The sequence below is a fragment of the Podarcis gaigeae genome (genome assembly GCF_964106915.1).
Source record: "Podarcis gaigeae genome assembly, chromosome: 1".
In the NCBI taxonomy this organism is placed as follows: Eukaryota; Metazoa; Chordata; class Lepidosauria; order Squamata; family Lacertidae; genus Podarcis; species Podarcis gaigeae.
This window is the reverse complement of record NC_139678.1, coordinates 60,258,265-60,380,160: the sequence shown is the minus strand read 5'-3', so window position 1 is coordinate 60,380,160 and position 121,896 is coordinate 60,258,265. Positions and strand designations below refer to the sequence as shown.

The 121,896-nt window shown below is 41.4% G+C and overlaps 2 protein-coding genes across 2 annotated transcripts in view; both read right to left on the bottom strand.

Moving 5' to 3' along the window:
* Positions 1-1,561: 1,561 nt before the first annotated feature.
* On the bottom strand, positions 1,562-88,074 carry SLC6A5 (solute carrier family 6 member 5). Its single transcript, XM_083750206.1, has 16 exons — positions 87,887-88,074; positions 71,098-71,604; positions 66,448-66,592; positions 62,554-62,685; positions 60,897-61,070; positions 51,365-51,506; positions 49,797-49,929; positions 47,096-47,230; positions 45,637-45,740; positions 35,998-36,122; positions 34,248-34,360; positions 32,204-32,335; positions 31,488-31,587; positions 17,636-17,736; positions 10,874-11,041; positions 1,562-8,920 (listed from the first exon to the last, which is right to left on the bottom strand). Exons 1-16 carry the CDS (start codon positions 87,959-87,961, stop codon positions 8,765-8,767), a joined length of 2,442 nt encoding a protein of 813 aa, XP_083606332.1. The 5' UTR covers positions 87,962-88,074; the 3' UTR covers positions 1,562-8,764.
* An 8,721-nt stretch (positions 88,075-96,795) lies between these two features.
* The window catches only part of PRMT3 (protein arginine methyltransferase 3), a 59,522-nt gene continuing 34,421 nt past the window's right edge, over positions 96,796-121,896 (bottom strand). The window contains exons 12-16 of the mRNA XM_083754386.1: positions 119,274-119,461; positions 114,780-114,866; positions 106,203-106,253; positions 105,938-106,025; positions 96,796-96,972 (exon numbers count right to left, since the gene is read on the bottom strand). Of these exons, the coding sequence (XP_083610512.1) occupies positions 96,863-96,972; positions 105,938-106,025; positions 106,203-106,253; positions 114,780-114,866; positions 119,274-119,461 (524 nt within the window). The 3' untranslated portion in view covers positions 96,796-96,862. The remainder of the gene's footprint in view (positions 96,973-105,937; positions 106,026-106,202; positions 106,254-114,779; positions 114,867-119,273; positions 119,462-121,896) is intronic.

Sequence of the window (121,896 nt, the reverse complement as noted above, 5' to 3'; positions counted from 1 at the left end):
TCTGAAATGAATGACACTAGTCTAGAAGGAAAAAACTATAGCTAAATTTGTTATTTATTTCCAAAATTTATAGGCCAATTCAACACAAAAATCACAGATAAAAACATAATATAGGCCTAATACAACTTACTTAAAATGCCTTTTGGAACAGAAAGGTCTTCATCAAGCTCCTCAAGTTGAACAGGGAGGGGACCTGTCTGATCTCAACTGGGAATTGCACAGAATTGTGCCCATGTTAATGAATGCACAGCTCCTGTTGGGGACAAGCCCAGTGTCTGGGCCATCAAGGACCACTAACAGAGACAGATAGGTAGCCGTGTTGGTCTGCCATAGTCAAAACAAAACAAAATCCTTCCAGTAGCACCTTAAAGACCAACTAAGTTAGTTCTTGGTATGAGCTTTCGTGTGCATGCACACTGTATCTGCACACTGTATCAGTGTACCTGAAGAAGTGTGCATGCACACGAAAGCTCATACCAAGAACTAACTTAGTTGGTCTTTAAGGTGCTACTGGAAGGATTTTGTTTTGTTTTCACTAACAGAGAGTCCCTGAAGATCTGTGATTGGGGAATAATATAAGGAATCAGGTGGTCCTTAGCTCAAGGATACCATGCAGTTGCTGAGGGCCTCACAAATTAATACAAAATCCTGAACTCAGCCCAGTAATGTGTGGGCAGCCAGTGTAGGACGAATAAGAGAAAAGTGCCTCCTTCTTCCAATGGGAGGCTTCATTGACTCTCTGTCCTTTCTTTGAACAGCAGGAGCCCTTCCATTTGCAGAAGGGCCACTCTGGATCCAACCTTCTAAATTTTGCTGAAACCAAAACATTTTTGTAACTACGGTATATTAAAGTTTGCGCATTAAACTTAGGGTTCATCCATACTTCTGCTTGTCCCACAATTTTGAGGCACAGGTCTGAGAGGTTTTTCTTTTGTCCCATTGCTTTCCCTGGAAACACCTGCTGTTTCCTGCTGAATCTAAGCAAGCATCAATTGGGTTTTCTGTGGATTGGTATCTCACCAAAAAAAAGCAGATTAAGTGCTATGGTTTCAATGAGATATTAGTTATATATGGTCTTGGAATTTGTTCGAATTGGCATGATTGCAGCACTGCTTCAACACTCTTTGACTAACTGAACTGTGCAATTTAGATTATGCTAAGCATGTTTAGTCAGGCAAAAAACATGCTGAGTTCTATAGGTTTCGATCCAAACAAGGTGTGCTTGGTATTGCAGTTTCTCTGCCTCGTCCTCCATCAATGGTCCTCCATCCAAAATGTCTTTTCCTTCCTCTATTTTTATTTAATATTCTGTATGATTGATTTAATGCAATAAAAGGATTTAAACAAATCCAATCAGTCGTTTGATAAGTAATTAATTATTCAAAGTGCTGCAGAGCATCCTAATCATTAAACTCTAACCATCTAATTGATATTTGCTCCTGCATCTGTGCAATAAATTGTATTCCCCTAAGAGAGCTGGATCATTTTTGGTTTTTTGGTCACCACTCAAGTTTCCTAACAAGCACAAAGAATCATCTAGTAGACACAACAACAATTCATATTTTTTAAACACTGGACATTTATTTAGGTTCCTTTTTTTCCTGAACTCATACATTAGAGGATAGATTCTAATTTGTAACATCAGAATATAATAAGCAAATATATAATACAGTAAATTGCATTTATACACATAAATACAAAATTTGAGGTAGGGCCTCAAGAATAATGATTTATTAAATGAATAATGTATAGTATATCATCATAGGTGCTATATAAGATAGATAGATATATAAGATATGCATCCTTTGAAACATAATGTATTTTTTCCCATTAGCTTATACATGGAGAAAATATAATGTCCTGATTAGGGTACATATCTTTATCCATAGGCAGCAGTACCCCTATAGAATGCCTGTAGTATTTATGACATTACGCAAGTAATTAAGAATTAACCTATTCCATGATAGGTCCACAATAAAGTGCCTAAAAGACACAAAATACACTATATACTCTAGGTGATGGACAACAATATATTCTAGTCAAACACTAATTTTATTCCTAACAATGAAATACACCTATAAGGCAAATGGTTACCTGAAGATGTATTTAAAACATGGCGGGCAAAATCATACTATTGCAAGCAATAAGGTCCAGCCCAGCTTTCACATTTTAAATTCAGTCCATCGAAAGCACACACTCGCTCTCTTTCTTTGGTTATTAGCTGCCTGGTGGTGACACAAAGGCAGAAACCATAAATACCTTAAATGCATTTTTCTCCCCTTCTTCTTAAACCTACAGTGGAATGCTAAGTTCCAGGCAGTTCAATAGGCACAGTTTATTATGTGCCAAAGTTTCGCTACAGGCTAGGAAAACAGAGTCTCATAAACACATTGTGGCTAGTGGCAGCATTTAAGGACTTCTGACTGAAACACTTACTGGGAGGAGCCCAGCAAACACCACCACTGTACATCCTGGGACTTGAGAGGTGGTGAGATCTCATTCAAGTCACTTTTAAAAGGGACAGAGGTAGTACAGCAGGAACAACATCTGCTAAATTAACCTCTCCCTGTAGCAAAGGAACACCTGCCAAGCCTGCAACTGAAAGCATTGACATTCCATTCTCATCTTTCTTCATTTGAGACAGAAAACCTGCTAAAAGGTGCAGTTTAATAGGAAAGAAAAAACAGCATCTGCATGAAATAAGCAATAATTCTAGTATGAGGCCACTATAAGCCCATAAACCACATAATTGTGCATGTATAGAAAAAGGTGTGAGGGAGGGGAGGGGAGGCTCATTAATGCTAAATGACATTTTATGGCAAAAAGAAACCATAATAAAGAGGAAATGGTTTTTCCCCCCAGTGCAGACTAGGCATCCAATCAATGGAGCAGAACCTGATAGAAACAATAACTTGGCTCAAATGAAACATTGGCCTAAATATATTCCAAGCCGTGTTTTTTTTTTCTAATTAAAGTTCATTTTGTTAAACCCTCCTCTTAGAAACAAAGTGCTGCTATGTCGAACACACAGGTACTCTTTACAGATGACCCTAAGGAATTTTAAGGTGGAATATTTCAGCTTTAAGCATCATTTTAATGTACAATAGTGCATTTGACTTATTCAAAAGTTTGCTTCATTTGTTAGACAAAATGTGCCACAAAGACAATCTACGAATAGGTTTTTAGTATTTTCCTTTGCAAGGTCATCAGTTATATAAATAGATATGTCACTTTTCTGTAAATATGGCTTTCTTTCTTTTTTACTCTTTTACATTTTTTAAAATTACAGTTACTAAAATACTTTAATGTTCAGGAAGTGCTCATAAAATAAGTGCAATAACTACTAGACACTCCACACAGGTATGGCATGTGCTTGATTATCATATAACCAAGTTTTGTTTTGTAGATTAAAAGTGAAATACTGCGCTTGATACATTTAAAAAGGGAACAAATGCTTTTGCTCTAATTGAAACGACTAGATCAGTGAAGACTGATTTTCTTTTTAAAAAATTTATAGATTCTGTACCCTAGGCACTAGGCAGAAACTAAAATTAGACTGCTCGTGCTCAGCGCCCTCAACTGAAGCTTTCCTTTCAAGAGGATTTTTGCCATCAGATTCAATGGAAAATTACTACCATTTGTAAAATAGGGTGAATTCAAAAATAGTCATTTCCCACAAACCAGTACAAAGCAAGCAAGTAATATTTGTATCCTTCGGCATATATGTGCTCCAGATTACACACACTGCAGTTCTCCAGACCAGCTGAGTATTTCAGAATAGCTGTATGAATTTCTACAGCATTAAGTGCCAATTTATATGACTTCTCAGAGTCATAGTGGCCTTCAAAATCATCTGAAATGTTTGTACATATTGGCTAGCTGCTTGTGGCCTAGAAGCTTTTACAGCCAGCAAGATTCTCTCTCGCACACACCTGCAGATACATATTTTTATAGTGATTGCCAAATGCTGGATCCTGTGTATGTGGTTCTGGTTGTGCACAGCTCACAAAAGCTTTTCAAGTGGCGAGTGATTCAGCCCTAACTCTACCAGCCATGTTTTGAGATCACCAGTTTATTTCAGTTCAGCCAAACCTATCTTAGCAAAAGGACATGTAAAAGGGCTTGGTAAGGCTACAAACCTCCAGGTGCTTGTTCTTGAACAAATGTGCAAGAGGGCTGCAGCAGGTTTTCTTTTGAAAATGAACTTTTAAAGAAATGTGGAATATTAAGAAACAGTTCAGTTGAAGTTATTAATTGAACCTGGAAAAATGTAATCATGTGATTAGCTTTTTCAATGTAATCAATGGAATGAAAAAAAAAAGGTTAACTTTGGCAGGGCTGTGCCCTATTCATTCTAAATTGTAGGAAACCGTGGTTATTTTCCACATCGACTACTGTGGTTCAGTTTATGAACCCAAAGTATTAGGCAAGAAGGATTACCTACTTTTTCCACGAAAGGAGTTATACTTGGGCAACGCAATAGAAAATATATTATTAAGATGCAAAGCTGCCTTATACTGAGTCAGATCATTGGTCCATCTAGATTTCTGTTCCTGGCTCTAACTTGCCTGCTCTGGTAGTGGCTGTCCAAGAGGCTCCCCTGTCTGTCAAGGATGCAGCAAGGGACTTCCTGTATTCAAAGCATGTGAAATAACCCATCCCAAAAGGCTTGGACATATAGGGCATGTTTCCCACTTGCAGGAGAAAATGGGAAGAACTTGTATATTTGGGCTTCTACATCTAAATTACATATCCTATCAGTTTTTTGACTACTATCGCAGTTGTACATATGTTTAATAAAATGTAAAGTAGTACATACTTTACTCCAGAAACCTTCAGTTTCCCTCTACAGAAGGCTAACAGAAGGTTTTCAGCTGATGTTTTTATTTGATCATTATTTTACTTTGTATGTTGCCTTGAATGCTATTTTAGAAGAGTTCATGATTAGCAAGGTTTTAAAATACTAATAAAATGTTGCAGAAATAAAATCTGTGCACCAACATTCAGTATATGGATTTGGACTGGCTTACAAAAACAAAGTTAACAGGAAGGTAAACATAACACCATATAAAATTATCCTGATATAAACTGGTTTCTTCAAGACAGTACTGGTTGATTTTGTTTCATTTTACCTACCATTCTGTTTCAAACTATTTTGTTTGTAAAAGGCTAATTTCTAACTCATGTTTATGAAATTTATTTTTGCCAAGAGCAACACGTGGGTCTCCAAAACACAGCTCAGACAAGAAATGAATGCCAGAATGTAGCAGTTGCCCACTGAATCATCTGGCAAATGGTTCCACCAGCACTGAAATAAGCCAGGTAAACTTGTGGAAGGTTCACAGTCAGCTTTTCAAGACAGAAGGGAACCAATGAAGACCTCTCTAAGGGCACACACAATATCTTGAAACATCACCCTTTGGAATTAAAGAGACTTCACACATGCCCTATTATTTCATAGGAGCATTTGAAGAGGTTTTCAGCAGATTGTGCTTATCTAACTAATAAAGGGATGGGGCAGGCAGAATATTTAAAAATCTATTTTCCATTCCAATTGATGGCAATTTGTGCTTCGTGTTGGCTGCCCAAGGACTCATAGTCGTCTTTCAGCAGCAAAGAACTGGCAACACTATTTGCCCCATGGAAGAGAAAGTTCAGCAAAATGATTCTGGGCAACAATCCAGCCACCATTAAGCACACTGTTATAACTGGTTATTTCTGTGGAAACCATTTAAGCATGATTTTAAACTGTTCCATTGAAATCAATGGGAAGTACTTAACTGTGGCTGGATCATGCCCAAAGTTTTGTTTATATATGCATGCTACAATCTGAAACATTTTTAACTTTTGAGTAAGGCCCATTGAACTCCGTGAGGCTTGCTTCTGAGTAGACACACATAGGATTGCACTTAAATATTTTAAAACACACGTTAAGGTTTATGTCATTTTAGTTTCCATTTTAAAAACTTCCCCACCCACCCGAGAGGATGAAAACGGCACATCTACAAAACACAGCTTTTAACTCAAGATTTACCTGAGACCCTGTAATGTGAAGACAGGCAAAAGGAAAGATATGATATAAACAGTCCCCTGAAAGAAAGTACAATTAGATTGGCTACTACAAACACCAAGAGGGGGAAAGAAACAGGCAAAACTACTCTAAAACTCACCATCTCTACACTGGTTGCTAAGATATTTTATAGGGACATATAACAGCACTAGTACACACTACAGGAACACCAATCACTTTTAAAAACCTCATATATGCATGTATAGGATACAAGAGGATACTAAAGGTTACAGCTTTGCCAATTATTTAAGACATATTTTTCTCCCTCATGTATAGTGCATATACAATACAAACAAGGGTTATTTATATGGCATTTGTTGAATGTATTCTTACAAGCTCTATTTTCAATCTAGTTGTTAGGTTTAAAACTACTTTAAGATTAATACTTGTACATCACTGCACATGTTGCAGCGTAATGCTATGGGGTGTACTGTGTGCAGTAACACACTTATGGGTGGCATGTCCAAGAAACACAATTCTTGCTCTTTCTCGTTTTAGACTGTCCCTATACCACTGCAACTTGTGGTGGTTAATGGCATATGAGTTTGGAATAACTGTGGTTTGGGAGGAGGGGTATAAAAGCAAAGTATGTACATCTCAAGGTGGTTGTTTTGAGGAAGAATTTGTCTTTGAAAAGTTATGTGTTGTATATAGTAATAATTATTTTACAATTATTAATAGCAACAATTTTATAGACTAAATTCAGGGTTCAGGTACTTCACTCACCCTGCTGGTTGAAAGAGAAGAATACATCGAAAGGCTGTATAAAGAACTTTGTAAGAAAATAGCAGGGGCAAAAGACACAGATGATCTACAGAGCTAAACGCTAACAACTGTTTTCTATGTAGAAGCTACGATATACATACTATTGTAAGAATATAAAATTAGGCACAAATTATATGATGGCTTCTTGAGAAGGAGAGAGTGTGAACGGAAGAGTGGAAAGCAAGGAAAACATGTTTGAGACAAACCTAAAATGAGGACTTGCGTTTTCTTCCCTCTCTTCAGTTTGCCAAAATGATTAAGATATTTCAAAATACTGAGAACTGAGGCATTTTGATGAAACAGAAATAAAAACCTAGTAGAGTATTAATTGAAATGCATGAAATTAAGACAGGGGTGCCCATCTGCCTCAGCCTGGCACTCTCTTGCATCAGATTTCAAAACAGAGATACAGCTTTGTCTCCCACAGTATTCAACATCATGCTCTTATTTTATTTTTACACACACACACACACACACACACACACACACACACCTTTAAAAGAGCCTGAAAGGCTCATTAATCTCTCTCCACACCAATGCCAAGTATCATATTATATTAGTGCACTATATTGAAAGGCTGTCTCCTTGTATGCGTTACAAAGCAGCTCTGCTAGTGCCAATGTAACTAGCAGCCACTGAATGGAAGACATGTTGGCAGAATCAGTGGGCCGTATTCAGCTCCTATGGTGTAAATGCTAGAAGATTCAATTCAAACTCAGGGGAGTCTTTCCACTTTCGTATCTGGCATCACCGAGGTAGGAATCTAGTCCCATATGTTGCATACTAACTCTCAGCTGCATCCTGCAATTTTAAATTGTTTCATACAACCAATTCCAGCTTGTGTGGGAAGCAGAATAACTGCAGGATGAGGGGAAAAGAGGGCCATAATTTAGAGAGCACATGTTTTTGTGTATGATATTCCAGGTACAAACCTCAGAATGCTCATGAAAAGAGATCTCAGGTTGAGAAAGACTTTGGCCCGACTGGGTCTAAGATAGCAAGTTTCAGGGCTGCCCGCATGTTAGGTTTGGTAAGGAACAGGATCAATAGGCCACTAGGCCTGACTCTTGTCCTAGCTATATATCCAGTTATGGCCACACATTCCATTAAGATATTAGGGTGGTTGTAGGCTGGGGCAAATAGATATGAAAAGGATTTGCCAAAATGGCAGCCCAACCACTTAGTTGTAGTATTCCAATAATTTTACATATTAAGACACTTGGTCCAGAGATGGTTCCCAGGCCTAATTTAATGTCCTTTAAAATCAATAACCACAGAGCAGGAAAACAAATTGTTGTGACTCTGCCACACTCAGGCACACCTAGTAAATTTGCCCCGCCATTTTAGCCCCTATATTTACCGGGTTTTTGCAGGTCATGAAAGTAGGCTATGGGTACTTCTGTACTAGATGGTTGTTTTGGTAACACATTCACTTTTTTGTGAAAACCAACAGTAAGATGGTAACCATGGATGTATCTGCCTAGCACAACATATAGTTGCCAACCCACTTGTCTGTCAGCAAAACTAAACCACAGGCAGTGCTCATGGTGTTCCCACATGGTGCCAGCAACCTGTATCCCACTCATATGACTGCAACGGAACAAAAACTATTTGTGTGAAAGAGTAGGATTGGCCCAGCGCTCACAGAAGCAATTTCCCAAAGCAACTGACTGATTGTCACTGTTTCACAATGAATGCATTTCTTCCTGGGCACCACTGTGTGTAAAAACCCAACCCAGTACTTAAAGTGGTCTATCTAGTTCTTTACTACAAGCATGCAACGGTATATCTTACTTTCTAAGCAACCACTTTCAGGCACTGTGAGGAGGAAAAGGGACAATGAGAAGGAAAGAAAGAAAGAAAGAAAGAAAGAAAGAAAGAAAGAAAGAAGGAATGGGCTGTACAACATAGCCACAAGTGGGGGAATTACTAGCATTGGGTCTCCAGTTCAAAATCTTTCGGTGGCAGTTTAAGTCCAAGGGAAGACGTTCCCAGTGGGTCCATCATATTCTGGTATCGTTCACCACGGTGTTTAGCCAAAAATGGTCCCCAATCTGGCTGTGGAGAGCAGACCAACTTGAGCCTCTAGAATTTGCAGGAGGGAGGAGAATTAAAAAAGTTACAGAAAGCAGATCAGGTGAAATTAATGATATGTTAATTACACTGCACAGTATTATCACAATACCCTGCCATTCAGTGTTTGTTTTCCACAAGGCTAGTAGAAAAAAGCATTCAGGTTTTAATTATCCAGCCTTCTGCATCTTCTCTCTCTCCTGTGTTCCCAAAATCAGGCACATGAAAACAACTCACAATCACAGACACCCTTCACCAAATTCACACAGCAAATGACATGTGCTCAACTATGTAGCCCAATCATCTAAGCAGTAGGTTGCTGCATGAAAATAATTGGATTTTTGTTTAGCAAATTTCCCCAAAGTATACAGATGACCAAAAAGTAATACAGTGCCAAGACTATGCAAATATTTTAATTATCAGATCACAAATTATTTTAGTACTATGTGTGGAGGGGAAACAATGAGTTAATTCTGCAAAGATGCAGACAATTAAAAACTGAAGTCATTGTTAAAGATAAATAATTTGACTGGTGAATTTTATATAGAAAAAAGCAAAGAAAAACATATTTATGATGGTTTAAAAGGGAACAATTATATGTTTATTGCCTATTAAAGGGAATCAAGCCTCCATATCAGTTATTTTAATTTCTGCTTAATTACCAGCTTGCAACCTTTGCCTCCCAAATTGACTGTAATGAACTGGGTAACTCCAGCTACTGTGCTGAAAATGAAATAACTGCTTCAGTGAAATAATTTCCTTTCAGACAAGATGCAATGTTTTGGCACTACTTTGGGTAATATCATTTAAAAGAAGGGATGGCAGCTTTTTTTGAATATGCAAGCTCTTAAGGTTAGAATTTGATGAACAAAGTTCCTGACTTGAGCAAGAAGGGGTGGCAGCCTGAAAAATGCAATAGGTTTTAGTATAGGTTTAAACTCACTTTACAGGTAGTTCAGAAGAATCAAAACAAAACAATAAACTCTTGTTTTTATTGCTTTGCTGTGTCACTACTTGATAACTCAGAAGCTATGTTTGCTATACAGTATGCTTATTTTGAAAGAAAAAAAATGATAATCCCCAGAAACTGGGCCTAGTGCAATTATTACTTGCAATTTTATGTATTATTGAACACATAGTACTTTCAAGTATTCAAAGCAGTTTACATACACCATTTCAACAACAGTTCAGACTGTGAAGTGTCTTGCCTCATCCACTAGGCCTAAAATCTTTCAACTTGACTCCATTATGTCAATAGAACAGGCCCTTAAATATTGTTGTGAGTTGGGCAGTTAGGCTATATGCCAAACTCTTTCTAATTCCTGGGTCCAGCAAAGATTCAATTGTTGGACTAGCCAGGACAGCTGCTTGGTGAGCTAATGCCCCTCTAATTATGGGCTGTTAGGGTAAAAAAGGAAGCGGCTTTGTGCCAGAGGACAAACAGCTGGGCCCCTACCTCACCTGGCTGTAAGAAAAAAGGACATGGAGCAGAGTTGAAGTGGGTGTTCATGTGTGTTAGGGGGCTAGAAGCAGGCAGAAACTGGAGAGACAGAGACATGCTTGGTTTCTATTTGAATGCAAGGCTGTGGCTATGGGAGAAGCAAGGCCTTCTGGGGTGTTAATGTTGTGACCCTCTCCATTGTAGGCTCAGGTTGTCTATATGTGTAAATAAACTGAATCCCATAAAGACATCATAATCTCCGCTGTCCCTCATTCCATGGAAACCAAACCCTTGGGTAAGGGCCTGGAACCCCAGGAATCTCACACTGCTTGAAAATTTGTGTGCAACAATATATTCTAAGTCAATGTGTACCATCCCCACTCCATCAGTGCTGAATCATTATTATGTTAATGGGATGTGATTCTTTTCCTTTTCTAAGCATTGTTTTTGAAACTGGTTTAAATATGTGAGATGCCAAACTTATCCTATGCCCTTAAAAATGGAAGAGAAGGTGTAAGACTTACCTCAATAAATCTGCCAGGAGCTATGTGCATTTTTATCACAAACATAACAGGAATCCAGATAACAGAACAAGCTAGCATCAACCATCCGAGTACCATAGACCAGCCTGGGTAGTGGTAGCTGCCATAAGTCATGGGTTCCCACTGGTAGAAGCTGAAGCAAAGGATGAACTGGTAAACAAACACACAAAAAACAATCAGCAAACACACTTGGATACAAACTGTACGAAATGTATGAGTACATTATACATACACATACAATTTGATTCATTTGAAACAGTATGAGTGCACATAAATAGGCCATATCATTATACTACAATAAATATACTTCTATAATCAGATCAGAGCCTCTGTTGTACCAGTGTAAACCTAGCATAATTCCACAGACATCAATGGAATCACGTTATATTTACATGTGGGAATGAGACCAAAACTTTGTACCTACAGTAAAAAACTTTATTATGCAATCTATTGGCAGTGTAACTGAATGTAATTGTATTATTATTTCATTGCGCTTACTGTATATAGAGCAATGCATCTGCTTCTGCTGGTGCATAATTCAGTAACATCTATGAACTGCCTACATTTACCATAATTTAACACAGAAGGTTTATAACACTGTTGCCATTAATGCATATATAAAAAATGACAACTCGTGAGATGTAGATTCATTTAAAAGCAACCTTAACTATTCCTATACAGCAAATGTTAGTTACATCTAATATTAGTCTGAACAAAGACAAAGACAAGAAATACGCAGGTTGGCTTTCTCCCGGTCTTATGTACAGCACTATATGCATGTTTATCAGTGTGAAAAACATCCTCTGTTATGAACAGAACACTACACATGTTACTGTTGCATACTGTATCTTTCTTCCCTTATGTAGGACAGTGACATAATAATAATAATAATAATAATAATAATAATAATAATAATAATAATAATAATTTATTTGTACCCCGCCCATCTGGCTGGGTTTCCCCAGCCACTCTGGGCGGCTTCCATAGAAACCAAAAATACACTAAAATATCACACATTAAAAATTTCCCTTAAGATGTCTTCTGAATTTCACGTAGGGTGATTCTGAGCAGAAAAGGGGTAGATTTTGGCTGTAAGAGAAAGAGTTGGGCAGTGCCTTCTCCAACATTTCCTCAGCTTAAAGACACAGCCTCTCTTTGCTGCTTTGTTGTTGTTTTTTAAAGGTGGGGGGTGGGGAGATACATGCAACTTCATGTCAACAAAAATGAACGAGGCACATTAGGGGATCTGGGATCTTTCCCCACTGTTGGACAAGGGAGGAAAAGGCTATTTTGTTTCCTTTGTAATTCCCTCTACCCCCATATTATTATTTCTTTTTCTGATGTTGTTATTCACCTAAACTGATGCTATTAGTGCTGAGGACTGCAGGTGGTGAGCAGGCCAGGAGGTAAGGACAAGAAGGTAGGCAGTGGAGAAAGTAAGCTGCCTCTGCTGATAGCCTCATTCACTTGCACCCACAAGAGGCAATGGTGGCAGGGAGGAGGGGGAGGGGGGAGGGGAGGAGGTCAGTGCCTAGCGGACATGTGGCAGACAGCAACTGAGTCAAATGGCAGACACCTCACAGGGCTAGATAGAGGGGGGAGCCCTTTGATAAAGCAAATCCAACCTGCTTGTAGTTTTCAGTTTGCTGCCAGTCTGGCTGCAATGCAACCTATCTCTGCCATCAGAACAGGACTCTGCACCTACTCAGGAATAGAAGAGGTTGGAGCAAGAAGCATTCATCAGCCAGTTACAAAGAAGCAACTAGGACACCAACCACTCCTGGTATAATTCATAGCCATAGCTGTCAACTTTTCCCTTTTTTAAGGAAAATTCCCTTATTCTGAATAGGATTACTCGCAAGAAAAGGGGAACGTTGACAGCTATGTTCATATCTCTCTCTCTCTCTCTCTCTCTCTCTCTGTGTGTGTGTGTGTGTGTGTGTGTGTGTGTGTGTTTCCTACATCACACATAAATCCTGGATCATATGATGCACACACACAACTTGAACTGTGATATGGCTAACTTTGTGGAGAAATCTGTTCTTTGTGTAGGCCATTTGCTTCTTTCCAGAGAATGTAACCCAGTTGAAATATGGATTGTTATCTGAAAATCTGTGTGGCTGGTATTGCTTAGTGGAAGCATATAAGAGCTGAGCCCCTTATATGAGCAGAACATTTTAAAAGGATCTGCACCTTTTTTTTTAATCAGATTTCTGAGCCACGCATCAAAAGAGTTCAGGCTGGTGTACTAAAGCATGAATGAAATTCAGCTATACAACATACAATTTAAAGCAAACAAATAAGCATAACAAAATACAAGAAGGCAAAACAAACAAACATAGCTACAAACCAAATAGAACTCAATTGCAAAAACCACACATAATATAACATGCCTGGGCAAGTGGGAAGGTCTTTTCCTAATGAAGTTTCATCCCTGAACTCTTAGGCTCCACCCTGTGGACCATAGCAAGGTACCAGAATTTTGTCTTTTTTCAGTAAGAGGTCAATGCAACATCAGATTTGGACCTTACACAGTCACATCTGATAGGACTAAAAGCAGGTTGACAGACCATGCTTCAAACAGCTGCACTTCTTTTCTGAAAGTGTGATAGCAACTTTGCTTATTGGAGACGTGTTACAGAGATATGGTACAGCTGAGAATAACATATTACAGTTGATGAGATTAGTAATGGGAACCATGAATGGTTTGATTCAGAATAAGCCAGTTTCCTAGGTTCCTAATCTTGAACCACAGTTCACCTGAATCACCTTGCTTAGGGAAGATACAATGCCATGACCAGCTAGTTTACTCTTTTGCTTTATTCCCTCACAGGCCAATAACATGCCTGGACTTAGAGATGGGAAGAACCCCTGGCAGATGTAGATTTCTGCAGCTGGAATCTGCCAAAATTTCCAGAATTCATCTGGTGATAATCACAGTGACCTTCACCACATCACACTGAAGTACTGAACAATGGCATCCCTTGACCTTGCTGAGTTTTGCTGGGTAGTTTTCAACCCCATCTGCCTACCAATACATCATATATAATCTAAAATGACTGGGCAAGTGATGTGTGGTAACACAGGGTAGCCTAAAACTGAAATATATACCGTAGTTTTGTGGGGTATTATTCTACTCCAAGCCAGTCTTGGAGTGGTAAAATCTCTCAAAACAAAACTATGTGTGTTGTGTCATAAAAAGGGCACTTACCTCTTCTCTCCTGGATTGGTTTATGTTTGACCCCACCCCCATTAGCTAGGACAAAAGAGCATCCCAATGATAAGGAGGAGAAGGAAATAGATTTTGTGGAATTTTTTTGTCCGAAAGTTTTTCATTTATAGAATACAATCTGTAAATAGCAAGCGGATGAACTCTGGGAGCATTGCTTGCTGCTGTCCAGGTGGCAATAAATTTGGAGAACAATATTGATGCAATTCTGCAATCGACAATGACACCAATTTTTTAAAGTAAGTATTTAGTTTTAGTTAGTTAAAAAAAACAAAAAAAGGCAAGATTTCCATGTTGTGATCTTGCAGTCCTGTGTCTGGAGTCTGGGTAATCAGGTCAACATGTCATCTATGTTTAGTGGGAATAGTAATGTCTTTTTGTACCTCTAAATCATCTCTGCTTTTGCAAAAGGAAGTGAATAAAACTATGCAACAATTCTATACAGTTTTTAACCATTTCTGGGTTGGGGTGTTCCTTTATGTTAGCTATTTAAATATAGCATCTGAACACACACAATGCCTACCTTTCTGTCTGTTAATATGCACTAATATATCCTGGATTTTAGTGGGATTTTTCAAAGATAGCATCTTATTACTTTAACTGGTCTTAAATTAACCAACTCATTTACATCCATCACACTTTTTCTTTCTCATAAACATAATAATCACCTATTGACAGAGACATGCCATTCCCAATTCATAAGAGAAAGCAAAGAGATGATGAGGTGGGGGGGGGGGAGGAAGAGGTGAGAGACAAAATTCACAACAGTTGTATGCATGTGTGAATATCCTTGCCCATGGTGTCTCTGATTTGTACCACTAACTTTAATCTACAGTAGAAATGCTTAAATGTACTGATTTTTTAAACTATTGGATTAATTGTTGTAGTTAGGCTTTCAGTCTGGGAAGAAACAGACTGCTTTAGGTTCTAACACTTGGACATAAAGGGTTTAAAATGTTCTACCTTCAATAAGCTGTTCAGATGTGGAGAATTGTGATGAAGGATTCTTTTATCTCAGTGCAAATAACAGGTGCTAAGAGAATATAATAGTATAGGGTCATGTTCAGAAGGAAGTGTAGGGTGTTCCTTCCTCAGGGATTCAGATTACAGGCAATGTGAACAAATGGCTCGTCCCTTCTATCTTTAGAATTCTGAAATTGGTCATTAATCTGTTCTAAAATACAAAGGTATCCCCATAATACTTCAAAGAATAAACTGCAATAAAATAGGAGAGACGTCAGGAAGCATATGTGATTATGGGTGCTTATATAATAAATGTCTTTGTTCAATTCCCCCACCCCAATGATAATGTGAGTGCCACACTGTTTAGCAGTTTGCAGATTGACCTTGACGACTATAGAAATATTAATGGATTTCCCCTCCCTTTTTTCTGTTAGCACCTCACAGCACACACACACACACACAGAGAGAGAGAGAGAGAGAGAGAGAGAGAGAGAGAGAGAGAGAGAGAGAGGTATCTAGCACTGGAAAATTGAAGCTCCTGATACAGAGTGGCACCTAGTGGCACTAGGAATCATTTGCTGCTAAATTGCACAAACATTTTTTTTTAAAAAAAGTATCTTGTGCTTTGCATTGGAATACATTAGCTGTGCACAGAAAGCAAAGCCATGTTTACTTAGAAAGGTTTGTCACAATGACTCAATTTCAGTAAGTGAACTTGATTAAGAGAGCAGCCATTGTTCTAGAGAGAAATGAACACTTGGCAACACATTACTCCACCCAACCTCAAAAACGAGCTCACTTCTTAGAAAGATGGCATCTCTGTTCAACAGAGCATTTAAGCATATGGCTTACTCAAATGCACTCCTCCTATCAACTGCCATGAGGCTCATTTCCGTCTGTGAGCGTCTTGGCAAACCTGGAGCTTGAGATTTTAGCCCTTTCCAAACTGACAAATACAATTAGGTTCAGAGTTTCACATTGGTTAGACTGCATTTGTTCATTCCTCCCAGTGCCACACAGCTGTTTTTCCTGTGCTAATACTGTGGGAAATACTCAGGGTTCCCCCTATATTATGTGAGCAGGTGATGGTATAAGGGGCTTATTCATGGTGAGAGTCTGTACACTGGAAACAGCTAGGGCTGGCATGGTATGGTAGAGCTGTCCTAACACCAGCAAAGCTGCAGCTTTCCTTGATGGGGTGCCGCACGGCAGGACAGGGTGATGCCAAGTCAAGGGTGCATGGATGAACCATCAGAGCCAATCTGGTGCTCCTGCCAGGGCATCAACACAGCCTTGACCTGGCTCTACCTTGCACCACCCAGTTTTGGGATGACAGCTCTGACCCAGCAAACTGGCTGCTACTGACTGGAGCCACCTGGGCGAGGTCAACTGCCTGGGCCTCTTTGCTTCCTCACCCAGATGATTCTGATATACATATACTTGCCATTTCAGCTCACTACAAAGCAGCTGTCATACTGCCTAACTTATTAAGTTAAAGTAAGTCATTAACTACAGGCAGGACTGCAGCTACTGCAATATGAAGCATCTGTCATTTAACCTATGATGAAACTGAAGCTTACAACAGAAAAACAACAACCCTATATTTATATATATACTTTGCATCCTTGTTTGGTTCATACTTGCACACAGTATAATTTCATTAATGCATGAGTGAGAACATCAAGCACAACAACTGAAATTTATTTCAAAACAGGAGCTATGCAAGAGCAAGTTACTTCATTTCAGTGCATTTCAATAGGGCTTGTTTTGAAGAATTTATTGGTGCCTCATCATCCCCATCTAGACAAGTTGTTTACACACACACACACACACACACACACACACACACTCTGTATGGAATAACAGAAAACAAGGATCACAAATAAAGGGAAAGCAGCCATCTAATGAATAAAGATTATTCTGTGATACTAGAAGCTTGGATAAGTTACACTGCAGTATTTGGCAGAACAATCCTTAGGGAGGAGCAGAATGATGGATCCATCAGCTCCAAAGCCCTCTAGCTTGCACTCGCCAGAGTGGAAGATTGTGGTGGTGTTTCCTGTAACTCCAAGCTTGTGTAGCAGAGAGGCCCCAAACATGGGGATCCATGGGTTTTGGATCCAGTGTGTTCAAAGCTACAACACGCTGCTCCACTACACCCAGTGTCAGGGCTTTCCCATTGGCTACAGCTGGAAGTAGTTTTCCATCTGACTAAATAAAACAAGGATATCTCCCCCACCCTGCTATGGTGGAGCTCCCCCCTCCCCAATAAAAACCCACCTGGTGGCACGTCTCCACCTATGCAGGCTGGAAGAGAGCTAAATACATGCAGTCCTAACCCATCAACATTGGTGAATGTGGGTATGATTGTTCTCTAAATACACTGTAGAAATCTCTTTTTGTTTCATTTGAAAGTAGCAGGTTTAACTAACAGATGTTGCGGCTATTATTGCATGATTAGCAGTGAGGAAGAAGAAAAAGTGTCAGAAAGAAACAGATGTTTCAAGATAGACTTCCCTTCTCAATCGAAACCCCCTTTTTCTGATGCTTACTGTTAAAATAGTCGGGGTCACAAAAGCCCAACAGACTCTCCAGAATTTGCTTGGCTGGAATCCAATCATCATCTCAATGTCTTCACAAAATCTTTGCAAGCCTGTAAAACAAACAAATGTAAATCCAAAATGCAAAAGAGACTAGGCTGCAGCTTACAAAATAGCTATTGTGATCTCCCTTGTGTCTAATTATGGGAACAGACACTCTGACTTGTCAGCCCAACTCTTCAAGAGGCATTCTAACCATATGGTATAATGTGGGTTATTATATGGATAGCCATCCTAATAAATTATTTACACTCACAAAATTGGTACTGTAATAAATATTAAATATACTTCTGGCTTTTCCTCCCATATTTTGAAACACAAAAGATAAAGCCTATGCCATTTTACTTGCTACAGTTCTGCAGGATCATATATTTATTTTTCTCATTTTCTCCCTAAAGAAAATGTGGTGTTCCTTGTTGTGGCAATGAAGATTCATGAAAACTTAATTGAAATGAATAGAAGTTACACACAACAGCAATGTTTGTGGAATTGCTCCCTTGAAAGCAAACTTTTAAAAAACGCAATCATTCCTCCTCCCAGTCCCTGAAAACACATAGCTCTATTAGTCAGGCTGGTAATGATTCGACTGTAACTGGTGAAATCAGAATAATTGTTGTTTCCAGGTTTTGTTTGTTCTTGGTTGTTAACATCCCCTCTACAGACAAATAGGTGGGGTAGAAGTTGAGAGAAAGGCATCTAAAACAAAGTTCAGGATGTGCAAAATAATATTTAATGTATTTATTTAACACAATGCAAATCCTATCAAAGTTCCTGCTCTGGATGGGGTTACAGTGACCCTGAAGGAGCAAGTTCGTAGCTTGGAGGTACTCCTGGATCCTTTGCTGTCGCTTGAGGCTCAGATCGCCCAGTGTCCCGAAGTGCCTTCCATCAGCTTCGGCTGGTGGCTGAGCTATGCCCCTATCTGGACAGGGATAGCCTAACCACTGTCGTCTATGCTCTGGTAACCTCAAGGTTAGATTACTGCAATGTGTTATACGTAGGGCTGCCTTTGAAGACGGTTCAGAAACTTCAGCCGGTGCAGAATTCAGCGGCCAGGTTGCTCACTGGAGCAAGACAGTTTGAGCAAATTACACCGATCCTGGTCCGACTGCACTGGCTACCGATTAGTTTTCAGGCCTAATTCAAAGTGCTGGCTTTGACCTATAAAGCCATAAACGGCTCAGGACCACAATACCTCAAGGATCACCTCTTCCCATATGAACCTACCCGCACCCTGAGATCATCTTCTGAGGCCCTTCTTCGTGAGCCTCTGCCTCAGGAGGGCAGGAGGGTGGCAACATGAGAACGGGCCTTCTCTGCAGTGGCTCTGTGGAATGTTCTTCCCAGGGAAGTTCGCCTGGTGCCTTCATTATACACCTTTAGGCGCCAGGCAAAAACGTTCATTTTTAACCAGGCCATTGCCTGACTTGATCTACATCCTATACCCTTTTTAAAATGCTGGCTCTTGGGGGGGGTATTATTGAGTTGTTGTTGTTGTTTTGATTTTATGTATTTGATATTTTATGTGAACCTCCCTGAGACCCTTGGGTATAGGGCGGTATAGAAATTAAAAAATGAATGAATGAATGAATGAATATTGTTGCATGTCCCCCCGATCTCCAAACAGTGTGAGATTCCTTTTGGGATGAGGCAGAGTGGTGTCTTCAAAGGAGCCAACTCCTAGGGGCCGAGGTCACATCAGTCCCCCCATAAAATGTTTGAGCCCCCCCCAAAAAAATTGGTACACATTGCCATTCAAATAATGTGCATGCGTCACATCTTGTGATCAATTATGCAGGGCAGGGTTTACCTGCCCCACCCCCCAAAAAAATTCATTCAAATTGGCAACCCGGGTGGCTTTATGATATATGGTTTACAAATTTATACACACTGAGCCTATGGTGGAGGTGTTCACAGTATTAACACCCCCAAGAGGGTCTTTTTTCTCCCATAGTTGCAGCCTTGAATTCAAACAGAAAACAAATATTCCTCCACTTCTCTCTCTCTCTCTCTCTCTCTCTCTCTCTCTCTCTGGATTGCTGCTTTTTTTTCTTACCCACATCCCTGCAAATTCTGGCCTTGCCTTTCTAATTATCCACAAGTTGGGGGATTTATCATCTCACACAGAGCCCCTTTGCTTTGTTGCCCATAATGGCACATCACCTAGGCGAACACCTCATCAGGAAGTTAGCCTGGCTTATATTTTAACACTTGCTTGATCCAGGGGTTAGATGGAATTTGAGGCATAGTCTACTTCCTCCCTCCCCCCCCAAAAAAAACCCTTGTAACACTATATTGGATATAACATATTGACTTCACTATTAAAAAGTGGGTGTCAAGGACTGTATTTAGTTGAATATTAACTAAAATGCCAACAAAAATTACTAGATAAAACACCAACAACAAATTCATCCAGAAAAATATTCCCCAGTATCAATAGAACTGTTTCCCTTGACGCCAGTAATAAAGTCAGGACTGTAATTCTCACATTATTTCAGTCCATTGCCTCTTTTGTTTGCTATGCCTTCACAAGATTGCCACATTATCTAGTTTGTTGCACCAGTTCTATGCACACAGCAGGTGCCTTCTGTCTTAATAAAAAGGGACTAATATTGATTTGGTGCAGCTTTCTTTTGAAACGTGCAGTACAGAAGCGCAGCACCATTTTGCACTAGATAACAATTGGACAGCGTGATTCCCCGCCCCCCTGACTTTTCATAGCTATTCTTCACACTGCTATTTCTTACTACTGCCTGGTAACAGATTTGTCTCATAAAACCCCCCATAAAACATTGAAAAACTGCCACTGTCATGAAATATTCACTAGTTAAGGAACCCCCACTATCCCACTTTGAAACAAAATGAAATGTGTAATTTCTCTGTTTTGGTGTCTAGGTCCCCTCCAAGTAAAAACAGAACACAAGGCTTTAGGTAGTCACACTGAATATAGTGGGATTTACTTCTGCATAACACAAAACTAGCAGGTTGCAATCCAAGAACTCAGTAGGGCTTTCTTTTGATTAGAAATGTATAGGATTGTACCATTCTATCCAGGCATTCTGTTCCTTCATATGATAGGAGGGGGGCAGGGATGAACATGCTAGCTTCACACACACACACACACACACACACACACACACACCATCCTCATCACCTTCCATTTATTGGAGAGATAACCTTTGAAGCAAGAAGCATTTTCCATCCTGTAGGAACCCCAGGGTTTTTTTTGCGGGGGGGTATAAATTCTGGGCAGAACAGACTCCCTGCTGCAGATATATGCTCTGAATTCAAGGAGGGTGGTGAGGACAGCAGTAAGGGGCTGAGCTAGCATATTTCTCTTGTCTCCCCCTTTCCATTCTAATCACAAGGAATAGAATGTCCAAAGAGAGATAGAATCACTTGTGAAACACCTTTAAGACATTGCCACAAAGGACATATAAAATGGATGAGAATATGTCATTTCCAATTTCTAGTGGGAGATCAAAATTCCACCTTGGGAACAAGACATTGTGGCCAATTCCATTTCCAACACTGGATTTTTTAGGGCCATATCTAAATATCTAAACGTGTCATTCCATATCTTTGCTTCCTAGAACGCTTTGTTTTCCTTCTCAGCATGGGAAAGAGTACAAGTCCACAAAAAAGTGAAGGCCAAAAGTAGGAGGTGAAGAAATCAGTCTCCTTCCATCCATGGAGTTGGAAGGATGACAATGATTGGCGTTTTTGTAGGAGCAATTATTTGACTGGCTTACAAACAGCACTACACAATATGAGTGTTTGTTAATTGCAGATAAACAATAGACATAGGAACAGGGAGTATTTATGAGGAATGACTTGGTGAGGAATGACTTTTGGTATACAGGATCCATCTTGTCTTTACTGAACTGCCTTGGCATGCAATGGTTCATAATTTAAACTAAATAAAAGTACAAAATACAGATATAAGAGCAGAAATGAGCAACAGCGCAATTTTACTTCTCTCTCCTGAGGCTATTCTTGCAGAAAGAAACTAACTGAGCATTCATTGTGTCCTTAAGGAAGAATAAAAATAAAGATAGTTTTGATTATTCTGGCAAGGGTGCAGAGAGAAGTGGATGAAAGCAATTTAGTTTTAAAATGATTCTTTTTTTCCACTGGCTTATAGTTCTTTGTGCATTGCCTTGCATTTCACAATAAAGTAAATGAGGATTATGCATGCGATTTATGACATGCAGTGTGAAGCCCTAATAGCGCCTTACTAATCATTCACTCTTAATCTGAGAAAATGGCAAATTAATGTTTTTTGTGTATGCATGTGGAATGCTTGCCAGTTTGTGGTAGGATTACAATACAGAACTAATGAAACAATCCTTAGAAAAGGTTTCCCCCCCTCTTTTCTAATTTAAAAACTGGAGAGCTCAGTGAATAGAACATGTAACTAGAACTAAATACCCTGCTTATTGTTGTTGTTTTAAAAATAGTAAATACACAGAGAAATATGTTTCTCAAGTGGTAAACTGGTGATTGAGTTAAGAGACATAACACATCAAGCTGAAAGCGTATTTGGAGAGAAAAAGAGAAATGGTACTGCAAGTTTAGGTAGCACCTCTGAAGGCTACAATCCTAACTGCATTTTCCTGGGAGTGAACCTCACTGAATCCAGTAGAAGCTACTCCTGAGTAGACATGGCTCAGAATGCACTGTTAAGGATGCCTATACCAGTTGCTCTAAGAATGCCTTTTAACCTGGAATGTATCACTTTAAGAAGTTGTTTATGCACTATTAAAAAGAGAAGAGAAGCGAGCTGGTGAAAAACTGATTTTCAACTAAGCAATATGGGAGATTTAAAACAACAACAAAACATCCTTTGTGACCTGCACAAGAACACTTAGCCAACCCCCCCCCCCCCCCAGTAAATTCAGAAGAAATGTATTAGTACCATACTACATTTTGGTGTTTTTGTTTTGATTTATATTCCACCTTGCTTCAGTTGTGGAATCCAAGGTGGCATAATTGTGGTTTCCAGGAGGTCTCCTGTCAAGGCACAGACCAGGCTCAGGCCTGCTTAGCTTCAGCAAGGTTGTAGTCTTATGTGCCTTTAAGACCATACCCTGGATAAGTTAACATGCTAAGTTACATTTTTACCGTAAGTTAAATGTATGATTTGATGTTGTATGGTTCTTGTATAGTCGCCAGTAGGGAGTGGGTGTGTCTGGTCAGAACTGGGACCACAATGACCCTTTCTCCCATGTCAAAATTCTAATAAAAATCACCTCTCTCTCTCTCTACCCCAAAGCTACTATTTGACTTGGTCCAAAACACTGATCACCTATGGCTGCTTTTTAAAGTTTAGAACAATAACAACAACTATGCAATGCCAACTATGCAATGCCAATTAAGGTGATTGAATAATCAAGGTAATAATTAAATAGCTGCAAAGCCCCTGTGAAATAAAAATGACTTCAAGAAATGTCTGAAAGTCAAAAGTGAGGCTGCCTGTCAAATTTCTGCTGGAAGAGAGTGGGACTGGTGACACTAAATGCCTGGGCTTCTGTAACACAGGGGACAACTAACAGCTCTCCTATGGATGACCAGGGGAATACATTTATTCAAGTCTAAATTGATGTCATGGCTTTACTATTTTAAAGTTTATACTTTGAAGTACAGATATGCCACAAAACTGAGGCAGCTTGTTTCAAGCAGGACACCAGTTATATAGGGGCTGTGTGTGTGTGTCTGAGCTCGCGCAAGACACAGCTTTTGTACCACTAAAAACCTGGGCATGCACAAGGGTAGAATTAGCATCCAGATATATCAACTTCCATAGGCAGCATGGAACTGAGAAGCTCTAGTTCAGGTAAATAGCTGAAAAGGCCTATTTGTATGGAAGAAGAAAGCAGGATAGGGCATACACCCTACCCATCTTAATTTACTGCTACTGCGATCAGTCTGAGCATCACCTATTATTATGACGGACTGTCACACTGGCAGGAGCCAGGTGATAGATTTCACTGAGAACTGACAGACATTTGAAATAATGATTGCTGCTGTTCACGGGGTGTAAACACATCCCAGTTTCACCTCCAGTTAAGAAGGTGGTGCAGGTTTCTGTACAGTTTCAAAAGCCTTTCTGATGGTTAAATGTGGCTGAGTTGTAAAGGCAAGCAACATAAACATGAAGTATAAATTTATTTACAAAGAAAAGGGCTACTTGGGGATCTCAACAGAAGAGAAATAAACAAGGAACAGACTTCTGTTTCAAATATATTTACAGTCCAAGGTTGCCAGGTATTTTATCACTACTCACAACTTTTAGAGCTATTATTATTTCCTAAACTTGTATCACTGACAATAAAGCAGTAGGCCTGCCAGCTTTCCTTCAAAAATATACATTTCAGGCCCTTTTGGATACTTAGAAAAGGTAACTGCCATAGATCCTAAAGGCTTGGGAATAAATACTAAATAGAAATCCAAATACATTTGCTTAGTTCATGCTCAGTCTCAAAGTTTACAGTATGGGCTTAAATGGATATGAGAAAAATATGAAGGCATGGATTTTCTTTCTGTAAATATTAAGTGTTTCACAGTAACAACAGTCAATGTGGGGAGAGTAAGAGTAAGCAACAAATGTAAGGATTGACATTTCACTCGCGCCACTCAGTGGTCAAGACATGAATAGCACAGAAGTGTTTCTTAGCAGTTTCATATTACAGATACAGAATAGGAATTGTAAGCATTTTTAAGATGTTTTAGAAAGGCTTTCTTCCCCCTACAGACATGCTTTTTTATCTGCTTAGAGGCATGTAAACACATTACACTAAGAGAGCAACACTTGCTTAAATCATCACTTTTTAAAGGGTGGAAGAACACCTGGTTGTTTTACAAAGCAACAAGTGTACACTTTTACACACACAAACACTTGTACATATGTCAAGACAGCTTGTACCTGTGTTAAGTGTAACTTGTGGGCAGACCTCACAATACAATATTGTTCTATAAGCTTCCTTGTGAGACAAAATTGGAGGAGCCAAACAACACGTGCTGTTGCATCATATCCTATGTATGAGTCTCCCAGAATTATCAGTGGAAAAGAGGCTGCTGAACTAAATAAACTTTGAGTCCGATGCTCTAGAATAAAGATGGGGAACCTAAGGCCCTCCAGGTGTTGCTAGGCGACAACTCCCACCATCCCTAATCATGGACCATGCTGGCTGGGGCTGGTGGGAGTTGGAACCCATCATCATCTGGAAGGACACAGGTTTCCCATCCCTGCTCTAGGTTTCTTATGTTCCCAGACATTAAAGGGCAGCAAAAGTATTTAGTTTATTACAATATTTTTACCACCATGGGGATACACTATCTGTCTCTATTGCCTCAGGCCCCAAAATGTCTTGGACTGTTATTCAAAAGCCTATGATGTAAATAACCTGAAGTGCTGTGAATTTAGTCCAAAGTTGTCAGGGGATGGAGAATTCAGATACGCTCGTTACTAATAATTAGTCATCTTAAGATTGCAAGGTATTAGGGTTAATGCAGCTATGGCAGTGGCACTTGGAAAAGGCCAGGGCTGGCTAGCACAGAAGGCATTGCAAGTCAAAGGCTGGCAGGTGACTTGCAGACAGCAGGTCACCCAAGGGCATCAGCACAGAGAGGAATATGTTTAAAGATGGTTTGTCCTTCAAATTCAAATTTAGACAAATCCTTATATATGGCAAACTATGGCAACAGCTCGGTAAAACTAAAATTAGGCTAGGTTTTCCTAATATAGGTACAATTATGATAGGAATCATATGTGAAGACCAGTGACTGAAGTGCTACAAGAAGTGTCTTATTCTACCTCACAGACATATACATACATGCACATGCACAACCCTGAATGCACTTGCAAAGCTATCGGCTGATCCATTGAGGTGGAGGAGGAAGGGCAGCGAGGAAGATAATCTACACTCGCACGAACCGTTGAATGCCACTTTGTGCATGTTTTCCCATCATAGTTATTAATCTCATGCTGGAAAGCATAACATCAGCACAGAACATACTGAGAGCTAGAAAAGAACAGAACTGTCTGAGCCTATCACTAGGAGACCAAATGTTGTAGAGTAATAATTTGTAAGCACTTTACCAGTTAAATGTGCCAAGTTGTAATAATGTGTATGTGAGGGAAAGTAAGGGGTTTGACATACAGTCAAGATTCAGAGGCAGTTCTGGTTCAAGGCATTTTGCAGCCTAAGTGAGGGCCAAATGGCCTAGGATCAATACAAGTGCTGCTGCACCATTCAGACACCAATGCTGCTTTCATCAATTTCCCCTCCACCCAGCCATACCAGCCTCAAGCAGACTTCTCTTCTAGGAAAAAAAAATCTGTGCTTTTCTAGAAAAAAGGTACCAGTACTGCATACCCTTGAGTACCCCCAGAAAAAGCTGTTATCCTGCAGGAATTCCTGTCAACACAAGGAGTGTCAATATATTTCAGGGATTTTGTATTATGGTACCATCACTGTGCTGGGTTGAGTTGCATAGACAAAACTAGAGAGATTCCTACCCTCAAGGCACTGTCAATGGAGAACAGTGATGTTGCTGATGGATATGAAGCGTGATTAAGTGGGAAAGGGATTCGAAGGACACATCGAGTATGTCATGACGAGAAGATATGGAAGCAGACTTATCAGATGGATTGGGTATACAGGACTGGACAGAGGGACAGTTCTGGAGCAGAGAGGTATAATTAGGTGTCATTGTTATACTGGTGGTTGTAAAATCCATGACATTTGCTGTGATGACTCAAGACAGTGTACAGGGGGCACAGTGAAGACCAAGAGCAAACCCCTGAAGTAGCCAGACAGAGTGGGATGAAGCAGATGAGCACCCCACAAGTGGCATTATTGAATAAGCAAACTGACAGGAAGAGAACAGAACTGTGAATACGGAAAGGAAGGGTGATAGCTCAGTGGTAGAGCACATGTTGTTGCATGCAAAAAGTCCATAGTCAGTCCCTGGCATCTAGGAAAAACCCTCTCACGCAAGGCTCAGGAGAACCACTGTAGACAATGCTGAGCTATTTACTTCTACGTTCTTAAGGTATAAAAGTAGTCAAGGTGAAGGTCAGCTGTATAGAAGGTAGCAGAAAGATCAAGTGGGACAAGGTTAGAATATAGACTTTTGAATCTGATAGCAAGAAACCACTTGTAATGTTGGCTGGACAGTTTAAGTGGAGGACAATGAGAGAGATGAAGAGTGGGGTTTGGAAAAAGAAAGTGAAGACAGAAAGAGTGAAGAGCCAGAGTGAGACAAAGGGAAGAAGCAAGATTGGTCAGTTTTTTCCAGGGTAAGGATGGGTCAATATTTTTTAGAGAAAGGAAGGATGAACTACTAACTCTCAGATTATTTTGGGTCACTCAGCTCAGCTCTCTTATGCTTATGCTTAACAGAGCTGTGAAATCCACCAACTCATCCCTGAATCTTGCTTGTTAATCTGTCTCAGGATGAAAGAGAGAAGAGTCAGGAACTCCTGACTCTTCTGAACTCCTGATCTTTTGAAACTTTCAGTTTCCAATTTACCAGTTAAACATGTAAGCAAACCAGCTTAGCTGACTCTTAACAATCCCTTAGCAGAGCTGGAGGAAATGGCTAGCCAGGAATGCTCTGCTAGAGGCAGGAATAGCACCCAGTTTGTATTCTCTCTAAGTGTGAGTTTCTTATAGCTTGTAAGGATGCTGTTTTATGAGAATTCTTTCCACTTCCAGCTAGGTCTGTAATGTGTTTCTATTACAATAAAATAGCACAAAGGGGCAATACAAATCTTATAAGCGGGTCTTAAAGTTGAAACGCCTCGCAATATATCCAGCGAGTATTCAATTCATTTACAGTAAGTCAAACTGGAAGATGTAAAGAGAGATGCCTGACACTTTAATGCTTTCTTCTTGAGACATACAGCACTACGCAATCACCCATTTCATAAACAACATCTGGTGCAGCGATTTGGGATGTTGCAGTTGCTGTTGTTAAAAGGTACAGGCAGAGAGAAAGAAGAACCTCACTCCATCACAAATCTACAGACTACACAATCCTGTTATGGATATTTCCCACTTCTGACTCAGAGATCTGTCAGCAGCTTATTTTGTTCCAAATTTTATTGGATGAGGACACATATGGCTTCCGTTGGTTTCCATGGAAACAGGCTGCGAGCATCAATTGGTTTCCAAAAATGACTTGGTTCCTTTACCAATAGGAATAGTTGATTGTGAGAAACTGGCAATTTCTTAGAACAGACTTCCCCGAACTAATGTTCTCCAGATGTCCTGGATTACAATTCATATCATGGAGGATAAAGCTATCCATGGCTACTTGCCGCAATGGCTATGTTCCACCTCCACTGTCAGAGGCAGTATGCTTCTGGGAATCTCAAGTGGGGGAAATGTGGATGCACTCAGGTCCTGCTTTCGGGTTTCCCACAGGCAACTGGTTAGCCACTGTAAGTACAGGAAGCTGGACTAGACAGGTCATTGGCCTGATCCTCTTCTTACATTGATATGTAAGAAGAGGATCATTGGCCATGCTGGCTGGGGCTATAGACCAACAACATCTGAAGAGCACCAGGTTGGGAAAAGCTGTCTTAAATGGTGAAACCATATTTGTCATACATGGTACAGCCTCAGTTATCCAGATCTCTCATATCTTCTTACGAGACCCAGTGCCTGGATTCTGGCAGTGAGACTCAAAGGCTTACTCTCCCTGTGCATATAGCATCTTGCTAAAGAAAGGGTTGTTGCCCTGCTATCTCATACTCTTCAGCACCACTGCTGTGGGTGGCCAGCTACTAACCCAGTAGGGTTCATTCGATGAAAGGCATCAAAAGTACTATAAACAATGGCTTGGGCTACTCAGTCACAACAACTTATCACTCAGGCATTGGCTGAGCTGCTCTCAGACTGCCTCTCCCTGCTTGTCACAGTTCAGTTACTAGCTTGCCTTCAGGAATCATTTTACATTCCCAACAATTTCCTAGATTGCCTGTAATCCAGTCAACACTGCCTGTGTAAGCCCAGGACTTTCTCACTGCTGGCTTTGGAATGGAAAATAACCCAAAGCGCTCACAGATCACCGCATGCCATAATTGACATCAAATTATTCAGAGTTATGAAAACTCTTTTAGGCTGCAAAGAACTCAAAAAAAAAGTGTAACCAAAACGGAAAGACAAGCAACGAAATGGCAAATGGGACTTCATGTGTATGTGAAATGATGCACACTGAGACAAAAGATCCCAAATGAACAGGTAGTAGTGACTAGCTAGAAAAGTGCTCTTGTCAGTAAAAACAAACGTAGTGTACAGTATCAGTGAAAATGGCAAATTCTATGCTGCAAATCCTTAAGAAAGGGAGTGAAAATAAAAGGGCCTGCGGAAACAATAGCTCAATATCTACAAGCTGTAAAGGTTATATACAGCCTTTCAAATCAGAAGCAGTATGCCAATGAATATCAGTCACTGGGAAGCAATGGAGTATTGCCTTCAAGCTCTGTTCGCAGACTTCCAAAATATATTGGGTTGGCTACTATGGGAAGCAGGACACTGGGATAGCTACCTTTGGTCTGATCCAGCATACCTATTCTTACAATAGTGGGAACTTCATGAATGTGCAGGACTCTGCCCTTCTCTAGAAATCCATCTAGGTTCAAATAGGCAATGAAGATACACGTTAATTTCAATGCAGGCAGCAGATCCACATATACAAAAGAATTCAGTTGCAGATCTGTTAGTGTGACTAAATGAACAGAGGTGCCATTGCAGACTTATAGTGCAAGCATGTTTTATGAAGAGGAGTGAGGAAAGTGACAGCAGACCCCATTTGGGAATCCAAGAGTCATAGCCCCTGTTCTCCACATGTAACATAGAAGTGCACAAAGAGACAATTCATAGGTTATTTCTCCTCTGGCCATCCTGCTTATTTCTCATGCTGAATAAAGCAGTTGTCGTTAGCCTAGAGTTTATGGGAACTGAGCATGAGATCCTCTCTGATATAGACAATGAGTCAGTGAGAAAGGAATCACAGGCAGCACGGATGGTCTTGGGGACATCTGGTGGCATAATGTGAAAGAAGATGAAAAAGAATTATTCAAAAGCAGCCACTTCCTTACCTGTAAGGCTCTTGGTTACCACTTAGTTCTGTGCAGAGATTTGTGCTACTTTTTAATGGATTTGCTGGTTCACCTACCAAAACCTCAACTACCAAATCTCTGATCAGCTTATCAAGATAGTTGACTTTTGTTTAAACCCCACCATGCCAAGATGATAGTAAATATCCTTTATATTCACGTCAACACTTTTCACACTCCACTTCTAAAGTCGTGAGCTTTTATTTTTCCTATTTTCTTAAAATTTCAGGAACTGGTGTATTTCTAAGAATGACTTTGAGGAGGTGAAAATTAAAACGAATAAGCTCAACTGACTGACAGATTCCCCCCCCCCCAGTTAATCAGACAATCTGTGCCTACAATCTACCAAACATATCACACACTCAGAAACTCTAGTTTCCCTACAAGATCTGTCACAAAATATTACTTAATTGCACAAAGGAATGTCTTAACTGCAATATCAGTATATATTGTAGAAGAAACCAGATACCCTTGAACAGACTGGGGTGACAGCGGAGTGCTGTATTCTTAGCATCCTTGCAAGGTTCATGAATGAAAATATAAAATAACTTATTTCGTGTATTCTCTAATCTTTCAACAATGTGAGATAAAACATGTACATTTTCAGAAAAGGAAGAGCAGGGCTAACAAAAGTGCTTAACTTCTAACATTAAATATGGTAGGCAACGTCATGCCTACACAGCCATCAACTATGAAAATGCTAATCTCAGATATAGGTGAACTGGTCATGTCATATTTCACATGTACAATCATAAGGGACTGGAGATGTGCAAGCAAGACTCAGACACATGAAGGGACTGCAATTCCCAGATTATATATGAATAGCATTCTTAGTGCCTATGGTGGAATGATTCCTAAGGTAGTTGATTTGAAGATTGCAGCCTTCAGAACTTGGATTCTTCAGCGATTTCTGACAACATAAACCTGGATATTATACTGTTAAAAAATCATACTTCATGCCACGCTCTGAAAACTGGAGGCAGAAATTTCCATACATCCAAGACATATTATTTTCTTGCAATTCACAGTGTATTGCAAGATAACTGGTGGGGAGAAGGTGTGTGCTACTGATAAGCTATTATTACAGGTCCTTGCCCTAATTAAGTTATACAAATTGCTTAAAGCAGGCTTTCAGACAAAAGCAGTGGGTGCTATCTAACTAAGAACAAATTCTTTATATTACTTGTGCCTTTCCATGCAAACACACTTTGCATTTGTATTGCTTACAAACATTATATGACTTACTAATTCTATTTATACAAACTAAAAGTGCATGAGTGTACCATCGTTATTAAGCCATTATTAGAACCTGAACCTTGGCTACTGTGAACCTATATTCTTATTTGTGTACCACACAAATTGATCTGGCTGGTATGCTTCACCGTTACTTTTATATAGCCTATATTGCTATTAACTGAACATCCACTTCAATTTTAACAAAGTGCTATCTGTAACAAATGACTTGCTTATCTAAGCAGTCCAGCTGTAGCAATATAAAAAAGATTAAAGTTTTCTTACTCTGAGTGAAATTCCAGAGAAAATATTTGATTTTCAAACCATTAAATGATAAAAGTCTTTTGTTTCTAAAAGTGGGACTAGTTGTGTGCAACTCAACACATTTTCACATGTACTTATCACTGTGTGATCTAGATATATAGCACATTGTTTTCTTACCATAAATGTATGAAATGCCAACAAGTTCAAAAATGGCTATTATAACAAGAGAGTAGGATGCTGCATAGGTGTCCACAAGCTGCAACATGTACATTCCACCCTAAAAGTAAACAGGTAATTACTAACAGAAATGCCAAAAGATATTAGGAGATAATGCATGGCAACTCAACTGACTAAATATTTTCAGACAGGAAAATGTTTAGATTACTGCTGTTGCCATCATGTAGCCCACCCACTCTGGAAACACTCTCTGAATTCCATGAACTAAGAAATTCCATTCTATTTCAGTTCCATATGGAATCCGAGCCCACATGCAAAACCATTTTATGCATTCTGTCTCATACATTGGCAGATGCATGGTCCAATTCCTTCTTCCCACCTGATACATACTGGAATGCATTGCATCACAGAACAGATCTGTTCTCAATTAAGATGAAATTTTTAAAAATTAGGTGGCCTGTGGTATAAAAGGTAATATTCATGATAATAAGATACTGCAAGAATGCAGATATTACCTTTATGCCAAATCGTATTTTGTAATCTTGTTAAATCCCACACTATCACATGTCACACATAAAATTTCACTTTGATCCATGCATTTTGTTTGAAAACCTAATAATCCCATGGACTTCTTCCTACCAATTGTAGGAACAGACCTTGCTGCAGTAGGAGAAAACATGGGATAAAATGTGTACATATTATGGCAACACTTTTACCTGAGTGATCATAGGAAAGCCCATGATGAAAAAGGAAACACAGCATCCAAGAGTAAACAGAGGCTTGTGAGTACGTAAGTACTTTGGAAACTCATCTGAAACTGATGTCACTATCGTCTCAATAGTGGCAAACTAAGGAATATCAAAAAAGAACAAATAAGACAATAGTAATCATACACACAAAAACACATTTTGTTTAACATGGCATATGTAATATTGCTGCTAAAACCACTCTATCAAACAGAAACTGGTATGTAAGCTCTTTGAAGATCATCTAGTTGACTCTTCTACTCAGCAAAATGTAGATCCCTACACCAAGCTATTCCTGTAAGATTGCACACAATAATCTGCATTAACTGTGGGTGAAATAGCAAGCATGAATAAGAAGGTGCAAATGAGACAACGTGTCTGGCTGTTAACCAGAAGGTTGGTGGTTCGAGCCTAATCAGGGAGAGCTGTGGACAGGATTCCTGCATTGCAGGGGGTTAGACTAGATGACCGGTGGTGTCCCTTCCAACTCTACAGTTCTATGGTTCTATGCTGGCCTGCACAATCTAAATAATCTTTAAAACATACAAAACTACTCAGATAGCTCTGAGTGAAGGGTTGATCAGTTCAAATGATCCACTGGAGCAATTTTACTCATACATTTGTGGCAACGGAGATGCAAAACAGTGAAGCAACACACATTCCACATATGCCTTAAAATGGCAATACTTGATGATTGAATTGATTTCCAACAGAGACACCAGACCTCTTGAAGTATGCTGAAAAAGGTGCCTACTTCCAAGACCTACCCTGCCTTTCCAAATACACCCCAAGCAGTCTTGTTTCCAAACATCATCACTTCCTCCAGCCTCATCACCAACCCACAACTCTACAAAATTGGTTCTCCTTGACCCCTGGTGGCTCTGCATACTTGGAAACATCAGCCTCCTGCTAGGACAATAGTTTACTTCATGCCAATAGGCTTACCTGCCCCTGCTTTGCCTGACACAGCCAAGTTTGAGCCAACTGCCCTCTAGCCCACAAGTTTCCAAACACCATGTTTCCTTCCCTTCTCCTTCCATTTTGTACACCCCTCTTATTCCCCCTCTTTGAAGCAGATGTTCTTTCCTGCTCAACAGCCTAGACCTTCTCAATATGACTGGTATTGTTGAGAGACACCAGTAAGGAGGAGTAATACTAATTAAGTTTTCTAGGCTGTAAACCACGATCCTTACTTTTAAGTAAGCACCACAGAGAACACTTTTGACCAGAGGTGCATGAGACCAACCTTCTAAGGCTGCAGTCCTATGCATTTTTATCATTAATATTGGTGAGGCTTACTTCTGAGTAAGTATGCATGGAATCAGCTGCATGACACCTCTCTCCCCCTCCCTTGAAACAGAAGTCTTCTTTCCTCCTCAGCAGCCTAGATACTCTCAATATGAGTGGTATCATTGAGAGACACCAAGTAAGGATGGGTAAAACCAATACAGCATGTAGCAAGTAAGGATGGGTAAAACCAATACAACAGGGGGGGGGGGAATAATTAAAACCCTCAACAATTTTCAGGTGGTCCATGGAATGAAGGGGGTTTGGGAACCGCTGTCTAGCCGCTTCCATGAAGTGAAAACCTCAACTTTTGCTCAAGTTTGGTTGCAGTATGTGGGTCACTCTCTCTACAGGTCTGCCTGATTAACAGCTTTCTGTTTCTTCTTCGATCCCAAAGGCAACTTGAATGTGGTAATTAACTTCTGTATGGCTCCTGCTGTGACATATTTCATTGAGGTCAATTCTAGTACTGGGGTTTAACCTCAAAATCAGTTTTGGCTCTAATACTACACACACTTACCTGGGACTAAGTCCCTCTGAACTCAGTTGGATTTATTTCTGAGCAGACATGCATACAAGTGTACTGCCTGTATGTTTATTTTGCCTGAAAACCTTGGGTATGTGCTAGGCTCCTGCTTGTAACCAGTTACGTTAAAAATTAATCAAAGATGTACTATTTGGTCCTGTAACAGTCAATAGCAAGGTAGGTGAAAGAAGGCAAGTTTACCATGGTGTCCAAGCCAAGTGTTAGAAGCATCAAGAAGAAAATTATAGCCCAGAAAGGTGAAAGAGGAAGCCTGGTTAAAGCTTCAGGATATACTACAAAGGCAATTCCAGGACCTAGAACACAAGAAACTAATATTTATCTGTTGATTGATAATAATAAAAATTATTATGAAATACATCCACTGTCCCTCATTAATCCTACTGGTTTTAATTGCGGCACAAACACAATTCCTTTTTCAGTGAAAAGCCTTCTTCATTGCCACTTTGTGTTTTATTTACAGTAGACAGATTCCCCTTCCCCATCAGTTATTTTTTGCACTACATTGTAATGCAGTAGGGCTGGTATAATTCAGCAGCAAGAGGGTTAATTTAAATAGGTACTTCACAAAATGTTTGGGAACTATGACAAGCATTAAAAGAATTGTTGGTTGAAGATTATTTTTATTTCTGTGATGTGATGCAAGCAACTCTTTTTAAAACCTGCTGCTAACTGCCAGCTTTTCTGGGCAAGAAGGCTTAGGGGACCTTATATATTCATAAGCATGCTCTTTCATCTCTTGATTAAAGATTTCTTCTTGACTACTATAGATAAGGCGTCTGTTTGCACTAGCTTCTTACATGTGGAAAGTAAATTAAGGAATCAAAATAATGAGTTTCTAAAATTCATCATGCCCTCTGGGAAAATTTAATTGCAGAAAATGAAATTTCAGATCCCCCTTGATTTGGACCCCCTAAATTAATGTCAGGCAAGAGTTATAGCCACTAAGAGTTGGGCACACATGAGAACAACTGCTGAGTTTCAGAAGTAGAACTTGCTTCCAGATGAGGTCAGACAGGTCCCCTCCCTGTACTTACTGAATCCTTTTTATTCCAGCAGACTTTAATTAGGATTCAATTAAAGTTATAAAGGATTTTATAACTTTAACTCATTTTTAGTATTATTGTATTGGGTCTTTTCTACACTACTTAGAGACAACTGTGATTAAGAAGTATAGTATACAAATTGTTTAAGTAAATACAAGGCTCTCCAGTCTTGTTGGGCCCTGGATTCCATCAGTCTCAGCCAGCATGGCCAACAATCAGGGTGGTAGGAGTGCCAACACAGCATCTGGAGGGCTACAAGTTCCCCAGTCCTGTTTTAAGGGGAGTGTAACCCCATCCTTAACAAGCTGATACTCTGTCCCTGGACAGGTAAGCCTTTGACTAATAGCACCTCATCTGGATTTAAGTTTAGTTTCCTTACCCTCATCTAGCTCATCACTGGCCCCAGAGCCCAATTCAGAACCTCTGTGGCTAGATAGGAAACCTCTGGCCTGTGGGCTAGATGTGGCCCTTGGAGAATTTCCATATGGCCCTTCAGGACACGTTCTCCTTGGCCCACACCTGCAGTTTACATCTGAAAATAACCTCATGTTGAGAGCTTTTTTCACTCATGCAAATTGTATGCCCAGTCCAGAATGGGATCACAGAGGGGAGCAAATTATTAAAACCGTCCTACCTCCTAGGTCAGGGTCTTGATCCAGACTGGGGATTTGCATTGCAGAAAAATCTCCTAGTTACTCCAATAGGAGTTATTTTCCCCAATATACAAATGGGGGCACAGCAAACCCAATCAAGACTGGGAGCCTGTGGTAGTGCCCCCACCCCAGTATTCTGAATAATGTACACTTGCAGGCTGACTTGCAAACCGGGGGGGGGGGGCACCATTACACCATGCTATACCATTCATAAATTGAAACAAACTCTCATACCTTGGTCAGCAACATCTTCAATGTCTACTTTGAGCTCATTTGCCATGAAACCAATAACGGAGAAGATGACAAAGCCTGCAAATATACTTGTGGCACTGTTGGTACAAGTTACTATCAAGGTGTCCCTGAAGAAAGAAAAAGATGAAAGAAAATATGCACAGTAGAAGTGACAGTGGATACATAGATAATAATTTATCCTTTGTGGAACACCAACTCTTAGTAGACACAATACAAAAAATAATAATACATACAGTGGTGCCGTGCAAGACGAATGCCTCGCAAGACGAAAAACTCGCTAGACGAAAGGGTTTTTCGGTTTTTGCGTCGCTTCGCAAGACGAATTTCCCTATGGGTGTGCCTCGCAAGACGAAAACGTCTTGCGACTTTGTTTCCTTTGTCTTAAAACCGTTAAAACCAAGGGTGCTTTGCTTGAACAGCTGCAGTTGCGACTTGACTTTGAGGAGCAACTGTTAGCACGCGGTTTGGTAGCCTTTTCTCAGACTTTGCTCATTTTTGAAGCTTTTCCAAAACTTTTCCAGAACTTCTTTTGCATCCATTTGGTAAGTTAAACTTTTAAAACTTTTTTGGGGGGGTTTTGGATTTTGGGTTGCGGTGTTTGGGATTCAAGGACTTGGTGTTGGGGGGGGTTTAAGAGAATCTGGGAACTTGTGGGTTTTTTTGAATTTTTTTGATTTTTTGTGACCATTGGGCCATGTGGTTGTTTTTTTAAAATTTTCTGAGTTTGAATTTCTGTGTGCTGGGTGGCTGGGGGAACAGTTGGTGGGGTTTCTGCAGCAATCTGGGAGCTTGTGGGGGATTTCTTTGAATTTTTTTGATTTTCTGTGACCATTGGGCCATGTGGTTGTTTTTTTGAAAATTTTTGTGGGTTTGAATTTTGAAATGCTCTTTACAGTATGTGTGACTTTAAAGAGCACTTAATAAACTCTTGTTGTACCAAATTTGGCTTTGTTTGGACTTTTTTTGACCATAGGAACGCATTAATTGATTTCCAATGCATTCCTATGGGATTTCGTGCTTCGCAAGACAAAAAATTCGCTAGACGAAAAAACTCGCAGAACTGTATTTTAAGTGAAACAACAACATCCAAAAGCTTACTACTGATAAAAAGACATTCTACTATGAAAATAAAAACTTACAAAGTGGTTAGCGGCAATAATTAACTGATTCCACCACAAAAATATGATATTTCAAAAACTATGGGAAATGATAACTGTGATCCCACCACACTCTAAAATACCTATTGGTTGAACAAATTGAGTTGCTCTTCCTCTCACACATACATATTCTTAGGATGGCAAACTTCATGTCATCTTTTTGAAGGAGAGATAATACAGGGTGATTCATAATGAAGTATACAGTTTCCAGATGATGTAAGACAGTAACAGGCGACGACACGGACCACAATTGCAAACCGTGAGGTAGATGTACTCATAAAGTTTGTGTTCTGCTACTGAGGGAAATGACGTAGGCAATAGCAAGCGTGTCATGTGACTAGCCAGGCAAAATGACTGCGTCTGCAGTAGAGAAGGTGTTTTGTGTTCTTGAATTGAGCAAAACGGAATCTGTAACTGTTGAGTGACGACATTTTCTCCAAGCAGAAAATGTACCTACAATTGGCATGAAAAATTTGAAACTTTATCTGTGGGGGTACGTAAAGGACAAGGTATTCACCCCTCCCCTTCCTGTTTGATTTAGCGGAGCTGAAACAGCGTATCACAGCCACTACCACTGCACTTAATTCAGATATCTTAACTCGCATTTGAGCAGAAATGGATTACCAGTTCGATGTGTGTTGTGTGACAAAGGGTGCACACATAGAACATCTGTGACTGTTTCTGAAAAAAACTTTAAACATTCCCCTACAATTCTGTTACAGGTAACATAAGATATATTACATTCTTCATCTTCTTCTTTATAGTGCGTTGAAACTGTATACTTCATTATGAATCACCCTGTATTATTATCATATCAGACCAAGATCATATTTCAGCATTTGGGCACATATGCTTAAATGTGTGGCTTATATGTGGGTGGAACAGTGTAGTGTAATAACTATTTTTGAATGTTTGAGGCCCAGGTTTGAAGGCGTAGTTGAATAGCTATCAACCTCCCTGACAGTTTTGATGAAGTCACTGTCTGTTTCATAAGCTAGATTGAAAAACAAAGTGTTCCTCTGAGCAGGAAGAGTGAAAGACAAACAAGGTAATAAAAGTTGCAAGAAATATGGCATGTTTATACAGTTTGCACACTGTTTTAGGAATGAGGAAAATCAGTACTTTTTTCTAAAAAAAAAATAATGTTTAGGGATACTCTCATTTTCCTACTTATATTGAAATACTGCCCCTCAATGAGGCTAAACTTAGATTCACAAAATATTTAGGGGTATGCGTACCCCTGCGTCCCCCCCAGAAAAAAAGCACTGGGGAAAATATATCTGGAAAGAATTTTACATTAGAACAAGACAGTGAGCTATCCTGGAATAACCACTAAGCAACCAAAGTTATACTGTTATGTACCCAGTGGTCTGTGTTGCCTGAGCTTGAGTCTGAACTAAGGATTCTGAGCCCCTGTGTTCTGATTTGATACATGATATCCAATCACAGAACACTTCAGGATTTGGGCCTCTGCCATTGGCCCTTAAACTCTGAGTTATGACTCGCAGCTTGGAAGTTTAGACAGCCAATCACGTTGGGAGTGGCCCAGGCCTTCAGAAATGTATATAAGCAGTTTCTTTGCCCCTGTTTGTTTAGTTCTGTTAGTCCAATAAAGGTTATTGCTGCTATCACTGTGTCTTGCATCCTGAGAACCCATCTACACTTCACTTTTAAGTCCTTGGCCCTTCTTTTAAGGCTAACGCTTGCTGTTTATGAGAGATTGACACTTAGAAAAACATTTACTTATACTGACTAATGAGCAAAGTCAATGTTCTAGTGCCCCTTACAAAATTTAGGGTAGTAGATTTCTTCCCTTCCCTTTCACTATTGCAATGAATATTTCCAGGGAACTTGGGGCCAATTTATATTGCTGCCATGTGTTCAATAGCCTCATCAGTGTTGATACAGAGAGGGCTGGAGGAATTGCTCCATGGATGCCTGCAGCAACCGGAGATGAAAGGTGCTACAGGCACTTGTAAGCTTTGGACATGGGAAAGCTCGTTTTCAGGCAGATATATGCATACTTCAATAAATTCATAGCTCAAAAATATAAATGGAGTGATTTCTTCCAAAATAATATCAAATAGTTTTCAGTTTCAATGTCATTTGTTTATCAGATGATGAAAAGAAATCTAGAAACCTGCCATAAAAAGCACCCTGCAGTTCCTGCAGACCTCTAAGGAAGACTTCCCTTAAGTAATCATTTTTTCCTTCTTGCTGAGACTTGATAATGCTAACTATAGAAACAGATTGCTGTGTTCTAACTTTGTTCTAAAGGAAACTTTCCCCCCCCCTGGCTCTGGATCAGCATCAGACGGAAATACGGCTCACTAAGAAAGCTTATCACTCTCACAGAATTTTAAGCTGGGGTATGTGCTGTAGCAGATTGTTACAAATCCAAGATAATTTTTCACTCTGCACTGAAATGCACTGAAGGGGGAAATGTTTAAAATAAAATTTAGCTGTACTGAGGTAAATTGTGACATAAAAGCTACTCTACAGCTCTCCTTCTCCTTTTACTTCAAGATGTTTACTTCACAAACAGGGATAATGGGGGTTGGAGGCTTTCTTTTCCACTAATGTCTCTATTTCTGGGGGCCTTAATGTGGCACCTTTGGACACAATTGCATCCGCAGAGACTTACCAGGTTGCCCATCAAGCTCTTTAGCCTCCCCCCCCCCCCGCTGGACCAATTATAAATTATAATGGCCACACAGTCCAAGTTTCTCTTCACTCTCTCCCATGTTGTCTATGGAGGCCCTGCTACCATTTTGATTAGTTAGCACACTTGGAAAAAAGGAGAGAAAATAGCTCGCTGCTGGTGGCATTCAATTACAACTGTTGACTCTCCCTTTCTCTGCAGGTAGCATCCAATTAGAAGAGGGAGAATGGTTCTAATAGGATGCTACCTGCAGGGGGGCTTTTTGACTCTAAGGAAAAGAGACAGCAAGAAGGTGGGAGTTTTCCTATAGCTGAGTGCAAAAAGGAATCATAGGTGCTGAGAGAAGACTAAAAAAAAACAGAGCACCAGGGGTTGGAGGGGGGAGGTGTCCATGTGCATATAGGTGATCAGGACACATGAAGAAAAACATATGGGGTAAGGGTAAAGTGAGAGAGAGAGAGAGAGAGAGAGAGAGAGAGAGAGAAATCTTGACTTCTCTGAAATTGGTGGTTTGCCTTGTGTAAAAAGTGTGTTAGAGAGTAGAAAACTGTGGGTGAAAGTGGACAATTCTGTATTTGGGGGCTCAGACTATGCATCTGTACTCATTTTCATGGGCACGTTACTTGATCTCAAGTTCATTAGTTTGACATCTGTGGAATGGGTGTTTTCTGACTTCTCACACCCACCACAGCAGCTATTTTGTGAGTGGGCGTACCTTTGTGGCAGCCATTTTTATCATGTCAAATACATTCTCAATATTCCAAAAGTGCCTATGGGCCCAAAAAGGTTGCAGTCCATAGTTTATCAATCATTGTCAAGTTCATACACAACACTAGCAATGCATTCACTGGGCCTAAAACATGGCACATAAAGATGATTTCGTTAGTGTCCTTTAGGTCTCTTCTAGTATACAGCAACACATTTCTGTTTCTGATACTGCTAATGCTCTGGGCCTTCCAAAATCAATGGATAATTGTAATACATTTACCTAATTCTAGGCACCAGTGCACACCCTCCAACATTTCTCTGATGAAATAGGGATGTCCCATTCCATGATGAGAATTTTACTATTTATACCCCACACATCTTACTGGGTATATGCAGCTTCCACCATATATAAAAACATACTAAAACATTTTTTAAAAACCTACCCTATACAGGATTGCCTCCAGATGGCTGAGGGGTCGGATAACTCCATACCCTCTAACATTTCCCCATTGAAAATAGGGACATCCTGGGAAAAGGTGGGACATTCTGGGATCAAATCAGAAACTAGGATAGCTTCTCTAAATCAGGGACATCCCTGGAAAATAGGAACACTTGGAAGGACTGCCAGTGACTTTCCAGAAGGGGGAGAAGAGAAAAAATGTTTCACGTTCAGCTCTAGGTCAGGATTGGGGAGTCTGTGTCCCTTTATATGTTGTTGAACTATAACTCCCAAAATCCCTGACTGCTGACCATACTGATTGGGGGTGATGAGAGTCACAAGGACAGCCACAGATTCCTACTACCAGCTATAGGTCTTCAGCATCATGATACTGGTAGGTAGATTGAAAGTGATGACTGCCAATTCATATGAAAGCAGGTAAGTGGAGACTGTTTATAATGTAGCATGAGCCTTCCCAACAGCCATGCTTTCCCTCTTGAGATGGCTTCTCCCTGGCAGGGGTTACTTCTTGTCTGGGAACCCCATGTTCAGGGGGGATGTCTGCAGCAGAGCAATTTTATGGGGAAACAAAGGCAGAGGAATAGCTTGGCTCTCTTCTCGCACCCACACATGCTGCACAACCTGGCTCTTACACACAGGTCACCTGCTATGACATCAAGTTCCATCCTTAGACATCAGAAGGATTTATCTGGCAAGGGTTCTAGTAAGTGTAAAAAGCAAGAAGTGTGTGCAAATGTCTAGTTAAATAAAACATAGGCTCAGGATCAAAATAGAGACAGGGTGGACCCAAGACATAATGCACTATGGTTTCCCTACACAATATGTCCCAGTCATATTGTGGACTGTGTGCATGGCTGATACTCTTCACTCAGATTCTCTTCAATATGGGTTTGGTATTTTTTTATATATAGAAATGAGAGCATTCAGTATAGATAAATTGGTCTGCTTAGATTAGGGAGACTTGAGATGCCTCAGACGAGTCACTGTCTCTCTGCCCAACCTCCCCCACAGGCTTGTTATAAAATGAAATAGGATACCCCCCATATATGTACTCTGGAGCTTCACACCAGTGAGACTTAAACTAGTTGATGCTTAAATTAACCTACAATGAATCCTTCAGCCTGGAATATATCATTGTCTGCATGCTAGTCTTGCATTGAGAGCAGTGGCAAAAACAGGCACAAGAGATGCTAAAATGTCATTTGGGGGCTGTAATCCTAAATTCACTTACTGATAAGTAAATGAACTCAATCAGGTTTTCTCTGGTGTTGATATGCATAGGAATGCACGGCTGTATCATGAGTGGAAATAGCAGAGCCTCAAATTTAGAAGGCTCAAAGATTTAGATTTTGCTGGCAATAAAACTCTCAGTGATTATTTCATCAACATGCAAGCGGCAGCCAAGATACCATTGATCATGACTCCCCAAAAAACAGAAAAGAAAATGGTTCTAACAGTCATTAGAAAGCAAATCTAATGAGACTTCAAGAACTCTTAAGTACAGCATTAATTACTTACTCCCCAGGGAAGCTCATACAGCCATTGCAGTTTTCAAGAAAATCATAGCATTTTGGAGTGGGTGGGTTTTAAATTGCTGCGTTGGCTGCTGGTCAAAATTGTTTTTTATATTGTTATGCTGCCTTTGCTACGGCTGTGTTATTTTTCTATTTCATTTAAAGATGATGGGTATTTAAAGTATCTTACTTGTGAAGATTAATTTGATGTCTGAGACTTCTTTTGGGTATAGGGAATAACGTCAAAGAAAACATAATTTACAATTCCCTTGACAGAAAAATGCTGACTGACAGTGAGACCCAAAAAGAAATCATGTTATCAAATGATAGGGAGACAGTCATTCCATAAAATCCAGGTTGTCATAAAACTGATTCTGAAAGACCAGACTAATTATAGTGATTCCTTCTAACAGCTATGAAACTGGAATCTACATACACAAAAGTAAATGTCACTTTAAAAGTAAATGCTTCAAGGAAGGAGAGAGAGGTAGCTGGTTAGGAAGGGAAATCATAAGCTTTTGCAGAGAGATCACTACTCTTCTCTTTAAAATCCTCTGCAAAAGATGACAGAACTAGGGCATGTGTTAAAGAAGAGTGCAAGAAAATCAGATGGTGCAGGCTGGCCCCTAGGCTAAAAAAGCACACAAAAGGGTCTGTCAGTTCTGCTTGAACATGCATGTACTGTATATTAATTCTTTAACCATTTTGATGGTTAAAGCAGCATAGCACCAAGAATTGTGCCTCCCTTATGAATTATTTGGAAGCACATAATGTGCAGAATATAGGCATTCAGGCCCAATTGGTCACTTGGATAATAAGCCACTCTCCCCTACATCCTTGTGCTTTCTCTGCCCTGATCCAGACCCTCCAGAGCAACTTGAGAGGTGGCACAGGGGGCTTAGAGAATCTGCAAAAACTGCCTCCCTTCTTTTCTTGATGAGGTCAGGGAAATGGGAAATGAAACGCTGGGAAAACAGAATGCACTGCCATGTGAATGCAGCCTCTGTGACAAGCTTTCTTGAACTACGAGTCCCAACATTCCTTCATTCTTGAGCGCATTTCTATAGCCAAACACAGCACAGTAGCTGTTAAAGTGTTTTAAATTCGCTTTAGACACATTTTTCTGCCCTGGAATCTAGTACCAGTTATTCTATGCATTCTGGAGACCTGTTGCCTATCTTATTTGCTCACATATTTTCTGAAGCCTTTCAGTTCTATCAGCAGCACTGACATTTGACTGCAACATTCCCAGCATTACGTTTTTGTCACCTTCCTAATGTCACACTTTCCTGACTCCTGCTGCCTGTTGTTCAGAGAAAATGCAACCCAAGCAACCAAATGTTCAGCTGTGCCTCCAAATCTCCCTCTTGGGCACATGCTACATCTTTATGAGCTATTGTTGGGGTTGCTGGTTTCTACTGTTCCTTCCACTTGCATTTTGAAGCTGCTTCCATTAGTGGAAAGGGACGCGGGTGGCGCTGTGGGTAAAAGCCTCAGCGCCTAAGGCTTGCCGATCGAAAGGTCGGCGGTTCGAATCCCCGTGGCGGGGTGAGCTCCCGTCGTTCGGTCCCAGCGCCTGCCAACCTAGCAGTTCGAAAGCACCCTCGGGTGCAAGTAGATAAATAGGGACCGCTTTCTAGCGGGAAGGTAAACGGCGTTTCCGTGTGCAGCTCTGGCTCACCAGAGCAGCAATGTCACGCTGGCCACGTGACCCGGAAGTGTCTTCAGACAGCGCTGGCCCCTGGCCTCTTGAGTGAGATGGGCGCACAACCCCAGAGTCTGGCAAGACTGGCCCGTATGGGCAGGGGTACCTTTACCTTTTTACCAATAGTGGAACACTTGGAGTAGGAATGTGTTGAATAAATGAAGCAATCAATCAAAACCAAATATGGAATGGGCCTGTATTTATAAGAGAGCAAACTTCTCAGCTCTGTAGGAAGCTACCCATTACCTTTAATCAAAGCTTCCATCTTTAGTTTGAATTTTTTTTTCAAGTGAATTTTTATTGTTTTACTTACATATTCTTTTCCAACAAATTGTAATAGCACCATACATTCCCTTTGACTCTGCCGAGTCACAACCCCCCCTCCCTCCCCACAACTGGTATATTTATCCTCTTTCCATCACGCACATCATTCTCAGATCTTTAGTTTGAATTTAGAGAGCTTTTCTTAATCTTAACTATGTGCTAATACAATTTCAGGAATAATCACTGTGCTCAGTGATATAACAGCAGCAGAGGTGATACAGCCATTGCCCTTTTGGAAACTGCAGATTACCCTTTCTAATGCAGAGTGCTCAGAGCACAGCTGGATTCTGACCTATTTCTAAATCTCCAGGCTTTCTCCGGTAGAGATTATGCTTGTGTTGTATTTCATGCTGCCAGCCCAGGTTCTTCCTGGCAATTCCCGAGGATGCTTTTCAACCTGGCCTATTTTTAATTAGGGCAAGCTTTCAATAGAAAGTAGGGCACACCCACCTCAGAAGGAGCCCAGTGGGTTTTGAGGACCTGCATCACAGGTGATGGAGTGTTTCCATTCTTGAAAGAAATTGTGCTTTACAAACAATGTCATAGCTTTCATGGCCACAGAATCAGGCACAATTTAGCCAAACAACAGAACTTCTGGGTCCTGCAAGATCCAGAAGTATTGTGTGTTGCTGGCCTTCCTGAACTGTACTGAAGGGAGAGGGACCACATATTGAATGCCTTGCAACTTCCAAAATTCCCTCCCTAATGGAGGGTGGCATATCAGGAAGCAGGACTCTCCCTGGCATTCTAATTTCTTATGTACAGCAAGTTCCCTCCTTGACCTGCCCCCACATGAGGTAGCATGCAATTCTCTCCAACCATTTGATATAGTTCTGCTATGTGACAGTTTTGAATGCATAGACTGGTTTTATTACTGATTGGGTATATCCAAATCACCCAATTTTCTTCTTTCAGTGGTCTGGCTGTGTCAAATAATTAGGAACCACTGGTAATCCTAATTACGTTTTAAAATTCATAAACAATTCCCAGTTAATTTGTAAGGATCTAAATTATATCCATAAATTTCTGGAATTAACAGTGCCACGCATGTCGCCATAAAGCCATTGAGTTCATTGAATCATTCTACTTACCTGTACAGGTTGTTATGAAATTTGTTATAGGAAGACAAAGTAATCAGGCCACCCCATGCAGCAGACAAAGAGAAAAATATTTGAGTGGCAGCATCTTTCCACACCTTAAAAAAAAAAAAGTCCCATGAAGAAAATGAGCATCAACTTCCACAAACATTTTTTCAGCAGGTTATTTTAAAAATCAATAATGCTGTTGACTATGGGAGCAATCCTATCTCAAGATACACCAGGATGAGTGGATTAGGATCCATAGATCTGCAGCTGAGTCAGGAGGTTCCTGTCACAGTTGGGTTATGGAGGCTTAATTCCCTCATCTTCGACTCTGCTGGAGAGACATTAGTATATTTTCCAACCAGCTGAGCCCACCATGAAGGATCTTAAATTGACATAAGCCCCCCACAAAGGAGTGTGTTGGGATGGGACCAGAGGGCTGGGGTTATTTAGTCTGAATTCTAAACCCATTCTGTTTAGTCACATGACCTGGCAACTTGGGCATAGGCAGGATTTTTATTAGAGAGAAAATAACCTCAGATTTGCATTGATTTGTATTGATTTGGAAGGGGGCAGCTGCGCCCGCCCCCACAGCTATGCCCATGCCTGGCAACCTAGTGTAGGTTAAACTGGCAAAAAGGATGGTGTAACTCGAACTTTGTTTTAAAGGCTTTGTTTCCCTCTGCAGGTACAGGCCAGCTTAGGCAGCAGTAGCTTTGCTGCTGAATGGAGTCTGGATCTGGTGTAACATGACACCAGCTAAACTCACACTGGATTGGCTTTACACCAGTTTCTTGTGTACAGGATTGCTCCCTACAATTCAAACTGATTGTAAAAGAGTCCATACAAATGTGGCACAGCTCACGGAACAAGAAGAAGCAGGCAGTAGAATTTATGGGATTGTAGGAAATATTGTAATACAAATTACTACTGCAAAATGTGGTGATGGACACACACATACACAAAAACGGATTAGCCAAATTTATGGAATTCCTATTGCTGTTGGGACCATTACACTGGAGCAGATACGCCTAGGACTGATCCAACAAGGCAGCCCAAATGTACTCTAAACATCACTAGATAAGGAACAATTTGCACTGTAATCTGATAAGTGACCAGGTGAGCTGTTCTCTGGGAGTGTGTTATTTCATTCCACATAACACATGCAGCATGGCTATGGATGTGCAGAGCTAGCTCACCTTGCTGATAGCCATGTTTCACTTCCTCACAACCAGAAAAAGTGTGATCCACCAAAACAAATGGAGCAATGTACTGAAGGACGCACAAACGTAACCTTATTAGAACGCCTAATGTAATGGGTGCAATAGATTTAGCTAGATCAGCTTGCACATAATTGATTCAGCACAGCATAGCATATCTCTGTATGCTTTCTTAATACACAGCAAATAATAAATCTGTATGAATTATTCACCCTATTAGAGTGTTATAACTGGAATAATAAGCCCACCATAGCATCAATCAGTTTCTCCCACTTAGGTGTGATGAAGTACAATATTCCATTCCCAGCTCCTGGCAGAGTTACTCCTCTGATGAGTAAGATGATGAGCACTACATAAGGGAATGTAGCAGTAAAGTACACCACCTAAAGAGACCACACATAGACAAAGAATTACTCATTTGGGCGGATCCTATAAGTAGGCTTGCTGTCCATGACAATTCATTACCCAGGCAGAGTTAGTACACAGGCTCATTGGAATGTGAGCAACCTACAGAGATAAAAGGATTATTAAAATGTTGCTATCTATGAAAAACCACAAGCTAATAAAATAGCAAGGTTCTGGGATAACAATAACAGTATTTATGTGTAGCTGATGTTTTTCCTATTCATACATCTTATTACTATATGTGACCCTTCAAACCAATGAAAATCAAGGTAGTTTTTCATAAAATGCGGTGCTCTGTCAGCAGACACAGCAGCCATTTATTTAAGATCCCATCTCTCTCTATACATACTGATGGTTGTGCTTGATTCTGCTTCCCCAGTTGCTGCCCTTTGGTAAAAGGACCATCTAAAGCAAGGGAGGGGAGCCTCACTCAGATCCAGGGGCCAAAAGGAACCCTCCAGGCCCCTCCCTCCAGCCCTTGTAAATTTCTCCAGGCCACACCGCTCTCTGACCTTGAGTGGTTTTGCCTGGCTAGATTTTGTCCTTGAAGGCCTGGCTCAGTGGAGGACAGGAAAGGGTGTTTGAGTATGTGTGAAAACTAGCCTAATCTACAAAGATCAAAATGACACTAATTGCTCCAGCAAATTGCGGTTGCCCAGAAGTGAATGTTGCAGTTGGGCTGAAAAAATGTTTCTTTCCCCTCTGATCTAAAGTATTTCATCCACGTTAGCTGCTGTTACATCATGGTTAGCACTCATGCAGGTGAGGTGGGCATTACCTGCATGCTTGTGAAAAAAGGGAGGGATCTAAGCCTGGAGCAGGGACTCTAGTCAGAGGGAACTAAGGTAAAGGTAAAGGTACCCCTGCCCGTACGGGCCAGTCTTGACAGACTCTGGGGTTGTGCGCCCATCTCACTTAAGAGGCCAGGGGCCAGCGCTGTCCGGAGACACTTCCGGGTCACGTGGCCAGCGTGACATCGCTGCTCTGGCGAGCCAGAGCCACACACGGAAACGCCGTTTACCTTCCCGCTGGTAAGCGGTCCCTATTTATCTACTTGCACCCGGAGGTGCTTTCGAACTGCTAGGTTGGCAGGCGCTGGGACCGAGCAGCGGGAGCGCACCCCGCCGCAGGGATTCGAACCGCCGACCTTTCGATCGGCAAGTCCTAGGCACTGAGGCTTTAACCCACAGCGCCACCTGCGTCCCCTCAGAGGGAACTAGAGCTTACCAAAGATTGGCCAAGGTGTTCTGAGCCCAGCATGGTAAGTCTGCTGTTGAAGTAAAGGGGGATTGAGAAACAAGAGGGAGAGGTGTATAGATAGCCCTTTCTTTATGACCCAGCAGCTAACTACAGAATCTTGCTTCTTGTGTATTGGGAACAGAGCTTCCCTGCAGAGGGAGCAGTCAAGTGAGCTTGAAAAGAACTAATATGTGGGGGAGATAAAAAGAGAAGAGGGAGAGGGAGCTGAGGCTGAGAGTAAAGAGGCTGAGCCCTAAACAAGGCTAGTTCTACCATTCTAGGACTCTCTTTTCAGTACGGTTGGGATATCTTTGAAATCTATTTACTTTTTTCATTTAATGATGTTCCCAACTCATTTGTTATGTGCCCTCACATTTTAAAATAGAGCAGTTTTATAATCAAACTGCTCAGCCTCTTGCATGCTTACGCAGACGTCATTTTATTAGAGAATTAATCTTTATAAAGTTTGTGGGGGACGGACACTAATATTTTAATTACCTTTAGGGCAATGTTGAAAAAAGATATCATCTATCTTCTTGAACTGAAGAAAGCTAATAGTGTTTAAGAGAACTAAATTTGAAGGCGATATGATATATTTTGTCTTGTTTTCCATACTGTACAAACTCATTAATTTTATTCCATTGCTATTTTTAGCCTCACAGAACATTGTAAAAACCTGAAAACCCTCCTATGAAGAGGGGATAGTTGAGCAAGTGTATACAGGCTGGGCAATGATGCTTCTGTTGTATTATATTCAAGGATTTCCACTTGCACAACAGAACTTCCTTCTCTTCCCCCTGCGTGCCCCAGATCCTCCCCAAATCTGCTCTGGAGGTTGTGAACTCCCAACATGGGTTTAACAGGGCTTTGGGGAGACATTCAGAGAGAAGAGAAGGAAGGGAAGTTCCATTGTGTAGCTAAATTTCCTTGCCCCAGTGTAAGCACTTTGTTGGGTAATCCAGCCAACTGCTGCATCCCTTGTCTTTGGAATGCATATTTTGATAAAATGAATTAATCATACTTTACAGGACTCTTTCCGTTCACTTTTTAGGATGCAACCCAATATTAATACTGAAAGCACAAGGAATGTAGGCAGCATGTCATGAGGATCCCAAATTTGAAAAATAGAGCAAATACTCCTATCAATGAAACTTTTCTTCAGCTACCATGCAAGAGGATATGTGCTATGCTGCTTTCACATTTATCAATAAACTATTCAGTAGTTTGGTAATACTTAGTTCTTCAGTCATACAATATATCACTGAGTTCTGGCTCTGAATAGTCTAAAGAAAGATGCTCTCTTACTTTTCCTGATGTCTTTATTCCTTTAGCCAGGGAAGCATAGACAATTGCCCAAGCCAGAAAGAGAGAGAGTGCCAAAGGCCACCTGATTTCACCAGGATATTCGATTCCTGCAGAAATCTTCAATACAAAGTACCTGAGAATCAAAATGCCAATGTGAGTCATTACAGGCCCAATCGCTCCAGCGTTTACTTTTGTAATGTCAAATACACACACACAGCTTTATTGCAGTCCGTAGACCCAAATTACACAGTCTAACAATGGTATAAATATCAATAGTTATTAAGGCATAAGAGCATCCTCGCTAGCCAACAGAGGAGCCTTAGGCCATACATACTGATTTCTGATACTTACTACCTCCAAGAGAAATTTTGCTAAACCCAGTGTAATAGCATCAGTATTATCCTCAATGAGAACCATAACATAAAAGGAATAAGCAATTCCAGGTTGTTCTGTTAATATGGGTTTGATTAGATGCTATCTAACCTGTTTATACAGACTACAGTGTAATAAAATGTGTTTCATACATTCAGCATCCTGGGAACTTGGGCACAGCCTATCTTGGTATGGGATGCCAGCCAATCTTCCACTCAACACTTTGGATAGGAAAACTTTTAATCTGGCTTTAGAAAATAGACAGTGATAGTTTGGTACAGTCAGTTTCTTAAAGTAGGGAGCTGACAAAAAACCAAAACCCTGCAGATATCGGATTCCTAACACAGATGGGCCACAGGTCACATATGAGCAAGATCATAAATCACTGAGGGCCACATCCCAAAACCTGTCAACTATAACTGTAGTTGTGATAACCACATCCCAGCCCTCCCCAGCCTATCTGACGAAGGAAGACCTGGTCACAACAGGGTGTACCCCTCTCTTGTGCCCTCCCTTTCCCTGTTTGAGGTACGTGCCAGCTTCAAATAAGAGATTAATTATTTAACAGGCTGACGCTTATCAAATAGCCTCAAAAAGTTCCCTAGGGTCTCTCTGACGTTTCCTTAGGTACTGTGTGGTTAAAACTGTAGGTGTGAGAGTATTTGAAATAATCTGAGACAACACAGGGTTTATAAAACAAGAATTGAGTTTACAAAGATAAAAGAGAGAGAGAGACTGCCATAATTTTTGTGGTGCTTTCACTCTGACCACTATCCTATGAGGCAAATCTACCAGGACATGATGGCAGCTTTAGGAAAGAGATACCGAAAGATTATGTGGTGGGACTTGAACCCAGATGCAATCACATTCAAACCTCAGGACATCTACCTCCTGAATGCCAACACAATGTACTATTTTCCTGGCACTTGTTTTGAAATGCCATCAAATTGCTTCTGTCTCTGTAGCAGGAGCAATTAACTCATTAGTCAAGTCCCAATATATGAAAGACATATCTAAATGACTGGCATAAACACTCAACTAATGAACAGCAGAGAAAGAACCTACAGACAATGTAATTACATTTTTTTCATTCTGTTAATAATTTCATGCATTACCCTGTGACTTTCAAATGGAGATTTACTTTAAAATTGTTCCAAAACATGTGTGTGTTTTGTTTTTGTTTTTTTAAATCTTACTTGAAGTACTCTTCACTGCCACTGACAAAAGTTTTGTTGACATGGCTGGTATAGTTTACCATTGTCAAATTTGGATAGGCACTCATACAGAAAGTAGAGTTCTTTATTTGTAATTTGGGGTGGTCACCAATGATGCAGGAATCTGAAAAAACACAAGTCAAAAGAGCAATTACTGAGCTAAAATTCATCTAAAGACTTGGGGAAAAACAATTAATAAATAACAGCTTGCATTGAAGTACATTTCATTCGAGCATTAAAAATTAATTAGGTTCCTCTACCTGATTGAACAAAGGCAAACTATCTTCCTTTCAACATTAATCACATTTGAGCCTTCCTTTTCATTGATGAGTCTAGTCCAGATATCCTCAAACTTGGCCTGCCAGATGTTTTGAGACTACAGTTCCCATCATCCCTGACCACTGGTCTTGCTAGCTAGGGATCATGGGAGTTGTAGGCCAAAAACATCTGGAGGGCCAAGTTTGAGGAAGCCTGGTCTAGTCCATCTTAGCCTTTTGTTGGGCAGGACTTATGGCAATTAGTTGTGCCCATGCAAAAGCCCCAAACCCACAGAATGAGCTCATAGCTCCAAATGTGGGTGCAAGTCTCAGTTTTACAGACAAGTAAATGGGGCTTCCTAGTATTGCCCACACTCAGGCTTGTGTGATCATTGCTACGATGCAACCTCTGCTTGCAGTCTACTGTGATCTGTAGACTATTAGCTACTCATTTGTGGCTCCCTGAGTGGTTATTTCATACTGTGCATTTAATGATCTGTTTTCCTCCTACTCAGTTTCTCTGGACATTTAAAAACAATGAACAGCAAAATAAATACAAGTTCACTAAGTGAAACATTGCTTTTATACATGTTGCTTGCAAGGCTTGTCAATCCGAAGGCAATTTGTAACTTATATTTGACTGCTGCAGATTTGTGCATTTGAACTGAAATTCTGGTTTTAAAGCTATTATTTGATTTTAATAAATGTATACCCCAATTTTCCATATGAAGATGCCCAAGGCAGGTAACGATAGGATATAAGCTGTTTTCTATTAAGGAACACTTAAAAATATATATCCAGGGATATTTCCAAAGCCAAGCCAGTATGAACTATGTGCAATCCTACTGTGAAGCAGTGTCTAACGTGAGGAATGGGCAAATGTAGGTGGACATTTTCCATGCTATTGCTTCAGCACTAAACTGGAAGTGTACAAAACACAGTTTGAAAGAAAGAACAAACTAATATCCTGCAGTAAGATCTTGACCCATCAGTACTGACTTGATCTGTCTTGTGGATCAGCGACATAGTTGACCCAGAGCAAAACTGAAACCCCCATGTCTGAATCCTTATGCAAGGTTCATACAGTAGATTTGTTCTCCCCATTGGGCCATCTTTAGGCAGGAACGGCCAATTTCCTGGCATTAAGGACTCATGAACTTTAACAGTTGTTTGTTTCAGCAGGTATAATATGTGAGAGAAAGCTAAGGTAGAGGTGTCCTAACGCAGGAAGACTGTACACATACAAAGCTACCACACAGTCTAAGAAAAATAAGGCATAGAAAACTGGCGCGGTACTCTGAATGTAAAATGAGATAATGAATTTTGGTTTTTTGACTACAGCCAACAGACATTTAGAGGAGGGATTAAGCATTTAAATGTGCCAGTCAGTTGTTACATTTCAAACTTTACAGTGGAACCTCGTGTTACGTACCGTCCTCCTTACTAATGCTTCGGGTTACGAGCTTCGCTAACCCGGAAGTAGATGCTCCCGGATGCGAACTTGGCCCCGGGATGTGAGCGGAAGTCGCACTCAGGCGGTGCAGCAGCAGTGGGAGGCGCCATTAGCAAAAGCACGCCTCGGGTTATGAACAATTTCCAGTTATGAACGGACCTCTGGAACGAATTAAGTTCGTAACCGGAGGTAGCACTGTATTAGATTTTTCTATTGAAATGTCACTTCAGGACATACTTCTGAAAGTCTTCAGTCTGAGCAGTATAATATTGTAGATGTCTACTGAGAAGTCAGTTCTACAGAAATTGATTGGGCTTACTACAAGCCAAGCCTTGTCAGATGTATTTCAAGCATGGGAGTTAAATATTAAATTGTCAATGTTTTCAGTAAAACTACTACACCCAGCAATATCCATATGGAGAACACTACTCACATTCCCAGGAAGAACTTAAATTCACAGCTCTGAAATCAAGTTCTAATGAGGAGAATTGACTTTTGAGTTCAGAAATTTGTTTCAGCTCAAGCCTTGGTTGTATGTGGAGGCCAGACTGTGATTAGGCTTGATCCAAAGCTACTGATTTGTGAATAATACATCAGCTATGACTTGCAGCAATATTCATCCTGAACAGAAGTTTTTTGGTTACAAGGTGCATTTTAGGTGCATTAGGGCAATCCTCATGTGCACCTAAAGACAGGAAAGATCTTGAGAACATAATCAGCGTCTTAAGAGAGTGGAATTTAAATTGCTCAGATTTAATTATTATCCACAGAAATGAGTGCGGTCTCCTAACTCTCTCCACTTAATCCGAAGCCATGCCCTTTCTGCTAATTGACAAAAGCACATTGTTGCTTTTGAAATTCTCTCTTAAAAGTCGGTGCAGGCTACTAGTGATGCAAGAAGCATAAAACAGGAAAAGAATTAATTGCTGTCAAATGATCCCTTTGTATGTCCCCTTGTTCTGTTAATCTTTTAATGTTCTATCAATGTTCTATTAAACTGTGCTGTTGCAAGCTTCCAACTTCGTGCAACCCCAGCATTTTTGGAAAGGAAAGCATCATGCCCCACGTTGGCCAGCAGAGGGGGTAGTGGTATGTTATCCACCCATTCTCTCATTTTCTGCACATCTCTAGATTTAGTTGAATATTACTGAGGAGTTGGTACTGTATTTGTGTACCTGGTACCTTGTGTCTCATTGTCTGGTCCTTTCAATCAAATGCTTATGGAAAATAATACACAAATTCTAAGGCCATCACAATCCAATACAGAATTAGTTGTAAAGCCCATAGAAAATGGTTGTAGTGTGTTGCTAACTCTGTGTTGAATTGCAGGGTTTGCAATAAAGATTCCACACTAGTAAATATAGATATAAGAAAATAGCTTGGGGTTGTTGTTGTTTTTTTTAAAAAAGTGGGAAATACCCCAAATTTGGAATAACTGTTGCTTTTTAAATACCCTTTTCAATATTGCGTAGCTAGTTATGAAAGCTACTGAAATAAACGGCATCCCCCCCAAAAAAAAATGTTATTTCTCCTACAAGAGTCTTTGTGACCTTCCAAATAAATAAATATATGTTACAAATATGTTAGATTGAGCTGCCCCCCCTTTTGCTTCCCAAATGCTCCTATGCTGTGCTGCTGCAAAGACAGAACACACACAAAATCGTATTTACATAAGGGTAGTAATATTCCAAATGTATTCAGAAGAACACTCTTGGATGACTTAATTGTGCAAAAATATTATCGCACATCTTCTCTGCTGAAAAATAAAACCTGCTTATAGTGCAATCCTACGCATGTCTATTCAGAGATAACCTGCACAGAGAATCTTGGATACAGGATTGCAGCCTTAACAATATTATATTTCTGAGAGCGCATTTAAGAAATAGGCAGTTCTAACATCAGTAGAACAGAACATGTTCACCTGTATATGCTGGGTTGGTTTTGCCTTGTTTAAAGTGTATAGAGGCATGAGTGAGATCAGAGGATGACACGTAAGGTCACTTTTGCTGCACTGCAGCAAGCTTTTTTTAAAAAAACAGCTTCGCTTTGTAGAGCTGTTGGTTTCCCTGCACCAGACGATCCTGATCAGCAGAGGGCGCAATCATTTTGCAGCAGAGGACAAACAAATCGCATGCAGTGCTATCCATCAAACCTTGGACGCTAGGCAGAAAATAATAACTACACCGAACCAGAAGGTGCTAGCATGAAATTACATTTACATGGACAATTGCTAATAAGTAAAAGCATCCATTTGTAATCTAGGGGAAAGGACGGCCCAACTGTGCTTGTTTTGAAGGGGGGAAATGTTTACACACATCATTCTAGCCTTCAGATATTTATGAAGACTCCGGGGGAAATCAAAACGTTAACAAGACTGCAATCTCATGTGTCCCATCGAAATCAGTGGATGACAAAATATATTTCTGAGTAAGCATGTTCAGGACAGGAGAGCAAATCTGAAAAACAGAACAAGTTGAGCAGCATCTCATCTCACTAGAACAGATCTCAAATCTATAGCTTTACATCTTTGCCCTATAAGATCTTTTTTTGCCTCTGCAATAAATATAAGAGATTCCAGAAAACTCGATGTGCTCTGCACAAAACCAAACAACCTTTATTTCCTTTGGGCACTGCTTGATCACTCTTGGTTTCAGGTACAGAGTGTGTGGGTGTGTTTCAACTCCCTGAATATTTCTAGAAATGCCCAAATTGCTAAAAATGAAAAAGGCAGCCAAATCAGCTTTTATCTCTTTTTTCTTTTGCCTGATTATTAAGGAACTCGTTTTTCTTTTGTTACAGAAAGCCAGGCATGCTGAAGGATGGGTAATCACCTATAACTGACACATCTTGTCTGCGCTGATAGAGACTCTTTAAATGGATGTCTGTGCAAGCCTGCAGACATCACACCACTGAAGAGCTTGAAAATATCCTATGGCTGTTCTAACCCAGTGTCCTGTCCCTGATAGTGGTCAGCATTGGCTTTTGAAGATGAAGTAAAAAAACTGCACAGTGAATTGCAAAGCAACGATTAAATTGCGTGCTCTGCAAATGTTACAAAATCAGCTATGTGGACAGATGGCTCATCCATACATTTAAAGTGAACAGTAAACTTCCTGTACCTCCTTTAATTCTTCGTTGTCCATATGGCTTTCTCCTTTAAATCACTGCATTCCCACATTTCCCCTCCCTCCAGATTTTCTCATACCCTCTCCTTTTCAGAGTATCCCTGGTATGATACAAGCATGGCTGAGTGAAGGGAGCGTTCGTGAAGGCTGCGATTTGGCAAGGAGGTTGTGTGGACAATGGAGAATCAAGGGAGGGACAGGAACCCTACTGTCCACTTTAAACAGTACTATGAAGTGCATGAGGAGGAAGATGCACATAGTAAGTAGTTCTATACTATGTGGCAAGGGGAGCCTTCAGTTGCTGTCAGACTATAACACCCATCACCCCTGACCATTGGTCATTGGTCATTCTGACTGGGGCTGATGCGAATAGTCAACCAAAACATCTAGGGGTTACCATGTCGACTCCCTCTGCTTTACAGCTTGGCCAAGGGCAACTCCCCATGGGGAAACCATTTTCAACAGCATTCCCCTGGTGACTGTTCTCAGGCTCTGAGAAATTAGCTGTACGTAGTAGGCATATTTTGAAGAAGCAGTGATGGGAGAAGATGCACAAGTTAGATGTGTTGCCTCTTACTGCACTTACTATCTGGAAGGTGTGAATCTTGGGTGCTCAGATAGCATTGTGCATTTATTTTATGTAGCTGACACCCACAAATTATAGTTGGAAGAGGCCAAGCAAACGCCACCCTGGGCATCAGTGGCGACTAGAGGCAGGGATACATTTGAAACTAGCTTTCATAAACAGCCATGCAAAGGCCCCCATTTCTAATTATCATTCCTGTGGTGGGAAATAAATGTGAAGAAGATACATACAAACAATAAAAGGAAAGGCAACAGAAATATTGAATGGACTGACGAGTCCATCTTCAATAAGTTGGCTACCATGGCACATTTTAATGGAAGATATAATAAAAGCTCAGATGGATACAGGTCTGTGTATTTGTGGAGCATATCAACCATTATTTTCGATATGTTGCTTTTCCCCAAGAAAATATTCATTTTATGTGTTTATAATAGATATGTTGAAATGTGTGACTTTGAAAAAAATATATATAAACGTTAGATAAATAGGCTAGCTACAAGATGGCCTTATTCATACCTGTAACCTAGAAGCATTTGAATGGCAGGGGGAGATCAGGGATGACAAACTGGGGATTAACAACCCCACCCTGTTGCTGTTTTAAACAAGCCATCAATATAACTGGAATTTACTTCCAAGTAAATAGTCTTAGGATCACAACCTCAGACGTTTCGTACTAGCAAAGAAGTTTTTACGGTATAGTATGGTATAGTACGTTGATTAGTGCAGGAGTTAAGAATGCTATCTTAGAATTCCAATTCTGATTCAGAAGTTTTATTCCAGTGGAGTGATGGGTCCTGCCATATCCCAGGGATGGGGAACCATTGTCCCTCCAGATGTTACTGCATTTTCAACTCCCATCAACTCCAGACAGCATAGCTGCCATTGATGAGGATGCCAGTGGTGAGGAATGATGGGCCCCACAACATCTGGAGGACTGCTGAGTTTCTATCCCTGCTATACACAAAAACAAGATGTTGAGTGCTATTGATTGCAAGCCTCTGCTTAAGATAACCGCCATAGAGGATTGACCTGACAAGAAAATTTTCTGCCTGAGGCAAACAAGATTGTGCATCCCCTCCTGCCGCTTCCATGTACAGTGGTACCTCGGGTTACAGACGCTTCAGGTTACATACTCCACTAACCCAGAAATAGTACCCCAGGCTAAGAACTTTGCTTCAGGATGAGAACAGAAATTGTGCGGCGGCGGCGCGGCGGCAGCAGGAGGCCCCATTAGCTATAGTGGTGCTTCAGGTTAAGAACAGTTTCAGGTTAAGAACGGACCTCCGGAACGAATTAAGTTCTTAACCCGAGGTACCACTGTACTTAAGTCAAGTGGACTGGCAGTAGAAACTTACTTTAATCCTGATTACAGGACAGTGTCCTCCACCATTCCTGAGATCTGCAAGCTAGCTTTGGGGCACAGAACAGCACCTGTAATACACACAGCTCTGTTCTGCAACACCTCACAACTACCAGCCAGCATCTGCTGCCAGAGTCAACTATCTCACTCTGCTTAATGGTAGAGCTGGTCCTTCTACTAGATGGAGATGCAGAATATCTGCATCATTAAAAGTTATATAAAAAGACATTTAAAACTTACATCTCATTATGCTAATAGCTGCCTACCTGCTAAAATCCTTTCTACCAGTACTGATGACACAGCCGTGTGTTCATATTGTAGTCATTTTAATTGTAAGAAAAATCCATATTGAATATAAAATCTGCCACAGATCACTATTCAGTCACTCGGACTGCAATCCTCAATACACTATTGCACTGAAATCCCCACTAACTTGCAAGTAAATATGCACTGCCAAACTCTGGCATCCTTTGCTCCTGGAAGGTTCACTGAAAACATCACCACCTATTCCCTACCTTATCTTTGAAATCTTATTCTGTGTTTGCCTATCTGGCACTGGAGTCAATATCCATGACAACATTATTAATGAGGTTCTTATCCTGTCGCTCCTCTTCCTAGATCTCTTGCCATTTAAGCGGCATGCTTAAAAAATTACCGTAGTTCACTGATAAGAATGAAACTTCAGATGAATTGTGGGCAAAGCCCTTAACACCCATGTGGGATCATAATGATGCCCTACATCAAAGGACACCTTCCCACAACAAGAGTCATTGACAAGACAGAGGCTGAAGTTGTTCTGGGAAGGACTGTGCAACCATGACTAGACTGACCGAATGACATTGCCTTAGCTTCATTGAGTGGGAACTGCTACTTATCAGCACTCAAACTGGTAGCTAGAGCTGCTGGTTATAAAATAACGTAACAATACCCTATTCTTTCCCTTCCAAGTGAGACTGTTGTATCATTTGGTGTGGAGAAAGTGTCTTGGCTCACATACTAGATAGGAAAGGGGCATCTGTAGCCCTCCAGATGTTGGCTATAGTTCCTATGAGTCTCAGCCATCATCCCTCATCTCCATGCTGGTTGGGATTGATAGGAACTATAGTTCAATAACATCTGGAGGGCCATAGGTTGTGGTTCAGAAGCACCTGCAGAGCCACATGTTTCCTTCCCCTGAGTTTAGAGGTGCCTGTGACATCGCTGCAAGTCACTTTCCACTATATATGTTATTTTGAATAGTCATTTGAAAACCATTTTCTTCCATTTTATTTCTTTGCATTAGAAACTGAACATCACCATCTTCAGTACACAACTCTTTCTGTTGTTTTTTTAATGTTCTCTCCCCCTATAACCAAATTTTTCTTTTGTAGGGGATTGCGTTCTCTTTCATTACATGAAAATTTAGCTGTTGTGGTCAACAGCTAGCACATAATCAGGAGTATCAGAAAGTTGGCATTGCCACCAAAGGAAAAACCCTCCTTTTTAAAGTGCCAACTAACATCTGATCTAACCTGGACTCTTAAAGTAAAAAAAGAAAAAGAAAAAAAGACAGGATAGTAAAGTTTTCATAAACAGCTAAATGGAAATATGGAAGTCATATGGAAATATATCAGACTATGTGACCAAAGCCACACTTTGGAATCTTGAACCTTAATCAAAATTGTGGGGGGCCAAAATGTCCCCCCACTTTTCATTGTGCAACTCACATGTAGACCTACAGGTCACAAATTTCATAAATGTCATACATATTTCAGCCAGTTCCCACTTACTGTTTTCCTCAAAAACACAATCCACTCTGCGGAATACAGTGTGACATCACTGGTAGTTTGATACTGTACCTGACTTAAAGGATAAAGATGCATATATATGCTGCATCCGTTTTATTCCTATTTGTGAGTGAATCCCGCACGTCCCCAGTGCACAGTGGTATATCCTGTTTGAGGCTTTGCATGAAATCTAGTTAGCCTTATTTGCAAGTATTAATGTCACCCAAATAGAAGACTGAAAGTAAGAAGTGTTTACCAGAACAATCTCTGGTAAACCATGGCCTGATCTATAGAAGTGGAAGATGCATGCAATAAATCTTACTGATTCAATTTCAGCTCTGGGTCAAGGAGGCTGGAATTCTTGACATACTTTCCTGTGAGTAATCCCCACTGAACACAGTGAGACTAATTTCTGAGTAAGCATTGGAATGCACCACGAATTAGATCTATTTAGTGCTGCTGCTGCTTCCAATAAATTAGTTCTGCAATTAATTTTTTTTTAAAAAAGGATAATCCTGCTTCCCAGAAATACTGTACTCCCAAATCAGTTTTCAAAAAAAGCAGTAAAATTGACAGGCATGTGCTAGGTAATATCACTACATTCCCTGTTTGTGGGGCACTGTAGTCCTGACTGGGTGAGCTGAATTGTGGAAAATTGATGTAAATATGATTTTGCCTTGAGTTGGACTCAATTGGCTCTTTGGATTCCTTTCTTCTATGGCTTACAGTATATTGTGAAGTTACTATGGCACTATGTTGGCAGAATCAATGAGCAGATAAGGAAGTCTAAATGAAGGTGTGAAAAGTTGGTGTAATTGCAGAATTCATTTTTACTACATTTACAATAGAGACATACTTGAGAATATTCATTGCTCTATATTTTAAGGCAGAATGGTCAGATATACAGATTTGAGTGTACAGAATGGTCATATATACAGATTTGAAGGGAAAGCATACTCTAACTTACCTAATAAAAGTTTGTTTTTATCTCTACAATCCGGCGTGTTCCAGGGATTGTTACACGAAGCCCAAGGTAACACTTGTACAAGGGATGCAAAAAGGTAGAAAAGTGTGTAGCACAATATAATATTATAATATATGGCTATTAGGACAGAGATAATCAGCATAGCAATGCCACAGCCTGAAAAAAAAGAGAGGATCAAGGATCAGGGAGGATCACAATTTAAACTACTAAAAACACATGGGCTTGTATCCAACTAGTTCATACACAGAGTAGAGCGAAATAAATGGACCTAAACTTGCCACATCCCATAATTTGTATGGGTTTACTCTGAGTAGGGCTAACATCGAATATAATCCAGAGTGAACTAAAGGATAACATTCAGGCTGCCTAGTCATATACAACATGAACACATTTTAGTTTAAATAGCATCTTATTTTTCAGGCGTTTTTTTTTTTTTACTGAAAATAGTTCAACATGCCCTGCAGCTCAAGCCTATCTATTTTTAAGTCCCACTGAATTCAGCTTGGCTTTCTCCCAAGTAAATGTTGTGCTGGAATGTAATTCATAGTGGTTAACAGAATATTTTTGTCTTGGCACAAAATCCATCTCGGGCTGCCATATAAGAGGGCAGTGGAGCTGTCACCCCATTCTTGAAGACCACATGTGATTTATTACGCTATGGGATCTACATTTAAAGGATCAAAAATAAATGCTTTCTACATTAATATCAGCACTCTTGCGTCTACAAAAATAATATTTCCATTATCTTGATTGATCTTGGATTGAATTTTTCTATGTTCCAAAGTAATATCTAATTCTGCATCATGGGATTATAATGATAAGTCATCACTCAATAAAGTCTCTTTTTTTAATGCTTTTAAAATACACTGTTTTGTTGCAATTCCCTAAGAGTGACAGAAGAGCCTGCTGGCTCAAGGCAATGACCCATCTAGCTCAGAATCCTGTTTTCACAGGGGACAATCAGATGCGTAAGATGCGTACCTTCAAGCAGGATCTGTACACCAGAGCACTCCATCCTGCATTTTCCAGCAACTGGTATTCAGGAAAAACATACTGCCTCTGACCATGGAAGCAGAGCAGAGCCATCAGGCAAGTAACCATCGATAGCCTAATGCCCTCCACCAATTTGTGCAATTATCTTTCAAAGCTTCTTCTCATTTCATGTCAGTACATTTGTCACCACCACACCAGCCAACATGAACCTTGAAACAGCTCTCCCCAGTGCTGCCTATACAAGGGAAGTGGGAAAGTACCATGCGGCATGGTATGTGCGAGATATTTAGCACTGAAGGGAAGTGCTATTTTCTTATGAGACGTATGTGACACCATAAAAGTGATGCAGCCGTGGAATGCTCTCCTCCTGCTGGGAAGTGCAGCATGGATCCACTAAAGCAGAAAAGTGCTGCATTACTACTACATCAGTCATTGCAAGGTCACCTCAAGGTCAAAGTCAGACTGCAGCGCATCAGCCACTGTTCTCTTAGCAGTGCCACACAGAGGGGAAACCGTGTCATCTCTCTTGCTTTGAACTGAAGGAAAACCATGATCTCCAAGTTAAACACACACACACACACACACACACACACACACCATGCACACAAAATGCCACAGGACAAGGCATTGTTTCTGCTCAGCTCACCTTGTAAGGCAGGGATGGCTTTCCAAACAGACACAGGTCCCTGACTAGCAAACTGCCCCAGAGAAACCTCCAGGAAGAAGATGGGGATCCCAGCCAGAGCCAACATTGTCAAATAGGGAATAAGAAATGCACCTAATGGAAGAAGAGAATACAGATCTCAGGGACAGCATGGGTGGGAAAGGGCACAGCCCTGACATTTTGTAGCTGTTCTATTTTGTGCATTGCAAAAGCACTTTAAAACCCTTCCCCCCCAAACCCCTGCAGAGCAATACCAAACGTTTTGAAACTAATGTATTTCCTGTTTAGAAACCCTTCGCAGAGATGCTTTGTCGGCAGAAAGCAGGGCTCTCTCCCTTGGGAAAGCTTTGCATGTTGGTCAGATTGGCAGAAGGTATTTTCATGCCCCATAAAACCCACAGTTATAATTACCAGGGCATATTAAAACAAAATTAGGCTGATCCTAACAATCCTTATTTTGAAGGTAAAGAAAGCAGGCTAAAGAAAACACATTGGCGCCCACTCCTAATATCTACCCAGAAGCAGCCCCACTGAACTCTGTAAGGGTTACTAAGACTGCATCCACGAGACTTCCAGTTCAAGGGGCAATCCTGTGTATACAGATGGTTGTAAATCCTATTAGATTTAGTGGAACTTAATTTCCTGGCAAATACGTGCCAGATCTGAGCCTGTGCAGGGCTGTTCCCCCTTCTAGCCACCTCGACAAAACCTGCCTTGTTCAGTTCAACCGCTCCTGACCCGCCTTCTCCTTGGGGCATATTATGGATTTGCTTCTGCACCGTGTCAAACAAGGCTGACTGTTCGGAGTGGAAATGGCTGCCAGACTTGCTGCAGGTGGTGCAGCTAATTCAATTACTACTCATAATTTCTCTCATCATCACCTACAACTGCGTCTCAGGGCTTCCTGGAGTGTGTCCTGGGGAGGGAAGTCAGCGTTGTTTTTAAGAGGGGCGGGGGAGGGGGGTGGGGATTGCGCTGGAAACAGCCGGCTCCTAATTTCAAATTTTAAAATAAATCACGTTGGGATGGCATTTATGCATTTGACAATGAAGTCTTCCAAGCAACTGTGTTCGTTACTTGTATAAAATATAGCCCGCAGCCGCTGCTGTTGACTCACATTAGGAGGGAAGCTCAGCAAACCTGGACTCCCCACGCTGAGACTGCTGTTCAGAATTCTGTTGTGAAATCGAAATCAGGAGAGCTTTGCAATGATGCCAAAAAGACAAATTATTTGCACTGGACCAGGGACTGCGCCTGCGCAAACTTGAGACGCAGCTCCTTAATCTGCTTGTTCTGTTACCCATATTTGGGAGAGATCCTCAATAAACTCGGTAGAATATATTTCTGGGTATACTGGCTTCGGATTAGGTACAATAAGTGCCTCTATGTGGTTTCTTTCGATCCCACTGAATTGGGAGCAAATTTACTGAGATCCCAAAGCAAATGTGTTCAGGATTTCAGCCCCAACCCGAATTCAGCAACAGTTTGGCTAAATGGCATGTTGGGTAAATCACGTGTATGGAATAATGGTGATTGATTAATATATATATCGGGTATTGATAAAAAAAATACACCCTGGAAACCTTGAGGTTTAGAATAATCAGAGTGGAGTCCACCACCACCACCGTTTGAAATTGAATCATAATAAACAACCACTTCTTGTAGATTTGGAGACAACCACATGTTTTTGTTTTATGTGAAGTTGAACGTTTTCTCCAAAACCGTACAATCCTGTGATTTCACTCAAAACAGAAAAAGCTCAGCGGTTGGAGCATCTGCTTCGTATGCAGAGGTCCCGCGTTCAAGCCTCGGCATCTCCAGGTGGGGCTGGGAGGAAACCCCGCCTGAACTCCTGGGTTGCTGCTGCCAGTCAGTGTAGACAATACTGAGTTAGATAGGCCAATGGTTTAGACTCAGTATGTGGCAGCTTCCTATCTTCCTAAGAAAGGTGACTTTTGTGGTGTTGGGTGTACTGACTACACCGAGACATACAAACGAGAAAAATATGTTAACATGCAGCGTTCAGCAGAAGGTGAGGAAATGCAGTTTAGGCTTAGTCCAATTAATCAGAGCGGGGAAAATATATGTACTTTTTCGCTCATGAAATTCTAATATCTGTAAGGCTGGTCTTGTTCTCTCTGTATGTAATATATGAGTTGGAAAGGAAATCGCTAAACTCCGATAGTAATTAAAGCAACGTCGAGATTAATGGCAATAATGCACTATGAGAAAGCTGGATTGTTTTAAATGCACATTCTACTATTTTCGTTTGTGGTTGTGAGAGGTATGTTACATCTCTTTCATTTCTGAACGGGGGGGGGGAATCATTTTGTTTTAGGCGTTGTCTAATTCTAATAAATGAAAATATTTTTATCTTTGTGGTTTCCCAGTTTGGATGTTGCCCCCCCCCCTTTTACTGTAGTCACAACTGGTGGGAAAATATTTCCAAATTAGGGTTTGTTTGTTTTCCATAAAGTAAGAAGGTTCGGTGGACGGGACTGGTAACAATTCTCACGCAGTTTTTCGGGGCTTGATTGCCGTATCAACTATATTTTGTTTTATTTTTCAGAGAGGTCGGTAGAAAGCTTTACTGTCTCTTCACTTTCCAGACTCTAGTCCCTAATCCATTGCCTGTTTATTTTGAAGTTCCCAAAAGAAGGAAGAAAAGCTGTTTGGGGAGGACAATTTGGAGGGAACAAATAGTCGGAAGGGAAAGGGCTAAGGCAACAGACACTTCTTCGCCCCCTCCGCTCAAATTGGCAGCCCCCCCTTGATGCATTTCAGTTTAAAGGGGGCGTCGGGAGACCTTGCACCTCTAACGTGCAGTTTGGGCCCCAAAGGGTCCCATTAGTTCAAGAGAGCTGGTTTCTGAATGACTGCGTCGAATTGCAACCGTGATCATCTGCATGCAGACTCTTTCCGAAGGATTTGCTGCGAAAATCTGCTCTCGCTTGCTTTGCTCTTTGAAATGATTGCCTCGTGATTGCCTCGCTCCCTTTACTTCGAGGTAGTCACCCCGAAACATTTGGAAGAATAAAAGGTTGGGAGATCTCCAACGCTTGTTTACTCAGAAGCAAGTCTCTCTAAACTCAGCTGGGTGCACAGCTGGAAGATCGCAGCCGATCCTAAGCATGCATATTTGGAAGCAGATGTCATCGTTTCAAAAGAGATCCATCCAGGACTCATTCAGTCCTTTTATGTTTTGTTTATGTATACTGTACATTCTGTTAGGTTTCGCCAAGGTCAGTTTCAGCAGTGGCGGCGGCGGAGCTTCACTGCAGACCTTAAACCAAACGATTTGCTTTTAACTGATAACATAGAATCGCACACTTGTCGTCCGCATCGGGTGGAATAAAGACCTTACTTCGGGTCACTAATGCGGATTAGAATTTACTTCACCCGCAAACATGTCTTGGAGTCTATTTTGTTCATTTTTCACGCAACGCAGATTATAGGATAGGGGCGTGATACGGGGTGCTTAATGGGTACTTCTAACATAAGGTGAAGTAACCTTTCCTATGAACACCAAGATCAAGAGATAGTCACGCTTTTAAACCCAGGGGCATCGATTTCTCTGGCTGCTCCGGTTTTCTAGAACAGGGCTTGCGGGTTTCCGACGATGGATAGCTTCTGACCCCGCCCCCTGCCCCGCCCCTTTCCCCCTCGCCATCAGCAGCACCCACCCCTTTGCTTCTAAGGCACTGGCTGAAAGCCCGATCCAGAAACCAGAGGGAGTGGGGAAGCTCGAATTTAAGCTGACTGAGGAAGCAGTTTACGTTCAAGCTCAGCGCTCCGTTTAACCCGGCTGGTGGATCAAAGGCCCCAGCGCTACCCCTTTCTGAGCTGCAGGGTGTAAAAAGAGAGGAAAATCCATACCTCCCCCATTCTTAAAGGCCAGGTACGGGAACCTCCAGACATTGCCCAGCCCTACTGCATAACCCACCATGGAGAGGATGAAGTCCAGCTTGCTAGACCAGTTTCCCCGGGCTTTATTTTCGTCCCCTTCATCCTCCTCCTCCGGCTGGAGGGAGACAGAAACAAAAACACAATTACATCGACGCGATAGCACACAACGAGTTCACATGCGGAATGTCTGAGCTGCCATCCCTAAGCAAACTGTACCGCAGTAGTTGCAGTAGTAATTAGTTTGATAATTATATACATAATAATAGATTATTATTATTATTATTCATCAGTCCATACCATAAACATAAATTGCAGCGTTAACGTCTATTGGAGCAAGAAAATACAGAGGTCTTATGTTTAGGGGACCCTTGAGAGCTACAGCATTTAATCGTGGCGTGGGGAAAGAATGAACTGAAAATGTCCTCTAGGAAAGTTAGAGGTGATTCACTCCCACAGGTACTTCGCTGGGAATCTTAGGACTCGCTGATCTGCTGTTGGCTCAGTCACAAAACAAGAGAAAGCCCCAGGCACTTTTAAGTCCCATTGGCAGAGTTATGTATGTGTTTAAATCTCTCCTTGTTGAAATCGATGAGAGCTTAACAGTGACTTCTGATCACGTCCTCCTCCGAGTTTGAGGTCATAAGAAGATCCCTGGCCAGCTTCCCTGCCTGCACCCCCCACGAGTGAATGTGGAAGGCAAACTCCAGTGGTATTTGGAGCAAACCTGCCCTGGGCCTGGCGCGCATCATCACCCTTTTAATGGGGGCAGGAATGGGAAGAAGTCTAGAACAAAAGCGGAAAACCTGACAGTGCCTAAGGCGAGACCGAGATGCGCCGAGGGACCCACTTCAAGGCTTCATGCGGCTGAGTTAAGCAGTAAGCGATTGGGAGAGGCGAGCTGGCGCCGTAATGACTCGCGCCGACTGTCTGCTGCGCACAGCGCTTTGGGGAGCATTTGCCCGGGGCGCGTGAACTGTCCCCCTGGTCGTTTGCCATCCCTCAACCCCCAGTTACCACACGGTCCATTCTCCCTCCAGTCACTGCTTAGGGAAAGAAGAGCAGCGAGGCGGGAATGGGGCTGTGTGTGTGTGTGTGTGAGAGAGAGAGAGAGAGAGAGAGAGAGAGAGAGGCGCTTGAACTTACTGAAGAGCTAAAGAAAGCGGGAAAAGAGGCCTTTGGCGAGGAGAAGCGCCGGTTTGGAGCTGGTCTGGGGCTACACAGCTTCAGTCATACACAGGGACGACGCTTCGGTGGAGGGGCTCGGCCGAGGGGAGGAGGCAAAGCATTTTTCGGGGGGAATGTCCTCCTGTGGACCACTTGAAGGCACTGGCGACGCTACCAGACCCAACTCGGGGCTTGGTGAACCCGAACGGGAGCGCGAGGTGATGGAAGTTCAGCCTAACTAAACTCGCCACACGCGCGCGCGCCGCTGGGGAAGGTCCCGAAGTCCTAAGAAAAGTCTGTCCTGAGGAGAAGGAGGAGGAGATTCCGGCTTCCTCAGCTTCGCTGGGCTGCAGCAGCAAGCGCGTCATGACGCACGACCTGCGCGCTGGCCTTTGGTTCGACCCGTCAGGGCTGAGTGGCCGCCATTGTCTTCTTCCAGGCCTACGCCGCCCCAGGGCCTTGGATGTCCCCTGTCCGCAAGGCAAAGTCCCTCTGTCACTGAAGGGCTGACAGTTTCCCTTTCTGGACGAAGGGCCGAGGCGAGGGATCTTCGCCCCCGTTAAATATTGGGAGGCGGGGCAGCTTCCCTAAGTTGATGGGCATTTGCCATTCAAATACTGGGCGTGCACCGTGTCATGTGATCGATTACCTCCCCCCTCGCCAATATTTTGTTCAAATTGGCGCCCTTGAGCCCAGCGGTTCATCGGGACTGCGGGGAGAAAGGATGAAGGTTTTCTTCCCCACGGACCCGATCCTGCCCCGTCCCATGAACACAACACCCGCGCCCGGCTTGGCAGATACAGCGTGATCAAAGCGGTGCGCCGATTATCGAAATAAAATAGATCAGATGTAATAAAAGTTGCGGCCCTGAAATGTAAACTCCGCCGCGACTGAGGGCGAATGATTCCTTGGCTTGAGCTTAACTGGAGCCGGTGTGGTGTAGTGTAGTGGTTAGAGCAGTGTTTCCCAACCTTTTTTGGCCATGCCCCACCTAAGCATCTCTAAAATCTTGATTGCCCCTCCCATATAATTCTTATTATTCAAAAAGTGAATTCACGTGGAGGAAGCCATTAACTTGGTCTAAACATTCTCGAATTGCCCCCCCCCCTAAAAATCAAATTGCCTCCCTGTGGAGGTGTGCCCCATGTTGGGAACCACGGGGTTAGAGCGTCCGGCTTCGATCTGGGAGACCAGGCTTCGAATCCCCGACCTTGGGCCGAACATTATCGCTCCAAACTAACCTCATGGGGTTGCTGTGTGAGGAGAAAATAGAGAGGGAAAGAAGCAAATACGCCAACTTGAGGTGCTTGGAGGAAAAGCGGAAGATAAATTTAATTTTAAAAGTGTACTAACTCAGTTCCTTTTTTCTTTAGTTGGACACCAGTTTGCATTGTAGGGAGGGCAAAGAGGACACTGTGTCAAACTGTAGATTATTCGGAAACGGATTAAAATACCCAGTTTCTCGTGGGTAGCAGGAATCAAATCGCAAGAATAAACAAAAAATGCACCGCGGGGACTGAATCTTCAGATTTGCTCGCTACTTAGGCAACGTGGTCCACCACATGCAGCTGAGCCCACAAATGAACCATCTCGATCTAACTCAGCGGAATTTCTGAAACGTAACCCAATGTAGTTCTTCTGCGCCCTGACACTTAGATCGTTTTAAATCGTAGTGATGAAACTTAATTGTGCTAAGTGGGCGGATATATCTGTCCTTCACTCGAGAGCATGTGATAACGGCATTCTGAAAAGTGAGCACATTTGCGTTTGATAGCTTCTCACGCTTCAACCGTAACCTTCGCTGGTTATAATGTGCAGTCGAATCCGGTTTTGCAAACCACAATGATGTACATGGCCTTAACTGCACATCTTAAGCCCACGGGGAGCCAACCACATAATCTGATGTCTTTGCACTTGTACTGCTCACGAGGGAGCAGTAGGATGCTGTCCTCACGACCAGAAAAGCAGTCAAACGGACACCTTAACCAAGACTATAGATGCGCTGATGCGGATTGTGTGAATGCGGACGGGAGGGCGCAGCATGCTCTTCTCCGCACCAACCCTTCAGAGCGGAGAAAGACAGCGCTGCCTCTAGCGGTGGACGCCTCTGTATCTTAGCAGAGGCCACTGTCTTGCCAGGGTACCAGGTGCGCGCTTTCACCAGCCCGGCCCCATTTCTACATCACACCGCAGTGCCCGGGACTTGCTCACTGACCCCGAGTGACGATTGAACTGTCTGAGATGGAGTGATTGATCACAGAGCCCGGGCCCAGTGGGGCTTCGAGCAGAGGGCCTGCTACGGTTGGCTCTTTGCTTGGGTGGTTTTTTGTTGTTCGCTTTGATTGCCTTCCCCGTTTGCTCGACAGGCAAGAGCGCTCCCCAAGGGTCCCTTTTGGACAGCGGCGCTGGGGACGCTCAGAGCCGGGAAGGAAGAGTGAACTTTGGCAAACTGGAGTCGCAGCTACAAATGCTCCTCTGAGGGGGAGGGGGACTCTTCTCGCGCACGTGCCAGAGAGAGAAAAAGAGATCGGGTTAATTAGGTTAATCAGCTATGAATAGCGCTCAGACAAAGCGGTGCGAGGTAATGAGTATTTTTCGATTGGAGGTGGCAGGTCCCGCCGCAGCAAACGACAAGAGGCCAATGGGACTTAATCCTTTTTTGTTATGGTTTCTCTCTGCCAAGCTAGCTAGAGATACATAATCACAGAAGTAGGTGGAAATATACATACGCCCGTGTGTATTACAATTGTCATTGCCCACCAAAATCTTAGGAACGGGTCGGCTAAGAAATTAATAAATACTCATATTTGTTTGCTTTTGCGTGTCAGTTTCCCTCCCAGACTCAGGCGAATACTGAATGACTTTTTGCGCAGTTGAGTGGAAGGAAATATGTGTGCGTTGAACAGGGTAGTTACGCAGAGTCAGCCTCAGGATGTTTACTCGGAAGTAAGTCCAGCTTGTTCAATAGACTTACTCCCAAGTAAGCAACAGGGAAACATTTTAGCTAATTTCTATTTTGCCTTATAGATCGATTTCCCTTTTCGTGCTCCAGTGTCCAATAATGGCCACATATTATGATCTGTTGGAGGAGATCCACTTCCCTTCTCCTAACTGGTGCCTGAGCCCCAGGAAGGAGAGAGAAGAGTTATTTCGAGTCTGTGTGCTTAAGAGAGAAGAATAACTAGTTCATCATTGTCATCATTTCCAGACCCTCGTTTTCCTTCTTTCTGCTGCACGCAGGAGGAGGACTACTTTCAAGATTGCTCACAGCCAAGCCTAAATCTGATTTAGTATACCCGAAGTTTCTACTGGGGATGCATTTTGCGTGGGAAGTGGCATTGGTGGACATCCGCCTATGTTCAAACCACTTGTGTTAGGCGTGGGGTGGGGAAGAGAGAGAGAGGAGAGAGAGAGAGAAAGAGAGAAAGACAAGGCAGTAACGGGGAAACGACTTACCTCAGTGACCGTACGGCCAGGGAGAACAGACGTGATCCCATCTGTGCCCAAGACCACGGTGCTCTGGCTCATGTTCACCCAAGCGCCCTTGGCATTGTTTTGCTCCAGTGTGCTCTTACCAATACTTTGATTAGCTTCCCCGTCTGTGCTTTGCAACGGGGGGATTTTGCAAGGGGCAATGTGGGCCTGGAGGGTGTTCCCTGCGCTGGGGGCGTTCTTGAGAGGGAAAGGGTCTATAGAGTCTTGCACGGGGGCGAGTTTGCAGATGCCAACTTTGGTCCTCTCGGAATCATTTGCCTTGGCTTCGTCGGGTGGCAAAGTTTTGTTGTCGCTGGAGAGAGCGGTGGCGACTTTGGCCAGCTGGGACGGGACTTGGGACGGCAGGTTCTGTGGGTGCTCCGTCTCGGGACTGTTCCTTATCATCCCGGCGCTTTCCAGTGACCCAGAGGCGGCTGACTCGGGGCTGTTCACCAGCTGTTTGCTCATCTCCTTTTGACTGGCGTAATCCTGAAAGAGCAGAGGCACATTGAAAAGAGGGAAGCAAAAGCGGACCTGCCACAGGACAAGGGGCCCGTCCCTGACATAAAGTGTTTGTATTGTGGTTGCACTGCTAAAGATAATCGCGAATGCGTCGCAGCAGATTCGGTTTAGGCAGCCCTCCCCTCGCTAATCTTCATACTGTAAGCTAGAACTGCATCGGCGCCCTCAGATTCCAGTATTAGATAGATGCAATATCGCTTCCAGCTCTCTGCTTGCAAACCTCCTTGATTTTCTCATCACGACTATCGGATGCTCTTTTCTCCTAGCACCATTGTAGAAAGATTCTTTAATTTTACGCCCCATTTCCTTTCTGTCATTCAGCAATGCACACTAGCTTTGGATTGGGGGGGGGTCGGCATTCTCCCTTCGATGCAGCTAGCGAGACATAGCGAAACTCAATAATATTGGTTCCTATATTCCCCCAGTAATGATTTTTCTCAATAATTTAGTCTAATGGTGGAAAAAAGAAAAGGCCTGCAAGAAGCGTTAAAGGCACATTATCTATTACAACAAATGCTAAACTGTATTTTCTGAAATTCCAATCCTCAGCATGTTACTCAGAAGTAAATGGGATTTATTTCTCATTCAGCACAGGAAAATCCAGAGGTTTATTTTTTAGGCCGCAATACTATACTATACTATACTATACTATACTATACTATACTATACTATACTATAATTACTATACTATACTGTACTATACTTGGGAGGAAGTCTCAGTTAACACAAAATGGCTGAGTCGGCATGTATAGTATTGCATTGCTAATATTTAAGACGTCTGTACTGTACCAGTATTAAATATTGGCCACATTCTTCCAGCCTGTGTTTTAACTTTTTACATCTCTTTTTACATCTCTTAATCCTTTTGAAGGTGTGTGTTATAATAAACAACGGTGCTAACTAAAATCACACAACTTTAGAAAGTCACATTTTGCTGCCCTTAAGAGAATAACCCTTTACGACTCTGAAAAGCAAACATGTAGCCAGTTTATTGTCCGCATTTGGATTTCAGGATCGAGAACCCTCAAAACGCGCATAATTAATAACTGCAGCTTCAGAACTTCAGTAAAGAAAGCAAATTTTACTCTTGCACTGAAATACACCCACATGTTTGCATGTCCTCCCCACTTATCCTTCCGACTGCCACTTTAGTATATAGAGGAATGCGGAACGCTCTCTACACAGGAATGTGGACGTTCAGGACCCTGGACAGCGCCAACGCCTCCACTCGTCCCCTCCCCACTGCAGTCGACACTTTCCCAAGTCTAAAAGTGCGCTGCTTATGTATGTTCCACTGAGAAGCATCCTCCACTTTGTACAGTGGGGCTCACTTTCAAGGAAGTGTATTCAGGGCTGCAGGCTGAACCACATCCCCAAACTTAATTTGCAGCCACTTTTCATTTTAAGAGTAAAATACAATTTCCCCCCAGCCTAAACATTCCCAAAAGAAACAGAAAAGAGAGGGGGAAACCAAGAGCACCATCACTTACCATGTCTAAAGTAGCATCAGATAGAACCCGCAGAGGTAAAAACAGCAGCACAGGCAAAATGGGTAGACTGGGTTTTGCTCCGGCAAGACCAAAGCTTTCTATACCTCCGTGGGAAAGACTGGGTTTGCGTCAGTGCATAGCAAGGTGCCCTTCGTATGACATTTTCTTGATAATACGAGCTTGATAAATCATTACCCTTGGATTCGGATTTTAAAGGGACAACAAGAAGCCTGCGCGCCGGCTCGCTGTCACTCAGGCAGCGGTTGGGATTACGTGTTCGGTGTGACTCATTGGGGAGGGGGGATATGCTGAATAAGCCAAGCCCAACGAAAGCAGAACTTTCTTGCTGGTAATTAGAAAAAGAACATGTGAGGAACACGTCCTATTGCACCCAAAGCACAAACGCGAGCCGCGAAAGACCTCCCCGCCTCCGCCTCCCTCCTGCGAGCAAGGGCTCTACGTCTCCTTACGCTTCAAGCCAGAACCTCTGCAATGGACACACCCCATTCCACCACGTCTTTCGACTTTTTTTTTTAGACGCTTCAGCCCGTGCGCCTTCTTCTCTCTGCCTTTCAGCTGCAGGCTGGCCACGGCAGCGTTTTGATTTAATGTAACAGATCTTCAGGAAAAGGGAGGAATCTCCCCTCTCCCGGCTTCTGTCCACAAAACGCAACGGGAGACATAACACAGACGAAATCAACCCAAGCAGCTCAGCAATGTGTTAATATCCATCGAGGTCATCTTTAGGGCAGTGGGGTGAAGAGAAAAAGACATGCTGAGCATATTTGATGCGTTTAAAAAATGTTTGAGGTTGAGCAGGTAAGGAGGAACTGTTGGATCCAATCTTCGAGTGCAAAGTTGAAGCGCCCTTTGGACAACTCTGCGCATCCTAGAGAATTCCCGAGATTCTCTAAGCAGCTCTGGCTCATTGTTTCCCATGTAGCTTCGATGTGTAAGTAAAAGCTTTAGTTACAGAACAGCAGCCGTAAAAAGAACACGATTATAATTTTTGCACGCTTCCCAAACTGGACAGTACAGGGTACATGCTGCGATCCTAACCAGTCACTCTTATGAGGAAACAATTTCCCTTATAATCAATGCAGCATTATTTCAAGCAAACGCATTTAGGATCAGCGTGAGTTTTGAACATATATGTACTCACGTATAGTGGCCTTGTGCACATTGTGGAAAATAATATTTCACCCGCCTTTTATATATCTCTGTGTATAAAATTATGAAATGCACACTTGCAATTTAAGAATGCAAGCAATGTCCTGCTTCGTTTGATGCCCTTCAGATGTCTAGCACGGATTCCAACTGAAGACATTGGCAAACTTCTATTAACACACATTATCTCAGAGCTGAAGCATCAGGTATACTACCAAAAAGTTGGGCCGGCAGCTCTCTTGGCCTTTTAGGAGTCGGGCACACTTGGGACTCAACCGCACTGAACACAGTAGGACTTATTTCCGAAGGCACTGCTGTGTGCTTAAAAGAAAATAAAAATCGTGAATCAAAACATACGATTAAAAAAAAAATTAAGAAAAATGTGGCCCGCTCACGCATATACACCGGTGGTGGTGGGACTATTTATCAGAACATAAATAAAATAATTTGTATCTTACTTTGAAATGTTTTCCTTACTGTGTTTCTTACAGCGCAGTCTTGTACTCACTCAGAAGTGCGTTCAGTGGGGCTTACTTCTAGGTAAGAGTGTATCGTTAATCCCATTGAATCCAATGTTATTTGAGTAGACATGACAGAGTCACGCTGTTGATAGCTTAACTACTATTATCCTATTTAAATAAACGCCATTTAAAAGTACCAAACTGTAGCTGAATCGTGGCCAAGGTTTCGATTCAATTGCAGATACAGCTGTGGGTTATAGAACAGATTTGTTTTTTACTCTTGGTGTCACCCAGACCCCCCCCCCAAATTAGAGTAATCCCTTTAAAATACATGAACTAAATTAAAAGAGACAAACCATCCATCTTAAAGGACTAGTGTTGTTTGTCACAGTTTCACTGTCCGGAGCAGGAGACTTCAATAAATAAGGTAGGGTTCGAACTACAGGAATCTGCTCATAAATTTCTGGCCATTTTAGCGCACTGTTAATTTATTAAATTTGAAAGTGGAACAATAAAGTAGTAACAACAACCGGACATCTTTGTCTCCAGTGAAAAACACACTAGCAGAATTTTGTTAGCCACGTCGATGAATTGGAAGTGGAAATTCACATAACTGCAAATGGGTGATTAACTAAGTGAACTAGGCAAAACAAAACAAAAATTCCTTCCAGTAGCACCTTAAAGACCAACTAAGTTAGTTCTTGGTATGAGCTTTCGTGTACATGCACACTTACACGAAAGCTCATACCAAGAACTAACTTAGTTGGTCTTTAAGGTGCTACTGGAAGGAATTTTGTTTTGTTTTGACTATGGCAGACCAACACGGCTACCTATCTGTAAGTGAACTAGGAAGAGAGTTACAGGGTGTTTTCCAAGCTCATAACATTTCCCTTTTCAGAGCTTCCTCCCGCCCCTCTCTCACACACTTTTACCGAAGTCATTAGAAGTTGGCTGAAGAATAATATAGAGCTAGTTTTCCTATGCAAGAAGATCTCGGTAGTGGTTAAATTACACCCCCAGAACCTCCCCTCTCTCAGTATTCTCAAAACTAATCTTCGCAGCGCCCAAACTCACCCAACTACAATGCGCTGGTTCCACAAGAGAACCAAAGCAAGGAATGGTTGTAGCGCTTAAAGAAATGTACCGGTAAATGGAAATAGATTCATTTTGTCTCCAATGTAATCTAATTAGCTTTCATTTGTGCGGAGACATCCAGTGTATTATTCATCAGATTATTTTCTACACGAGGAAGAGTTAACGGGGAGTAGCCCAAGCCCCTTTCTCCGCACTCTCTAAGGTGGTCCAATGCGCGTCTACTGGCGTCATATTTAATAAAGCGGACATCAGGCGCCAACAATTTCGTACTCATTGATCTTCTTGATTTGAAGGGATGTTATAAATAGCTAAACCTAGTAAGCGCTCCTTCCCCTTCTTTAACTCTCCACAACCTTTGCCCGTTGCTCATCAGCTCCCCCCTCCCTCTTTATTTAAACCTTTCTTCCTTTTGAGGGCAAGAAGGGCGGGCAACTGCGTTGCCGAGGGGGGCCTGGAACTCGCGTCATCCCAGCCCGCTGCAGAGAGGAGTTTCAGAGCAAAGACCGCGGCAAGAAGGACTCTCAACGCTTGGTCTGTGCTCAAAACGCCTCCTGCGTCCAGGGAGCCTTTTGTTTCCGCGTTGCTGCAGAGCGAAGAGGGCTGCCTATCTGGGATTTGCCTCTTTCCAGTCAAGTTCACGAGCGGGACTGTCCGCAACGGGAGTTAGAGGAGGAGGAGCAGCAGCAGCAGAGATTTAGGGACTGGCGCATCAGTGACTCAGAATCCTGCGGATTTAAACCGAAGCACTTGAAGTTTGAAGCGCACGGCGTAAATTCCTGCAAACAAAAGCGAGTCAAAGTCGTGCTGTTTTGCTACCACCGAAGGAGGCGTCTAGGTCTGCACGAGCCCATCCGATACACAGGGGAGCAGCAAAACCAGGACTGGAGCCTTTCCCTTTGCACCCCTCGCCACAGCCGCAGTTGCGCCTCGAAGAGGAGAGAGCAATCTGTACATGCTCTTTGGTGCAGTGGAGGCGGGTAGAAGTGGGAGAAGGGGAGACGGCGGCTAGAGGGCCAATTTCGAGTAAACTCTGCGTCCCAGCTACAAAGTGTCAATTTCCACCTTTTTTATTAAATATTTTTTTTTTACAAAAGTGTGTGCAATGTCTCTCTCGTATTTTTATTTCCCATGCAACATTTTTACAAACCAGTTTCATTTGTTGAGACATTAGGAAGAAAAGGGGAAAAGAGGTGGAGGGGGGCTATTTTTTTTTTAACCCTCGTGGGACGGACGGTTTTCTTTTTTTATTGCAGGGCTAGATAGATCTCCGTGCCAGCTTGAAAGGGTCCTGGCCTGGAAATGAGTGGGAAGCGGGTGGACTACCTCTCCATATAGTCTACGTCGCTTAAAAAATCCCTCCACACACTTATGGCAGATCTGCACCAACACTGCTGGTATTTCTTTCCTCTTTGTTAACAGGGAGCTAGAAAGAGCATGGGAAGTTGGCCAATGAAGCAGCAGTGGCTTTGTGCTGTGAAGGCAACCCTGTACAGACTGCTTATAGAAATTCTGGCTGAAAGTTGGCCACCATGGGAGGCAGGTTCCTGGAAGAGATGGGTGCTGCTTCTGTTTTGATGACATGAAGAGGGTCAGAGATCCTCCTTAGAAGAAAAGAGGCAGCCAAAAAAATAAAATAAAATAATTCAATCCCTGCCTTCAGTGTCTATTTGGCTGATGTTCAATGTTTTCATTTCTTTGTGCCTTTAGAATTCCCAGAATTTGGGTCCAGAATTGGAACCTTGATGCTGCAGCCTTCCTGAAACTGGGTGAATATGATAATACACCTGGATGGGAAACCACACTGGGAGGCCTACTTAAGAGAAAATATTTGAAATAAGAGTAAGAATTTGACCTGGACACTTGAAATTCATGGGACTCAGACATCACACTTCCTAAGGTTAAATATACAGTTCTTCTCCAGCATTCAGGAAGACCCTTTTCCATATACCCTTGTTAGAAAGCACTCCTTCCTTTGAATCTACCTTTTGTTTTTATGTTAAAATTCCAGATATCTGCAATTAATTAAGGGGGGAGGGAGTGAAGGATGCCAGAGAATGGACTGAGGGTTTCAGTAGTCACAAGGTTGCGAGGATTAAATGAGGGAGAGGAGAACCATCTGCAGTATAACATCTTAAACTCATTGAATAATAAAAAAGGGATATAAATGCAATAAGTGTTAAATATTGTCTGGATGCAAGGGCTACCCACAGATATACAGCAGTTCTACCTATTGCAAAACAGTGGAAGGATGAATCTGGATTGCAAGCTTGTCAGAGGCCAGATCTACCCAGGCCTCTCTACCACTGAATCACCAGATTTCCCATAAATGGCACATCTGTTAGTTGATGCTAGTTATATTTGTTTGTTTCCTTTGCCCTCCCTGGAAACAATCACATGAGTGCCCATGTGCCAGCCCCCCCCCCACTCCATCAGAAACATGTTTCCTGAGAAAATAAGTTGCAGACTAAAGGGTCCTTCTTTTTGTGGGATGTAATCCACTGAGAGCAGTCAAATACAACATTCCTTGTTTTCCTAGAGTGGACATGCAAGGGAATGTTTGGTCCAGCCAGTCAAAACTTCCTGTTCCTCCTGGCCTGCAGCATCCTTCCTTGCATGTGACTAGTGGGTGGCCATGATCTTTCCAGACCCGGTAAAAGGCCAAGGCACGCTGCCACTCTCTCTCTCTTTTCCATTTTCCTTCCATCCTGCGAACTTCCTGGAATGAACTGCTGGCTGCCAGCCAAGCAGTCGCCCAGGTCATCTCCCTTATGGGATAAACCTGTTAGTATAAATTTGTATCTTTAAGCCTAAAGCCTGCCTACAGGGATCACACTGTGCTTTGCCTGATCATGAGTAAACTTTCTTTTTATTGCTTATGAATAAGATGGCGTTGTCTTTATTCTTTTAGGAGGGATTTTTACAGGTGATTTTACCAGGAATATACAATTCAATCTGAGGCAGATTAAACTGCATAATAATAAGAGGTTCTAATGAGCCTGCAACCAGCTTTCTGCTGTATGTGAGAAGGGGAATGTAAACTCTGCTTATGATGTAAACTCTATCGCAAGTTAGGAAGGATATTAATAAACAATATATCCTCTCCTGACACCCTGAACATCTCCACGCCTTTTTTCTCTTGAATTGAAAGACAGTAACAATTGCAACCTCAACAGTAAGAATAAGATCACAAACATGCACATCCCATCCAGTTGTAGAAGAAAAGACCCATGACTACCATGTAAGCAAACATCATTTTTTTCTTCAAATAAGCAGAAAGAATAAACAATACAACATTGACCAAGGGCATAAATTCCCAGCTATACCAAGGTGTCTGTCCAAAAGGAACACTGAGCTGGCTGGCAGGCTGGCTGGATCTGGATTCCCTAGGGTTAGAATTAATGTAGGCGTATCCAGCCTTCAGAATAAGTGTCCCACTCAATTTCACCCCCAGACAGTTTGCATTGCTGTGTTAATTTGTCAGCCAATGCTAGCTGCCATATCCTGCCACACCGCCTCCCTTTATCAAACTGCCTGTCACTTTCTCCAAAGTGTGCAACTTCCATGAGAGCTGCAACAAGGAGGTGAGTTGTCAAAGTTTCAAACAAAATGGCCTTATTCCTCCCACGAAACAAAGATTTAAAAGGCTAGCGCTGGATCCATGTTACCATGTTGGCCTCCTGGCTCAGCATACTTGAGCATGTAGCATACACAACCCACCAGAAATCCTGAGACTTCTGATATTCCCATCAAAAATGTATGAAAGCCTTTCTTATTATTGCATCACAAATTTGACCTTGGAGCTACCTTGACATCAGTTAGCTTTGAGAAGTTCCATCTTTGAGGCAGCCCATGCAGTGCACTCGGTCACTGATGTTCCTCAAACTGGTTGCACAGAAATCTACTGTGTTTTCCTAAGTGTGTGGTACATAGAAAGCTGCCTGGTCAAAAGGCGTTTAAAACAGGGTGCCATGGTCTATTTTATTCCACAGAGATTATGTAGGAAGTAAAATTTGGAAACAGGCACCCATGCTATCATTCACTGTTTTGATGAAGTAATGGCAAAATGCCCTTTTAAGAAACAGCTGTTTGTATTTGACAAACTTTGTGTAGATTTGCATGACTTCGTGTCACAGTGTAAATTCACATGCTTGACATATAGGCTGAGTAGATCTCTGACGGATTTGCATGCTCTCTGTGGTATTGAGGTTGCTGGACCTGCAGTGAGTTTAGAATATTTCCAGCTCACGGCACAGGGGAATAGTTACTGAAGTAAATCTGCCCCAAATCTGGTTAAACATTCAGAATATATATTATGAACTTATCCTGGTTGAAAAATCACTCCTTCTATAAGACAGTCCTGAGAATTGTATCACGAAAGGGGCAGGGCTAGGGAATTGGGATGGGAACAGAGTCATCAGCACCCTTTCCGTACGATGATTCCTAGGGTTCCTTTGGGGAAGCCGTGACAATTAAGTGATCTAAAGCCAATATACATTTATAGTGTGAATAAAGCTTAAATGTGTGTTGTGTTCAAGAAGCAGCAAATAACATCACCATTTTACCCTTGGGTAGAATGCTGCACAGACAAACTCAATCTGCCCTCAAGCCTCAACTTGCCAGATTGGCCATATGGATTTGCTCTCTGTAGTAAATGGATCAAGCTTTCATTCTATAAGGAAATTTCTGTATCTCTGCACACTGAGCCCCACCAGTCAGAAGGCTAGTGCTACTGGCTGTGATTGGGATGGGGAGGGGATGAAAGGATACAGGAACAAGTCCTGTCAAAGCTGATAGCGCTGACCATCTGTCTGGCATGGCGCACATGGCCCCAATCCAGCATTGGGCACTGCACACACATCATCTCACATATTGGCTTCAGGGATCCAGTTGTGAGAGCTGTATGCACAGTAATCCTTTGCATACATGGTTTCCAACCCACTGTATATGTAAGTGTTAATATGGGTGTTAGAGAAGATGAGGGCATCTCTCTCTTACCCCTCCCTTCATATGTGCTTTTTTCTGCCTCTGTAGCGCAGCCTGCAGTCTCTTTAAAAAAGGAAACACGTCCCCCTGGAGTGATTCCCTGCTCTCAGGCCTCCTGTTTGCAGTGGATAATCATTTCCCTACGCTGAAGCAGAACTGATTGTAAATCTGCATCTATCACCACAGCAGCCATTCGGATTGAATTAACAAGTCACTACAGCCTTAATTACTTTGTCAAAGATGAAAAATAGTAATTGATCTTGTCCTGGATCAGCTCGCATCTCCCCCTCCTCTCCCATCGGTACCTTGCCCCCCACTCCAAGTCCTTGCAGATAAGCAAATAAATAAATAAATGCAGGGGAAAAGAATCCTAATCGTATGAATGTTGGAGTTATGGAAAGGAAAGTTCAGGTTTCAAAATGCAAAACTGCAGGGGGAGGCCTAATAGTTCAGGAGTGGAGGTAAACAGGGAGAATCATTGATCAATAGCCTTGAGATACTGGGAGGGTGAAAAGTAACCCTATAACTCACACACTCACAAACTACAAACTTCACTTTATCTCAAGGGTGGGGAACTGACCCTCCTGATGTCAGTCCCAGTCAAGTCCAACTCCTGTCAGTCCTAGGCCCATAGCCCATGATCAAGAGCTGATGTAGTCAAGTCACCCTGGAGGACCACACATTCTCCTCCCCATCCCTGCTTTAGCATATGGCTTGGCTCACTGTTTTGGCACTGTACGGCAGCACACCTGCTCTGTGATGTTGGCATGCTTTAATCTGGACTGAATGGCATTTGGGAGTGAATAGTAGAAAATGGGATTCTAAAACTAGCTGGTGTTTTGATTCCTTCAAGTTTTATGATGATATGAGAGAACTGCTGAAAAGGCAGAAGCAAAAACAATTAGGGCATTATCCAACCAGAATTAAACATGCTTCAAGGTTAATAATATCAAGGATTGTACATGCTTAGTTGTCTCCAACTGAAATTAAGAGGACATATAAAAATGTACACTGCTAATAACACATACGTATAAAAAGTGATGTGCTTAAGCGTCAACAGATTTTTAAAATGTATACTACCCTGTCATCCTCAGATGAAGGGAAGTACAGTGGTACCTCAGGTTATGAACTTAATTCATTCTGGAGGTGCATTCTTAACTCGAAACCACGCTTAACTTGAGGCACGCTTTTGCTAATGGGTCTTCCACTGCCGCCGGGCCACCGGCACACAATTTCCGTTCTCATCCTGGGGCAAACATCACAACCCAAGGTACTACTTCTGGATTAGCGGAGTTTGTAACCCTGTGTTTGTAACCCGAAGTGTTTGTAAACCCTAGAGTGGACACACAGGGGGATGTGGCCCCAGACAGGGAGGACTTCCTGTCATACTTATTCTGGTGCCTCCTCCCCCTGTGTGTGACCAGGTAGATGGGCATGACCCTAGCTGACCATGTAAAAGGGCTAGCCATGCAGCCATCTTCCCTTTTACCATTTTCGCATTTCGGACTTCTCTCTTGGACCTCCTCTTCTGGCTCTTAGCCAGCACATGGCTCATCCTTACAGATGATGGAAGTCACAATGTGGAAAATCTGAGGCGTAGCTCAGACTTCTTTTCTCTACAAAAGTAACTGTAACCACAAGATAAAGCCTGCCTTCAGATTACTGCTGTGAACTGAATGTAAGTACACTTTACGCTTACTTTTAAAGAAGACTGTCATGTAATTCTTATTTTAAGAGGGAAATAAAGGGGAAATTTACCAGGAACAATCCAGACTGGACAATCCAGATTAGATTGCTTAAATTAAAGGATTCTAACGAATCATCAACTTGCTTCCAGCAATCTGTAAGGGAATGTGCTCTGCTGCTTGCTCACTAGCATGAGTGAGGAGGAATAATATTTAAACAATACATCCTCTCCTGCCTTCCTCAACGTTCCCACAACTATGCTCACTAAGATTGATGGAAGTTGGAGTCCAATGACAGATTGCCACCCACACCTGTTCTAAAGAATCAAACTTTTCAGCGCAAGCAAGAGAATGAACTGCAGCTCTTAGCACACCAGGGGCTTACATGGTTCTGCTGTGAATGGAGCCAGAACAGTTAGATAAGTCCACAAACGGTCCCTACTACCATGTAACTTCATTTTCAAGGAAGATGGATTGCTAGCTAGTTGAATCACTTTGCCCTGCATGCCACACTGACCACATAGCTTCAGCTGCAGCATAATTTCCCCCCGAAAATACCAAGTGCGTGGTTGTCCTAAGGTTTTGTTAATGGCCCTTCAGAATGCGATGGTGCCATCTCTCACCAATGCCACACAAGTGTCATTGCATGGCTCTTAACAAGCTTGACTGGAGTGAAGGGCAGACAATGGAACCAGCCATGCCAATGGCAGGTGCTGCCGCACCACAGATGGTGGCTGTGAACAAGGTCCAGCAATGGCACCTGCCAGTCATACAGCTGGGCCATTAGATGATTTCAATACTGCACATCTCAGGAATTAGGAAATATTGCATGGCTAAGGTTACAGCTCATCTCTTGCGTTCTCTCTCATTCTGGTTGATCATTTTCAGGGCTAATCTCAGCCAATTATATCTTAAGCAAAATCTACTTCTGATGAGCAATAAATTGAATAAATAAAATAATAAACAAACAAACAGAGGTGCATGACCATTCCTTCTCTTGTTTGTTTTTACCATTTGGATTATGAAAAGGGAAATAAGGCTAGCATGCAATCAGTCACGCAAGGCTGTTTCTTGGATTTCAGTAGCTCCTTTTACTGCAGAACAAAGCCATCAAAGCATGGGGAGATAAAACAGACTTTGCTAAAGGTGACACATTTCTTTGTACTTTCCCTGCTCTCTCTCTTTTTTAAATGAAAAGCTATATTTTTGAACTTTTCTTAGATATGGAAACAAATCATTAACCTGTTTTTAATGTAATGCTCATATTAAGAAATAATGCACACTGGCTTCTGAAAATCCATTAATTTAATCTTTTTTCCTGAATTACATCAGATTATTATGACCTACCAATTTCCTATTAAAATTTACTTTCTGCAATTTATTATATGTGATATAAAGTATATAGCACATGACTGTGTTGTCTGCCACAGTGAGCTGCGGGTTAGATTGGTTGAAATTAATTTTGATTTGCTGGTGGTGGTGTTCTAATCGTGGTTTTAAATATTCCTGGCTGGCTGGAATATGAGTGCCCCCTTCTTCTGTAACTGTACAGAATTTCCTAGCGTAGGTCCTTTCAGTTAATAAAGAGCCAAGTCTCTTGGACAGGGAAATCATTACCTTTATAAGAGCTCTCTGATAAAAGTTCTCTCTCATTTCAGTTGAAATTATCCCCAGATAATGAAGGGTCTGGTAAATCTTTAAAGCATTAATTGCTTGTGTGCTTAGGCTTCTCTGCAGCAGCTTGTGTTAACTCATCAAGCGATGGAAGCATGATGTGCACCTAGCCTTGTGTTCTTGTCTCCAGTTGCTTTCATTTACCTATTTACACAGCAGCTGCTGGAATGTTCAAATACACATTCTGAATTCTGACACAGCTATGAATCTAGACAGTAAGAAGACTGTGAATAGGGGACTTGGCTTCTGTCACGGAAGTTTCATTTAATAATATTGGAAGTTGGGAGCTCAAGGGTGCACGGTTGTGAGAGGGACAGACACATCTGGAGGACGTTTCTGCATCACTGGCCAGGCAGTCACGCTGCTAACATCTATTGTCCCCTGACCATGTACCCTCTATGCCACCAAGGATTTCTGCTGGCCACTATACAGTGGTACCTCAGGTTACATACGCTTCAGGTTACATACGCTTCAGGTTACAGACTCCACTAACCCAGAAATAGTGCTTCAGGTTAAGAACTTTGCTTCAGGATGAGAACAGAAATCGTGCTCCGGCGGCGCAGCAGGAGGAGGAGGCCCCATTAGCTAAAGTGGTGCTTCAGGTTAAGAACAGTTTCAGGTTAAGTACGGACCTCCGGAACAAATTAAGTACTTAACCTGAGGTACCACTGTATCATATTTCTAGAATACATGCCTTATAGACATCTATGGTTTCAGCAAAAAATGTCAGTCAGGGTGTCAAACTAAACTGAACCCTTATTCCACCTCTCCCCTCAAGGCTGAAACAGAATCTAAGTTCAAGTAAAAGCTCAGAATAAGGGTTTATCTAAATAAACAAATCTCAGTAATAAACAGTAAAAATGGTGTACTGGTGCACTGAACTGCGGGACAGTAGAATACAAGGGTTTTTTTTTTTACCCTACATGAAGGCTACGTGACATGAAGGCTGGCAACATCAACCCCACTGTGTGGGAATTCCTTGCAGATGGCTGCAGAGCCTGGAGACAATCAGTCCAGCTGTGCATCCACAGCAGTGACTAGAGGAGGAATGACCACTGGGAGTAGCGCAGAAAGAATAAATGCTGTGACACACCTACATCAGCACAACCAGACGTCTTCATCTGCCCCAGCCGCAGCAAAACATGTCTCTCCTATATTGGTCTCTACAGCCACAGCAGGCGCTGTGACTCTTTCTTAGGTGTTACTGGACTGCAACTCACAACATCCCTGACCATTGGCCATGCTGACTGGGACTGATGGGACATGGAGTCCAACAACAGTTGGTGGGCCAAAGATTGCTCACCGCTGCTATAAAGCAAGGTGAACCCTTGGAAACAAACCTCACCTGCAGTTTTCTTGACCAGCTATATGACCACTAAAATCCAGATTCGCCTTGACAAGCAATAGTCTCTGCCCCAGAAATTTACTGAGAACGAAGCTATCTCCAAGTACCAATAAGTTCAGCCTGGTCCTCCTGAGGAAAATGGTTTGCTTGGTTCACTTTGAAGTGTGGTTTATCTTGCAGCAGAACAAGTGCTGACCTATTTTACACTGACAGGTTTCGTTCCTCAATATGTGGAACGTGAAGTCCTTAAGACTTAAATTCAGTAGGGGACACACACACACACACACACATTTTCCAACAGAAAGGAGTTTGATTTCTCAACAATGGCGAATAATTTGTAGTGCTGAGCTTTTTGGCTACTGTCAAATTTATTTTGGGCAGGATTTTTTCCTCCATTGTGCAAGCACAATTTTTGAAAAAGCAAGCACAAAGGACCTATTATTCTGAAGCAATTGAATACAGATCCTGCAACTGCCATCCACTTCACTAGCATATTTCTCAGACAGCAGCAAGACATTAAAGGTATAATTCTGGAATAACTCCACAATGGACCATTTTCCAAGTAAGAGTGAGGAGGACAGCGGCATTTAGATGAAGAAAGAGCAAGGGATGAATTCAGAGAAGCCACTTCTTGGTGGGTCTGGTTAGTTTCCTAAGCATGTCTACTCAGAGGTAAGTCCCATTGAGTTGAATGGGGCTTATATATACCCAGGTAAGTAGAAACAAGACTGCCACCTTAATAGTTGCTTCTTACATATGTGAAAAAGCACAATAAGAGGACAGCACCCAATCAACAATGGGCCCAAAGAGTTAAGCAATAAATGCAAAATCTTGGAGGTAATTGATTGAACTGCAATGTTTTTCAAGTTAAAATAGGACCTTTTCTTGGTCCCACCACTCTCACAGGCATGCTTGGTGGGGACATGGGAGAGGGCCTTCTTGGTGGCTGCTCCCAGACTCTGGAATTTCCTCCCTAGAGAAGCTGCACTGGCTCCCTCCTTCCTGTGCTTCCACCAGCAGACAAAGACACTCTTGTTGCAACCAGGCTTTTGGGAGCTGCTTTTAATGGAGGCAGTGGCGTAGCACCCAGGGCAAGGCAAGTAATTTGCGCCCCCTAACCCGTGGATTTTAGTAGGGGCAGAGAGCTGCGAGTGTGAGGGCGTCCCCCCCCCCAGATGTTGCGCCCGTTGCGGCCGGCCCCCCTGCACCCCCCACGCTATGCCACTGAATGGAGGGGCTGGTCCCAGGCTGTTTTTATTGTAATTATGTGTATGTTTTAAATAGATATTTCACACACACACACACACACACACACACACGACACACACACACACACACACACACACAGACACACACAGAGAGATTTAATTCTATCAATGCTTATGTTGTTGTTTTTCTATGTTTTTATTGATTCTTGTTTTTATCTGTCAGCCACCTTGAGTCCCATCTGGGAAAAAGGCATAATATAAAATATGTCCTTTATCATGGGAGATATAAAATGAGGAATATACATACAGAAATATAGCATAAGGAGGGTAAGTGCAGACAAAATATAGTTAAGCCTGGAAAATATCATACAACTTTTCAAAAACTACGACATTTTGAAAGGAAGTATATCAGAATTATAAATATTAAAACCAACTTCTTTCTGTATCTATTGTGCAGATACCTCAGTAGCCCCACATTCAAGATACTGATCAAATAACATACTATGGTTAAAACAATAAAATGTTAATTAATCAGTATGTTAATTATATATTTCTGTGTGTATGTTCTGACATTTAGGTATCTCTTGATGAAGGCTATCTAGCGAGATATACCTGGACTTGCACTCCCATGTCCTTGGCTAAATTAATTTCCATGCATCTTAGTACAAAAGCGGAAGTGTAAACCATAAGCGGGGGGAACCTTCTTAAAAGACAGAAGCTGTTTGCAAAGGTAGAGAAAATGCAGGGAAAAATCTGGACACATGCTCTTCAGTTATTCTCCCCACTAGAGATGCAAACAGCACAGCACAGGCCTAGTGAAAGAAAACAGAATATTTCTCCTCCATTGCATCTACAATACATAGGCTGTTAAGGCCTCTTATCTTGGTTCTCTCATTCTGCTCTTCCACTGCTTGGCCATCCAGATAAGTCAGTCTGACATAATGCTTAATATGCTGGCAGATTCCCAAGGGGCAGATGGTTCACAGGATTGCAATGATGGTGAAATTGATTAAGAGATCATTGGCTACAATAGCACATATCCTTTTCGGTTATCTAGATGCTTGCTTTAACCCCCTTAAATATAAAAAAGCCAAGAAGATTATTTCATGAGCATGCTCACTCTCCACACATCTGGATTTACCTGAGACAGTCCTGTGTATCTGCTACCAATCCTAGATACTGTCTGTCTGGCAAGACTATCTTCTTGTCTGTCCATTGATTCATGCCTGCACAATCGGGGAGCAGCAGAGAATCATTTCAGCAGCAATAGCAGGATTGATGTTTGGGCAGCCAGATGCAAGGGATACTGTCCTCTGCCCTTCCCAAAGCGCTGGATCTGCTCAGAGAGACTTCTAAAACAACCCTCTCTCAGGCAGGTTTAATATTAACTGTTGAATTGTATCACATTTTAGTGATTTGAAATGCTGAAAGAAAACAGCCTGCCACACCAAGGCTTTTAAAATTTGAACTTCAAGAGGTGATCAGGGCAACCTTTATCAAATAGCGATAGCAGGGAGAAAAGTGCTAGCAGCTTGATTCAGAAGCAGAAAATAAGGTAAATTAGACTTATGTCTCTGCTTACCCTGGAAAACTGACATTGTGGTATAATAATGGAAAGCATTTCTAAATAATGGAACGTAACAACAGGGCCATATGAATGCCAGCATAAAATCTGGGGGAACAGGAAGAAGCATTGGCGTAGTTTGGGGGGGGCCCAGGGCCAGTTGCCCTGGGGGCAAAATTCCTAGGGGCGCAAAATTTCAAAAGAAAAAAGAATAAAGTAGTAATAATAAATTTTAAAAATAGCACAGCCTCTCCCTCACACAGAAAATCTCCCAATATGTGTCTGGGTGGACTGCAGAGTGGATTTGGGAGATGGCTGGTTGCTAGAGAACCCTCTGGAGGGCTTTAGAAAGATACCCACTCCTGACCAATCCCCCATCCTACTCTCTGCTGTACTCGCCGCTCATGGAGTACTGCAGTTGCCACTCGGGTAGGTTGCTGAGCTATTGCCCCTCCATTCTAGCCTATTGGTGGACAGTGCCAAGGATACTTGCCTTGCCCCGGGCACTGGCAACCCACACTATGCCACTGGGAATAAGGTAGTTCCAACCAGCAGATTTGGATTTTCTAAGTAAGCATCTGATTTATATGATCAAGGCTGCAATCCCAACCCCACTTATGTGGAATTAAGTCCTACTGAATTCCACATGGTTAGAAATGGCTAGAATTGTGCTGTAAGAATTGTGCTGTCTAATAATTTTTGCCTAGCAAGAGTATCACTGAAGAACACTGAGAAAAACAACACCATATTTTAATAGTCTACTGATGAAATAATCAATTCCATCACCTTTGATTCCAATTTGATAATTGATTATGAAATACTCTTAAAGGTCATATATTTATTCCTTTTTGCACATATCCCACATATATATTGATGGCGGGTAGCGCTGTAGTCTAAACCACTGAGCCTAGGGCTTGCTGATCAGAAGGTTGGTGGTTTGAATCCCCACGATGGGGTGAGTTCCCATTGCTTGGTCCCTGCTCTTGCCAACCTAACAGTTCAAAAGCATGCCAAAAAAGTGCAAGTAGATAAATAGGTACTGCTCCGGCGGGAAGGTAAACGCCATTTCCATGCACTGCTCTGGTTTCGGTGTTCCATTGTGGCAGAAGTGGCGTAGTCATGCTGGCCACATGACCCGGAAAAACTGTCTGCGGACAAACGTCAGCTCCCTTGGCCAGTAAAGCGAGTTGAACGCCGCAACCCCAGAGTCGTTTGCGACTAGACTTAACTGTCAGGGGTCCTTTGCCTTTTTAAAGGCACTTAACTGGTTTGAATTGATTTATGTTTGAAAAGCAGCATCATAAGGGATGATGGGGAGCAAGGGAATAGGGATGGTGGATGCTTAACCCACAACTTGTTTCACTGGGGAAGGGGACATTGGTTGCTCCAGATCAGTTCCTCACTGCTGCTTGAGGAAAGCTCATCTTATAAGGTAATGAATCTGAGGTTTTACAGTTGTTTTGGAAAAATTTTGAGGTATGAATACCTTAGAAAATCTCTCTTTTAAGGTTTTGGTTAGGTGGCTTACAGACAAAAGGAGTGAACCACCACTAGTAGTTTCCTTATGTTTCTGTTTCCAATGCAGGAATCAATTCACTCACATGGGGAAAGCATAGCTTTACTACAGTTCCTGAATAGCAGAGAAGTTCCACCACATGCACTCCCCCAATCCAATTTTCCAGCTGAATGGACAGTGGGTTAAGGCTATCCAGTAATGTGACAAAGGTCAATGCTATTAAGAGATCCTCCCCCACCTAAGTTGCTCATTACTAGTTCATTGCACACTTCATCGAGAGGTTCAATAAAAGCTCAATTGTATATACAACTGAACTTTGTTAAGTTCAATAACCATGATGCAACATTAGCCTTCCCCCCGTTATTCCCAGATGCCAGGAGAGACCCATAATTGGCCTGCCCCATATGATCATATCTTACAGTCCATGTATCTAGCATGTGAGTCTGTCCACCCCCTCTCCTAAAGAGAATCACTGCCACAGAACATCAGAAAGCCGGGATGGAGAAGAAGTTAAGAAATTTGGTTTGGCATTTCAGAGTGAGTGTGCTTCCAAATTGCCAGTCTTCCTGGGGCAGCAACAGGGAAAAATCCATTTAAATGCAGAGTGAAAGATCATTGTTAACCCAAGAACCAGTAGACTTAACCTTTCTTTCTACCCCCTCTCCTGGTTGCCAGCTCTTCAGGTTTTGAACACCTTTACAATTTAGTAGCCATGTTGTGAGTTTACTATAGGTGTAATCCTTAGTAAAAAATACAATTGGCCAATTTCTTTTTTAATATTTTTATTGATTTTTACACAAACAAACAAAAGATAAAAACACAACATGTCTTCTCAATTTGTATGCCCATTTGGCTATGTTTTAGCCTACTACTTCCATCAACCACAACCAATGATTTTCAAACTTTACGTCTTAATTCTGCATTTTGTTATTGTCCATATTACTTTAACAGTTCAAATCTTCAATAAAATCTGTTTCCTAAATCCTTTTTTTGTAATATTTTGTATTATTCTCCTTACACAACTTCTTGTAGTCCTACAAGCGTAGTCAAATTACTACAATTGTCTTTCAAATATTTCGCATATTTACTCCAGTCTTTCAAGAACTTTTGGTCCCGCTGGTTATGAATCCTTCCTGTCACTTTATCCAATTCTGCGTAGTCCATCAGTTTTATCTGCCAGTCCTCCTTTGTCAGCAATTCTTGTTTCCATTTCTGTGCCAACAATATTCTCGCAGCCGTTATAAAAATAACTTGTTATCTTGTCTATTAATGTCCGTACCTACAATACCTAGTAGAAAAGCTTCTGGTTTTTAAACAAATGTATATTTCAATAATTGGCCAATTTCTTCTAGATAGTTGAGCTAGAGGAAATCAGTGCAATGGGACTTTCCCTTTTCACACCTCCTGCCCCTTCTCAAATCTGCTCTGGAGGGATGAGAGAATAGTGGAGATCATTCCACCAGACATGCAGAAATGCTTGTGCTGACAGAACAGTATCCTTAATGCTCAGTTGCACCAACCACATAAAAATGATCAGTGTAAAGCATCTTAAAGCAAATGTCAGTGTCTGAATATTGGTGACGCTACTATAAAACACAATGGAAACCATTTTTGGATATATTAGACAACTATCTGGGTGCACCAACCCTATTTTGTTCTCTAGAGCTTTATTCCACTACATTATACACATTTCCATGGGAGTCTGAGTCGTACCCAAGTGGAAAATCAAATTAACTTGTTGAGTAATTTTTATTCCTCTTTAATTTGTATGGGCCCCATTAAGTGGCTTGGGTTTTTTGTGTGTTTTGCTTTGGTTACCCACTGCCAACAGCCGTAGGAACAGCAGCATTGGAAAGTCAAAAGCAGCACTGAGCTCATTCCATGGTACTTGCATTTAGTTGCTATAATGGATCATTTCATGTGCTGCCACTGTTACCAGCATCTATCTGAGATGGTTGGAAGTGTTTAGTAAAAACCTTAACAGCATCTCCTTCACTTTTCCCAGCTGCTTAGGCAAGTTTATCTTAGCATGGCAGAATGCCATTAGGTTTTCCAACCCATGGTGCAGATTATCTTGAATAAAGTCCCCAAATCTGGAACTTAATTTATTGCTATTTTCCCTAGGACCAGCTGAGGACATTTTGGGCTGCATCCAATGTTCTCTGCTAGTGCAAAGGTTCTTTAATGTTGCACAACCAAGGAATCCAACATAACAATTCTGCTAGCAGAAATGAATTGTGTAACAGATTGCACAATCTATTGTGCAACATAGTTAGCAGCAACTTGCGTATGCATTCTCTTGTGCAACAATGTCCTGATGGTGCAAAATGTTTTGCTAGCAGAAAAAGTATATTGCTAAGTGACTTCAGCTCAGCACTACATTGGATACAACCCTTTGTTGCCCAAGATGAAGGTCAAGTTGATTTGTCCTCCATTTTACATACAGAAGCAGACTGGAGTAGAAGTTGCCTCTTGCTTCAAAACTGACAGAAGACTCAATTGGTAGAGCATGAGACTCTTAATCTCAGGGCTGTGGGTTCCAGCATCAGGTTGGACAAAAAGATTCCTGCATTGCAAGGGGTTGGACTAGACCCTTGTGGCCCCTTCCAACTCTATAGTTCTATGATTCTGTGACATCAGCATTTCAGCTCAAGTGGTGCAATGCAAACTAGGGCGCTCAGGAAGAATGGCAGGAAGCAGCAGCACACACAAAGTAGGGTTTGCTGCCTGAAGCAGCTGATCCCTCTGCCTATTTGCAGAGGCAGCCTTGCAGTACTCACATGTGAGCGAAGGACAATGTTTGGTGACTATTGCTTTGCTGGGATTTGACCTAGTCCAAGACACTGACCGGCCCATGAGAGTTTATCAACTTCCTTTTCTGCTTCCCTGTTTTGCTCAATACCTCCTGTAGCAAGGAAAGTAGGCCGAGATGACATGACTTCTCACACTTGATCCCAATTTTCTCATTTGGTAGCATCTGTAGGCCCTATGTATTTCAAGTGTCCCTTGTTTATGAATGATACTAGAGGCTGCACTTCTAAAGCAGGTCAAAGTCTGCCTAAGGAGTACGTATTGGGAGATGGTGTAAGTATTACTCTGCAGGTGGGGGCAGCACTTGTGCTCTTAAGGAGGCCCCATAAAGCTCAGCAGGTGTAATTGTACCATCAGCAGTTTTTCACAGGGTTAAGAAAGGGTGGATGTGGACCTGCAGGATCCCAAATCCTTGTTCCCGAAACAATACTGAAAAGGGGGACAGAATCCTACACCAGTCCTGGAGAGAGTGTAGTGATTTTCTATCCATTATGTTAATATCAAAGGGAACATTAGCAACAGAAATAAATAAATCAGGGGTGGTGGACAGAGCAAACAAGATAATTCCACCTTCTTCCATGCTAGCCAGATAGAGGCAGCAACGATTAGGAAGTTCTTCAGCTGTGGGATTTCCCCTCTCCCCACATTTTAGGATTGCCCAGGTAGCCTTGTGTTCTTCAGTATGCCCCCCACCACCATGCAGTCCAACTTCTCCATCAGTAAGCACTCTTATATAATCATGCCACTTTGACATCGTCTGGGAATAAGGATAACCCTCTCTTTTTAAAGGATCTGAATCAGGCGGCTACAGCGATTGTATGAAACGATCTGTCATGCTTCTCTGCATTCCTTTACCCATTAGAACATTGTCGAGTTTAAGATTAAGCACTCTTCCTGCTGGATCACAGGCCCTGCATCTCATTAAAGTAAACACACTATGTCCTAGAGAATTAAAAACAAAGGACAACCAAGAAAGTGTGAGATGGGGGAAAAATCCCAAATCTATTAAAGGCCCGAGAATTAAAAACAAAGGACAACCAAGAAAGTGTGAGATGGGGAAAAACCCCAAATCTATTAAAGGCCCCAATAGGAGGCTCATTTCTTAAGAAAAGATCCAGAGCAGCCGCCATATTAATGGCTTTCCCTTGTCCAATGACAAAGCTATGCTCAGTTTTGCAGCTCAGTTGCTGACACACTCCGAAATAATCTAGTGGCGTATTATAAATGGAAAAGTTCCCTTGTGGGGATAATACTGTTTTCCAGTTCCATAGAAGCGTGTTTTATTTCTTTATATACACTTGACACCCAGAAATAAATCCTATTTTATACTTTAGCAAAAATAACCAGGAAAGGTTGGGTCAAACTCAGTTCTGGATAATACTTCTGAATTTCTGGAAACTCCACATGTATACAACAGATTCTAATTTATCCAGGAACAACAACTAAAAAGGAATCTGATGAGTAATAGCTTACCTCACAGTCCAAGAGCTTTTTCTTGCTTCTTATCTGTGATAGGGCTCCTGTGTTCTCCCCTGTGTAACATAGCTAGCTTTTGGAAAATATGTCTCCAAAAACAGCTTTGAAAATTATTTTCGTATAGCCAATTGCAAAATGGTAGTAGATGAAAATAATAATGGGATTTATGATTATTATACTGGAGTATTTGCCCATTCTGAATAACTTTTAATTATTAGCTACAGGAGTTTACCCTATAGCACTCTTCATGATTCCCAGACCTGGTGCCTATATACAGCAAACGTTCCATCTTCAATGGCTAGTCATATCATTGCCTTAAATAGTTAAAGGAATCATTAAATATAAAAACAGTCTGCACAAACTGTAGTTACATCAGCTAATGACAAACCTCTTAGCTTTAATAGCCCATGTGGCTTTGCATCATTAATAAACTATTTAGTGATGTGATTAATTTGAGATCTTATTTTTAAGTATTAGCACCACTTGTAAGAATTTATTAAAAGAACCATTTTCTTTGTAATGCACTGATGGGAAAGAGGTTGGTAAATTAAGGGGCAACGATTTTGGCTGCAAAAGCAAGTTCTAAAAATGGGGGAGTTAGTGACAATTTGTTAGCCAAAAATGTATTGGCCCACACCCTTGACAGAACAATCTTTGAGGGAAATGAAAGGGCAGTTAAGCACTCTTGGTGGAACATCACAAAACTTTCCCTGGTGACTGAACTTCATGCAGAATCAGTTTGCAGTGTTAATTCCCAATATGGCCCAGGCCATAGCCTTATGGAGACAGGAGGGAAAGAAGTGTTCTATACAGCAATGACTGCAAATGCATAGAGATGATCCGCAAACTGGAATATATTTAGAGGATGACAACACAGATGGTTTGGGGATAGAGAACAAGGATGTGAAGAGCTGGAGCTGTTTAGCCTGGAGAAGAGATTACCATATTTAAAAGGCAACATGACAGTTTTCTTCCAATATTTGAAGGGCTATTACATAAATGGGCAAAACTGGTTTTCTTTTGCTCCAGAGGGTAGGATCTAAACCAACGGATTCATATTAAAACAGAAAATGATTTAGATTAAACATTAGTAAGAATGTTCCCAACTGCACTGGCTGTGTTGACAGTGGAGAAGACTATCTCTGAAGATGGCAGTGGTGGTCCCTCATTTCTAAGTGGGCATGCAGCAGATTCTGCTTAAAGGAATCTCCTGTTGGGTGTACTGCATTAGTGGATTTTCTGCTAAATAAGATGACCTTTGCAGTTCCCTCCATCACAGACATGAACACTTTAAATGAGGATGTGTACCCCTTTGGCTACGACTAGCATTTCCCTACTCCCCAGTTCTGTGTACATGTCAAGGTGGAGGGCAGGTCACATGCAGATCTTTGAAATAGGCAGAACCTCCAGCCTGCTCTAAAGTTCATCTCAAAACACACTCAAGTACCTCACTTGAATTCTCTGCAATACATAGAGAATCAAGGAGAAAGTGACAAAATGGATAGCCGAGTGTCCTTAAAGTGACAAGGATAATTACTAAAAGGCTAGGGGCAGTCACTCCTTCTGACTGCATGCTGGAGGGCAGAAAATGCATTAGATAAATTCACACTAAACCTATTTAGGTGTCTACTGTTTCATGCTGCCATCTTGCCCTCTACACCATTTGTTGTAAAGACACGTGCATAGCCTCAAACATCTAGTGAAGGGGAAAAGAATATTTTTCTAAAGAGTTACAGAATGCTCACCTATCTTTCATGGTATTGCAGCAGATTGCACATGACTTTAAAAAAAACAAAACCTATGTGCCCATTTGTGCTATTCTTTATTTCAGATAGCCAAAGAATCCAGGTGTATGTTAAAACCAGATTGGTCTTTAACTCAAATCAATGTACCATAAGCAACAGTACTGATTACGAATGGCAATTGCGGTATTCTGAATCTGTTGGATTGTCATCAGGTAGGCAATAGTATGTCATGATGTATTGTGCATGTCTTGTTACAGTTTACAGATTTAAAGTATGACAATCTTAATGGGTGATGGGATTTTATCCTGTATGTAGAAGGGCATATAATACCAAGTGTGACAAGTTAGCAAAACAAAGAATTGACAAGACTGATACCTCAAAGTCTCAACAGGTGGCTCAATACAAAAATCTCATAGTCAAGACACATAATAAATTTATAATACACATAATAAAACTTTATTTTTTCAGTTGTAATATAAAAATACTTGAGGAAAAATAATGTTTTGCCCATCTAAAGGAGGCCAAAACTGGAGGGGAAATTGCAATAAGCAAATCCCAGCAGACTCCTTGTCAAGAACCTTGGCTATGTTTCTAAATACTTAACGATCAAAGAACGGTATCCAACAATGCCATGTTCAGAGTAGACCCATTGAAATCATGCATATCTTCAATTCATTTAGTCATGCATATCTTCAATTCATTTATTTCATTGACTCTACTCTGAGTACAACTTAGTATGATTTCATTAACAGGTCAAAAGTATTTTTTAAAGTTGCACTGTTCACGTCCACGATAGCAGTCTTGCAATAAACTTAATTCCCTCGTGGTTTCTTCTACTAACTGCTTCAGATTGTATAAAATAGCCTGCAGAGAAGAACCAACAGTCTATGGGAACACACTTTCTAGCACTATCATTTCCAGAAAAACGTATTTTGAAGTTGTTGATCCAAACAACCATTGTTTTTATTCATTTTATACATTTCAAAGCTAGCTGTGGAGTAGTCCTCACTGAAGACTGTATGTCTGCTTCACATTTTTCAGTGAAAGTGTTATGATGAGGGAACGTGGATCTTTTCTGTTTTTGTGGACTGTTATATTTCCTTTCAGTTCTTCACCTGCAAAACAATGCACAAATGAAGCAACTTTTATTAGTTTACCAAGGAAATGGTTACACACACTGTTACTAAATTTGCATGCACAGTGGCACCTGCTTCATTGAAGGCACTTCTTGTAATATGGTAAAAAGTCATGACAATTGAGATCACATTTGGGTGGCATGTTTTTGAATATCTGGGTGGCATATTTTTTCACCATCCTATTAATGCAACAGTAGGAAGAAAAGAGTCACCCTTAAAACACTAGAGCACTGAATTCTGCCCCCAGTGACTCTGGAAAAGTCCTTCTGCCTTTTGTTTACCAGACTGAAACCCACCACTTCCAAAAGATTTCCCTAATGAGAATTCTGCAGACACTCACATAAAACCATAAAGTTGGTTCTCTCCTGCTCAGAGATAGGTTTAGGGAATCTACTTAATGCAACACCATTGCTTTGCTATCCCTTCAGTTGTTGGAAACTATGACATATGTTGTTTGACAGCTTTCTAATGATTTTAAAACAGAGACAGGGCTAAGGGCTGGGCAGAGACAGCGGGTAGGAAGGCAGCTAAGTGGCTACATACTTTTATGCTGCCTTTGACCTTTAAAACATAAACGCATGATATCCAAATTGGCACCTAGCAACCATCCTAAAACTTTTGTCAAGGAGAAAAAAAAGCAATCACGCTTGATAACCTTCTGTGAAGCCTCTGTCAGGTTATCTAATGGGAGATGGAGGCACAGGTACTTTAACAAAATGAAGGTTTTAACGACCATGCTTTTTATATATATATATATATATATATAAAAAAACCCACAGCCAAAACATCACAGCATTAGATAGGTAAATCCATCTGTTTGCAGTAGTCTGTCCTATGCTTTGTAATTGCATGAGTACTTGGAAATGGATTTTAAAGGATTTGGCTAAAGGGTATTTTGAAGAACTGCCTGTATTTAAGAAAGAACCAAATGTATTTATTTTATAAAAGGTAAAGGTACCCCTGCCCGTACGGGCCAGTCTTGACAGACTCTAGGGTTGTGCGCTCATCTCACTCTAGAGGCCGGGAGCCAGCGCTGTCCGCAGACACTTCTGGGTCATGTGGCCAGCGTGACAAGCTGCATCTGACGAGCCAGCGCAGCACACGGAATGCCGTTTACCTTCCCGCTAGTAAGCGGTCCCTATTTATCTACTTGCACCTGAGGGTGCTTTTGAACTGCTAGGCTGGCAGGCGCTGGGACCGAGCGACGGGAGCGCACCCCGCCGCAGGGATTTGAACCGCCGACCTTTCGATCAGCAAGTCCTAGGCGCTGAGGCTTTAACCCACAGCGCCACCTGCATCCCATTTATTTTATATTACAAAGTAATTTGCTGACTGTTTTTGTTTAAGATTTGCCAGCTCTTTCTGTAGGTGTTTAGTGCAGATATTTTGGCAATGTACCAAAAAGATCCTGCTTATTTAAATATTATCCCTAGATGTTTCAGCTGAATTTGTTTGTCCCAATCCTTCGAAGTGTGTTTAATTTGCTATTAAGCAGTTGCTTATATTCCACCCCAGAGACAAATGTGCTTCAGCAGCGAGCAAAATCATCATTACCACCTTTTATGTATCTTTAGAGGTTTTCAATTGTTTTATTAATTTAGGGGATGAACATAAAGCTGCTAGTATAAAAAAAGAGAGAGAAGTAGTTTAGTATAAATTTTGAAGACAGCACCAGCACATTTTATGTAAGAGCAAGTGTTTACTTGGCACTAGAGGAACTATAGCAGACTGTACAAAATGGAGAGCCACCGTACCTTCAAGGGATGAGGGAAACTTGTTTTTATAACCAAACACATTAATTCTCCAACATGTATGACAGAAGTCTAGATGAGCAATGAAATGAAAGGTTTTATCTGATGAACACGATAGAATTAAGAGAATTTTCAAGCCTTGGGCTGTAACTTAACTGGGAGCAAACTCCATTCAACTCAGCAGAAATTAATTCTGAAATGTCATATGTATGGAATTGTATAGATATATTCTATGGAATGGTGGCACTAAGCTTAAAGCAGCCTGAATTAAGGCACATATTGGCTTTCCCCCAGAGTGGCTTTCCTATTCACTCTTCAAACCAGGAAGTGCAACTTCCTGCATATGTTATGCCTCCCCTTGTATAGAAAAATTAGCAAAGTCTTATCTGTGCTCAGGCACTGAAGACTGTCAGCACTGACTAATTTATTTGTCCCATTTATTTTTCTTCTAATAGTGCAGCAGTTCGATCTATTCCCTTTATATAAAGCAACACCCCTCCTTGTATCTTTTTTTTAAATTGCGTTTTTAAATTTGAAATATAAATGCAATAAAAGAACATATTCTAGAACTTTTACTCCAAAGCATTTGGTCCATAGGAAATCCTGTCTTTTCCTTCTGCAGCCAATCCAACCCTTTCTCGTAACTCTTTCCTTCTTCTGAGAGAGCAGGTAGAGAAATTAATCTTCTTATGTCACAAAACATAATTTTGCAAATTGAGCCTGGAGATTTTGTGAATACATTGATGCATACTCTGTTACCTTTATAACATTGCTATTTGTATGAAGTTCAAAAAACCTGCATAGTGAAAGGGGAAGCTTTACTAAAATCACTGCAGGAGGAATGATTACTGATGGCTATTTTAAATTAATAGACCTTAAAATATCCCATCCAGATGCCTCATGTGTCTTCATAAGGGACAGATGCATGAAAAAATCAGCATGTTGGCAAAGTATAATCAATAGTTTCATAATTTATACCAGATTAACTAATGCAGCAGACATGGTTTGATTTTTTAATTCTATTCACAAATAGTCCAGTAATTTGTTATGAAAATAGTTAATGTACATTTGGCATAAAAACATACGGCATGTGCTCTCCACTTTTTGAGTAAATCATGGTTTCATCTGAATTGTTAGTGTAAAACAAAAATATGCATACATGTAATGGGTGGGAGTATCTCCTTAGAAGAGCTATCCCTGTTCTGGAACCGGGTGACTCTTTCATGTATTAAAATATCAGCTCCTAAGTAAGAATCTTCTATTAATGTCATGTGAACAGGACTAGAGATTGGTTTGATGAGAAAAAGTAAGAAGGAGGGGAAAAACCTATTTGGTACCACATGTGATGTTTTCCTGCCCCCCCCCCCGCCTTTTAAAATAATTGCCTTTAAAGTTGCATGATTGCTTTATTATAGTATTATCTTGAGTAGCAGATACTCTTTGTACTTGGAGTCTTCATAAATTCAAGAATATAACTAATCTGACCTTTTTAGCTCTATGGAGCACCATTGTTTCCTTTGTCAGAAGCTCTGAGAAGCACATTCAATAACTGCATAAATACAGAATTAAATCTCTGTGCTAGTTAATATTGCTGACAGGGGCCTTTTGTGAAGTCATCATAAGCATTCAAGAACAGCAAGACCATACATGCGTCGGAATGCAAGGCACATCTGAACCCATTGAGCTGATGGGATTAATCTTATTCATTGTTGTGTATGACCAGTTATGCAACAGTGAAGAACTGAGGCCTTTTTAAAAAAACAATTCCAAAAGAAAAGAGCAGCAGAAGAATTGAGGCCCTAAAAAAACCAACCCTTTCTATCCCCCACACCCCAAAGGCAGCAGAAAACTAATGATAGCTGAGAACTGAAGGTGTACTAGTTCATAAAAAATTAATTTGAATGATGCAAAATCTAACTCAAAATAATTTTGACAGTATAGACAAGATTTCACAATCATTTGGCGTATACATAAAAGAGGCTGGTCTAAAACACACACACACACACACATGTATAGAATTGATTAATATGTCCAATATGCGCCAATCTGCTCACAAAAATATCCTATGTCTGACAGCAGCACACAAAAGCCAGCCAAAATGTCCCTAAAAAGGTGGACAACCAGATCCTACTGTAGAGTTATAATTCTACCCCCTGGGGGGTTTTATCAGAACACACAGTCTAAGTTTAATTGCATAAAAATGAATTAAATTTGCTATTTAAGCAGCTCTAGTGATGCATACCTTGAGGCAAGCTGTAAGAGGCAACATTTCTATAACAACCTACCACAGCTTTCATTAAAGGCAGCCCCCAGTTATTTATAACCATGTTAATTGCATTAAGCAACCCAGACAATCAGTTTAATTCATTGTCATGAGGAAGATCTTCTCCTTTTCCTCGCCCCAACAGGCCACGTTAAATCTTTTGTGCCCAGCCATTTCCGTTGCTAAACTAAAGCAATGGCTGTGTAATCATAACAGAGAGGAAGATCAGACCAATTAATCAATGCCATATAGATATAAAATGACTGATGTGCTTTCAACAGCTCTACTGCTCTTATGCCCTGCAGAAAACGCTTCCAGAGACTGAGCTGCATCACCTATGCTCAATAAGATGCAAGGAAGGCACAAGTCATGTCATGGTTTGATCAAGACTGAATGCATTATCTTTTTACTGCAGTACTGTCATTCTTCCCTTGGAGAACACTTAAGTTGGCTTTGCATAGTAAAAAGTACAGCAAACAGGAACGGAACAAGAAGTGTGCTGTTTCTGTAGCATACAAAATTAGTAGGGTTTTTTCCTTCCTCTTAAAAAGGCACTGCTCTATGGCTGAGCATGTTCTACCATTTCTGCTCATGTATCGTTGAGCCTCTTGCTTAAACTGAAGGGCTACTCAGTGACACTACAAGATACTTATGGGACAAACTATTCATATGATGTGGTATTATTTGTTTATAATATTTATTAGACACCCAATTAACAGACTCTCTGGGGATGCACAAGATGATTCAACCATTTCCAGTGCAAACAAAGGAGGGAAAGAGAAGACCAGCTCCAATTACAACAATTAGGACTCAATTACAGCTCTCAGACAAGACAGAAAGTTTGTGGGATTATCATGCAAGTACTGTACAGAAACAGTACTCAAATGGAGAAAATAGTTTGGCATGCCTACTTTTCACTGTACCCAATAATAAAAGGATAGAAAATGCTATTGGGGATCCAGAGGAGCTCCTTTGTCTTGAGCAGAGGTTATAGTGGCCTTTTCAAATGTTATGGCCTGTGAAATCCAAGGGATCATGGAAACGGCCCCAACGTGAAGCACACAGTAGCAAAAAACCAATGGGACAACAGTAGTGAGACACAATTGTGGAAATGTGTGTGCAGCTGCTATAGAAATCTTCAAAGGAGCTTATCAGTGAAGCAGAATCAAATGAAAAAAGGCACATCCAAATACTGCAAAAAAAAAAAAACTATAACCGATTTGAATAGGAGGTGAAAAGTATGCTTAATAGGTGCAATGTGCAGGAGGAGAAGGAAGAGGATACAGGAGGTTACTAGGGGGTGGTTAGTAAGTAAGGTGGGGTGGCACAAAAGGTGGGGGAGGTAGTGGCAAGGACATGAGGATGAAGGTGAAAATGGGTGCAAAGGGGGGGCTGCAGAACAGAAGACAGAAGTGGCTCCAGAAATGGATTTGGGAAAGCTGGTGGCATGGGGTGGGAAGGGGGTTAATGGAGGAATGGTAGGGGAGCTGACAAGCAAAGGAGAAGCTTCTAGTATTGTATATTGCGTATTATCTTTGCTGGGGTGTGTGTGTTAAGTTAAAAAGGCATCTCTTGCACATTACAGAGGCCATGCGCATAAAGGGGGGAGGAGTTTTGTCCAGAAAGGATGCAAGTCCGACTGAACTTCATTAAAGCAGCCAAGATTTGGTCTGCATAGTGCAAAGTAATATTTGCAAAGGAAGATTTTTCTAACTAGAGTGGTAGGAACTGATATGAATGAGTGATGTTCAAGAATATGATGGCGATTCACAGTGAGGTACAACAGAATGCTGTCACCATGCTCCATTTGTTCGTAATACCTTGCTGCATAGCTAAATGACAGAAGAAAGGGCAGCCTTAATATGTTATAGACAAGGGGAGCTATCCACTTTGAAGGGCATTTTTTGAAGTACATTCTTGACTGACATAGATATGCCCCATAGATTTCACAAGGCTACCTCATGAATGCTCAATGGTGTTTTTATGCAAGAACTGTCTTTAGCTTTGAAGCCTACCACAAATTAGAAGTCTTCCAGCTCTTAAAAGTTTTTTATTTCTCGCCAAAATAGAAAGGATATGCTTGAGAGCATCTCTGACTTACTAGGCTGCGATCTCAACCTAATGTTTAATATAACTTTTCTTGAAATCTTAAAAAAAAAGATTTTGTACTGACTTACTCTGAACGGGAGAAAAACCATTAACTTGAACCAAAAAAAGAGGGGGGGAAACCACACAAAACCCATTAGCAATAAAACAGCACATGGTTGCATTTTATGTTCTTGATAATGCCTTGCAGTGAAAATAAAATGTTTGTTGTTTTCCACAGCAATTTAAAAGGTTGTACACAGCAGAGCAGTGCAGCCAAAACTCGTCAGAGGAAAACACTTTTCTGAAGACCCGTTCAGCCTTGGTAGTTTAATATTCTAGGTAGGAGAAAATATGTACACACCGATAGACATTTTTAATGTATATGTCACGTGATTTATTCTGTCAAATGGGCAACTACTGCAAAAGTCATATGTGAATTAGCCTTGACACTCTTCTTCCCTATGGGTTGTGTTCAACTAAGTCCTACTCTGAGTAGACACACTGAAATTAATGAATGCCATCCACTGTTTTTAAATTTTAAAGACATATACACTTTACTGATGAATGGGCTGGTAATGAAGTGTGCTGCTTACATGCAAGCCTGCAATATGAGGGAGCTTTTGACATTGAGATTTGGACATATCCCCATGTTTGGCACCCCAAGAGGGACCAGAGAGATAAATCAGAGAGATAAATCAGAATTAATTTTTTATAATATTTGAAACTAGCTTACTGTCTCAAAAGGAAATTAGCATGTTTACTGAAAATCTATAAACAGCACACTAATACCAGTTTGAGCTTAGGAACACCAAAACCAGTACACAAATTGTTCTTAGAAGCATTCCTAGGAACCAACAGGAAAACTAGGACGTTGGTCAGTGAAAAAGAGAGGCTTTGGGTTAATTGGGTAAGGACATTGGGTTGAATGAAAGTGGTATCACAGTGCAAAAATGAATGAAGTTGCTTGTTTGCAGAAGGAAAAGGGGAGGTTATCAGGGAAGTTTGGCTAGCGGGGTTTGGGGAATGTTTTTAGGTGAAAACCAGAAGAAATTAGACTTTGAGGAAATGGCTGCTTTCATCTTCAATCCCTTTCTCCTACACCCGCTTTTTTTGCAACCCTCTTTGTGCCCCCATTTCCCCCTTCACTCCCTTTTCAACTCCACCCTGAAGGGTTAAACAAAAGCAGAAGTTCTGGTGGAGAGTAAATTATGTATGGATTCTGGAACACATGACAAGGAAATACTGATAACCAGATTTACTGTGATCACTGGTATAGAAAGATCATGCACTTATTAGGTCCATATGCTCAGGGTCTAAGATTGTTCTTAAAGTCACTGGACCTTAGTTAACAGAGTTCTTATAGTAGATTAGACAGACACCTATTTTTTAATGTTAAGCGTGTTCTGACAAATGCCACTGCACATTTATTAATGTAGAACAAGCAAGAAACGTCAGCTAAAATGACCTGTAGAAAAAGGTTGATTAGAAGCCTAAGACCATCAAATCCAACTCAAGCACACACATTTGGAGTTGAGACACTGGGCAAAGAAAGTTTCATGTATGCCTGCCTCAATACATGAAAGTGCATCTTCCTGGACTGTTTACTCCATTTCAGCAGCCCAAGAGACTACATTCAAAGGGAGTCTTGTATTCTTCAGGTTAGATCAGGTACCCTCCAGGTGTCGTTGGATTCCAATTCCCATTTGCCCCAACCAGCATGGTGAATGGTCAGGCATCATGGGAACTGTGGTCCTGGAGCATCTGGAGGGTACCATGTTGTCTACCCCTGGACTACACATAGATCAAAAGCAACTAAGGCCTGCTTCACTAAGAGGCTACAGTGGCCTTATTAATTCTTTCTTCATGCACGGCTTCTACATGTGGACAAGTGGGCAGTGGATGTCTACCGCTGGCCCTGCTCCTGACCCTGAATACTGCACTGGTCATGCCACATTTGGTTGCAGTGCTCTCTGCAGGAAGGGAGGGGAAATTTAATAAAATCAGACAAGTCTACATATGAACAGCTGCTCCTACGCTGCTTTCCCAGCCACGCAACCAGTACTATCAGGGGCGTGGCCAGAAGCACAGTTCCACTGCAGAAGCTACACATGGAGAACAACTGTGTGTGCATATTGTGTATTTCACCACCCCTGAAGCCACTGCATATGAATGCATTTTCCTTCTCTCCCTTGGGAAGTTATGGCCCAACATACTCTTCCCTGCATATGAATGCGGGTAGATTCTGTAAATATACACTACTTCTACATGAAGTGTATGCTCAACTTAGAAACATGTTAAGTAATATGCTGGTAAAATTTGATTTAAGCAAACAGTGACTTGCTCTGCACATGTAGTGTGAACAAGTCATTATGACATGGTATGTAAACATCACTACTCACTGGGGAAATAAGGGACCAAAGTCTTTCTTGGACTCTTACAACTCCTGGCTAGATGACAGGGGTTGCAGTTTTGATTGTTGTCATGTAAAAAGTCCCTGCATGTAGAAAGCTAGTATATGGGGGAGAAATATTTTTACCTAGTCCTCTTTCTTTTGTTCTACTTGCCTATGTGCAGAGTATGTGTATTCATCTATCTAGTGAAAGAGCATTCATAATGCAATACTGCATGAGGCAAAGTCCTTGTAAGCCTCTAGTCACATTATTTTGGTGAACTAAAAGCAAGAACTTTCACCTATAGTATAAGGCAGGAGGGAAATTATTATTGGATGTTGTGCAGGAAATTCCCAAGTGTTTACTTTCAGCTTTGGAAACAAATCTGAAAGTGTATCAAGAAGAATCTAGTATTATAGAAATTATATTTAGCTAAGAAAAAAATACTGTACCTTCTACCACAGAAATTGGGTTCTCCAAAAAAAATGCTGTTTGCTTCCAGTGTGTTTTGGTACAGCAGGGACTAGTTGAGAACAATACCTGCAGTGACAGAGTTCAAAAATCTGTGATGACATACAAGACTTAATATCATGCTACATTAATCTAGCACACATACATTAAATGCTTGCAACAGCAAAACAGACTTATTCCAAAACACCTTAAGGCAAAAAGCTGACAAAATATATATCTTTAAATTAATTTTGAACATGTACTCACTGTTTTACTGCAATTCTTCTCAAAATATATATCAAAATATCCAGCAACGGCCTGCAATTTAGAAATAAACAAACATCAGCAATCTTCACATTCATTATCCTTGAAGTGTTTCTTGATATCATCAATATAATTGCTGGAAATAATATATTGAGTAATACCAAGTTCTTGCTTGGGCATGGGCATTCAAAACAAACTGAAAACTCAACCACCTTGATGTCATTCAGCAAATACAATGGCTCCTTAACATGTTGTTTAAGGCCAGCAAATATGAAGGGTTAAAGCTGTGGCCTTTATTCAGTTAAGGTTTGTCCTTCCATTTTCATTACTGTAATAGAAGCAATATTGTTGTGTTTCCAGGGTATGGAGAATGGGGAGCTACTGCAAATACACTGCTCAGAATCAAAGTACAAATGAAAAGACTACCAAAGCCAGCCAAAACTGTCCAAAGCATGCATTCATTTGTCTGGTTACTTTAAGAGGGCTCTTGCCTCTGGTGCATCAAACTGTGTTGCAGAAAATGCATCAGATCATAAGAAGGAAGTAAGAAGAGCTTCTGGATAAGATCAGGCCAAAGGCCCTTCTAGTCCAACAACCAGATGCCCATGGCAGAACCTGAGTGCAACAGAGATCTCCTCATTTGTGATCCCAGCAAGTGGCTTTCAGAGGCATACTGCCTTCAACAGTGGAAGTGGAACACAGCCATCAGGGTTAGTAGTCACTGATGGCCTTATCTTCCATGAATTGGTCTAATCCTCTTCTAAAAGCCTCACTACCTCTTGTGACAGCACACTCCCTAGTTTTTGCTACATGCCTAAACCACAAGAAGCTAAATGCTACATACAAGTCCAGTTAAGACCATCTTCCAGTTGCAAGAACAATGGAAAGTGGCCTACATATTGCTAAACACCCACAAAGCCTAATTATGCTCTCAATCCCACCCCAGCCAATAAGCATGGATTCAATAGATACAAACTCTAAAATGTTCCCTCAAGTAACCATGGCTAGTGAGCACCACATGGTTCCTTTCCCCACTGTCTGCTGCTGACTGATGCAATTTTCAAACAGAAATCTGCATCTGCATGTGGGCAGCATTCTCTGTACAAGAACATGGATGAAAGGCCGCTCATGAAGGACATCTGTCAAACACCCCACCGCCACCAAGAATGAAGCATCATTCATGAGTTTTCCTCAATAACTGGGAAGTTTCAAATTGCAATTGGTATTGATAAGCACCAAACGGTGACAAGGTCCTTGAAGAATACATCAATAAGTGAATGCAACCATCTGGAATGGTTCTAGTGTGTCAGTCATGTTCTAGCACTACCCAATCCAAATGGATGATGCAACCATTTCAGAGCACAAGGGGACGAAAACCTGCCCTTTAGACTCTATTCGACTTTAGCCAGTACCTTACCTAACAGAATGCTAAATCCTAACGAAGCAACTGCAGTGCTTCTATATTCCACAGGCCAGATTCCCATGAAGTGAAAGAGGCCCAGATTCAGCAGAGCCTCCCACTGAAGAAAGGGTGGGGAGACAATTTTCACCTGTTTTCCCCTTCCCTTTCCATCTCCCTACCCCACCCATCTCATGGCCCTGGAGGGTTCCTCAGTCTTGCACTGCAGTTTTTCAGAGGGCTGCAGACTCCCCCCTTTTCTCCATCCAGCAGGGGCATCGTGTGAGTGGAGAAATACTGAATAAGCAAATTATGTTTTTTAACTATTTGGGTTTCTTTCCTCATCACCCCAGGCAATGGAACAAATGCATTCCCCTCCTTTGCATTATTAGCAAAGTGCTCTCTACTGTCATACAGGAAGCTGCCTTATATCACGTCATGCAACAGATCTTTCCATCTCCCCACCACCCCCAAAAAGCCTCTCCAGAGAGTCACCACACATTGTGGGCTGTGTTCCACAGGGCTGCAGGGGGCAAGGGAATTCCCCCAAATCTGGCATAGAGGTCTTGCACTTTTCACATCACCATCCACAATGTCTGTTAGGTCTTCCCAAGTCTCTGGAAAGGCTGGGAGGGGACTCTAGGGGAAAATATACATTGTGCAAGCTGTCTTCTGTTCATGAAATGCTGCATATGCTCCTGTGTTTTAATTTTCCTACCACATGAGTGGGCAATTTTAAAACACATTGAGAGTTATTCAACTATATTTTACTTAGAGTAGACACACTGAAATTAATGAACATGACTAAGTTAGGCCTACTAATTTCAACAGGTCTACTTTGAGTAAAACTTGGTTGAATTGAATGTCTGCTATTCATGTTTCCCCTTTCTGTACAAATTGCTGGATTCTATGATATTTTATATTCTGTTTCTTCCTGGTTGTGGAACTGTCTGATGTATGTCAAAGCCACAGTCGGAGACACAAATATTTTCCAGGGGGGTTTTATTAAAGGGGAAGGCTTGCTTGAACAACTAATGTTACGCCATTCCTCCCACTTTAGTTTTCTGTCTTCCTTCTTAAAAGTTGCATATATCTTTTATCTCTTAATATTACAGACTGGATGTCGAACGAAAGACCAGTGTACTTCCTCACAGTTCATCTTCTGCAGAACCATTCTAACTGAGACTTGCTATATACATTTGAGAGATTAGATAGCTTCGTAATTTAGCGGAGCAATCATTTTTATTTATTTGACCTTTTATCCAACATTATACGAACAGCTTTGAGACAAGATACAAAATATATTTTTTAAGTTAAAGCAGAAAGGTCAGCGTAGAAAATAGAATATAAAGATAAAAACTGCAATAAAACTGAAAATGGTGTTGGCTCTTAGAAACAGTTACTTCAGGTATTATTTTGTTTTACATGCAAGTGACTTATGCTTGCTTTTACCTCCTTCCCCACCACAGCACTTCGTCTGACAACAGATATATAGGCCCCCAGAGAAATAATCACAATAGACTCCAGCATCTCCACTAGAGTCATTCAAACACTATTCTCTGAACAGTAACCAGTAGGAAATTGAAAGCAAACACAATGGGATTGGTCGTATATAACTGAAGATCTGGCCTATTGAGCACTGCGAAAGGATGCTTTTTGTTAAAGATACACCGCAGTAGAGTAATTATTCTGCCTTCTGTTCTCAACATCCCATCAACAGACAGAACCGCTCTGCATGTTGAGGGGAAGGTGGTTGTTTTGAAAAGTAGGCAAGCAAAAAAGAGCAAGGAGGTTAATGAGATGTAGAAATTCACAAAAAAACCCTCCACAACAAATTTCTCCTGCTCATAAACCAAGTCAGCTATGCAGAGGGGAAAAGGAGGAGCACCAGAGCTGCAAATGTGATCATTAAGCCTGTATGCAGACCTGTGAAATCAATTCACAGACCAAGCTGACATTGAAATATAAGCCAGGCTAGTTTGCCTTAATGTAGAAATTCTCCCAAATATATTACTGGGAACATGTAAATAATCAGACATCGGTAGCCATAAGGTAACCAATCTGGGAACTGCAAGTACAAGGTGTCTCTCTCTCTGTGTGTGCATGATTTCTCACACAAATCAAATATATTGCAGCTCTGTGCCTTAATTATTTGTTCTGTTGCCACAGCGGGGCACAATTTTATTCACAAAAACCACAAAATAAGCAGTCTCTCACTCTAAAAAAACCCAGTGTCTGTTGAAGATGGTGAAACACCCACAGTTTACCCATTCGTTATCCTGTATTTCAGGCATCTCATTTTAATTTTTTTAAGAACAGAGCAAAGCACAGATTTGAGCAAATCTCAAATCGGCTTCTTCATTTACCTGTGCCGCTTCTCTAGGAAAACACTTCTGTTCCCAATTGTAAATCCCTGTCTGATTTATACAAACCCCTGTGAAACCAGTTAAAAGCAATTTGACCAATTCACTTAGGAGAGAGGAAATTAAAAGTTACCATCATCGCTATCAGCTGCAGGGAGTAATTTATCATTTTTGTTCCTCGTCAGTATCGTGTTCCAACAGCATGCAGCTAGAGCAGATACAATTAGGCAGCTGGCCACAGAAGTAGGAGGATAATGTGCTTTTGATGGAGTTTATCCAAGCATGGAGATGAAATGCTTGTAAGCCATGCAGCAGAGAGGGAGAGGGAGACAGACAATCACTATGTTCTTGGTGCAGAAATACCACTTTTGTTTTTAAAATGATATTTCTTAAATGAAAACAACTCAGTACCTCAAGATTACTGAATGATCCTTACTCTTCAAAGGGGGAGGGGGGGTACTGAAGAAAATTTACTTCGTTTATTGTACCCTGTACAAAGCCTCATTCCATCTCAAAAGTAGAATAACTGAGCACATTAGGTATTATTCAAGTAGTCTTTGTACCATACTATTCAAAGTTTGATACTGTCTGAAAATTAAATTATCTTCAGCCTTGTAAAACTGCTTCTCATATGGCAAAGCGTTAGCTTTTTATTCCTTGATGAAAGCAGTTCCTCTTTCATTCATCACTTCCAAGTTGGGGTCTGCAAAGATCATGGAGGGGAAATAAATGGCAGAGAAATTCTCTCCACCCTAGTATAGTAGTGAATTGCTGAACTTTGCAGCCAGATAATAGATTCCTGCTCACCTAGCTCTAAATCTCAGCAGTCTATTGCTATAACCTAATTGACCTATAGGGACACGGGTGGCGCTGTGGGTTAAACCACAGAACCTAGGACTTGCCGATCAGAAGGTTGGCAGTTCGCATCCCCACAATGGGGCGAGCTCCCGTTGCTCCCTGCTCCTGCCCACCTAGCAGTTCGAAAGCGTGTCAAAGTGCAAGTAGATAAATAGGTACCGCTCCAGTGGGAAGGTAAACTGCGTTTCTGTGCGCTGCTCTGGTTCGCCAGAAGCAGCTTAGTCATGCTGGCCACATGACCTGGAAGCTGTATGCCGGCTCCCTCGGCCAATAAAGTGAGATGAGCGCCGCAACCCCAGAGTCGGCCACGACTGGACCTAATGGTCAGGGGTCCCTTTACCTTTAATTGACCTATAGTGGTGATACCTGAGATTTGGGTCTATTAGTAGCTGCCTGGCTCGCACAATTTCAACAATACAGATTGAAGTAGGAGGGTATTTTTCCTCCCATTGGAGAGTATATGAGAATTTGGGTGCAAAATTGGGTCAGCGTAAGTATGTGCCATGCGTCCCCTGATGCCAACACTCCACCCCCAGGATAACGTTAAGTTGTCAGGGGGTGAACGAGGTCAATATATGCTTAATCCTGTTTTCTTCACACCACCACCACCGTTTCCCTCTAGCTAACACAACAACATTTAATGCATCCAAGACAGCAATGAGCATGGCAGTCCTTAGCTTTTAAAATTACAAGCAAATAAGTTCCTGCATATATGGGGAGTTATCCAATCTACCACCTCCTCTGTGGGTGAGCCAGAAGTTATGTGTGGAACCACCCGAGTATGAATCAGAAGGGGGAAAGCAGGGTTAAAATTTGCATTGCCTATTCTTACTGCTCCCAACCCCGAAACCAGCCAATCATGCGGCAGAACTCTCAGCAGTCTTTAAAGGGCCCTCAAAGGCAGATTCCATGCTTTTAGAGCGAACCCACCATTGTCCACTCAGAAGTCAGTCTCATCATATTCAACAAGGCTTACTGCCAGGTAAGTGGGTGGAGGACTGAAGTCTTAGCCATATAGCAAAACTTAATAAGATTACCGCTAACACCACCAAGAACCTATCAACAGCAATTGATACTGAACTTAATAAAGGTAAAGGTACCCCTGCCCGTACGGGCCAGTCATGTCCGGCTCTGGGGTTGTGCGCCCATCTCACTTAAGAGGCCGGGGGCCAGCACTGTCCGAAGAAACTTTCGGGTCACGTGGCCAGTGTGACAAGCTGCATCTGACGAGCCAGCGCAGCACACAGAAACGGCGTTTACCTTCCCGCTAGTAAGCGGTCCCTATTTATCTACTTGTACCCGGGGGTGCTTTCGAACTGCTAGGTTGGCAGGCGCTGGGACCGAACCATGGGAGCGCACCCCGCCGCGGGGATTCGAACTGCCAACCTGACGATCGGCAAGTCCTAGGCGCTGAGGTTTTACCCACAGCGCCACCCGTGTCCCTAACTGAACTTAATAACTGATATTAACTAAAAGCTTCTCACAATACCTGTTTTGTGCTAGGGAGGAAACCATCTATCAAGCACATTAATTTTAGTATGTATACTGTGATTTCAATCAAGTAAACTTGGGCAATTCAATTTAGTTTTTAGCCTGCTTAATCCCAAAAGATCTGTGAATGTAGCAATATATTAAAGCTGATTATCAGACATTTTAAGAGTACCTATTGGGGGGGGGGGTGGAACCAGATATCCATGCACATGATGCACTTGTATTTCTGCTCTTTGCTTACAGAGCCCATGAGGTTGGGTAAAGTGGTGGAAGCACAAGAGGCGGTGCCCTGCCTGTTCAACCGCTTGCAGAATGCTCTCTCTTGCCGGGAGCATTCCAGCGCATGACAGTGCCGCTCATCTTTTCTGCCCCGGGGCAAAGAAGATGAGTATTAAAGCACTGAGGAATGCTCCTCCTCTCATGTGAGGCGAGGTGTGGCAGGGGGGCAGGGAGAGGCACATTCCCGTTTCACCTCAGGTGGTGAAATTTCAAATTGGCCTATGGCGAGAACATGCAAACACATGGTCAGCTTGGTCCGAAATGAATTGCCAAAAAGACACTGAAGAATAAAATTGTTGTATGGCTCGAACAGCCAAAATACAATTATTTACAGACATCTGAAATGGCTATTTTGAGTAAAATTGTTCACAGGCTGCCCAACCCACTTTGGCTAAACACACACCTTACACTTTGCTTGTATCTATGATAGAAATGGGAAGTTGACATATAAGGACTGGGGAATGGCACAGAGGATCAGGCCCACAATAATGGCAGGGGTTTGGGTCATGAGAAAGCAGGGGGTAGAGGAGAACAGGCAGATTTATGAAGAGGGAGGGAGTGTTAAAATGTTAATAGCTGCCTGTTCCAAGATGGGTAGGAATTTCACAGTGACCTGCAAACCTGGGTCAGTGACTGTATATTAAAGTTCTAAGAGTGGCTGAACATGAATCTCTAGATATATGCCAAAGTCTACTTTCCAATGTTGTAGACTGTGCCTGGCCCATAAATATCCCGATGTAAAGCTAAGGAATTTATAGTTACAACATGGATTGATTGGAACTCTCCCCAAATGGTTCTAAAAATAGAAATATTGCCTTGAAGAACAACGCTCAACTTCCTCTTCCCTTAAGTTTCTGGACTAAATCAAATAGAAAACACATTGTGGTGTCAATAACTGGACACAGTATTCCAAGTGTGGACTGAGCAAGGCATAATAGAGTGGAACTATTACTTTGCTTGATCTGGACACTATACTTCTGTTGATGTAGTTTGACTCTGAACTGAGACTCTAACCCATCTTTCCTCAAAGGGGAAAAACAGCCACATTAGTTTTAAGACCAAAAATGTTATGACATTAAACCTTTATTCTTGTATCTTAAGCCAAACTAAAATTCTACATACAGAAAATCAAGGGTGAATATTTGTCCAGCTGAAGAAATACACTTTTAAACCATCTTCAAAATCTCCAATACATATAATGGATTTATTGTTCATTTACTGCAAGGTTAGGCAGCCTGATGTGATGGATGGACTGTCAGCCTCTAACTAAACTGCTATACTCCATCACAAAAGGAGTGGAAATTCTGGTCATAAGATGTCAATAATCTTACATGATGAAGTACGCAATACTTGACAAAGTGTTTTGTTTTTTTGCGCAACACCACAAATCTCTGATCCAAAACTAGAAACTTCCAAACCAAACATTTCACCTGTATCACTATATTTTTAAGGCTGGAGAATGCAAGTGTATATAAAAAGCAACAAATACATGCTTTGGTTCGAAAATGAAGTTACAACCCATACCCCAAACCCACACAAATAAACAGGAAGATACAAGCAATGATATATGTGAAGGCAACATGCAGAAACCGCTTTACTGGAAAAGTGGGTGTAAAAATTACAATTCATAGTGAGAAAGGGAGAAACTCCATATGAAAAGGGTCACAAAGAGTTCAGAAGGTGGGTGGAGGATAAATTGTTAAAAGGAGATAGTAGATAAGCTTGTGACAAGTGGAAAGGAAGGAATGGTGAAACAAGCTTACACAGGAAAAAGAGTAAAAAAGTATTAGAATGTAAAAAAAAAAATAAGGGAGATGAAAGAGAAACAGGGACAACCCAAGACACTTTGGTACCCGAGGTGACCACAAATTGGTGCCCCTCTTCTGCCAGCGCAGAAGGGTTGAGTGAAGATCTACATCAGGAATAAAGGGGGAATAACGTTCTACATGGCTGGCCCCAAAGAGAGAGGACTTAAGAGGAATGGCATAACTGCTGGTGTAAGGAACACATTATACAAGATGGGAGACACTGCTTGACAAGATTGCAATACACCAATGGCTATCAGGTAATGCCAACATTTAATCCCGTAACCATGGTCCATAGCTAGCTAGTTTGCAAATGAAGGCTTTGACCAAAGGTTTCAAAAGCGTGGCAATCAAACCCCAAGAAATGCTGAAATAAAATATTTACCGTACACACTGAAGTCTTTGTTACTCTCAGAGTGAAGTCTGATGAAAAATTCAGTTCTGAAACCGATGCAACATGGCAATTTATGCGCTGCAAGAAAGTGCAAAGTCTTGTGTGAGAACAAAGCAGGATCCTAGTATCTGAGTGGAATCTATGGAGACTGTTTTAATCATCTCTGCATAATAGACCTGAAATAAAGCTTATTCTCAAAAGCAACCTACATGGAAACTAGTTGCCTACCAGGTGTATATGGCAAAAAACTGGAAAGTTTAGCCAGAGTGCAAGCTCAGGACTCCCACTGGCTTTATAGCTGCAGTCTTCTAAAAGCACATGATGAATGAAACTCTTAAGGTTCAAAAGTTGCTTGCAATGCTGTTTGCAGAAGATGAACTGGGGGTAGGACTCTGAAGTCTCACTGGGATGCAGTTAGACTCTATGTTCTTCAGCCTGCGACCAGAAAGTTAAAATTGTCAGGATGCTTTCTTTTACAGATATGTTTCTCATAGGGATAATGCTTCCATTCAGAAAAAAATGGGCTTATATGTGAAGCGGCAGAAAAATGAGCTCTCTATATCAAGTACATACAAGTTCCTAGATAAAGCTGATATTTATTGAAGATATATCACATGTGAAGCAATTCTAACCTGAAGGTGGATTAGCATATTTCATGGCTTGATGAGTCTTATATATGGCATCATCAAGAGTCCTAATAATAGGGCACATGAAAATCAAATCAAGGTGAGGCACAATCCTCAGATTTACTACAGCAGTCTAGCTTTAATCCCTACAAATTCCCACATAGTGTTTTCACACATATTTGTTGGGTAGGTAAAGGGACCCCTGACCATTAGGTCCAGTCGTGGCCGACTCTGGGGTTGTGGTGCTCATCTCACTTTATTGGCTGAGGGAGCCGCTGCACAGCTTCTGGGTCATGTGGCCAGCATGACTAAGCCGCTTCTGGTGAACCAGAGCAGCACACGGAAATGCCGTTTGCCTTCCCGCCAGAGGGGTACCTATTTATCTACTTGCACTTTGACGTGCTTTCGAACTGCTAGGTTGGCAGGAGCAGGGACCGAGCAACGGGAGCTCACCACGTTGCAGGGATTCGAACCGCCGACCTTCTGATCAGCAAGTCCTAGGCTCTGTGGTTTAACCCACAGCGCCACCTGCATCCCATATTTGTTGGATACCCATCCTTTTATTTGGATACTTGTTTTATTTGAAAAAGACTCGTGAACAGCAACTGGGCTCCCAGCAGGACTCGCAAGTCCTTTTATGACTGGACATCACTCTCTCTCTCTCATACACACACACACACACACACACACACCACCTTCTTTTGTTAAATATCAAAATTGGTACATTTGTCTGTAATTTCTTTAACCCTTCTTGGCCAATTGAATAATATGCAAATATAATGTATGTTCCATATCCTGGATTAAGGTAGGGATATGAAAGGCAACTCCATCATTTTACTAACCTTGGAAATGGCAAACAAAGGAATACTGCAGAGCTATGGTGTCATAATCATGTCAGCCAATGAGGGACATTTAAACACCTTCTGTCAGCCATTCTTGTTTGTCCACCATCAGGAGTGGTGAAATCCAGTGGCTACAAAGCTGAGAGCATTCTCTGTAGCAGCCCCACGGCTGTGGAATTCATTGCCAAATGGACTGTCACGTCACAACACTACAGAATTCTTGGAAATGTCTGAAGGCTTGCATATTTTTTAAAAGAAAGGCTCATATCTGGGCTTGTTTCCTACTGTTGACTATCTCTGTAATTTTGGGCTAGCTGTATGTTTTATCAGTTGCTGGTTCACACTATTAAATCTATGACTATTTTGTATGATTTTCTGTGTTACTCTGAAGCAGTTAATACATTACTGCTATATGTTTGCTCAACTTTATATTATTTTTGATGCCTTATGAGAAATTCTTGAAACTGGGATGTGATTTTTCTTAACAAAGAGGTTACTGAATAACACTATTAGTAACTGCTCGTCTTACAGAAAAGAAATCCCTTTAAAATACACAAAAGTCAAAATCTGACACAGAAGCTGTCAGATTTTCACGAGGCTGAGTGGAGTATGACAAAACCATTACTCAGGGTACTAAATGCCAGATTCAGAGGTGAAACGTATACATTCTTAGTCATCATATGATTAACTAGGTACATTTTTATAATTTCCTCAATATTTGAAAATCATCAGCTTTATGGAACAATTATTGATTTTGGTTGTTTACTCAGGATGACATTCTTGGTGAATTCATTAATTTTACTACATGTTATACAGAAAAATGGATAGTCAACATTTAAAGACTTATTTGGAAGTTTTATCTATCAATTCCACTCAAGCAATTATTTTCCAGCCTGCAATGTAAAAGTAGGTTGTTAAGCAACAACAGCATCTCAAAGTAAAAAGGTAAAGGTACCCCTGCCCGTACGGGCCAGTCTTGACAGACTCTGGGGTTGTGCGCCCATCTCACTTAAGAGGCCAGGGGCCAGCGCTGTCCGGAGACACTTCCGGGTCACGTGGCCAGCGTGACATTGCTGCTCTGGCGAGCCAGAGCTGCACACGGAAACGCCGTTTACCTTCCCGCTGGTAAGCGGTCCCTATTTATCTACTTGCACCCGGAGGTGCTTTCGAACTGCTAGGTTGGCAGGCGCTGGGACCGAGCAGCGGGAGCGCACCCCGCCACAGGGATTCGAACCGCCGACCTTTCGATCGGCAAGTCCTAGGCGCTGAGGCTTTAACCCACAGCGCCACCTGCGTCCCTATACAAAGTAGTCATAACCAAAACAGGCTTGTCACTCTTTTAAATCTGTTAGAGATGCACAGGGAGCCTGAACTACAGGATCCCTATTTTTCTCCAGGAACAAATCTAAAGCAATGAGGGCTACTATACAGTGCTACCTTGGTTCTCAAACACCTTGGTACTCAAACGACTTGGAACCCAAACACTGCAAACCCGGAAGTAAGTGTTCTGGTTTGCAAACCATTTTGGAAGCCGAATGTGCTCTGTTTTGAGTGCCACACTTCTGTTTTGAGTATTACGCTGAGGTCTGTCTGTTTTTGCTATTTATTTTGCGTTCTTGTTTTTACAGCTTTTTTGTTTTGTTTTTGTGACTGTGTGGAACCCAGTTCAGCTACTGATTGATTGACTGTGTGACTGCAGTACGTTGTTTACTGCTTTCATTTTATGGATCAATTGTGTCGTTAGATAGCAAAATTCATGTTAAATTGCTGTTTTAGGGGTTGTTTTTAAAAGTCTGGAACGGATTAATCCATTTTGCATTACTTTCTGTGGGAAAGTGCACCTTGGTTTTGGAGCGGACTTCCAGAAGGGATTAAGTTTGAGAACCAAGGTACCACTGTACAACATTTAGAGTGAGGTGTTACAAATTAAAATTGTGGTTGAATAATTTTGTGTAATAAATATTCTCTCTTTTTAAGAGGAATGTAGCCTATTGTGCTCTAGATGGGAGGGGGAAACTTGAGGCCGTTAGTCTAGGGTTGTACATTATCAGAGAATTGAATGCATTCAATTTCACACAGCAACAATGCTGTTCTTATGAAAATATAAGATTTGCCTTTTCAGATAATAGTTAGAAAGGGGAGGGGATTAGAAAGGAACTTCCCCCCAATTGCTTCAGTTAAGCACACCTAAGTGGTACATGCAGCAATGTTTGTGTGATTTTCTCTAATATTTATCTACAGAGGTGCTACAATATATGTTTACATGGAAAGCAATATACTTCTTAACCAATCATCTTGTTTCTTCTAGTGTTGCACTAGGACCTGAAGACCAGGGTTCAGATCAGTCAGTCATTGTCTCTCAGCCCAGTCCAACTCTCAGGGTATTGTGAGGAAAAATTATGTATGTCACTCTGAAGTCCTTTGAGGAAAGGTGTAATAAATGAAATGAAAATACTCTTTAGCACTCAGACTTCATTCATAACACTGAATATGCAAATATTCAAGGATTTTAGCAAACAATATAACTAATAATTATAGCATAATTAATTACAATATAATTAATGCAGCTCCAAAGCCTATAATTAAGCATACCAGAGACAGAGCATGACCAGGTGGAGAAAATAAAAGATGGAGAGACAAGCAGAAATTGGAGTTAAGTTTTAAAGACAGCCTCTTGAGACATTTAACAGGTTCCAGATGGAACCAACAGAGAACTGCACATCACTTTTGACGTATAGATGTTGAATGAACAATGGGAAGGTAGCCATTACAACTCCTTATTTTATTTCTGTCTTTATTAGTTTTGTGGTGGGAAAGAAGAGAGAAAAACTACTACGAGAAGGCTGCAAAATCCGTAAAGATGTGCGCAAATTCCAAAATATTAGTATCACGGACTCCATAATTTATTAACACTGAATGGCTAGGGGGAAATAAAACATATTATATGTAAGAACAGCTTGCACTGTGTTAACAATTATACATTCTTTTCTAGAAATTTACATTATTTGGTACAGTACCTTGATGACACAAGCTTCAGATATAAGCGTGCCTGGATCTAACACTTCCACAACAGCTTCTGGAATGACAGCCTTCTTCATGCAGGACATGTTGAAGCCATACACATCATCCCAGAAAGCTAACCTGTCTGCATGCTTCTTGAGGTCACTGACAGCCACCAGGCTGATGGTGCAGTTGTCAGGATACACTGCAAAGAGACATTGCAAATAATTTATTGACAACAAACAATGGTACAAGTTCCCTTTTATATTAGATTTGACTTTAATTTGAAATATACGAGGAAATTTACCACAAGCAAAAACAGACAAATCTACTGTTTTGAGGAAAAACCTATTTTTAAAAAATCCATTTCATAGGATTAATTGTTGTTGTCTTGGTAGAAACAAAGGCATGGCAACAACTCGGGGAAGTGGTGATAAGCAGAACCTGAGACAGATCAATGGCTCTGCATACATGACAGCTGTCACGCAAATGGGCACATGGAGTATACAGTGACTGCTGTTTCAGTCAATATTGCTGATTTATTTATTTTTTAGGTCTTCTCTTGCTATATATTAGGCTTGTTCCTGGACTATCAGCAGTATCTCTGTGCTACAGTAGACAAAGCACTGTTAAGTCAACAATCTCTTTCCAAAATGACAGTGCTGTATTTGGTAAGCAGGGGAACGCAGGAAAACTCGCTAAGTAGCACCAGAAATGTCTCACCACATTAGCAGAGGAAGGTAATGGAGTGATGCATTTTATCTGATTTATATTGTAAGCTTCCTAGCAATGAAAAATTCCAAAAAGCAGGGCAATGTCTAACAAATATACCACCCTTTTATAACATTCATATTTTAGATAACATAATGACCAAACAAATGAGGCCTATCAGATGATATGCTGCTTTGTATGTGTAAAAACCTGAACTAGGATGAGTTTACTTCTGTTGTTCTTTGTATATTCAGCTTTTAAAAGAGACATGAAACTGAAGGCTAGTTACAAAAATTAAAATGCAACAGGCAAGTGGATTGGACCAAAAGGTATGCAAGCACCAATTAAACATATGCGCCAGAATTTCTTTGTGTTTCTTGTTCAGCAGCTACACTAAACAATTTTATTCAGATGCAAGGCTACTTAAATAGCAGTTGTTCAAAAGTAAAGCAACCAAACTCTGCCCCAATACATGCCCACTGCGGCCAACGCGTCCCTGGGTCACAAAACCAAACAGAGCGTTAAGGGTACGAATCAGACCACAATAAACATGCTCAGAAGCTGTGATCTGGCCTGTGCCCTTAATGCTCCTGACCAAGAAACACATTAGTCACAGAAAACTTACATCAGCACTTCTTGTTTTGAATTGTGAAGCTTATTAAATTAAATCCAAGAATACTCTTTTAAAGTACTTTGCAAGCATAAAGTGAAGAAAAACATAACACTATGAAATTAACGTCCAATAGAAACGGTAGATGTTTTCATTTATTTATGTGAGCTGAGGCAGTTCTATTAGCACAACATGGGAGATATCTCACCTTTCCCCAATTCCCACCCTTTTAAGTGCAGCCCAGTATGCCCCATTTTGTAAGAGGTTGGTGATCCTGCTTTAACACTACCACTAGGTCCACCCATTCATCAACTCACGTCTTGCTTGACAGCCAACATTCAGAATTCAGTTCAGCAGTAGGCATGGAGCTTTCTCTGCTTGTGGCTTATGGCATTCAGGCCATTATTTAGATGATCATTATAGTTTTACAATGCTTCCATGAAAAGCTTGCTTTTAAAAAAATTGTCCTTAGCAGAAAAGTTCCAGCCTAAGAAGTATTAAAATTATTATTTATCTTACCCATCTAAAAACACAATAGGAAAAGGAGCCAATATATTTTGAATAATCCACTTCCGTGATGGGTCCTTTTGGTTTCTTTAAACCCCATGCTACTTTACGAAAGGAAAACCACTCCCATGCAAGAACCTTTTATTTCATACATATTCCATTACTTAGTTTTTAATCTGATTGAATTATTTCTCACCACACGTAATATTAAACTGCTGATCAGACATCTCTTAGAGAAGCGCACTTTAGAAATTCATAGGTTTGTCATCTGTGTCCTTCTCGACTCACTGCCCCCAAATCATTTGTCATTAGTAACAGCTCACACGGGGAGCAAAGCAAGATGGGAAATCTTTTATCCCTCAGCAATGCCTCACAAATGTAAGGACATTAAAAGGGTACGATTGTAGTAACTGCAGGGCTAGAGACATATCTGTAAATGATTATCATTTGAAGGTGGAAAAGCAAATATAACAAATCACCTTTCTCATATAATACTTTTAGCTCCAGCCTGTAAGCCCCTATTTTAGGGATCAGGCTTTTGGAAAGCTTGAGGTAGAAGATGACACAGCAACCAACCATTAGCCCACACTGTGACAACAAAGTTAAGTCAAATGAAACTATGGCTGGAATAAATGACTAGCACTTGGCTAAGTTAAAGCGGTAACAAAAAGATGATCACAGAAACACAGGTGGGAAGTATTGATACTTTTCTTTGTTCTGGGGCCTTAATAAAGTTGCACACATCTGCTGTACCTTCCAAGCATAAATGAAACCTAAATATTCTTCAGCCAGCACAGCTTGTACACTAAGGT

Bases quoted from the DNA above. Each gene is read 5' to 3' on its own strand.
- SLC6A5 (XM_083750206.1), bottom strand. From the start codon at position 87,961: ATGGACAGACAAGAAGATAGTCTTGCCAGACAGACAGTATCTAGGATT. The intron at 71,605-87,886 runs GTAAATCCAGAT...CTGCTCTTTCAG, and splicing joins GATACACAGGACTGTCTCAG to GATTACGCCAGTCAAAAGGA. The intron at 11,042-17,635 runs GTAAGCATCAGA...TTTGTTTACCAG, and splicing joins TGACCCCGACTATTTTAACA to TTCATCCTTTGCTTCAGCTT.